Raw genomic sequence first — 144,179 nt, 5'->3', positions numbered from 1 at the left:
GGGGACCAACGTGGGACATGAAGCCGGGAGTCCGGAAGTCGCCCCACGCAGACACACAGCAGACAGCCCTGGGGAGGCGCCGCCCGCCCGGGGGAGAGCTGCAGGACCGGGCGTGGACGCCTGGCCTTGGCATCCCCCTAAGATGATTTGGAACATAATTTTGCAAATGACCCATTAAGCATCTAGAATTTCTCACCATAACTTTAAATAGTTGAAAACAGTGTAACTTTTGCCATATTGACATTTAAAAATATGCCGGGTTATACCACTTTAAAATGTATCAAATGGAACCTTAGCTTCCTGATCTGATCATTATTCATTTAAAAAATACATTTATAGGCTCTTAAGAGTTGAAAGTTTTACCTAGTTCATTTTTCTCCTTGAACTCCACATAATCTTATGTGGGCATGATTATTGTTATGGCTGAAACAGTTTTATTCATCATCCTGTTAAGTTTTTCTGACACCAAGATATGCATATACATTGAAATAAATTTTTTATGACTTTACACAATATACGTATTTTTATAATTACTAATAAAGGGTAAAATTTTATTGAAAATGTATTCTCAATTAGCCCATATACCCGTGGATGAATATTAATTATGTGATTCCATTCTGATTTTTCATTTTTATGGACATTTTGTTCACATAAAAAGTAGATGACAAGGGAAGAGGTTTTATTATGGTAATGTCACTCAATTCTTTGAACTACTTCCAAGTTATTTGCTAAAATACCACACAGCGATATATCATTAAAACTACTTTTTGTCAGTTCAAGATTTATCAACTGATAATTTATGTCCTGCTTCAATTTGCTAGAAACAAAGAAATAAAAGCCATTTGACTTATGAATAGATTTGTTAGTCAGATATTAGTGTCATTCCTTTCAATTTCTGGGAATTCAGCTAAGAAGGCTTTACCCAGACCTGTTAAATGACTATTAATTATATCTGCTACTCTTTCACTTAAAGGCAGTTTGTTTAAGCAGATGGACTCATAAAGCTTTAAAAAATAGAAATATTTGTTAATTTCAGTATATCTGTGCCAATACACCTTTGTATTAAGATGCTTTTATTTTGTGACTTGCTTTAAATATATTTTCTTTAGAACCTTGGTGGTGCAAATTTATGTCATTCAATTGGTGGAAAATATTTATTGGATAACCAATCAGCAAAATCAGACAGCTCTGTCAGAGAGACCCTGCCTTCCTCTTTCAATTCAAGAAAATGTGTTAATAGGAATCCTTTGAACAACCTTGTCCCTTCTGACTTCTAATTTTTAGGTAGAGAGAGAGCCGTAGGAAGAAAGGACAGGAGGCTCTCTGTGTGTTTGTCCTGGGCGTGAGTGTGGAGGCAGTGCCTTCCATGTTCCTGCTGAGGCTCTCCAGGCTGTGCTCTCGCAGGACTGTCCCCAGACACTGTGCACCCTTTGGCAAAAGTGGCCAAATTTTTAAGGCCATTATTTTTTTGCCAAGGAAGATTCACCCACAGCTAAGATCTGTGCCAGTCTTCCTCTATTTTGTATGTGGGTTGCTACCACAGCATGGCTGCCAACAAATGGTGTAGGTCCCAGGTGGGGAATGGAACCTGGGTCACAAAAGTGGAGGGTGCTGAACTTAACTACTGGGCCATGGGCTGGCCCTTTAAGGCCATTTTGTCCTTAACAGACATTTATATAAATCAGAAGGAGAGACTCCCTCCTGGAGCCTAATTAAAGACTTCACAGACACCAGGTTTTCAAACTGTGCCTCCGTTTTGACGCCCGTGAGATTTTAATGCACAGAAACAACACACCGTCCTGAGATCCCAGGATGGGAGAGATGTGCCTTTATTTTGTGAAATGGGAGAGGGGTAATGGCGGAAGGAAAGGTGGGAAAAGGGACCCAAGCTGATGTTTTGATTGATGGCAGTCACCACCATCCTCAATGGAACAGTTTCAGCAAAATGTATATCAAGAAATTGAGGGTCTGGAGACAGAGTCCTTTCAAATTATCCATGCTCACACACCGCATGGAAAGGCTCTGTGTGCCCTAGGAACAAAGTGCTAGGATGCCTGAATCCCGCGCTGCCCACTGCCTTCGTCCTGACACCTTCTCTTCCCTGTGCCTGCTGCTCCTCTTTGGGAGGAGCGGCATGTGGGGGGCAACAAATTGCTCTCTATCTCTCTCCACCTCCATCCCTTTAGTCACCTACAGCTGAGTATTTTATCTCCCCAGTATTCTCCAATCCTTGCCCTGCTCTCCATCTCCACTCCCTGTGCTTTAGTTCAGAGACATGGACCACACCACAACTTTCCAGCTTAGCTCTCCAGCTCTCCATCATGGAGTCGTGGAGTGGTTTGGCTAAGATGCAAATCTGACCAGATCACTCCCTTGGATAAAGCCCTTCATGGCTGCCTAGCACCAATAAGATAAAGTACAAATTCCCTATTCTCACGTGCTGGGACTCTGCCTGCCTTTGTAGTCTAATTTCTTATCTTTTCTACTTTCTGTCACGTGTCCCTGCAGTGGAAAGTGGTGACCTATTATGGTGAACTCAGTGTCTTATAGCCACATACACACAGAATAGCCCCAGTGTTAAGCATGGAAGAGTTGGTGCTCACCCACACAACATAATTTGAGGACCATGAGAAGATCTTCCTGTTCACTCTACCTGGCTGAAATTGCAACATTAACCTTTCATTCCTTTGATTTTAGGCCTTACTATCATCAGTTGCCTTCTTCTAAAATGTACATATCCCTGAGAAAGATAATACGTGGTGTCACTAACAGTGTACCTCAGAGGTACAGTTGAACCACTGAACCGTTGCCCAGACAATTAGCTGAGAGAAGAAGTGGGATGCAGTAAAGAGAGGGAAAAGTGATTTTGGAGTATGACGTGATGTCTAGACTGGATGGTCCAGGGTGGAGCAACATGATTGGCAGCAAGAACACCCACTGGTGACGGTAATAGACCCCTAGGAGGGGCTCAGCCAGAAGTGTCCTTTACCTGCTGTCTCTCACATCTGTTTTCTGGGTCTGGTTACTTTGACAATATTAGAAATGCGAATTGTCGTCACAGGTAAGCCTTCCAGACAGGAAGTTATGTTTAGCCTGTTCTCCGTCCTACAGAGTGATAGTTAAATTGTACACCCTTGAAGAGAATATCTCTCCACTAGTATCCACAAGACAGCAAGCTTGGGGGCAGGCCAGTCAAGCAGCTGTGAGGGACAGCATTCTGTAAGGGGTGATAAAACATCAATGACATATAACACCTCTTAGGGACAGCCGTATATGTGGTTAGCACACTTTGCCAAGCTTCTTGGTGGATATTTGTGTAGGTGAGACTCCAAGGGACGTACTCAAGTAACAACTGGTAGTAGCCCATCTGCCTTCAAGGAGGGTAGATGTTGTTAACTGCTCAGCTCTTCCTGATTGGGGTGTGCAAGCATGGGGCCCGAGCTGAATTGCTCAGGGTAATGGACAGCATCATTTCCCCCCAGCTTTACTGAGATATAATTGACATATAACATTGTGTAAGTTTAAGGTGTACATCGTGTTGATTTGATACACTTATATATTGCGATATAATTACCACCATAGCGTTAGCTAACACTTCTATCCCATCACATAATTGTCATTTCTTTTTTTGTGGTGAGAACATTTAAGATTCACTCTCTTAGCAACATTCAAATGTACGATACAGTGTTATTAGCTGTAATTACTATACTGTACATTCGATTCTCAGAACTTATTCATCTTATCACTGGAAGCTTGTGCCCTGTGACCAACATCTCCCCATTTCCTCCACCCACCAGGCCCTGGCGAGCACCACTCTGCTCCATTTCTGTGAGTTTGCCTTTTTCAGATTCCACGTAAGTGGTATCATACAGTATTTGTCTTGCTCTGGTAGATGGCGTGTTTACTGCATTCTGCCAAGAAGCACCTAGCATCTCTAAACAAATGTTGAACATCTTTTGGATAAAATGTGATCTTACACATTCTTGGCCACGCAGTAAACATTTTGGAGCAGATTCTAGCCCCTGCCCGGGAGGTCTGTAGCCTAGAGGAGTAAACTCACTTCTTAGGCAGTTATTAGCAGGCTAATTTGGCATGATTTAAATCATGTCATCCAATATGGCTTTATCAGCAATCTAGGTGGAATCTTGATATCCATCTATTTGAGTTTGATATTTATCTCTCAGTTTAGAACTAGGGCAGGAAAAAAAGGAATGTTCTTTCTTTGGCCCCCTGTACTAGTTTCCTGAGGCGACCATAACAAATTACCACAAACTGATTGGCTTAAGACAACAGAAATTTATTCTTTCGCAGTTCTGGAGCTCAGAAGTCTGAAATCAAAGTGTTGGCAGGGCCGCACTCCCTCCGAAGGCTCTTGGGGAGAGTCCTTCCTGGCTTCTTCCAGCTTCTTCCCATGGCTCCTCGTGTTTCTTGGTCTGTGGCAACATCGCTCCAATCTCTCCCTGCATCTTTGCTTGGCCTGTTCCCTGTGTCTCTTCCTCTGTGTCTGCGGCTGAAACCTCCTGCTGATTTTTCTTATAAGGACACCAGTCATTGGATTTAGGGCCTACTGCAAATCTAGGATGGTCTCATCTCAAGATCTTCGACTAAAGACTCAATTTCCAAATCAGATCACATTCATAGATATTTAGGGTTAAGATTTGGACAAATCATTTTAGGGCACACAGTTCAACCCACTACGCTCCTCTAAACCCTAACATCTCATTAAGGAGCAGAGAACATTGAAAAATGGATAACAATTGTCATTTGTGAGCACATGACATGTGTAGATTGGGGCTTTGGGCATGGCCAGGAGGCGAGGTGTTAGGCTTTTGCGGTTGAGACACTAAGGGTTGACTTCGCCCATTGGCAGTAGTGCTTACACGATGTCCTGTAGTTGGTCTTGATGGCTGTGATGTCGGCTTTTCAAAAAATTAACTTTTTAGTGAAGTACACATATCATAGGTGGACGGTGTGATGCATTTTTACAAACTGAACGTTCTCATATAACCAGCACCTGGATCAAGAAACAGAACATTACCAGCACGCCATAAACCTCCTCATGCCACTTACTACCTGCTGACTACCATCCTGACTTCTAACAGCACAAAGATGGCTTTTGTTTGCTTTCACACTTTATATAAATATAATCACACAGTGTGAACTTCTCTGTGTCCGTCTACTCTCACTTCCCCTTATGTTTATGAGGTCACCCATATCGTTGTCTATGGTTGTCTATCACTCCTTCTCATTGCTTTATAAGGCAATTGGCTTTCAACAGGTGTGGCCTGGGCAGGTGGCACTAGGCTTCAGGAAGCATGGGCCAAGCAGGGCCCTCCTCTTGGTGGGTCACTGCAGCTAAAGGCTGCTTTGTCCTCAAACAAGTGGCCGTTTTGCACAGTTGTAGAGGCGGGCTGGGCCTGAACGAGGGGGTGGCTTTCAGAGGGACTCAGGGGCAGAGGCAGCAAGAACCTGATGAAGAGGAGGCATTAGGTAGGATTAAGAAGGAGGCAAGGATTTGATTGAGGAGAAATGAGGGCATTTCCTGAGGCCTTTTCAGTGTGAGGGAGCGGCATGATTTTATTGTGTTCCTCAGCAAGGCCTCCAAGCCAGGAGGCCAGGACTTTGAACTGAGGTTCCACAGATTTTGCAGAATAGAAGTGAATTTTGAGTTTTACAGTGTTAGTGGCAGGTATCTTTAGGCAGTAAAAGATAAACCACGCCAAAATTCTGCTATTTTTATGTATTGCTTTAAATTTTCTTCAGAACCAAGAGAGAGACTACAAAGGAACTTACTCTTAATTCCTGTAACTTGCCCACAAGTTCGAGAGAAACCCCCATCCTGTGATTTCAAAGTGGTTTCAGATTTGTTACTTATACAAACTCTGACTATTGTTCTAAATGTCAGAGATCCAAATTGTGGGTTCCCCCACAGAACGATAGTAGATTTTACTAAGAAAAAAAAAGAATTAAGCCCTTTATCATAAAGGCAACGCCATCTTTTGAGTTTGTGGTAGAGAAATGGGTCTATATTATTGAAAATCCAGGGTTAATCGTTCTTAAAAGGGGAATTGAAATGATGGACATATTTTAGATATAAGTCCATAACGGAAACAGTGTTTGAATTCCAGTAGAGTCCAACAGAAGAAGAGAAGCAAAATTTTACACAAAGCAGACTGGAATGACTTTTGCAGGGGCAGCCAGTATCCAGGAAAATCTGAGAAGTGTCTGTCCTCAGATCCGCCGAGGGAAGGGCTGCAGAGTGGGCGTGTGTTGTGAGAACAATTGGCAACCTCCCCTTGAGGGATGGGGCAGAAACCCAAAGTGGTTACAAACATTTGAACAGACTTACGATGAAAGATCAGTGGAAAATACTGAAAAAAATCATTGCGTGAACTTTACTGTGACCCAGGAAATGCCTACGCCTAAAGGAATACCTGAGAATTCGTGGAATTTGGTCTCTAGAAGAAAGCACAGGAAAGATGAGATGTATTAAAGGGCAGCCAGGCAGGACAAACACAGGACGAGTCCAGGCCGGAGTCAACGCTGGATTGATGGGAGAAGACCTGTGGGCGGGATATTCCAACTCAGTAAGGGGATGGTGGGCAAGATTTGTCTAAACAGTGGTTGCTTTTAACAGACCCAGTATTAATGATCTCATCTCTCTCGTTATGGGAAATCCTGTAAGGAAAAAACCTGGAGGATTACGTTCAGAAAACAATTATTGGAAAACAAAAGAACGGGTTGACTTGATACGAAATAAAGTGGCCAACTTACAAAACAGGTGAAACTCATGCCAAGCTGAGCCTTCCTGAAAGGAGCAGGGGCTTGTCAAGAGAGAGAAGGCATTAGGGCAGCATCTCACCATGGCTGCCTTAAATGGCAGTAAGAAGTGACACTCAAAGGGCTGCCATTTTTAACAGATTTGTGAAGAAGAGTGCCTTGAGAAGTCTGTGCAGAGCAGAAGCATCAATATAGCTTTAGTTCAGGATTCTGCCAGAGCGATCCCCCAGCTGAAACGAATAGGGGATGAGGAGAAAAGCTTCCTTAGGAGACAGGATTCACAGGTCTCAGCAACTCCACAGCTGGTGGCAATGGACACTGTGACCGTGGGATGCTCCCCAAACTGTCTGCCCACGAGAGGGAGTGGAGGTGCTCATGCTGCAGGAGGCACTGGAGCCCAAAAGAAAATGGACATTCAGAGGTTGCGACTATTTGAGTTGGGAAAGGAAGGTACCTCAAGGAAGAGGACCTGGTGACTGGAGCTGCCATTCTTGCAAATTACTCAACTTAGCATGAAGGCAATAAATTCTCAAATGCCTCTGTCACAGAGAGCAGATGTATACACAGTGCCCCCAACCCCGTATGGCACTTGCATAGTGGCAAAAGGAACCTCTATGGAGGACTTGACTCTATTGAATTTGACCCTATTGAATTTAAGTGGACTCCAGACCCTAGTCCAACATTGCCTGACTGGCATTTCTTGGTCAGCATCTTCTTTTCCTCACACCCTCTGGGTCTCTCCCATGGTCCCACCCACAGGGCCCGGAGGATGTAAATATGTTTGTGATGACTCCTCCAAGAGCTGGGGATTGGTTGGGTATGCGGCTGGCACAGTATTAATCTGTTGGGTGATGATAGCTCTTCAGGCACTTTTAAGATGAGCCTCATGAGAGGCTTGGTCGCTGTCACTTCTGTGGCGCTGAAGGAACCACGCTCATTCCCACTGGAGATGGCCCAAGCTGTGGCCACCGAAGGGACCCCAGCCTCACCCAGACACTCAGAGCCCCCCCGGCAGAGACAGCAGAATCAGAAACTGCGGGACTTGAGTTCATTCAAACTTCAGTTTAACTTTAAAACTTTTGAAGATTTTGGACTTTATTTGATTTTAGAATTTAATTTCTTTGAACTTTACTCTGTAAAAGGATTTAAACATTGGACTTTAATGTCACCCAGAGAAATTCACAATGGGAGTGAATTTAGTTTAAATTTGGGGCTTCTCTGTGTTGGCATTTTACTGTTGGTGTATTTTTATGCTGCCATTTACTTTCACAGTAACTCTGACGAACCATATTGTGCTACATGGCAGTTCATAATTTGAGATGGCAGATGGAATAGGGAGTTATTTTCCAGCTTAGGTATTGAGTGGCTTTGGAGTAAATTTAAATGTCTTGTTCTGCTTTGTTTCTGACCTTCTGGCAACCAAACCTGCTTTTAGGAAGACGCCCAAAGGAGCAGTGACTGGTACTGTGGCAAATTCCTCCCTGTGGTGGGAGCAAGACGTCCCAGACCCAGGGGGACGTGCATACCCCCAACATCCATAAGGTCAGCAGGTACATTCAGTGAGCTCAGGGAGCAAAGAGTTGGGAAAGTTAGCTGGGAATGAACTTTCCCAGTTCTCTTTGTATTTCCATGTGGCGGGACCTCCGCTAATGTAACCCTCTTGTCCTTCTCCATCCCTCACCCATGTCTGGCAGGGGCTTAGCTGATGGGTGCCTCTGAGCATGGTGGAACTGGAACATGGAGGAACTAAGCATGGGCTCGGTTCTTCCCTCCTTTGTCTTTGCTTGCCAGCAGAGAATATTTATTCTGCTCTGCTCCCCCTGTTTCCCCTGAGCAGACCCTGCAGCGGGTCGGGGAAGGCGTCAACACACAGCCACTGTGTGTAGAGGAGTCAGCCAAACCGAGAGGGGGTAGTCGCAAGCTCACTTGCACAAAACAGGTGAAGCCAATTCCCCAAGAGCTTTATTGGATAGTGCTTCGATCTACTGCCTGTCTTTCGTTGGTACTGAACTAGAGATGAGGGGCTATAATTTATTAGGGTCCCTCAAATCCTATCTAAGGCAACATTTATAAGCAATTTCTTGTACACCTTTTAGAGGTATCCTATGTATAAATAGTGTGTGTGTGATTTTTTCTTTCCCAGCATGCTTTGAAGTGAGTCAGAATAGTTAATTAAATTAATTCTAAAACCATTCTGTGTTAGAGGCAGAAAAAAATCATTCTTATTTCTATTTTCTATTCTAAATTGCATTTGAAATATGAAGAAAGTAATATATCTGCCTGTAGTGTTGCTGTAAGGGTTAAATGTGAAGTACTCTGAAGGGTGCCTGACGTGAGGCAAGCACTCAGCAGGTGTTAGCTATTGTTGTAGCTGACTAGTGGGAACAGCGCCCTCTCTCCTGCGCCCCCGAATAGTGGCGTACAATATACAACCTTCTTCACCTTGCTCTTTTTGCCTTAACAGTTCTACTTAGATACGGGTCTTCATTGGTACAAACAGAGCCACCTCGTTCTTTCCATCAGCTGTATGATATTTTACTGAATGGATATACTAAAATTTATTTAACCAGTTCCCTACTGATGACATTTAGTTTCTAACTTTTTGCTCCTCCAAATGATACTGCAATAGATTGTGCAAATGTTAATCCTTATATGTGCGAGTACATTTGTAGTTCAAATTTCTGGAAGCTTCCCCGCTGAGTCAAAGAGTATTGAACAAACATTTAAAGAACGCTTGCTTGCAGGGGGGCTGACTTGGTAAGCAGGCACATCTTGGTTTGGCTCTGTTCCCTTGCAGTGAGCCATGGAAGGGAAAAAACCTCTTCTTTTCATGGCATCAGATTTAAGATATTATTATCATGTCCCCTGGCTCAGGCCAGCACTCAGCAACATTATCACAGTGACAGAGCCCCTGTGGCGGAGAGAGAGGCAAGGGTTCAAATCCCTGTTCTGCCACTTACCATTTGTACTGCTTTGAGCAAATCAGATTTGTCACTTTAAAAATTACAGGAAAATAAAATAAAATAATTGTACAGAAGAGAAATCAGACAACCCCTTGACCGGGTGATCAGAATTAATGTCACAGTGAGGGGTCTTTGGGTGCCTCCAGATGTGATAGCCTGAGAAGGACGTAGCTTTTATGTGGTCTTCTGACTGAGAATCTAATCATGGAGAAGCATGACAAAACACCGAGTGAGGGATGACTGACTTACAAAAAAGGAGGGCGGACTGTATTCTTAAGAAAAAAGTCATAAAAAGGAAGAGAAAGGCTACGGAAGTGTTTCGAATCTACGTGGTCCAACACGGTAGCCACTAGCCTCGGATGGCTATTGAGTCCTTGAAACACGGCTGGTGAGACTGCGATGCTGTGGGAGAGTGAAGTGCAGGCTGGATTCCAAAGACTTAGCAGGAAAAGGTATAAAATATCTAATTAATAATTTTATATTGATTACATGTTGAAATGATAATATGTTTGAGATATTGGGGTAAAGAAAAATATATTATTAATTTCACCTGTTTCTACTTTTTTAATATGGCTCCTGGAACATTTGAAAATTTAAAAATGTGGTTTGCATTTGTATCTCCAGTTATATTTCTATTTGAAAGTGCTGTCCCAGGTTAAGGGGGCTAAAGAGACGTGACCATGAAGAGCGATACCTGGTCCAAGACTGGAGCCTGTGCGGAAGGAGGAACAAAGGCTGGAAACGGCTGTCCTGAGCCAATTGCCAAAATCAGAATCCAAACAGCAGATTCAATAAAAGAATTGCATCACTGTGAAGTTTACTGTGGTTTATAACTGCTCTGTACTTATATACGACGATGTCTCTGTTCTTAGACAATACGCAGTGAAGTCTTTAGGGATAAAGGCCCACAAGGTATGTAACTTACCCTTGACTTGTTCGGAAAAAAGTTCTATATAACGTGCAATTACATACAATGGAAGTTGTTAGAGAGAAAGCAAAGGATAATGCAGATGGGGTAAAGTGTTAACAGTGAATCTGGGTAAATAGTATATGTGTTCTTTCTACTTTTTGTTTTTGCCACTTTTCTATAAATGTGAAATTATTTTCAAATAAAAAGTTTTAAAACTTGGAGTAATTTTATCTACTTCATGGAGCTATTCCTCAACATTATCCGTTTGACAAGTACTAATGGGGTCCCTTCTGTGTGCCAGAACTGGGGGGAGTGCTGGAGTAGACAGTGCTGGTCCCCATCCACGGCACCTGGAGTGTTCTGGGGAAAGCAGACTCAGTCTGTGCTGGGAAGAAACAGGGCGGGCACACAGAAAACGTAGTAGCGGTACCGAACCTCTTTGGGAGAGTCAAGGAAGACTTCCCTAGGATGTAATATGGAAGGGGACACCTGAAGGATGAGTGGGAATTAGCCAGATTTGGGGGTGGAGTGGGGGAGTAGATGAAGGGAAAAGTGCCTACTAGGCAAGAGGAACAGCATGAACGAAGGCCCCGAAGTGGGTAGGAGGGTCAGTGTGGCTGGAGTGCAGGGAGAAAGGGAGTGAGTGGGACAAGATGAAGCTGGGAAGTCAGGCAGGGATTTCTGGAGCTCTTATGGATTTTGACTTTCCTCCAGGAGCAGAGGGAAAGCGTTGGGATGTCTTAAGCTGAGAGTGATATGATTAGATGTTGAGGTTTAAAATAGCTACTCTAGTTGCTGAATATAACACAGAAGTGGAAAGCCCCATTCTGAGGCCATTTCATGGTCTGGAGGACATGAAGCTGACTTGAAATAGAAGATGGCAGTAGGGAGGGGCAGGAGTGAACAGACACTTAGGAGTGAAATCCACAGGACTCAGCAATGGACGGCAGGTGGGGCCAAGGGAGAGGGATATGTTGAGGAAAACTCCCCGTTTCTGGCATAAACAACCTGCCGTTTATAGAGTTAGGAGGAATTCTGGAGGAAGAGCAGAACTGGGTGATCTCTCTGCTGTGCGAGGGGAAGCACCTCCAAAGAGCCTGAGTTCAGTTTTGTGTGTGTAAGGACTGACAGGGAAAAGCTGCCTCCCTTCGCCTAACACGGCCCCGTCTCTCTCCTTCCTCCACAGCTGTTCTTCCCGAGGGCATTGCCTCCAAGTCTCCTCTCCCATTTACCGCTCATCCACTGTGACCAGACTTCAGACTCTCCCTCTGCGTGTCACTGAGGGTGCTCTGGATAAGCTCTCCAATGGCCTCCTCATGGCCAAAGGCGAGAGACGTGATCTTCCTCCCACTTAACTTCTCGGAGGCGTTCAGCTTTCCTTGCTTCTGGAAAATCCACCTGGCTTTTCTCTTCTGGTTCCTTTTACTCCCCCATCTCCCCACTGGGAACCTCATTGCTCCCAGGCTGGTGCCTGGGTCTCTTGTGTTCTCCCTCTACGCCATTCTCAACTGAGTGATTCTGTCCACCTTCGTGACTTGCAAACCTGCGTCTTCAGTCCAGATCCAGATTACCAGCTTCCTGATGGACATCTCCATCTGATGTCCCATAAGCCCCTCGAACTCAACAGGATGTGCAGAGATGAACCAGAATTAGCCAGTGAAAAGTGGGTGTAGGATGAGTTCTAGAGAGAAGGAAAAGTGTGTCCAAAACCAAGCTCACCTTTCCCTCCTCTTCATCAATGACACTACTGTCCCGCTACCCACGTTAGAAAAAGGGGAATCATATTAGATTCTTCTCATTTGTCCTCTCTCACCTCCATATTCGGTCATGAAACACTGCAGAGTCTACCGCCCTAACATGTCTCAGACTCGCCTCCTCTCTCTATCCCCCTGCCGCCTCCTAGATCAGGTCTTCATCATCTCAAATCGCAATTCTCGCCCTTATCTTTCAGCGCCCTCCTGTATCACTCCCTCTCATGGAGCTGGTAATAATTTTTTAAAATCCCAAAACGAAACATGCTATTCCTCTACTTTACATCCTGCAGAGGCTTCTCCTCACTTACGCACTACGCACCTAGACACTAACCCCCCTCAACAGACACCTAGTCATCGGCCCCACCCACCCTCCTAGTTGGACCCTGCTCCCCTCTCCAGATTGGTGCCTTGCCTGGCATGCTCTTGGATGCAGACCCCTTGGCTGCAGCCATTCGGAACAGTTGGTCCTTCTGTGGCACCCGGGCTGCTTCACACCTCAGTGCCTTGGCTGCAGCTGCTTCCCCTACCTGTGATGCGCTCTAGACTGGCTGGGAAGCACCTACTCATCTCTCAAGAACTACTTCTCCTAAATGACCAGGAGCAGTAGAAAGTTACATAATGGCAGCTTGAAGTTGGTTTCTTTCCTTGCTTTGTTGATAGTATGTGTTTTGATGTACTTTGTTTAGCTATTTTAATAATGAGATTTATTATGATTTTTAGCAAAGAATCAGCTCTATCCCAGTGGCCAAAGTTGGAACAATTTGAGTAATAAAATAAATAACGATAGGCATAGATTATAATCAGGAGAAGAGAGTAGGATTAATGTTAACGAGTCCATACTGATAGAAATAAATAATTGAATAAATAAATACATAAATAAAAAAAAAATAAAGCTCTTTCTCCCAGTGGAATTCCAATTAATAAATGTAGAAGAAATGAAAGGAGTAGAAAACCACAATTTGGCGGCACCACATTAATAATTCTGGCAGATACGAATCATCAATGGATGCTAAAAGTAGAAGGTTGAAATATGAAAACAGGATATTTGCATTGTCTCAAAGTATCTCCTCACAAGATATTTATTAATTACAAAGGGAAAACAGTATCTTTACAGTGGGGAAACCTAGCAGACACCACCTAAACTAAGTGGTCAAAGTTAATATGAGCAGGACTGAGGAATATTGCTATTGTGTCGCTCCTGATATGATGCGCTGAGAAGAATACAGCTTCGCATCTGGGGCGTTCTTGCCCAAATTACACAACCTCAATCTCTCATGAGGAAACATTAGACAAACTCAAACAGAGGGACGTTCTACAAAATAACCAGCCAGTACTCTTCAAAAGTGTCAAGGTCATGAAATTTAAAAAAGGAAATAAATTAAGGAATCGTACTAGATTAAAGGAGATTAAGGAGACATGCCAACTAAATGCAATCTGGGCTCCAGGATTGGACCCTGGACCTGAAGAAAGACGTTAGTAAAACAAATCGGTGAAGTTTGACTGAGGTTTGTAGATTACACAATAGAACCATATCAACACAAATTTCCTGGTTATGATGATTGTGCTGCGGCTATTTAAGTTGCTAACAGTTGAGAACAATGGGTGAAGGGCAGAAGGGAACTCTGTACTGTTTTTGCAACTTTTGTAAATCTAAAACTATTTAAAAATGAAAAGGTAAAACATAAAAAGAGTCCCTGCAGTATCACTAGAGATGGTGGAATGGACCACGCCCGCCTTTGTACCTGATCTCCACCTTCTCACAGCACGCTTTCGCATAGCATTTCTAACACTTTATCACACTTACTTACTTACTCGTTGGTTTATGCAAGGATATTTTTATTAATTTTTGAATTGTCAGTGCATGTAACAGCAATAAATACTTGTAAGGCACTAACAAATTCATGAATTCATTCAACAACTTTTATGTGCCAGGTCTTAGGCTAGGGCCACATCCAGAGTGGTGGATCCTCAAGTGGCTTCCAAACAAGGCTGGAGTCAGACCAATTCAGGGGGAGCTTATTAACAGAGTGTGGTGGGCGACGTGATCAAGTGAACGAAGGATGCCATGAGGGTCCTTTGGAAGGTAACTAATCCAGACTGGCAACATTGGGAGAGGTTCCCTAAGAAGTGACAGTTAAGGACACAACGAAGGATAATCGAGAATTATACAGCCAAAAAGGAGTGGAGAAAGAATGTTCCACATAGGGGGAAAAAAAGCAAGTGCACAAGTCCACTGGTGAGAAAGCAGAGAATTTGGGAAACCACACAACTGTCTGCGGGGTCCAGGGTGAGGAGAGGGGTGGCAAGAAGTGAAGCTGAGCAGACACCAGGGCTGGGTCATGCAGGGTCTGGTGCGCCAGGACGGAGGGCTGGCACTGCGAGAGAATGACCCCGTGCGGATTCTACTGAGGAAGGAGGACTGGCTACACGTGGAGAATGACTGCGGACGTGGCTTCGAAGCAACAGACCCGCTGGGAGGCTGTTTTAGTGACTGACTGGATATGCAGAGTGAGGGGAAAGAATGAACAACACAACTCCTAAGCGTCTGGCTTTGGCAACTGGAGAAGGAACATGGTTTCAGTGGAGGAAGAAGATGAAACAGCGATGGCTAGCAGTCTCTGAGTGCTCACGTCACGCCAGCAACTCTGCTAAGAACAAGCGTCTCCCACCTTCTGATTTCAGTCACTGTGTCTCTACACTCAGTTTTTCAAAAGAGAGAATCAGACTTCCATGTCTGCTCCAATCAGCTGTGATATTGGTATTCTCGTGACTGTGCCTGGGCAGGAGAGGTAGAATGGGATGATGGAGTTCTGTGGTACAAATAAGGCTGCCGAGATGTAGTCCCTCCATGGGGGAAGGTGGGAGTGGATTCCCAGAAATGGGGGATTAGGTAGGAAAGGCTCGTCAGGAGGTTCCTGTGGGACATCTAACTGAGGATGCCCAGGAGGGAGTCAGATAGTCCCATCTGAGGCTCAAAGGAGAGAGGTGAGCTCTAGAGATTTAAATTTGGGAATCTTCAGCAGATAGATAAGTGAACCCATGGAAGCTGCTGACATCACCTAAGCCTAGAGTGGAGGGAGAAAAGTAATGGAGAGGAGGAGAGAAGCCTGAAGGATAGCATGATGTGAGGGATGGGTAAAGGAAGGAAGCCAGCTAGGGTAACGGGGAAGAGAGGCCGGTGGAGATGGGAGGGAATGCTGTTTCAGTCGCCAAGAGAGGACGATGTTTTAAGAAGACGGAGACGTCAGTTGTGCTGAAGACACTGGTGGCAATGGAAACACGACAGGAACAGAGGAATCCATGTGAGACAGAAGTGGGGTCGCAGCTTCCAGTGGGAGGGATGGAGGGAGGAAGCAGTGGGTGAGGCTGCAGATGAGTGGTGGGAAGGTTGCCACCTGCTGAGAGTGTGTGGTGAGGTAGTGAGACAGGTTTGAGGAGGTCTGAAAAAGCTGCCACGGAGGAAGGGGTAAAGAAAACTGAGAAACGAAAAATAATTTACAAGTAGCCACTGAGGGCCACTGGGGTTGGAGATCATGAATCTGAAATAACACCCGTTTCTGCTTTCCGTGATTTACTTCAGCCTCACTCAGCTGCCCAGCTGAAGGAACCGAGGAGGGTGGGAGCTGGCTTGGTTCTGGGCTGAGTTTGGCCAGGCGGGTGTGGGTACCCTGGCCTATCAGCAGAAGGCCCGTGGGGCCTCATAGGCCCTGCAGGTCCTGTGGACTACGACATTCACATAGGCTGTCCCTTGGTGTGAAATGTCTTTCTGCCCTCCTTCTCTCCTGTGCATCGACACTGCCTCTGCCTGCTCTTCAGGCTTCGTTCAGATGCCTTCTCCTCTGCGAACACTTCTCTCTTTCATCAAAGCTCCTCCCATGGTGCATGTACCTAGATTATGGCACTTATGTTGTCTTGCCTCCTGACGTGTGGAGTCGCTGTGACTTTTTTTTACCTCCAACCAACCCAGTTGCTGGGTCTTCTCCGTTTTAGCCCTGAGCATCCCTGGTCCCAGGAAGCCTGTCAGACCCAGGTATTTGATCTCTAACACCCGTTAAAATGCTGTGATTGTAGTAGGCGTTCAATAAAGTTTGTTCAAACCACCTGAGTGATTGTGTGGATACAGAGCCGCGTTGTAATCCTCACGCCTATGGGGGACTGATGAAGGCAGGAGGGAGAACAGGTTTATATTCGCCTTTATGGGGACACTGGTTAAACTCATTTCACAGATACAAAAACTGAAACGAAGGTCTAGAAAGCTTAAACACTACCCAAGGTGATACAACTACTTTTTTTTTTTAATTAATAGACTTTTTTTGAGCAATTTCAGGTTTACAGAAAAATTGAGGGGAAAGTACAGAGAGTTCCCATATATCCCTCAACCCCACCTCCAGTTTCCCCTATTATTAACGTCTTGCATTAGTGTGGTACATTTCTTATAATTGCCGAGCCAATATTGATACATTATTATGAACTAAAGTCCATAGTTTATATTAGGGTTCACTCTCTGTGTCGTAAATTCTGTGGGTTTTGACAAATGTACAATGACATGTATCCACCATTACGGTCTCACACAGAATAGTTTCACTGCCCTGAAAATCCCCTGGGCTCCACCTGTTCATCCCTCCCCTGATCACCGGCAGCCACTGATCTTTTGACTGACGCCGTAGTTTTGCCTTTTCCAGAACGTCGTGGTTAGAAACACCGAGTGTGTAGAGGAAGGAGACGGCGTGATAAAGCCAGTAGAAGGGTCAGAACTTTCTTGACTGTGGACTTGTGTTTTTTTAGGTGTTTGAGACCCAGGGGCTTTTGGCCTGTGGGACCTGAGGATGTTCTTCCCATCCCCCACAGTTCTGAGCTGGGCTCTCTCTCCCCAGGAGTAAGCTCCCTATGAGCTTAGTAAGAAATCTCTATCTATTGAGTACCCACTGTGTGACAGAGCTTTATGGACGGTAGCTGTCTTAGTTATTTCTTCAACTCTAGGAACCAGGTACTATTTCCCTCCGTTTTACACCGAGAAACCTGAGTCACAGACAGGCTGAGTAATTTGTTCAGATCACACAGCTGGTGAGTAGGAGAGCCAGGATTTGATCGCAGGTCTAGCTGATTCCAAGTTCCTGCCCACCCCAGCTTGTTTCCTCCGTATGATTCCTTCCACACATCCCAGTCCTTTTCTCCACAGCAGAAATCTGGAGAGGAACTGAGGGTGGGATTCGGTGAGGAACTCAGAGGTGTACATGGCTGGAGCGCCCCTCTCCAGGCTGCGGTCAGGGTCATGGGAAGGAAGAGGCCCCGATGCCAGCGTGACCAAGCCAGGGCTGCTGCAGGTGCCCCCATATCGCCCAAACCTCCTTGGACTCCTTGAGCCCAAGCTCATCGTCTCCACATAATTTTCAAGATGGCCCTGTGGTTAGGTAGGGCAGCTGTCACCCCTATTTTGCAGGGAAGACACTGAGCAAACTCATACAACGAGCACAGTTCCAGCATCGCCTGGTCTAGTCCACTGTGCACCTAAGAACTGCCTTTTAAGGCACTGGGTAATGTGTGCAGACCAGGCTCCAAGTCACCTTAGACATGGGTGTCTGGGTGAAAGAGGACCACAAAGAAACTGCTCACAGCCTGGAGGGACCATGAGGCGAGGGCAGCAGCACCTACCCCCAAGCATCGCCTCCTGTTCAGCGGAGTCCCTGCCAGAAGGTGGGGCAGGAGTTACTCTCCATGTTCCAGGTCTCTGCGAGATTCCTCACCCTCAGCACCGCCTTGCGTCCGCAGCTGCCCCTCTCCAGACCTCCAGACACTCTTTTGAAAGAGAATCACCCCCAAGTGCTCCAAGGTTCTCCCCGAGCCCTGCACTGCCTGTCCAGCCTTGCTTCATGCTGTGCCCCTGGCCCTCAGCAAGCTCCGGGCTGGCCTCCTCAAAAGCTCCTGTCACCTCCAGGCTCCCTCTGCTCTCCCAAACCACCCCCTCCAAAGACACTTACCCTCTTCCAGCTCAGCAACCTTCCTCTTAGTTGCCCCTAAGGGCTCACGGCTGGCCGAGCCAGGATCTGGGAGGTTCTCTGCCGTGGGTTTAATGTCCCAGAGCACAGTCGCCGACCCTCTCCCCACAGCCTTGAAACGCTCCCGTCTCCCACAGGGATGAAAGCCTGCTGGGCTGTCACAGGAGAGTCCAGCCTGGACTCCTAGACTTGAGGAGCAACTCTGTGCCTTAGACTTCACAGGGCCCCTGGCCAGCTCTGAGTGTGTGTGCGTGTTTGTGCGTGCGTGCACACACCCATATGTCAAAGTGCCAGGGGATTTACTCTCCCCTATTGAGCACCTTTTTTTTTTACGACAGTTGAATTAACATTATCATCTATTCTTTTTACTGTTTATTCATTACTAGACAAAGCCCCTTACTCCTAGGGGGTTAGAGTCTACACCTTGGGGTACATGTGAAGAACATATGTGGGAGGCACGGAAAGAATCATGGTGAGTCCAGCTTTAGCATCATAGCATTGTCAGAACACCCCCGGACTCGCGGCAAGGAAAAGCCCATGGGGACTCCACGTCTCGATTCGAGTGACAGAAAGGAGGCAGAGGCTGACAATCGTTCATGCACTCACACGTTTCTCTCAAGGCGATTATGGAGAGCCTGCTACGTGTCCAACGTGGTGATGGAAACTGGGGATGGGAAACACGATTTGCCTTCCAAGGACATCAGTGTAATAGGGGATGTGAGGTGGGGAAACTGAAGTCACCCGGTGAGGTCTGGAGGGCCACGTATAGAAAGCCCTAAGCCAGACTAGGGAGCCAGGACAGCTTCCTGGAGGAGGCGACATTTGAACTGCATCTGGAAGGAAATGAGCCACTGGAATGAGCCCCTGTATTTTCATGGTACTTTTACGAATTGCTTTCACGTTCATTATCTTCCACAATTCTCTCCATAGCCTTTTTAAGTTACCCTGAGATGAAATATTATACCAATTTTACACGTGGGAGGGCAGCCAGCAGTGCCCAGGCTTCAGTGGATTGCCCAGAGTCACCCAACCCCCCACCATGGGCGGGCTTCTGCTTCCCGGTTCTGGGCTCCTCGGCTCAGTACCAGGTGGCCTTCCCCCGGCCCCAGTTTTGCTGAATGCAGCTGAAGGCAAGGCAGCAGTTTTCTGCTAATCCAGGCAGGCTTCCTGGAATCGGGTGAGGGGGAGCTCGGGGACTCCTCAGAATAGCCCACAGGGGCCTTGCCCAGGACTCTGCCCCGAGGAAATCCCCTGGTCTGTGGCCCCCTGACAGACAGTCTGCCCCGTCTGCCGCCGCGCTGCCATCCAGGGCTGCGCGGCCGCTTGCTGGATCCCCCGGCGGCCTGGTCACGTGCTGGATGCGAGGCAGTGGGTGGAAGTGTGTGGAAAGTGCACTCACTGCTGTGGCCTCTGCTTCTGGGGAATTCCACCTCGCCCCCGTGGCCCTCTACAGCCATCAAAGTGCGCTTTTTTTCTTTAAAATTAGGAAGTAATTGAATAGAGTTAGCACTTAATCAGAGCTCTGTCCCCCTGTGTCTTCATTTTTCTCATTCCTACCCCACCTGGGCCCCAGGAGCCATAAGCAAGATTTACCATTAAGGACTCCAGTAATTCCCATCTCTGGATGAAAGGGAGTATTTACGTTGTTTTTATTATGTTTTAATTAACTGTCTAATTAACATAAGCAATGTAAAAATAATACTCCCTGTAAAATTTGAACCTTACAGATAAAATCCTGTAGAACCAGGTAGAACCCACTCAACGTCCGGGGCTCAGGCCCGCCTCTGACATTTGTGGGCAGGGCCGAGGGCCACGGACCCTCTTGCTCTCCCCACTTCTCGTCCTGCCCCTTGGTCCCTGGGCATAACAGTGTGCAAGAAGGCAGCGGCCGGCCTGCTGTCGGAAGAATGGATCCAGAAAATGGGACCGCAAAGGTCTGGAAATGGCCTCAGGATTCTTAGGAAGAGAATTCTGGGTCCCCAGGTTCCAGAGTGTGGTCTAGAAGGAGTGTGGTAAAAATGAGGATCCTTGGCCCAAGGGAAGGGTCCAGAGGGGGCCAGAGCGAAGCCCCATTGGCCCAGGTACAGGGCAGTGTGGCCGGGCACTCCTCCCCACCCCACCACGAGACAAAGGCGGTTACGAGCCTTCCTGTTAACTTGACGTGTGGAAGGCGTGCACCCGGTGAAGTAAGGGTGCTGTTTTGAAGGTTATCCCCCCATGAATAATATCTCACTCTGTATTATTCTGCAACTTGGTTTTTTTCACTCACTCGGCAGCGGGTATTTTTCCACAAAGCTCTGTGTTTCTTATTTTAACTGCGGTCGGTACCCTGTAGGCATGATCCTACTGTAGTCTAGTCAGGGGTGAGGAGCATTTGTTTAGGATGGGTTTTTGTGCTATAGCATAATATGGGCTTTTCCTGAAGAACCTTGCGTTCTGAAAAGCGCACCTAGAAATAACAGGCTAAAAACAACAAGGTTGGGCAGACCTTCAAAGTTTCTGCCACTTGGTAATAGAACCTCCACCAAAAGTGGTAACGGGCGCTCTAGGAGACGACCTGGACAGCCCCGAGTGGAGCTTTGCAGCGGAGGTTGCCGCCAGGCATGTCAAATCCGCACAAAACTCTAGAAGGATCCTGCTGCCGCAGGTGATGGGCTGGAGATGGAAGGGAGGGAGAGCCAGGTGGGCGGGGGCGGGGGGCGGTAGGGGGGGGAAGTGCAACCAGCTTCCTGGGATGAGTCTCTCTGGGGACCAAACCCCAGGTGTGGGCAAACCTTTGAAATCTCCTTAAAATAGAGCTGAAAGGACTCTTGCCTCCACAGAAGGGAGGCTGATGGCTTTTCCCCTTCTTGCTAAAGGTTATCCGTCTACTCTGCTCTTCCAGCTCACTGGCTAGGAAAATCCCAGTGCACCAATCCAGCATGCGCTTTATCATCTCATAGTCTCCCCGTCTATCAGCTGTGGGTGAGCTCTTTGGTGTTATACAAACACGTGCTGTAGAAGAAAAGATGCTACAAAGGTGAGAAGAGCATGGTACATGCTCAATAAAGATTAGTAAAGGATGAGAGGAAGGGGAGGGAGGGAGGAAGGACGAAAGGGAGGGAGGAAGCAGGAAAGAAGGAGAGGAGGGTAGAACAGCGGAAGGAGGGAAGGACTGAGGGATAACTTAAGGAAACAGAAGGTAAACACCCGTGGTTGAGCGTGCCCACTTAACATCATCAGTTTCATTAACTCCTAAATGAGGGTCCACGGGGGACCTCTGAGGGTCCTTGAAGAAATCTGTGCTAGTCTGAGGGGAAATAAAGACAATGTTCATAAGTAGAAAATATTCCTTGAAGGAGTGTCTTTATTCTGAGATTGTCTTACTTTTTGCTATTAAAATGCCCTTTCTTTGTGAAACAGTAGCCATAGCAAATGGTATTTCTGTACCTATATCTATCTACATCTTTGGAAAAATTCAAAGTCATCAGGTTTTTATTAGTCCTCAAATTTTTTCTGAAGTTTTGCTGATCCATCAAGTGGGAAAGTCTGGGAACCACTAAATTTTAGGCCATTCCTGACCTCCGAGTCAAATGGTCCCTGAACCATCCTGGGAAAATGGTAGCTAGTCTTCTCCTCTGATCCTAGGCTCCTTTAAGGGTTCCAGAGGGGAAATCTTGAACTTCGGGCCTCATGGTAAAATTTATACAGTGTGGTCTCCTGGACACGGTTCTCTCTACTCCAGGAAGAAGGGGTACTTTAAATCTCGTTTGAATTGCATGCTGTGGCAGTTCTCTTCAAGCATAACTTCCTATTTTTCACAATGTAAATAGGGGAGATTTGGAGGATAGAGGCCCAGAGGCTGCAAGGGACCTCAGAGCTCCCCATACTCAGCCAGCTCTCTGGGGCTCTCTTCTGCTCTCCTGGGATTGACATTACGGTTCCTTTACCTGCCTAGAGGCCAGGCCAGGGGAGAGGGAAGAGGCTGGCAAAGAGGCTCAGAGAAAGAGTGTGTCTGAACTGAAAGCACTGCCTCTGTGTGGGGGTTCATGCACTACGGGCACGGGGTGCATGACAAAGAGTGTGTACCCAGATTTTTCTCTGGTTAAAAGAAATTACAAACAGGCCAGGGATTTTCCCCAATGTGCTGCAGCCCGTGGCACTCATCTGAGGTCTCTGGGCTGACTGCCACGCCTCTGCCACCACTGCTGGGCCTGGGCCACCCCTTGCGGTAGACACTCATCACGGGTCCTGTTCTTGCAGGCTCCTGGGCTTGTGCTGCCAGTGTGGTCTGATCAGGTCACCCCACCCTGGGTTTCGGCCTGTCACCTGTAGACAGAGGAGGCCATCTGCATGATCTCTAAGTCTCCTCCAGCTTCTTGTCCCAGGCCCTCCCATCCCCACCCTAACCAAAGGCAGCCATTCAGGGACGGGCTCTGCCAAGAGCACAGGACTTTACAAATCCAGTTGCAAGGTCCCATGTGGGGAGAGAAAGAGAGACAGAAATAGCCTTCAAAATATTTGTTACATTTAAAAGCAAAGTGCAGGACAATAGTATGTTACCATTCGGGATAAAATGAGTACACGAGAGAATATTTAACTTATTAGAATGCATATGCAGAGAACACCTCTGGAATGATATAGAAGAAACTGGCTCATCCTCGTCCCTGCATGGGAGGGGGCTGCACTGGGGGGCAGGGATGGGGGGCTGCACTGGGGGACAGGGATAGGGGCTGAGCTGGGGGACAGGGATGTGGGGCTGCGCTGGGGGACAGGGATGGGAGGGCCGCGCTGGGGGACAGGGATGGGGGGCTGCACTGGGGGACAGGGATGTGGGGCTGTGCTGGGGGGCTGCGCTGTGGAGCAGGGATGTGGGGCTGAGCTGGGGGACAGGGATGGGGGACTGTGCTGGGGGACAGGGATGTGGGGCTGTGCTGGGGGGCTGCGCTGTGGAGCAGGGATGTGGGGCTGAGCTGGGGGACAGGGATGTGGGGCTGCGCTGGGGGAAAGGTATGGGGTCTGTGCTGGGGGACAGGGATGGGGGACTGCGCTGGGGGACAGGGATGTGGGGCTGCGCTGGGGGACAGGGATGTGGGGGACTGCGCTGGGGGACAGGGATGTGGGACTGCGCTGGGGGACAGGGATGTGGGACTGCGCTGGGGGACAGGGATGTGGGACTGTGCTGGGGGACAGGGATGGGGGACTGCGCTGGGGGACAGGAATGTGGGGCTGCGCTGGGGGACAGGGATGGGGGGCTGCGCTGTGGGACAGGGATGGGGGGCTGCGCTGGGGGACAGGAATGTGGGGCTGAGCTGGGGGACAGGGATGTGGGACTGTGCTGGGGGACAGGGATGGGGGACTGCGCTGGGGGACAGGGATGGGGGACTGTGCTGGGGGACAGGGATGTGGGACTGCGCTGGGGGACAGGGATGTGGGACTGCGCTGGGGGACAGGGATGTGGGACTGTGCTGGGGGACAGGGATGGGGGGCTGCGCTGGGGGACAGGGATGTGGGGCTGCGCCGGGGGACAGGGATGGGGGTCTGCGCTGGGGGACAGGGATGTGGGGCTGCGCCGGGGGACAGGAATGTGGGGCTGCGCTGGGGGACAGGGATGGGGGGCTGCGCCGGGGGACAGGGATGGGGTCTGCGCTGGGGGACAGGGATGGGAGGGAAGCTTTTGTTGCATAAACTTTTGTAACACAAGTTTTGAAGGAATCGAATTTTCGAAATGAACTTACAAAAACATCCTGGCTCAGCCGTTTAGTAACCATTGGTCTTTCAACAAGTGATCTAACTTCCAGTTTTAGTTCCTCATCCAGAAAGTGAAGATCATTGCCTGTAACGTTATGAGTGACAATTAAATGGGAAAATGAGTGAGGAAGAGCTGAGTACAGCGCCTGCCATTTGACAAGGCTTCACTAAGTAGGACCCAGTTACTCATCAGACACACAGGATTTCCAGCTCTGGGTGTTGAAGGAGCTCACAAACAAGTTGGGGAGACCATCTCAGAAGGTGAAGTTACTCTCTGTACAGGGCACGAGCGTTTATAAGGGGACATCCTCCATCGGACAGCGTTTTCTCCTCCCACAGCCCGCTGGTGGACAGGGACGGCTCTGGAACTGGGACCTGACTTGGTGAAAGTCACACCTCTAGAATTAGGGCCTGACAAGCTCTGTCCTGACTTTGGGTCGTGTTTCCCTTGAGTGAATCCCATTCTGTATCATTTTGAAGGGTCAGGTTAAGAGAGAGGCCTGGAAGGCTCTGCTCCTTCTGCCTCGTCCCTCCCTTGTTGGCAGGTGGTTGAAGGCTGGCGGGCAGCAGCCCAGGACGGCATAGAGAGGCAGTTCTGCATGGCTTCATTACTTGAAAACAGCTCAGGGATTCCCTCTCTCACCTCTGGCCCACTATCATCATTTGCATTTCCTTCCTACAGCCCCTCCTAGTTCCTGTCTCCACTCTGGGAGGAACCAGCTCTGAGAGCTACATGGGTGATTTCCTCAACTGCACAGGAAGAGTGTTGGATTAATCAGAATATTGGGATCCTAGGATGCTAGGCTGCAAGGATATGAAAGGTCATCTAACCACTGGGCCCCAATATTACAGAGAAGGCCATGAAGGTCTGGAGGGTCACATACCACTTTGTACGATGCTGTGACTCTAGGACAAGAGGCAATAGAGGTTCTTAAGCTTTTTAGCTGCAGAAAACAGTACCAGAATGTTCTATGAGGATTCATTTGTGTCTCTGCATGAGTATGAGGGGCTTGGGATAAACAAACATGTGCTCGTACCAACTGGCCAGGCAGGGTGCTGAGAACAAGTTGCTAAACCTCACTAAGATTCAGAGAGGTAGGCAGCACTATCCCCATTGTATAAATGTGAACACTAGGGTTCAGAGAGCTTCCCAGGGTCTCACAGCTAGAAAGAGAGAAAACTAGGATTCAAACCCACTTTCGTCTGCTTTGAAGCATAATGTGCCTTCTAGTGCAGTAAAGTTTGATGTTAGAAGCAGAGTTTTCCATTAAAGTCTCCTCACCGGCTTTGCGAATGAGATCGGAGCATGGTTACGCCAGTGGAGCTGCTAACTTCTTTGTGTCTGACCAAGATGTGGCGAGTCAGTCTCTGAAAGCCCAGGGACTCCCGGCGAAATCCCCCATGATGGTGGGTGTATGGGGTTCCCGGATGGGTGGAAGGTGAAACAAAGGACCGCCTCTCAGAACTGTATAGGGCCAACGTGATCTCTGATGCTCCAAGGACTGCTGCACACCTGTCACGGACAGCTCCTTCTGCAGCCAGTGGTCACGCTCTGCACTGTGAGTTCTGCTCTCCTGGTCACAGAAGACTGGCCAACGGATTGGTGCCCAAGCCAGAGGTCTGGATCCTTTCAGGTGGCTTGGCAAAAGACTCTGTCCCATGGGATGGTGACACTGTGACCCAATTGGATCATTTCTCTTGGACAGTGTGAGTACAAGAAGTGAGAGGTAGGTAGCTGTGAGCTGTGTCCTGAGCAATGATGAGCTAGCGGGTAAGTTCCCAGGACGCCTGATCTGCAAAGGATTGTGCCCCAGAGGAACCTCTCAGCACAGTTGCTGGGTCTCTGCCCGGGATTCTTCAGCTTCCTCATGAATCCTCACATAACCCAAGGCACCCCACATTCTCAGCCTTCAAGGAGCACTCTTTGCTTTTGTGTTCCAGCAACACCAGCTGGAGTCCCCTGTTTCCTGGAGCTGTAGGGAGTTCCAGTGTTTCTGAGAAGTATCAAAGAATGCTTACACATTCCAGACACCCACCCGGGTGGTCTCTTGATACCTCAGCCAGCTGTCTTATGCTTCTCAGCTCATATCTTGCTGTGATAAAGCAAGGGAGGGGAAAGAAATCAAGGACGTGTGCAAGGGGGTGATCGTGACTGGCCATGGAATTTAAGGCAGGTAAGAAAGGAAGAGGGAGTGAGGCCAGTGAAAAGCAGGTATGATCAACGGATAGAAGGATCGGGTGGGGTCAGAGTGGAATTGAGGTTCTAGAGGGAGTAAGCTGGAAAGAGAGGAGGTAGAATTAAAGAGTGAGAGGCAAGACACTGAGATTATGGTGAGATTGAAATTCTTGGTAATAAGGTCTAGTGTATGAGCATGGAGTAGGTGGCTGGGGTGGGGTAGGGACAAGATCATAGGAAAAGAGGTGTTCAAGGAACCACGTTCACTGCATTTTAAATCTTCAAGACTTAAGGGACAGGAGTAATGACTGGAGAGAGTGACAGTGAGCTAGGTGATAAAATCATGGAGAAATGACAGAGCGTGAACTTAGTGCGTGTCCCTGCGACAATCATCTCTTTTCTGAATTCTGATTTAATATGAATTGTTAGAAAGGGCATGAACTTGCTATGAGTTTGTCTCTTGGACGACATAAGGTGACAGTCCCTTCAGTAGTTCAGACTGATGCCCTGTCAGCTTTGCTCTTACGGGCCTCTTCTCATGGTAAGGCTTTTTTAAGGTGAGGTTGTTAAATAAAAATTGTCGTCATTTCTGCCCCTGCTCTAGAGTATATCTGAATTTAATACATCCCATGACAGACAAAAGCACTGCCATTTCTAACATGGAGCTTCAGTCTTAAAATCAATATGAATGAGACAAGAGCCCTGAGTAAGAAGGCTTCTCCTGATACCGAGGTTTGGTTGAGGCCCTTCTTTGGTGCCCCAGTGAGTTTGTACCTGGGACGTAGAAAGATGTAGAATTGGGGAGAGGGGCACCTTTCTTCTGTGAGATGGGGGAAGGGCAATTGTGAAAGGAGATGGCAGGCAGGTCCGGATGGGACTGAGCACCGTGGAAGTCGAGGGTCAGGAATTGGTTCCTTTAGACTGTCCTGGCTCACAGGCTTCTTGGGAAGTCTTCCTGTACCCCCCTAGGAAGATCACTGGTCTATCTCACACTGGTCCTTTGGGCCTCAGTTTCTGCATCTATAAAATCAAGAGGTGTGACCCAGTGATCCTTAAATTACATTGCAGCTTTAAATATTTAATTCCAACCATCAGGCTGTAGTCTGTCCATCACTCGGTGCCTTTCCTGGGACCACTGCTGTCTCCTCGAGAAGCACTGAATAGGCTGGGCAGTGCCCCCATCCTGAGTGAGCTGCACCCCAGCGGCCTCCCCCACTGGGAGCAGGTTGTTGCCTCTCTCTCTCGGTCTCGGTCAATCTCTCTCTCCATGCCACCAAATGGCTCTGCCGTCTCTTGGCTTGGTGATCTTGGGCAAGTTTACTCAACCCCTTGGAGCCTCAGGTAACAGTGTGCCCTCGATAGCAATCCTACTGCGCAGACTAACTACAATACAGCATTAACAAACCCCGAGCTATTAAAGGAGGCAGTTTTTGGAGGATGACGTTATCGGAACTATGTCTTTTACTTCTGCAGTGGTCCAGTTTTTGCTCTGAGAATGTGTATTGTTTTTGTGTATGTGCTAATACACTCGTTAGAGTGTATATTTATTTTTGTATTTTTAAATGTTACATTTCTGTGTGTTTTTCTTAAATGGTGCTGACTCAGCATTGAAACAGCATCATGCGCAGCTCAGAAGCTTTGGCCGTTGTGTGTGTCTGATGCATTTTTCTTTTTTTTTTAAAGATTGGCACTTGAGCTAACAACTGTTGCCAATCTTCTTTTTTTTTTTTCTTTTTCTCCCCAAATCCCCCCAGTACATAGTTGTATATTTTAGTTGTGGGTCCTTCTAGTTGTTCTGATGCATTTTTAAATGGAAGAATTGGTTCTTACTTAGTAAATGGAGTGAATGCATACAAGGGCGTGGGGTTGATTAGAAGGCTGGGTGTCAGCCCTGTATGCAGGTGTGTCTCCTACAGCACACCCTGCCTCGGACTTCTGCATGAGGGGGTGAGGGAAGGAGGGAGGAACAAAGTCCTTGGGGCCGTCTGGGAGGAGGTGGGGGGTGGAGGCACAGTGTTCAGTGAGGGGCAGGGTTTGGGCTGGGAAGGGCGAGGCCAGAACGAGGCCTCCAAGACCGGGAGGCTTCGCTGAACTCAGCACTTGCTGGGGGAAGTGGGTATTCGAGTTTTACTTTCAGTTTTCACTCTGTCATTTCAGGATGAAACCCTCTTAACGGTCAGATCTCTCAACCAGATTTCTCAGCAGACCTATGCTCCACCCTGGACAGGTTGTTCGACTGGAGCTCAAGCGGGGCTGGGGGAGGCGGGTGGCAGGAAAGAGGCTTCCTGTAGGGTGGAGCCCTGGACTTGGAGGTGCCCGCGCCTCTGCAGCAAATTCTCACGGTGGAGGCCAGGTGTCAACTTCACCATCACGTTTGGGTGATGATGGCAAGTCACTTCACAAATGGGGCTCTAGAAGGGAGCTCTGAACCATCATTTAGCACCTAGTGTGTACCACGCTGGCACTGTCTTCAAAGATGAGTAAGACACAACCCTTGGCTCACAGAGTAGAAGGAGAGGAAGAAGGAAGTGAGGAGGCACAGAGTGATGAGAGCGGCCATTCATGGTGGCCCACTCTGTGCCAGGTGTTTCAGTCGTGTTATTTTCATGGTCCTTATCCTGACTCAAAGGCAATGCTTTTGAAAGGTTGAGCCATGCACCACCTATCAGAATGCAGATACCTAGGCCATGCCTCTGAGCCACTGGATCTGAATTTATGGGGGCTGGGTTGGGCGTCTTCGTTTTTGACAAACATCTCGAATAGCTCATGTGCTTCAAAGACCAAGATCCCCTGCCTAGGGGGTGGATATCGTACCTAAGCTCGAAACAATTAAACTGCTCAGGATCAGCCAAGGCACAAGTTGTGGAGACTTGATTCAAACTCTGAGCTAGGGTGATCGGTGTCCCACCTTGCCTGGGAAAATCCTGGTATATGCCTGTTGTCCCGTGTAATTTACAGCTCTCCTTTCACTCTCAAAAGCACCCTGGATTGCATAATAAATTATACGGCTACCCTATTGGGACCCCTAGCCGTTACACTGCACCATGCTACGGCCCCTTCAGAAAGGTCAGCCCATGTAGTTATGGGAACACACAGAAGACGGAGGAGGTAAGCTGGCTGGGGAGGCAAAGTGGAGGTGGAGTGGGAGGCAGGCCGGGGAAGACATCCCAGTTGTGATGCTCACCCAAATGCCCTCTTCGCCTTTTGGACAGCATTGCAGGCTATAGGTAGTCTGAAGGAGATCGAGAAACAATTGGTTTCCATCCCGGCTGAAAGCTGCAACTACAGCAGCAACTGTAACACATCCCCCACTTACGTGGTGCTCACCATGTGCCAAGCAATGTTCTAACCACTTTGTGTATGTCATCTAGATGAGCACGGAGCCTGAAGAGCAGCTAGAGGGATTAGGCTGGGCAGCAAGAACTTTCATGCCTTGGAGACTTGCGATCACAATGCACTATTGACCAAAGGCCCAGGGGTCCAGACATCCAGCTTAGTCACAAAGCAATTTCTGATGCAGCCTTCGTAAATTGTGACCTTTCTGGATGATGTGGGAAAAGTCAACACCAAGATCCTGAACCTAATATTCAGTGAAAAGGAGCTCATTTTTCCTTCTCCAGGGACCTTTAAGAACAGAGTTGCCTGCACATCTTGACTAGTTTAGATACAGCCCTGCCCGGAAGCAGGAGGATGGAGGAGGTGACCTCTGAGGTCCCTTGGAGCCTAAGGGGTCTGTGATCATTACAACCACATGTCAGGACCCGGAGACAGTCCCGTTTCCTGCCCCTTCACCTGGGCCTGGGCTGCAGGCCTCTTTGCCTGTGTCTTTAGTAGGTCATGACCTTTTCCCTCTAGCCTTCACTCCTTCCCCCTCCCCAAACAGGCCCCTTAGCACTTCCTTTTCCTGGATCTCCCTGGTGTTCCACTGCAGAAGGAGCCTGGGTGTCCAGGCAGGATGTGGGTCTTCCTTCTTTCTCTCTACTTGATCTCCAACACACATCTGGAGTTTCCAAGCCAAGCCTGGGTCTTTCCCTAGAACCAAACTCTTTCAGTGACATGGAGCAGGACGCCATCTCCTCAAAGAGCCCATACTCTCCAGACCCTCCCTGGCAGATTGGCGTCGTCTCTGGGCAGCAGAGCCAGTGGCCACGGCGGCTGAGGCTGAGGTCAGATGTGCCCAAACTGGCCAGAAGTTCTGCCCCAGCCAAATGCAGACGTTCTCTGAGTGTGCTTTTTGACCCAGAAGACCACTGCAGGCCACCCCTTGAAGACACGAGGGTCCACACACATTTCTTCCTTAGGTCATCCGGAATCGGGCAGTTGGAGGGGAGCGATTGGCCCAAGGCCCAGCCAAGCAGAGGGTCCTTGGAGCCAGCTGCTTGGCTGGAGCAAAATGACCAGACACTCAGTAGATGAAAAGAGCCCTGGTTGGGCGGAGAGAGGAGAGAGAAGTGGGAGAGGATAAGTGAGAGAGTGGGAGAGGAGAGGGAAGAGGGGGAAGTGGAGAGGAGAGGATGAAGATGAGAGAAGAAAGGGGAACGGAGGAGAGAGCAGAAGTGGGGGAGCAGGAGAAGGGGGAGCGTTGCCGCCACGTCAGGTTGGGGGAACAGATTTCAGGGTAGGCGCATCATGTGGGGCCTACAGGTGATCGAAGGGTTGGGGCAGAGGAAGGGGTGGGGCAGGAGGGAATAGGGAACCATGCTTAGGCGTACTTGACTCTCACAGTGGAATCTCAACACCTCCAAACTCAGCTCTTTTGTGGAGAGAAGAGCGAAAAAAGTGTCAGAATAAGTCCGAGTGCCATGCACTCAATTCAGCTCACACTTCCCCTGTACCTACCCATACCTGCCAGGCTCACTGAGAGGCACCGGGCATAGGGGGCAAATGGGGCACGCTCTCTGGCATCACTGTGGGGACACCTGAAGTGTGTGCAGTAGGCAGGTGTGGGCGCGTGTGTATGATGGGCTAGGCGTCCTGAGATTCCTTCCAGAAGGAGAGGAGAACACACGCTCATTTTCGTGTGAGTTAGGGGATCTGAGAGCTGGGGAGACCCTTGGAAAGTCAGCTTGTAGGATGGCCCCTAAAACCAGCCCTGACAAGGACTCCTTCTCACATGCTGGCAGGTCCCTAGAAGAGAGGCTCTGGCTTCTCCCAGGGGCAGGACTGGAGACGGGGGCAGTTATGCTAGTCGCACGGAGAGCCTCAAGTAGGAGGAAGCCCACGAAGCTGTCTCCTTCCATCCTCTGTCCAAAGCGTGGCTTTCTTCTCTGCTAAGGAACCCGACTTTGCTCACCACCTCCAGGGCCAGAAAGCCCCCAACCCAGCAAAACCCCTTGCTGCATTGCTGGGGGCTCTGCACGCTGTTTCCCACAGTGTGTTCCTCAGAGTGGTTAGCTCCTCGTGTTAATCGGCATTCTTTGGGATGGGGAACAAAAGGGTTCCTTAGTCAAATAACATTGGGTGAAACAAAGGAGTTTTTTTCCCAATTTTTTAAGGAAGATTTTCTTATTTTGGCTTTTTTGTTTGTTTACTTTTAGTTTTGCCTGCAGGACTTCTCAGAGCCTTTAATACATAAATTTCCAAGACTTGGACAGGATGAATGTGTTGAGGCTGCAGTATATCCTGAGATTTAACTTTGGGATCTCCGGCTCCAGTGGTGGAAGAACTTTCCTATGTTGCAGTAAAAAAAGTTATGGATGGGGGCGCTTGTCTTCAGGCCCTCCTGGGAGGTCTGAGGCTCTAGTCCCCATTCTCACCTGTCCCCAAAGCTCCTTGAAAACCCTTCAGGCGGACTGAAGCTTTGATTAGCTCGCCTTTGCTCTCCGTGACTTGGCCTTTCTGTTTTCTCCTAGTTGAGGTGGGATAATGGGCCTCAGGTCGTTCCTGTTTCCAGGGGCTCCCCGTCACCACAGCCTTTCTGGGTGGTCTGATTAGCTCTGTATTCTTCCCGCTCTAGGCTCTGACCCTTGGCCGGGCTGAAAGCACCCTGAGGCAGAGGCCCTTCTTCTGCTAGTGGTTCCAGGTCCCCCCAACATTTTGGCAAGATGGAAACAGCCAGGACCTCAAGTCCAGGGGCTGGACTTGCTTCCCCACTCTGCCACTTAAGCTCCCAGAGGCTCATTTCCTTCTTTTTATTAAACAAACGGGGTTAACTGAGCTGAGGGAACCGTGATTTATAAACGAAGTTTCTGTAGACCCCTAGTCGTTTGCATTAATCATTTCTCTCACTCACGCTGACCGTGTTCCAGGCACTGAGCAAGGCGTGCAGCATCCAGAGATGAGCCTTCGGTGCAGCCCTCTCGTCTCACTCAGGCCGCATGTCGGTAAGGGTGAGGACCGGAGGGCGTCATGCTCACAAAGCTTAAGAACACCTCAGCCTTCTGAAGAGGGAGACAGATCTATTTAAAATGCAGAAATAAGGGGAGATATTTCGTGAGCTCTGGTCCCCAAACCAGCCCTTCCTCGTAGGAGCAGCCATATTCGTAACAAAGAGCACGCACACAGGGCGCGTTACTTTTTACTCCAAAAGCAGCACTCAGAGGGTGTTCTTGCTCTCAGGTAAACTGGAAGCTGGGGGTGTTGGGGGAAGGGGAGGAGGAAGGCGGAGAGGAAGCACGGGGGTGAAGGGAGGCGGCAGAGCAGACGGACCCCCAGCGCAGAGGGCCAACCGAACAAGGCAATGTTGTGAAGCTGCATGGCCCTCCGGGCTCCGTCCTGGCCCCCTTAAGGACCACCCTGGGAAGTCCTCTAGAAAACCCATCCATCATGGACAACAGTCTGCTTTCTTTCCCCCTGGTTCAATATCCATAGCACAAAAATGTGCTTCACTAATGGAAACCTTGTGCCGGCCTCTCCAAGGATTGCGGCAATGAGCGGCAGAAGGGGAAGCGGGTGTGTGTGAAAGAACACACAGAAACAGGCCAGAGCCCCCACGTATGTGAGTCCACGTGCACACACTCGCACACGCGTGGACACACACACAGAGGTACAGGGAAAGCCTTGCTGTGTCTGGTACTGTGACAGTGACAGCAAGGAGGCAAAGCTGATGAAGGACTCGCTCCTCAAATCACCAAACGGGGCTTGGCACTGCCCTCTTCTGTGTTTCTCGAGGATTCAGAGCCTGCTCAGTATGTCTGCCTGGGGTTTTCACTGGCTCTTTCATTCCCTGTTGGAGGAAGGAAAAAAAAAAAGCTCAAATTTCAGTTCCCCTCAATTGCCCTGGGTTTGTGCAACCAACTGTCATTGTGAGACTGTCATTGTGAATGCCTCAGTCCTCAAGGGGGCCTGCACGTGGCTCGGGGTCTGCGCCTAGACTAGAGCAATTAGCAGCTCCATTTTCCTCTCCTGAAGGACAGCCCGCCCATCAAAAGTTCCCATTCTACCACTCTAACCACTGACTTAACCCTCGGGGCTGTCTGAAGGAGAGACCGCCAACAACTGCGTACACGCTTGTGAATAAAAAACAAGCACGAGTTTGGAATGAGCTCTGACTTAAGTTTAAGGAGACCTGAGTTTTAGCCCTAGACCTGTAGGAACTGACTGTGTGACCTTAGTCAGGTCACTGAACCTGTCTGATCCTTTGAGTTGTCTACTGAAAACTGAACAGAGCAGACAACAAGAGTCTCTGAGGCTCTCCATTTCGGACCTTTGATGGGAATCCGGTCCACCGGCGGTTATCTGCATGAATGAGGAGTTGCAGAGGCATGGATAATACAAAACAGTGGTGGCCGAACTTTAATTTTTCCTATTTTACTTTCTGTTTGCCTCTGGAATGTAACTGGAGCACACATTCAGACACAAACTTCCTCTCCTCCCCTGCCGCCTCGCTGCTCCTCCGTTGAGCCCTCCTGGCGAGGGGTGGGGGTGGAAGAATGTGGCTGACTGGGGTGGACAAGGAGGATGTTGGGGAGGAGTGTTTCTGGTTAGGGGCAGGAGGTTGTGGGGGAGGGGCGCTCCGGGCACTAGGGGATTGATAGGCTATAAGATCATTCTAATCCCTTCCCCTATCCAAAAAGGTAGGAGATTGTGAATAGAACATTCCTCACATGAAATACCGTATATACTTGCCTATGAGAAGCCCCGGGAAAAACGGTAGTGTGCTTAAGTGATGAGCCTCAGGGAAAATTATCAGAGAGGTGCTTGTTCTCCCTCTTGTCAATTCCGTACTTCAGCCTTGTTTCCAGCCCACGTGGGGCCCCCTGCAAACTGGGATTTCCAGGGCACTGTCATGCCTGGGGGCGTGGAGACTGAGAAGGGAGACAGGATCTAAAGGGGGGGAATAAATGTGCTGTTGCTGCCATTTTTACTCCACCATGGCTTGGCAAATAGGACACACTTCTTTTGCAGCAGCATCTTCTATGTGAGCATATACGGTAACTGAGGCATTCCAGAGCCCAGCCGCTACCCAATCAGGAGTTGGGGCCTTTCTGCATTTTTTCTTTAAAAAAAAAGTTTTGGGTCCTCTAAGGAGCAGCAAATCAACTTCAGTCTACAGAGTTCTCATCCCTCCCCCAGCCCTCCACCGCTGTCCTGGGGACGGGGAGTGTGTGTTAAGTCGACCTTGGTCCCCATCCTGGGGCGAGCCCCATGGAAACACATAGTTCCAGGTGGTGGGAATGGAAGTGCTGGGGAGAGAAAAGAGAAGCTGGCCCAGGCTGACCAGCTGGAGCCATTGTGGGGGTGAGGGCGATTGGAGGGGGAAGGAAGGGAGGGAGGGAAAGAACTGTGCAAATATGCGCAACTACAGATGCGTGTGTGTGTGTGTGTGTGTGTGTGTGTGTGTGTGTGTGTGTGTGTGCGCTTGCGTGCCTGTGTTGTGTACCTCACCCCTGATGGCCTCTCTACAGGACTGAACAAGTGGCAGGGTGGTGGGAAGGACAAGCAGCTTGACTCAGGAAGGGAAAGGCAGCAGCTGTTTCCCCAAGAGAAGGTGTCAAGGAGCAGCTGCAAGCTGGGAAGGGCCGGGTGACAAGGGAGCTGCCAGCTGCAGGGATGGACCAGGAGCGGCAGACTAGGTGCTACAGTGGCTGGGCTGTGGGTGGAGGTCGAGCTCAGAGCTGGCCAGCCTCTGATTTCCCTCCTGGTCTCGAAATCTGGGTCCTAACACTCCTATCCCTCTCTCCTTCTTAGGCTTGCCCTGACTCTGCAGCTCTGCCTGGGCTCCGTGGCTGTGACCTCTGCTTGGCTTCTGGGCCCGGTTCTCTAAGGCTTCCATTGCTGGGGTCTTGCCACTTCCAGTTGCCCTCCTCTTTCTTCTTTATTCTCTTCACTTAGTTCTGCTTTTGTTCAAGGCTGGACAGGCCCAAAAGGCAGTGGGAAAACTGAACTGCAGCCTGGAAACAGGGCATCTGGGCACATTTCTTGGTCTGAGCTCCCTTAGGTCTGCCTTTAACACTTCCTTTCAATGGTGGACTCTTATCCAGATGAGCAGATTTGAGATTAAGAGAGGTAAAATAAAGGAGCTCCCAACTCAGGCACTCATCAAACATTCACGAACACCCGCCACATGCTGGGATCAGAGTCTGAAGATAAGGATGCTCCTGCCCTGATCTAAGCCACCACCTGGACTCCTGCCCCGCAGGTGGTCCCCTGATCATCATCAGCAGCAGCATTATTTAGGAAATTCTTAGAAATGCAAATTCTCATGTCCCCCCCCCCCAACCCTGACCCCCGACCTGCAGAATCAGCAACTCTGGGAACAGTGCCCAGGGATCTGCGTCCCTCCTCACCCGCATGGGATCCTGACACTCACTAACATTCGAGAAGCGCTGCCCTGGACAATGGTCTCACCAGATCTGCCCTGCTGGAAGACAGGGTCCAGACCACCCAAACACTTGAGGTCAACTTTCCGCCTCCAAGGTTCCTCTTTCAGAGATTTTACTGCAGAAGGAAGTTGGGTATGCATCCATGGCAGGCCCGGGTGTAACTCCCTTTTTCAGATGCAGGGGCCTCAGCCCTTTTGACCCATGGCCTGGCCTTTTGAGAATGAGGATGGTCAACTACAGCCCATTTTATTTCCTGTTCCTTCTTTGCCTTAATGATTTTAAGCTTTCCCTTTGACAAAAGTTTTCCAAGTCTTTTTCAGAAGTGGCATTTCAAGGGTCTCAGGTGTAGGAAGGAGTATCTCATGGAGGAGTCTCTATCAGACAGAACAACAGGGACTACAGCAGGAGACTTTTAGGTTAATCAGTTTCGTACCACGGTGGTATTGATCTGGATTTTTGGGGATGGTCTCAATTGTAAACACGACACCCTAAAATCTATACAGGTACAGTTATCCTTGCAAGATGACATTTTTCAATTTTAATTTTTTATTTGACTATTAGAAAAACGATTACCCTATAGTTGCATTATGGAGGGAATATATCTTTAAGAACGAGGGAAGACGCACCAAGGAGATCCTGCTTCGTCCAACAATCCGGATGACTTGGAAGCACAGCTGATTTGGGGATTGGCCCCTTTGGGTGAAGACTTGTAAGGATGGAGCTGGGGGTTTAGGTGACTTGGACATTTTAGTTCTGAGTATTCTCAGGCATAGTATGACACAAGCAAGTCCCTTAACTTTTCTGGGATTCAGTTTCTCTTTTTTAACATAGATGTAAAAACACCTTTCCTAGGACTTCCATTTTATTTTCTTTAGGTTTCTTTTTAACTTTTCATTTTGAACTTGCTAAGAGACAATTTTGCATGGGTCGCTCATACTTCTGCACATTTTGTGAAGAGAGGCATGGACAACCTGTGTTCTGGATTCTCTTTTTAAGAATGTTTGTGTGGCAAACAGCTTTGGATAATAGTATGTCTCTCTCTGGAGAAGAGCGTTTATTTGTTCGGCAATATCATAAAGGTAATGTCTCTGTCCAGGGCAAAGTTTGGGTGGGCTTGCTTGCAGCCTGCTGGAAGAGATTGGGGTTTCCTAGGCTACGTGACAAACTCAGTGCCTGTGTAGCGTTTATCTGGGCCCACCTATGTCACCTCCATGGGACATGGTGCATGGCGCATGCTACTTCTGTGCCAAGAGTAATAAAGCTCCTTATCTCTGACCCAGGAATATCATGTCTTCTAACAGCATTAATGAAATTGTAGCAGGTTAAGTTGTTAGCTTACAAGCAGGGTAAAAATCTTAGATCTTCACAGTTCTTGACAGAAATAATTTCAGACTTGCAAAAATGATACAGTGAATTTCCATTTATTCTTCACTCAGCTTCCCCATGTGTTAATTTATGTAACCACAGTACAATGATTAAAAGCCAGGAAATTAACATGATACACAATTATCTATTAACTAACACTATTAATTAATCTACAGATCTTATTTACATTTTATCAATTGTGCTACCAATGTCCCCTTTCTGGACCAGGCTCCAGTCCTGAATGACACATGCATTTAGTTGTCAAGGTTCTTCTTTTATCCTTTAATCTAGTTTGGTTCCTCAGTCTTTCTTTGTCTTTCATGACCCTGACACTTTAGAGAATGTCAGTTAATATTTTTAGAAAGATCCTCAGTTTGAATTTGACTGGTATTTCTACATAATTAATGTATTTGGGGGGAAGAAGACCACAGCAGTGATATTGTGCCTTTCTCAGTGCATCATATGAGGAAACCCATAATGTCAATATGGTTCATTAGTGGTGATGTTGACTTTGATCGTGTGGTTATGGTGGTGTTTGCCAGAGTCCTCTCTATAAAGTTACTAATTTTTTTCTTTGTAATGAATAAATGTCTTGTGGTGAAATATGTTGAGATGATGCAAATATCATGTTTCTCATCATACCTTTGCCCACTAATTTTGGAGACAATAGTTTAACAATACTTTTAAAATGCCCTACTTAGCAGGTGGGACAAGGGAAGACCCCTGAGGCCACAAATGAGGATAACCTGGAATACAGAAGATTGAGCAAGTGTTGATATGTGCACTTGTCATCAGTGGTGCTCCAGCATGGGTTCTAACAGGCCATGTTGCTGAGGACAGACGACAAAGCCTGGGATCCATCCAAGGAGAGAAGTCCAAACTGGAGATCCACTCAGAAAGCTGGGACACTTTAGTGGGCAAACCAAGAAAAAAACCTCACCTCCTAGAAGAAAAGAGTAGGATTGCATTGTGTTGATGAGAATAAAGGAAGAGGCTCCCTGGTCATCTGTAATTGTATGCTCACTCCCACGTGGGTTCTGACCTGACATTCAAAAATCTTCCAGCTAAAATGACAGCCCCCCTAAGCACCTGGCAAAAACCAACAGAACCCTCTCTGAAGAAACACGCTCCAAACCCCAGCCTCAGAAAGTTTCCTCTAGAGAACAAATATGAGCTCACAATTAAATTCTTTTTCTTACAAAACAAGGAAATCAGAAATCCACGAGCTGAAAGCAAACAAATAGCAGATTCAGACATTCAAAGGCTATAAACATTTTAACGATCAAACACACATGTAATATAAATTAACTTCTATGCTTAAAAAAAATGAAGAGGGTATTTAAAATATGACTGAGGAAGAAGTGTCTACCAGCATTGACCAGACATATTTGAAAAAGAGCCAAACAGAGTTTGTAGAAAAATGGAAAAATGATTGAAATTAAAATGCAGTGGATGGATTAAACAGTAGTTTAGACCTAACTAAGGAGAGAATTAGTAAATTGAAAGATGTATCTAAAGAAACTACATAGAATATAATAAGGAGAGATGAAGATGGACAATCTGAGAGAGGTAAAGAGACATGGAGGCAGAGTGAGAAGTTTTAATATGGTTTAGAGTTATGGAAGAAAAGAAAGAGGATGAGGGAAAAAGGAGTATTAGAAGAGATAATGACTGAGAGTTTTTATAAACTGCTGAATGACATGGCTCTTCAGAGTCAGGAAGCTACATAAATCCCAAGCAGGATAAATTTTTTTGTTTTAAGATTGGCACCTGAGCTAACATCTGTTGCTCATCTGTTGTAACATCCTTTTTTTTTTTCCTTCTTCCACAAAGCCCCCCGGTACATAGTTGTATATTTTTAGCTGGTGGTCCTTCTAGTTGTGGCATGTGGGATGCCGCCTCAGCATGGCTTGATGAGTGCTGCCATATCCTCGCCCTGGACCCAAACCGGTGAAACCCTGGGCCACCAAATTGGAACAAGCAAACTTAACCACTCAGCTATGGGGCCGGGCCCCAACCAGGGTAACTCTTGACATATTCATAGTAAAACACCAAAGACAAAAAAACGATCTTAATAGCTAGAGGGAAAGACTGTTTATCTACAAAGGATAACTTTTTAACAGCAATAAAGGAAGCTAAGAAAATTTCTGTGTGCTGAGAGAAAATTGCTCTCTATCTGGATGTATAGATATATGCCCAACAAAGAAATCTTTTAAAAATATTTTCAACAAACAAAAACTAGCTAAGTTTACTACCAACAGATGCTCACTAGAGGAACTTCTAGACTAGGATATATTTCAGGAAGAAGGAACGATTGCAGAAGCAAGAATTGAGATGCAAGAAGGAAGGGTGACTGAAGAAAAGGGTAAGCATGTGGGTAAATCTGAACACTGAACAAAGCAGTAAGAATAATGAGTACTTTGTGAGGTTTGAACAACAGATGGAACTAAAATAGGCAAAAAAAAGCATAAAAGTTGGATGAGGTATAACCGGAGCTGAGACATGCTAAGGTCCTTGTATTGATCAGGAGACAAGTAAAAATATTAACTTTTGGTTTTAAGCTAAATTACCACTTAAAGAATAGAAATGGAAGAGTGTAACCTTGAATCTAGTAGAAGGAAAAATAGAATAAGATTTTTTAAATGAAACAAGGCAAAAATGGGGGAAGAAGCAAAGAATAATAGGGTAGAAATAAATCCAACTATGTCAGTAATCAATATAAATGTAAGTGGACTGAACTCTCCTATTTAAAGGAATGAAATAACTATTAGATTAAACTCTTCTTTGAAAGGGCAGATATGGTGAGACTGGATTTAAAACTCTAGTGTATGCTGTTCTGGAGACAAAACTCAAACATAAAGACACGAAAAGGGTGAAAGCAAAAGCATGGGAGAAGATATACTTGACAAAGAGTAATCAAATAGGAGCTGTACAGTTACATTAATATGACACAAAATTTATTGTAAGGAAAAAAGCTTTATTAGACATAAAGAGAGACCATACATAATGATAAAAAATTCAATTCACAAGAAAGATATAACAATTTTAAACAAAAAGATGTCTAAAAAAAATCCTATGTTTTGAAATTTAAAGGCACACTTCTAAATAACTCCAGGGTCAAAGAAGAAATCATAAAGGAAATTAGAAAATACTTAATACTGATTGATAAGTATAACATTCCCTATGTATGTAACCAGTAACTTAGCTTCAAAATATATAAAACAAATTGTAAGAATGAACCACAAGGAGAATCTGCCAAATCTACATTATAGTGGGAAGCTTTAATATTCTCTCTCAATAACTGATAGATCAAGCAACAGAAAAATAAAAGAATATAGAAGATTTGGGAAGTCCAATTAACAAGCTTGATCTAATGCGTGTATATAGAATCCCATACCTAAGAAATAGAAAAGAGACATTTTTCAAGCATACTTAGAACATTTAAGAAAATTATCTACATGTTACCCTACAAACCAAGTCTCAAAAAATTTTGGAGAATCAATATCTTATAGATTACGCACCATGAGTACGAAGAAATTAAGAAATTAAGTAAGAAATCAAAAACAAAAAGATGTCTAAAAAAAATCCTATGTTTTGAAATTTAAAGGCACACTTCTAAATAACTCCAGGGTCAAAGAAGAAATCATAAAGGAAATTAGAAAATACTTAATACTGATTGATAAGTATAACATTCCCTATTAAAATATAGAGAATAATTTTAAACCAATGATTACAGAAGGTTAGAGATGGTTAGAGGAAAACACACAGCTTATATGCTTACATATTACGAAAGAATAATGTCTGAATAGTAGCAAGGTAAACATTGAAATTAAGAAATTACAATAAAAGAATAACCTTTTTGAAAAGTGGAGGGATAAATTAATAAAGAACAGAATTAATGAAACAAGAAACCCCGATAAATTGTAGAGGATTAACAAAGCTGAAAGATGCTTCTTTAAAAAGATTGATAGCATTGAGACCTGCCAAAGAGATTGACTAAGAAATAAAGAAAAAAGGCACAAACGACAACATTAGAAATGAGTAAGAGGATTTAACTACTTTCTATGGGTTCAATTGTGTCCCCCCGACAGATGTGTTTAACCCCTAGCACCTGTGAATGTAACCTTACTAGGAGATGGGTCTTTGCAGCTGTAATCAAGTTAAGATGGGATCATTAGAGTAGACTTTAATCCAGAATGACAGGTGTCCTTATAAAAAGGGAAGAGCCACAGACACACCACAGGTAGAACAGCATGTAAAGATGAAGGCAGAAACTGGGTGATGTGTCTACAAGGCCAGGAACACAAAGATTGCCAACCGTTGTTGGGAACAGGAGAGAGACATGGAAGAGATTCGCCCTCAGAGGCTGAGAAGGAACCAACACTGTTGACACCTTGTTGATGGACTTCCAGCCTCTAGAACTGTGAGACAACACGCTTATGTTATTTAAGCCACTCAGTTTCTGCTATTTGTTATAGCAGACCTTGGAAACTGATATACTACTGATGCACCAGGAATAAGAATATGAGAGTATTTTATGAGTCATTTATTGCCGATAAATTTGAAGACTTAAATAGAAAGGACAAATTGCCAGAAAAATACTAATTGCCAATGGACTTAAGGGGAAATGGAAAACCATTAAATGTGAGTAATGAATAATCTCCCCACATAGAAAATATCAAGCCCAGATGATTTTATAAGTGAGTATGCCAAACATCAAAGATAATTCCAACATAATTTTAATTCTTCTAGAGAGTAGAAGAAAAGGGAACATTTCTTAAGACACTCTATGAAGCCAATATAATCTTGATACTAAGATCAGACATAGTTGTCAGAGAAAAAGAATCACAAAACCATTTCATAAATGAACATAGATGCAAAAATCCGAAACACAACATTCACGTATTGACACTAGCCACACAGACAAAAGATAATAAATTATGGCCATTCATTCCAGGATTCATTCCATGAATGCAAACTAGTTCAGCATTAGAAAATTTCTAAATATGGTTCACTATGTAACAGTTCATTAAAAGAAGAAAAACCATATGATCATCTCCATAGAGACAGAAAGTGTTTGATAACATTCGATATTTGCTTTACGATAAAAAGCCCTAGTCCTTGCCCAACTGGGAATCAAAGATGACTTCCTTAACTTGATAAGGGCTTTGTAGCACACACTTGAGGATGATTCCTTTGGGATCAGCAACGAGTGAGGCTATTTGATCTCATTGCTTCCATTCATTGTTGTTGGAAGTTCTAGCCGGTACACTATGAAAGAAAAACGTTACAAAGTATAGAAAGGAAAGAAACAAAACTTTCATATTTGTAGATTATATGACTGTCCACATGGATAATCTAAACTGTTTTTCAGACAAATTACTAGGATGAATAGGAAAGTTTATCAAAGTTGTCAGATAAAAAAATCACTATACAAAAGTTGATTTTTTTTTTGTATTTTTAAAAAATATTTTGTGTGTTTCTTTTTATTATGACTTTCACAGTAAAACTGAGAGAAAGATACAGAGATTTCCCACATACTCCTTGCCCCTACACATGCATAACCTCCCCCTTTATCAGCATCCCCCACCAGAGTGGTATATTGGTTACAATTGATTAATGTCCATTGACACATCGTGGTCACTCAAAGTCTATAGTTTACATTATAGTTCACTCATGGTGTTGTACATTCTATGGGTTTGGACAAATGTATAATGACATGTATCTATCGTAAAATACTTTGCATTTCCATTGCCCTAAAAATACTCTATGCTCTGCCTATTCATCCTTCTGCCCAACAAATGTAATTCAGTAGAGAAGGAACAGCCTTTTCAATGAATGGTGCTGGGACACTTGGACAGCCACATGAAAACAAATACACCTCTATCCATACCTCGTACTATATACAAATTTGAACTCAAAATGAATCATTAACTGTGGGAGGCAGAATTATGTTCCCCAAGAAGATTCCATGCCCTAATCCCCAGGACTGTGAATATGTTACATAGCAAAAGGGACTTTCACAGACATAATTAAGTTTATTAATCAGTTGACTACAAAAGTTGATTTTTATGTGCCATCAAAACCCAGAAAATTTAACTTTAAAAAACATAACACAAGAGAAACAAAAAATAAGATACCCAGAAATATATTTAACAGATATGCAAGACTTTTATGAGGAAAAGTATAAAATGTTTCCAAACTTCGTTTGGAATAAGATATAGCCATGATTCTGGATAGGAAGACATAACAGTGTACCAGTATAGATTCTGCTCATTTTGGTTTATTTTTAGATTCAATGAAGTTGCAACAAAAATCCCAACAGGCGGGGAGTTTTTCCTTTTGCTGGGATGTGGCAGCCTGATTCCAACACGTATTTGAAGCACAAAAGACTAAGAATAACTGAGAAACGCTTGAGGAAGTCAAAGACGGGACATTCTCCTGTTAGACGTCAACTTGTACAAAGTGATGGCAATTAGATAACTGGTACTGATGAAGGGACCAAGAAATGGATCAATGGAATAGGATAAAGTCCAGAATCCAATTCATGCATACTTAGAAACTTGCTATACCGTGGAACTGCCACTGAAAATCAGCAGGGTAAGTGTAGGTTATCCAGCAAGTAGTATTGAAATCAGTGGGTATCCATATGAAATTCCACCTGTACTTTACACCATAAACACATACATTTCAGATGAATTAAAAATTTAAATATGAAAGTCAAAACATCAAACCTTTTAGAAGAAAACGTTAGCAAGTATCTTTATGAGTTCAGGATATGGAAGGATTTTACAAACGAAGCACGAGAAGCAAAATGATCAAAGGAATGCACTAATTTTGACTAAATTAAAATGAAGAATTTCTGGTCTTCAAATAAAAGAGAAAAAGGGTACCGCACACTGTGAGAAAAGATACCTGTGCAACCAAAAGGATTAGTATTCAGAATATAAAAAGAGTTCATCATTTATTAAGAAAAACACAACTTCATAGAAAAAACGAGCAAAAGACACAAACATTTTACAGAAAAGGAAAGCTGAATGGCCAAAGAGCGTAAGACAGAATGTCCACCCTCTCTAATATCCAGGAATGTGCAAATTAGTACCAAATTAGGTACAATTTTAAGTAGCGGTAGCATTGTAGATAATGTGGAACACTGAAAATTCTCGTGCACTGCTGCTGACGGTGCAAGTTGGTCCAATCACTTTAGATAACAGCTTGGTCTAATCCAGTAGAGATGAAGATTCATATGCTCAGCAATTCCACACACAGGTTCAAACCCTAGAGAAACTCTTGCATAGGTACACTATGAAACAGGTACAAGAATGGTCATGGAAAAATAGTTTGGGGTTGCTGAAACGTATAAACAATTTATATGTTAACCAAGAGTAGAATGATAAAAAACTGTGGTATAGACACACAAAGGAATAATATACAGTAGTGAAAATGAAGGGACTGGAGGTATAGAAATCAATACGGATGGATCTCAAAGTTACCGTAGTGAAAAAAGTAAATGAATAATACATAGAGGATGATTCCATTTATATAAATATCAAAAAATGAACAATATCATAACTTCAAGGATTACTATAAAGTTATAACACTCAAAACGTTGTGGTATTGGCCTAAGCTAAAATAAAGACATAGATCAATGAAGCAGAATAGACAGTCTGGAAAGAGATCCACACGTATGTAGCTAAGTCATTTTTCTTTTAAGATTGGCACCTGAGCTAACATCTCTTGCCAATCGTCTTCCTTCTTCTTCTTCTTCTCCCCAAAGCCCCCCAGTCCATGGTTGTATATTCTAGTTGTAGGTCCTTCTGGTTATGCTATGTGGGACATCCCTTGAGCATGGCTTGACAAGCGGTGCTGGGTCCATGCCCAGGATCCGAACCAGCAAAACCTCCGGCTGCAGAAGTGGAGCACACGAACTTAAGCACTCGGCCACAGGGCCGGCCCCTGTAGTTAAGTCATTTTTGACAAAAGTACCAAGGCAATTCAATAAGAAAGTATAGACTTTTCAATAAATGGTGTTGGAACATTTGGCATGTATATCAAAAAAAAAATAATAAACCTTGATTCATATCCCACATCACAAATAAAAACTACCTCAAAATGAATCCTAGAGTTAAGCATAAAATCTAAAACTTCTAAAAGAAAACAGGAGAAAATCTTTGTGACTTCAGATTATGCCAAGATTTCCTAGGGAGGATGCAAAAAGCATCAACCATAGTAGAAAAATGGACTTCCCCAAAGCCAAAAGTTTCTGTTGTTTGAAATATACTGTTAGGAGAGTAAAAAGACAAGCCACAGACTGAGAGAAAATATTTACAAACTATGTACTTGATAAAGTAATGGTATTCAGAATATAGAAAAATGCTCACAACACAATAATAAGAAAACGAACAATCCAATAAAAAAGTAGGCACAGAGGATTCCAAAATATACTTTCCCAAAGGAGAAATAAAAATTGCAAAAAAGCACATGAAAAGATATTCAAAATCATTAGGAATATGCAAATTCAATCACAGCAAGATGCCACTATATGCCTATTAAATGTTTAAACTAAAAACTGATAATAGGAAATGTTGATAAGCACGCGAAACAACTAGAACTCTTACCCATTGTCGGTAGGAAGGCCACGTGGGTACAGCAACTTTAGGGAATGGTTTGGCTGTCTCTTAAAAAATTGATTTCTTACTTAAAGGCATGCTGGAACTCAAAACCACAATGAGATATCACCTCATACCTGTCAGAATGGCTACTATCAAAAAGACAAAAAATAACGTGTTGACGAGGATGCGAAGAAAAGGGAATCTGCATACACTGTTAGTGGAAATGTAAATTTGTATAGTCACTATGCAAAACAGTATGGAGAGTCCTCAAAAAATTAAAAATAGGACTACCATGTGATCCAGCAATTCCACTTCTGAGTAGTTATCCAAAGAAAACGAAAACATTAATTTGAAGAGATATATGCACCCCTATGTTCATTGCAGCATTATTTATAATAGGCAAGACATGGAAACAAGCTAAGTGTCCATCAATAGATTAAATGGATAAGGAAGATGTGGTTATACATACAATGGAATATTACTCAGCTGTAAAAAGAAACGATATCCTGCCATTTATGAGAACATGGATGGACCTAGAGGGTATTATGCGAAGTGAGTAAGTCATATAGAGAAAGACAAGCACCATATGATTTTGCTTATATGTGGAATCTAAAAAACAAAACAAAACAGAAACAGACTTATCATACGGGAAACAAACTGTTGATTACCAGAGCTGGAAGGGATTTGGAAGGCGGCTGAAATAGGTGAAGGGGCTCAAGAGGTAAAAACTTCCGGTTATAAAATAATAAGTCACGAGGATGTGGTATACATCATGGGAAATATAGTCAATAATATTGTAATAACTTTGTATGGTGACAGATGGTAGCTAGACTTACCGTGGGGATAATTTCATAATGTATGTAAATATCAAATCATTATGATGCACACCTGAAACTAATAGGATATTGTAAGTTAATCATACTTCAATAAAAAGAAAGAGACATGCCGGAGAAAAAAGTCCTCGAAGGGGGGGATGACGTGAACTAACAGAAAGAACATGAGCTTTGGATTCAGAGCCATGTTTGGAATCCAGTCTGGTTTATTAAATCAAGTGCCCTTGGGCAAGTTAACGAACCCTTTGGAGTCTTTATTTCCTTGCTTATAAAATGGGCATAACACCTACCAGAGTTGTAGGGCTTTGATATATTCCGATGTGATTTGAAACAGAGAGGTTCAGTCTGAAAGCCCAATAGGAAGGGGCAAGGAAGGCAGGGGCTCCGGGGAAGAGCAGCTAATCGTGTGCGACGTGGGTCCGCATCTGGCCCTGCACCCTACTGTTCCAGCGCTGGATCTCAGCAGCGGCCCAGGTGGACGTCACTGACTCACTCCAACAGAGACAGCGCTGGACATCCAAATGCAACTGCTTCAGGCTAACCTCCGTTCTGTTCTTGAGGATAAAGCGCTCGGGCAGTGAGGTTACAGTCGCGTCGCTGCTTGGTGAGTACAGAAAGAAAACACAGAAGTTAGGTGTAAAATGCAAATGTGCACTGCTATCATGTGATGATAATTTGATGTGTCCATCTCTACAAGAAAGACACAGCTGCCTTTAGGACCAACGCAGCTTGGTCCAGGCTGCCTCTGTCCAGGCCAGTGCTCTGGATTGTCTCTAGGACTCTTTTTTCTGTGTTTCTGTGGCTGGCCTATCTCTCCCTTAGAAATGACTATCTTTTCTGTAGATAGCCCTTCAAGTAAGTTCCAATGGAAACTGGATGCCTAGAGAATTCTTTCTTTAGGGTAATTGCAAGCTCTGCTCTGATGCACTTTGCGTTCATTTCATGGTTTTATTCTCTGACAGCAGTTTTGTTCCTCTCGTTTCCAAATCCCTGGGAGCAAAGTAGATGACAAAAGGATGCATCTCAATGTCCAGTGATTGTACCATCCGCCTATAGTAAGTTCTTGATAAATGCTGTCTTTCCAAATATGTAAGAGATTCATTCATTCCTCATGTAAGCTATTTATTGAGGCTCTTTGTGTGTGTGAGTGTGAGCGTGCGAGTGCGCATATGTGTCCAGCATTGCGCAGGGTTCTAGCACAAGGCTGATTATGAGTTATGCTGCCTGAGGGTTTTCTGATGGTGGAGAGAAGAGCGCCTCATCCCCAGCACAATATTGCTGAACATGGTGGCATTTTCCCAGGAATTCTCTTAAGAGTGGAGAGGTAGTCTGTAAGAGCACAGTCACATTTTCATATTTCTCCACCAAACAATGAACTGGCACAATCACCCAGACCCCAGGACAGGAGGAACTAAGCAGCTACCGGTCTGAGGGGGTTTGCCTCGTGCTAGGCCCTGTGTTAAATTCTTCACACATGTTTCATGGACTTCTTACAACAATGCTGTGGAGAAGGTACTACCATGCCCGTTTTATAGGTAACAGAACCAAGGCTCACAGGGGTTAAAACCACTTGCTTAGGCTCACACTGCTGGTAAGAGCGAAGCCAGGGTTCACACTCAGCTCTGCCCAGCACCCGAAGCTGGTCATCACTGCCTTCTGTGGCATCCGGAACCAGGGCACCAGCAGCCTCAGGAATGCTGCGGCCACAAGATAGCCAGCAAGCCCACCCCCCTCCCTCCACTCTTCCAAATTTGACCTCATGACACACCATGTGAACTGTGAGCTCTCCCTGGCTTAGAGGATCAAGGGCAGTCCCTCACCAGTCTCTCACGGCCCTCCCCAACCAGGCCCCCACATCCCTTTATAATCTCTCTGCCTATAGGCCACCCCTTCTGCTGCACGTGATTTGCCTTCCTCAGCGTTTCTTGGATTTATTAGTCCCCTTAACTGGCCCCAAATATTTGCTCCTATCTTCACTTGGCCCAAGAAGGCCACCAGCCATCATTCAAGGGCCTGCCAGAGTCCTACCCTGCAACAAGGCTGCACCTCACCAAACAGCCCCCAGGGCCTGGTCTTTTCTCTGAACAATCACACATCACACCACTCATCACCCTTGATGGTTAGCATTTAGTTATTTTTCAAAGCCACAAAAAGGACATGGAGGCAGGAAGATGAGACTCGGCCTGAGTTAACAAGCTCATCTCCCTCCTCTAAGGTCTGGGGATATTTACTCTCTGAGCCGTTCCATTCATCATGCTTCGTAACGACCACACATCCAGTAGAAGGTAGGGATGGTGTTTAAAATATTCTGTTCTTCCTCCATATGTAGCACATGCTGGCCACATGGTAGACATTGAGAGTATGAATGAATGACTGAAATGAACAAACAAAGAATTCCCGACAGAGAGAGAAGAGGACAGCTGAATAATACCAGTCGTTACAAGATGGTGGTTGGTGCTGAGTACCAGTGGGTCCAGTGGGAGGATAAAAGAGGAATCCGGGGGTATTCAGAGAGACAACTTGGTGTGGATCCTGAAAATATAAGCTTTGAAGTCTGCTGGGGTTTGAATCTGAGCTCTGCCACTTTACAGCTGTGTGACCTCTCTGAGCTTTTCCTATCATCCTTAAGAAGGGGATGAATACCTCCTTGCAGGGCCATTCTAGTGATTAAATAAGATAATTTGTGTAAATGCCTGGTGCAGAGTGAATGTTCCATAAAAGATAGTTCATTATGATTTAGAGAGGGAGAGGGCAAGAAAGAGGAGGTTTGGAGGAGGACCACATATAGGGAGCTTGGAAGTGTGTCTAGTGTCACCCCACCCTGGCCCTGTGATCATCAGTGTCTTCATTGTCTCGGCAGAGATGTCCCTGAGCCCCCACTTTGGTCACGGATCTCTCTAGTTCCTGGAAGTGGCAGCAACAGCTGTCTGCTGGGTGGTGGCGGGGGTGGGGGTTGGTGGTGGTGGGCTTGTTGCTGGGTGGATGGATAATATTCAGGTGGGGGAAGGAGGAAAGGATAGCAGGCGGTGGAGCAGTGCAACGGAACCGTTGGTTTATTTCAAGGTTGCAAGACCTCCAACCATCTCTTCCGATGAGCCCCCCTGACATGAGGGCGGAGGAGCTGAACCCAGACCAGATGTTTCCTCTCTTTCACTATCGATGGATGGCTTGGGGACACGCGGGGAGCGAGGGGGAAGGAAATGAAGGCAGTGAGAGAGGTTTTTTGGTTGAGAACCCCTCTTCTCCACCTGGGGTCTGAGGCTCGGAGGGTTTGCCCCCTGGAGTTCTAGGAAGCCCCCAATGAATGCTAATTGCATGGCCACACCTAGGGTCAAATCAAACCATGGGCAGGGGTGTGGGACCACATTTCCTGGAGGAGCCCCTGGGCAGGGAACCTGGAGGGTGGTTAGAAGCTTCTGCCCAACTCAGGGAAGAATAACTCAGGGTGGGAGAGGATAAGAATGGCTCTTTGTGTCTATGCACCAATTGAAAAACAGCCTACCAGGCAGGGACAGCAGCTTGGAGAATTCCAGCAGCTTCAAACTCCACCCCCAGGATCTCTCTGGGCATCAGTTTTCCCATCTGTAAAATGGGGAGAATAATAATAGCTGTCCAGATGACTTTCCTCCATCCAGAGGCCTTCATGAGTAATACTGGTCACGACTGCTTTACAAATGTGCAGGATCAGCGAGAACGAGGCCTCACAGGGCAGCGGCAGCATGGGGCTGTCCTTTACAGGCGGGGAAAGTACCTAAGTGTCCTTCCACCTGCTGGGCCCCGGAGGGGGCCTCAGCTGTGGGCCCAGGTGCGCCTCCTCCCAGGTTACTCTGAAATCATTGTGGGTGCCCCGTAAGCATTTCTTGGCTAGAATCTGAGAGAAACAGCTCAAAGCTGCTTGGGACTTAAAATCTCCTTCGCCAATTAATCATTTTGGGGATTTTGGTTTAATCTTCTTCCCTGAGATACATCTTCTTTCTCATGCGAATGGCTGTGAGGCCCCAGTGGATCAGAGAGTGGGGCCAGCCGAGCTGGGCATGTATTTTTTCTGGGTCATCATCCCAGTTTCTATTTCTAAAGGCAAGAGCTGCCTATATCCCTCCTGAGACTCCAAACACCCAGCCAAGGTGGGGGGGTCTTTATGTGCTGCTGAAAATGAAACTGATCACATCCAGGTGTAGTGAGTTCCCCGTCTAAGAGGTATTCAACAACAGCAACCACACAACATTTCCCATTGCTACACACAGTGCTGCGTAAGCCATTTGTGTATAGTATTTCAATCTTTGCACGCCCTTACAAGAAGGGTGCTATTATTCTCATCCCTATTTTGCAGATAAGGAGACTGAGGCTCTGGGAGGTTAACTTGCCCCGGGTTTGACAGCTACACAGTGGTCTTCTAAAAGCTTGGAAATTATGCCACTAGTGATAAGCGTGGCCCACCAGGGGCACATGTGGCCCACTGAGGGGGGACTTAGTGGACAGCAATGAATTTCTCCCCAAAGGGAAAGCCTTGAGTTAAACCTCAGAAAAGGGCCCCAGGGGTCAGCCTTGCTGGCCCTCCCACTCCAGCTCTGACGGGGCTGATCTCCCATCCTGGGCTGCCTCTCCCACCCTCATCCAGGGGCCTGGGAGGGAGCACAGCAGGAGAGGGGTCCAGCAGCCCTGGGAGCTGGAGGGCAGACTGGAAATCCTCCTTTCCCCTTTCGTAATCGTGGTATTGAGTGCTTATGTGTGTGAGACGGAGAGAAAGAGAAGATTCTTAGGGAGGGACAGAGTATCCCCCCTTTGCATGAATCTGTCTCTCTTTTTCTTTCTTTCTTTCTTTTTTTCAGGAAACCACAGACCAGCTACACATTCTTTGGCAGTTTCCTGAGGATGAACTTTAGATTTTGTGGAGAGGGGGGAAAAAAACTCGACAAGAATAGGGGTGGGGAAGAAGTGAGAAAGCGATGGAGTGCGTGCGACACACGCGCACACTCACACCCTCCACACACAACTCCTGGCAATAAGGAAGTGAGACGAGATCTTTTTCATGAATGGGCTTAACTCAGCCTTGCTGAACTTCCGCTCTCCGTTCACCAGCATTCAAATGTCACCTTCTGACCATCCGAGGCAGCTGGCTGCTGGCCCAGGAACTAGGAGCAGTTTGAGATCATCCCCTGACCACAGGCAACTGTGTGCTTGTAAGAATCTTCTCTTCTGAGCTGGAAAGTCTAGAATGCTCAGCGTTTACAGGACACAGAGAGGGGTTGAGGGGCCTGACCCCTGGATCCCCCCCAGAGCTCCCCGCAGGGCTATTGCTCCCCGCCCAGGGAAGCTGAGCAAGGATGGACGGGCAGCGCCTGCAGAGGAACCGCCCTGCAGGAGGGAAGTGCTGTGCCTGCCTTATGGCTGCATGGCTACAGCTACGCTGGGAGGCTGGTCCCAGAGGACACCTGAGGGTTCTTCCAGTGGGGCCACGGGGCAGTGAGCTGCGGCACGGGGCCTGTGAGGGTGCCCTTCTTTCGTTTTGGAGAGGAGCTGGCTGAAAGTAGGGAGTAACTGAAGCAGCTGTCCCTTGAAAGTCGGTCTGGAGGTCCAGAGCGTTTGTCCGTCCGGGCCGCGGGAAGACGGTCTGCGGGTCTAGAGCCAGCAGTGCCTCAGTTTCCTCGTTGGTAAAGACAAGGTGCTAACAGCCCCCAGCAGAGTGGCTGTGACGACTACAGGGGCTCCGGCAGAAGGCCGGCTGCCCAGGGAGACCTCCGGGCCGTGGGCACTCTCTGCTGGGGGTGCCCGGCTGCCAGCATCGGAGTAGGACTGGCTCTGGAGCTCCGGACTTCCGGGAGTGGCAGCTGCGGCTGACTTTCAATTAGTGGCCCAGAAGGGGAGAGATGCAGGGATGGCCTGGCCTGGACACCAGAGGAGGAGAGGAGAAAGGAGGAGGTGGGCAGAGACACCATGGGGCTGCGCAATTCTTTATTTCGGCCCTTCTCCTGCAGCCCCTCCAGCGGAAGATCAAGGAGATAATGACAAAAGGGACATCATTTTCCTGTCCCCGCCTAGCCCCCCTGGTCCCCACACTTGGATGGGTTGTAAGGGGTCCCCAAACACCCCTCCCTTAGAGTGTTTGGGCCCAGAGGCAGGGGCACGTACGAGATGACCTTCAGAGCGCCCCCACTTCCAAGCCAGGAGTCTTTTCCGCAGGCAAAGTCCAGGACGAAGTGCTGGCGAGCTGCATTCCACTTCTTGCAGCTGCTGTGCTGCTGGGCCCAGCTCTGGGCACTGGGAAGGGACTCGGAAATACCAGTGGGCTTTGTTGGGGCCGATTACTCACAGCAAAGGAATGACATCCATTCCATTGGACTTTCTAGGAACTCGCCTGCAGCTGGAGCGTCCCTGTCCCCGGGTCCTGTCTCTAACACAGAGGCCATGCTGGGGAGGGAAAGTGCGGCTTAAGGTGGCCCAATGCCAGGGGACCCCAAGAGGGGCTGGTGCGATGCTCCTCAGCAAGCTGGCTCTGAGTCCTCCTCCCCTGTGATGACCGGAGGCAGCCTTCTCTACCTGTTTTCCCGGTCTTCTCTCCCTCCTCTGCTTCCCGCACCTCTCCCAGAGCAAAGGGGAGATGAATCCCAGCAGGACGGCAGGATGGGAGGACTGGGAATTCGGACAATTGGGATGAGGCTGTGCAGAGGAAATGCCAGCTGATCTAAGGCGCTCTGATGATACAGTGGCTCCATCTCACTTGATCCTCAGAGGCCGCCCTGTGCACAGGAGCCGTCATTGTGCCCTGTGCACAGAGGAAGGTGAGGAGCCTTGGAGAGATCAAGAAATTCTTCCCAGCTTCCGTAGTTAGCACACGGCAGAGCTAGGCATGGAGTCCAGTTCTGCTCAGTCACGGAGCATGTGGGTTGAGCTCCCAGACTCTATTTTGTGTTCTTTATTAGCTCTACTTTATGTGAGAGATTAAGCGCTCCCTGAGGGGAAGGGCCACGTGTTATTTTCTCTCTAGTTATCTCCACAAGATACCTGGAACTCGTTTGAAAAAGCAGCTGCCAGAATATGCTGAGATGGTGGGGCCACAGCTGCCTGTGGAGGGTCCGGAGGCCACAAACAGCTGAAGGGACCCTAAAACGACTCTGGAACTTGTCCCTTCTGTTGAGACATCTCTTCCGTGTCTGCTGAGCACCGCCCTGCTGCCGCTGGTCCCTCTTCCTTTCCTTCCTTTCCCGTCTTCCCCAAGGTCTGCCTGTTGGGGGCTCTTCCTGCCCCTTGGCCTGGATGACTGTGTGTCTCTGTGACCACCTCGGCACCTCCTGGACTATTTCCTCTTAGTGTTGCTACCAGATGACTGATGGCCTGTCTCTCCTCTTTCCTGTGCGATGACGTTTCTGTTTGCTAAAGTGGCCACGGCTCCCTCTGTCTCCGTCTCTGAGCTTCTGGACCACTTCACCCTCTCCGTCCTCGCAGAGCATCTTGCATTCAAATGCCCTGCCAGAGGCTCAGAAGGGCTAGCAACTCTCCAGTCGAGACTCCCTTGGGCTAGTCTCGCCAGCCTAACTTTCAGCAGCTGGCATTCTGTAGAGGATTGCAGGGGCCCATCACTGGTCCCAGTTGTTGTGGCCAAGGGGGCAGGGTAACATGGTACAAAGCATATGGATTAAGTTTTGTTATGCCTGATTTAAAGATGAGGGACCTGAGCTCAGAGAGGTTAAGCAACTTGCTTGAGGTCGTGCATTTAGAAGACAGTGGAATCTGGAATCTGGATGAGAATGGAAGTCATCTGTCTCCAAAGCCTGAGGATGTCCCACTATAGCATCCTCCCTCCCAGGAAAATTCAATTGTGTTTGGTTTGGGTTTTGTGTTGACAGTAATTGATTACATTTTAAATCATGGAAAAATTATATTTTCTACAAGATGCTCCACTCAGTAGATATTTTAGATATTCTTTTAAACCCGAAACTTCCATTATTCTGAATAAATGAAAACATATTATCATAAAAGTTTTAATGTTAAATGAAACCCTGAGCACTAAGTCTGACCGAGAATTGCTCAATTGATGATAATATTAATAGTAGTATTGTCAATGAATAACATGCTAATTACTGCTATTTGAAAAAAATAAAAACAATGGAACTGCTAATGAAAATACTGCAGAACCCCATTTGGAACTAAACTGACACAAGAACACTGGCCGTTGGGTGGAGAGGCTTGAATCTTCAGCTACCACCAGCCGGCTGTGTGGCCTGGGGCAGGACACTGTCCCCCGGGGCTCATCCCGCAAGGGGCTCATCCCTCCTGGGAGGGGCTTGGTCTAACCAATCTCCATGGCTTCTTCCAGCTCCAACATTCTACAAATCCAGGAATTTGGCTTTGTAGGCTTGCAAGAGGCTGATGAAAGTATGGAAACCGAGGGCTCTGGAGAAGCCACACCAGCGGACCTCCTCCACCCCAGCTGTCGGGGTGGCCCTCCCAGTACCCAGCTGAGGGACAATGCAGAAAGGCCTTGCTACAACTCTTGAAGCATTCTCGTCTGAAGCGTGCTAACTGGTTGACCTTGAGGGATTAACAGACTTCCTCACATTGGGGTTGACATACAGAGGTCATACCAGTGGCCAAGTCCACTCCCTCTGTTCTCATCTCTTGACTCCATGGGCAGCAGAATTTCCATCCGCTCGAGCAGCTGCTGATAGCTACAGAGACTGGGGTGGTCTCTGTTAACCCGCCAGCTGCTTAAACAGCAGGCGGGAGGAGCTTCCTCTGGCTTCCTCTGGACCGCAGCTGTTCAGAACACCGCTGGAACAATGGTTGACTTCCACGACAAGAATGTGTCAAAACCGATTTTTTTTTTTAATGCAGAAAATTATTTCAGGTTGACGTTCAAGCTAGTCCAAACATGTTCTCTGGAGTATAAAACATGGTCATAAAGTGCCCAAAATAATGCCTCCCACATAGCAAGTACTCAGCAAATGTTAGCTCATCATTATTAATGTCAGATCCCACAGAAGAAAGAAATTAAAATGATGATGATACTCAAACTCTACTAATCCTTCCAAGACCGCTCAGATTCCCTTTCCTTCAGGAAGGCTTCCTGCACTCCTCAGCTTATGTTCGTCTCTGGCATTCTTTCGTTCATTCAGCAAATACTTTTCAAGCGCTGAGATCCTAGGTATTGAAGATATCATGGCAAACAAGAGTCAAGCCCTTCTGGATTTTGTATTCCGGTACACAGAGACCGATGACAGATAGTTGACCAATTACAAGAGGCCACATTCATTCAGTGAGCCCGTCAGATGCTTACCGGGCACCTGCTCGGAGACTCAGTGAGACTCGGAGACCAGACTCAGCTCCAGGTGCTGGAGACACAGTGTTGAGTAAGGCGAGCATGATTTCTCAACTTAAGGACTCTTCCTTTTAGTGCAGGGACAGACAATGAAAAAAGGGATAAAAAAGTTTAGACATGGCCAACGTTTCAAGAAAGGAAACAGGGGCCTGCACCCGTGGTAAAGGCAAAGGGGAGAGGGTGCTGCTTCCTCCAAGGAGGGCAGGCTTCAGCAATCTCTGAGTGCAAACCCGTCAAAGGCTTCCACTGGGCTCGTTGTCCGTGTCACTCCCCTTCCTACTTCATATCGTTAAAGACCTCTCCTGTCTAAACATCGCTCAGCACTGGCTCACCCACCGTACTGGAGGGCTTTCTTAGCTGACCTTAGCGGAGGATAGCGAAAGCTGCTGTTTAACTTGGTTGAAGATACTTGTGCAGTGTCTCCCTTACAAAGGTCGTAAGAATCTGGGGGCTTGTGGGAGCAGGGGCAGGTGAGAGGCAAGCAGTGGAAAAGAGCTTTTGTGGGGGGCACTGTGGGATGAGACTAAGGAAGCACTAGGACACGAAGGCTTGATTTCCAATGAAAAACACTCAATGACATTAGGGACAGCTGGAGCAGAGCCTGGCTCTTTCCCAGCCCTGCCATCTGATCGTAAGTCCTAACAACACCACTGCCTCACTTCTGTGTCAAGATTTTAACTTTCAGAACACTTTTCTTTCAAGATGGAGGTTTATGGCATCCTTGCAAGATAAAAGTGACAAATACTGTTATGTCTGAGAGTGAGGAAACTGAGAGAAGGGTCAAAAGTCTTATGCAAGGCCACCCAGTAAGTCGAGGGAGAAACCAGGAATAGACAGCCTTCCTAATTCAGTCCTTTACTGCTCTACCACATGGCTTGTCAGTACCACAGTTTGCCAGATCTGCATGAAATATGCATCCATTCTTAACTCTTTTGTGCATTTAGAAGAACGATCTGACTTGGGATTTTCTCCGAAGAATGAATTTCCCTTCTCTTTGACTCCCTAGCCACTGCCTAGCATCCTTTGTCTTCAGCTCCAGCTTCCACACCTTCCTCCTAGGTAGTGGGGAAGGAACCAATAGCTAGGGGCACTGTGGAAGGGGGGCCCTGGGGCTACAGCTCTCCACAGCTGTCCTTGACTGTGGAGCGGGGCACAACACCCTGCTGACACTGTTCCTGAATTGCTGAATGCCAATTTGAGAACCTCAGCCAATGTGTTGACCAGACAGGACAGCCGCTGAGGGTCAGGCTGGTGGAGACCTGCCCCAGGTCCCAGGTCTATCTTCCTTCTTCCCTTTCTGGGTCTCCTTCCCCTTCAGGAAGATGCACACCAGCCGGCGTGGGTGGGCGGTGCCTCATGAACCATTTGGAAAGAGGGCAGTTTCCTCCTCCTAAACCAACCCCGTCGCTGGTTTCTTAGCATCTACTCTTGATCCCCTCCATTGCAACGTCCGTGAGGCAATCACATGTCTTGGGAAACATGGAGCTCATCATTTCTCTGCCCTGCTTGAAACCTTCAAAACCCCCCATCTTGCTCTAAGGATAAAGTCAACACGGCTAATAACTGCTGGCACATGGCCCCTGCTGCTTCTTTCACCAGCATTCTTTCAACCCAGCTCCCCTTTCCCACTCTCTGACACCAGCCAGATCTTTCTGGCAGGGCTGTCCCTCCCCTGGAACGTTCTCCCATCCTTTCCGCTGCTTCTTTGCCTGAGTGCTTCTTACTCAGCTTTCCGGTCTCAGCTTAAACGCCACATCCCTTGAGTCCTCAGACTACATTATATCCCCCATTATATTTTCTCATAGACACTTTTTCACTTCTGTAAGATGGTACCTGTCACAATTTGCTTAAAACAAACAAACAACTAATTAAGTGTTTAGTAGAGTGTCGTGCTGCCCTTTGGTAACGTGATCCGCTAGTCCCAAGGACACTGCCTGGCACTCCATGCATGTTTGTTGAGTGATTGAATGAATGCCCTAAGTGGTGGGTGGACCTTTGAGATCATTGACTCCAATGAGCCTCCTTTACAGCATTTCTGCCAGATGCCCGTCTCTGCTTCAATGCCTCTGTGGAGGGGAACTGGACTCACAAGGCCGCCGTTCCACCCAACGGGGCAGCCTCCCGGCCAGTGGCTAAATGCTAGGTTCACCCTGAATATGTTGCTTAACTCCCTAAACCTCTGTTTCCTCATCTGTAAATAGCGATAATAACACCCACTTCACATGAATGTTTTAATCATTAAATGAGATCAGCATGTGTGACGCCTGATACCAGGCGATGGTCCGTAAGTGCGAGTTGTTGCCATCATTACATCATCACAGAGGTGGACTTTTCCTTACATCACATTGTGATTGATTTCTCTGTAAATCCGGCTCTACCTTTGGGCTTACACAGAACGTGTCCGATACGTTCCACATGGCAGCCACTGGAGTCCTTGAAGACAGCATCTTGTTAAACGCGAGTGTTTTTCTTCTCCAGTTTACCGTGGGACAGACACTGTACAGTTTCAAGCTTCTCACCGTCTCAGCCCCTTTCTGAATAATTTCTCTTTGTCTGTGTCCCCTCGCTTCTCAGGCTGTCCTAGAGATGAAGAAGGTGCTGGTGCAAACAGATCCGGGCCATAGGCATCAGAGCAGAGAGTGACAAGAGTTATCCTGCCTCTGAACCCAGCCAAGGTGTAAGGAGCTTTCTGGGGTCTTCAGCAAACCTTGGGGGTTTCAGTCCTTCGTTGTGAGATGGGAGCTGAAAGAAACAATGCTGGGAGGTCAGGTCTGACCTCAGGCAAAATCAGTCTGTTCCAACCTACTATTTCTTCTCTTCCCACTTCTTCCTTTTTTTTTAAAAGGCTATCACTCAGGTGCCCACAGCCTACATGCCACTCCAGCTTACATATCCAATGGCCTACCTAAACAACCAACGAAGCAGTGCAGGTCCTCTTTTTGGACTTACCAATCTTGTGTTACACTTTTTCAAGGTCTTTTCTCTCCTGGGTTAACGTGCCAAATTAGTTCCTGCTAAAGTGTTAATGACTAACCTCAGTTCCCCTTCCTGCCTGTCATCTGAGCACCACCCATCTCCCCCACCACCACCCCAAAGGATTAAGTAAATTTGAATTTTAGTCATGAATGGCATGGCCTGAGAGGAGTAAATTTTGACCAGGTGCATATCTCACCTGCTTTCCAATTCACACTGTGCAGGTAGTTTGCTATTCTGCCTATGCATTAAGCCAACCTACCCTACAAATACAATCTGGTGGAAAGGAGGGCTGTTCTAGTTAATAGTCAGTTAATATGAAGACCGCCATCTACTGGCAGATGGTATCTATTGGCCCTGTTGGTGTGCTCAATAATTTATTGCTACTGCCTAGAGTTTTCTGATTGGATTGCCTGAGTGAAGAGAACCAGTCATCTTCCCCATTCCTTATCACTAATCTTCCTTTTATAACTTTGATTCCTTAATGTACACAACATTTCACAGAGCCTTTGAGCTGGAAGGGATCTTTTGAGGGTATGGCTGTTGTAAGCCATTAACACTTTAGTATAAATTAACCCATTTGACCACCACCAGTGCAGAAATTGAGCTGAAATTCCAAGGAGATGACAAATCGGGTCCCTCCCTCCCTCTCTCCCTTCCTTCTTTCCTTCCTCCCTCTTTTCTCTTCTTTCTTTCTCTCTCCTTCCCTCCATCCCTCTCTCTCTCCCTTTTCTCTCTCTCTTATTATTGAATACAGAAGTCTGGCTCAAAAACAAAATCTCACCTGTGGATAGGAAAGGATAGCAAAATATTTTCATTTACCAAGCGATAGCTGTAGATGTTTTTAAAAAGTGTTAGTCGTCTTGTCCTACTCTATCAGATCTCATTTGTGCCCATTTCTGAATCTCTGAAACAGATGCAACTCCTCTTGAAATCTCCCCAGTCTTCAAGATCCCATATTTCCAATTCCTTCAATCACTCTTGCAGTCTCCTCCCTTCATTCCAATAAGCAATGCAAATATCTTTGCCATATTCTTATGCACATTGCATGTATGGAATTTCAGTTCTATTTCTACCCTTCCCTAAAACTGATCTGCTTAACAATATACCAGCAGTTAGCAGGTCAGGCCCCTTCCTCCTCAGTCTTGCCTGTTCTTTCTCAATAGTCCTTTGCCCACTTTACAAGAAAGAAAAAATTATCAACTCTCACCCATCCCGAAACTTGCTATGGTGCATTATGCCAAGAGGTTTTGCTCCACAGCATCAAAGGACAGTTAAAAAGATTAATGAAGACAACATGAATCTCTGGAGCTTTGTGTCTTTCCTTATCTTATAAATATTTTTGTTAAGGACAAAGCGTGGCATTGGAAACAGGGTACTTTGGCCCATTTGGAGGATATTTTGAACTCAGATATGTTGTATGTGAGGCAGTAAAAGTTACAACTTTCGTTTAATGAATGTCCCCATCCATCCCCCAATGACTGGCAAAGAACGTATTGCCAACATGCAAATTCCATGAAAATGACGTAAAGGAAGTGAAGGAGGAGATATTAAAGGTGGCAGTGCCTTATGTCATCCAAGTGATAAATTCACAGTGAGACGTCTCTCCCTATCTCTCTGTTAACCTCTATCTATCCATCTATCTATCTATCTATCTATCTATCTATCTATCTATCTATCATCTTAGAATTAGAAAGTATAATGTTTGTCATGGGGACATATAGTAACACATTGATTTGGATTGAAAAATGAAGATTAAGTGGATTTTTTTGGACAGAAAATAAATCTACTCGGGGTAATTAATTTTACAATGATGACTGTCTTCAATGATGAAGCTAAATTGTGATGTTATTAGTAAATTGAATGTGTTAAATCCGTAGGTTTTAAAAGTTTGACAATAATAAAAATAAAGCATATGATAACATAATTTTACAAAAAAGTTGTGGTAAATGTATATTGAACTGAACAACATTTCAATTTATCTAACTCTTCTTAAGGATAACAAATTAGGAGTTGCCTCTAAGAAAAAGAATAACAAGGATAATTGGTAAACACTTGATGAGTGTCGGCAAAGCATTTTAGGTGATTTCTCAGAAACAGAAAGTTAATGACTGTAAAGACGGGATAACAGATATTTGTAAGTCAGACGTTTTCCACTTTTTCCCTTTCAATGGTATCAGAGGGGGACCTAATCAAGTTGTCAGCTGATAGATTATTAAAAATAATTCTCGATGATACAGAGCAGTCTGTTATTTTTGGCATAGAACTTGGAAAGAGTTCAGAGAGTTAAATCATATTGCTATAATAAAACTCCTTCCAAACTTATTTATGTGAACAGAGTTTCCCAGCATCACTTCCATAAAAATGAAAGCCCGAATGGAATGGATACCGCTCCCTGTCCAATTCTAATAACAAGCAACATCATGTATGGATACATAAAGTAATTAAAAATAAAAGCCTAATCCATTTCATTGAGAGAGAATTTTCTAATAAAAACTTCTTAATTGAACTTCTAATTTTGAGGAAATAGATTTATATGCAGTTGTAAGAAATAACACACAGATATCCTGTGTACCCTTCACCCACTGGTAACATCTTGCAACACTATAGTAACCATGACATGGATACTGATACAATCAAAATACAGAGTATTTCCATCACCCTGAGGATTCCTCATGTTGCCTTTTTATAACCCACCGAGTTCCTTTTCATCCAGCCCCACCTTAACCACTAATCTTTTCTCTGTTTCTATGATTTTTGTCATTTCAAAAATGTTATATAGTAGAATCAGACACTGTGTAACTTTTGAGATTGGCTTTTTTTCACTCACCAATATTCTCTGAGGATTTATTCAGTTTGTTGTATGTATCAGTAGTTTGTTCCTCTTTATTGATGAGTGATACTCCATGGTACGCAGGTACCACGATGTGTTTAACCACTCGCACAGTGAAGGACTCTGGGTTGTCTCCAGTTGGGGGCTTTACAAATAAAGCCTCTATCAACATTCCTGTGCAGGTTTTGTGTGAATGTAAGCTTTCTCAGGCGTAAATATCCAGGAGTGCAATTGGTGGATCACGTGGTAGCTGCATCTTTAATTGGTCAGGAAACTGCCGAACTGTCTTCCAGAGTGGCTGCACCAGTTTCCATGCCCACAAGCCGCGTCTGAGGGAGCCAGTTTCTCTGCATCTTCGCCAGCATTTGGCACAGTCACGTTTTTCACACCTTATTTTGTAATATACTTTTAATTTTAGAATCCGTTTAACTAGACAGAAAAGTTGCAAAGATAGTACAGAGTTCCACGAAAGAAGTTGAGAAATTAGTGAGAAATTGAGTTCCTCACTCAGTTTCCCCTGTGGTTAACATCTCACATGTGTGTGGTACTTTTGTCACACAGAGGGATCACACTGACACAGGACTTTTAACTAAACTCCCCACTTTATTTGGATTCCACTGGTTTGTCCCCGTGTCCTTTTGCTGTAGAGGATGCCATCCAGGGTCCCACATTGCTTCTATTGTCAGCTCTCCTCCGCCTTTTCTGGTCTGTAACCCTTTCTCAGACTTTCCGTGTTTTTGATGACCGTACAGTTTTGAGGCATGCTGGCCAAGCATTTTGTAGAATGCCCCTCTGTTTGGGTTTGTTTTGTTTTTCTCAGAGTTGGACTAGGGTAATGGATTTCGGGGAGGATTACCACAAAGGTGAAGTGCCATTCCCATGACATCTCAGCAAAGCTATATGCAATCAACATGACTGATGATGTTAACCTTGCTCACTGGGCGAGGGAGTGTCTGCTGGGTTTCTCCTCTGTCAGTTACCTTCCTGCCTCCTCCTCCTCCATACTTCATTCTTGAGAAACAAGTTACCAAGGGCAGACCACCCTCCAGGGGTAAGGTGTTGAGCTCTACCTCTTTGAGGGAGGAATGCCCACCTAAATTTTTTGGAATTCTTCTTTATGGGACATTTAACTGTTTTTTAAAATTGAGACATCATTTTTTAGAGGAGTCTTAGGGTTTCAGAAAAATGGAAGAGCCTGGAGAGTTTCCATATACTCCTCCTCCCACCCCAGCATACAGCTTCCCCTATTATCAACATCTTGCATTAATGTGGTACATTTGTTACAATTGATAAACAAATATTGATATATTATTACTACCTAAAGTCCATGGTTTACGTTAGGATTCACTCTGTATATTGCACATCTCTATGGGCTTCCACAAATGCATAATGTCATGCATGCCCCATAGAGTATCCAAATACAGTATACAAATACTTTCCTTGACTAAAGTTCCCTGTGCACCAGCCCTCCCTCTCCCAAATCCCTGGGAGCCACAGATCTTACTCCTGTGCCTATAGGTTTGCCTTTTCCAGATGTCATAGGATCGGAACAGTTCCGCTGCTCTAACAATGCCCTGCGCTCCACCTGTTCATCCTCCTCCTGCCAAATCCCTGCCAACCACTCATCCTTTAACTGTCTCCACAGTTTTGCCTTTTCCAGAACGTCATATAGTTGGAATCATACAGCAGGTTGCCTTTTCAGATTGGCTTCTTCCACTTAGCAATATGCTTTTAAGGTTCCTCCATGTCTTTTCATGGCTTGACAGCTCATTTCTTTTTAGCGCTGAATAAGATTCCATTGTCTGGATGGGCCACCATTTGTTTATCCATTTACCTGCTGAAAGACATTCGTTACTTGGCAATTATGAATCAAGCTGCTCTGTGTTTATAGCAGGTTTCAACTCATTTGGGTAAATACCAAGGGGCACTATTGCCAGATTCTACGGTAAGACAACGTTCAGCTTTGTAGGAAGCTGGCAGACTGTCTTACAAAATAGCTGTACCATTTTGCATTCCCACCAGCAATGAATGAGAGTTCCTGTTCTTCTCTCTCCTGGCTGGTTTTTGGTGTCATCAGTGTTTGGTTTTTAACGTTTCTAACAGATATGTAGTACCTATTCTTTTTAACTTCCAGTTCCCTAATGACATATGATGTTGAGCATCTTTCAAATGCCTATTTGCAATTGTATGTCCTCCCCAATGAGGTGTCTGTCAGATCTTTTGCCCACTTTTTAATTGGATTGTTTGTTTTCTTATTGTTGAGTTTTAAGAGTTTTTTGTTTTTTTAAAGACTGGCATCTGAGCTAACATCTGTTGCCAATCTTTTCTCCTTCTTCTTTCTCCCCAAAGCCCCCAAGGACAGTTGTGTATTCTACTTGCACGTCCTTTTAGTTCTTCTATGTGGGATGCCACTTCAGCATGGCTTGATGAGAAGTGTCATGTCCCCGCCCAGGATCCGCACTGGCGAAACCCTGGGCCGCCAAAGCAGAGCACATAATCTTAACCACTCGGCCACGGGGACTGCCCTCTCCATGCAAACTTTAGAATCAGTTTGTTGATATCCACAAAATAACTTGTGAGGATTTTGAGTGGGATTGTGTTGAATCTATAGATCATTTGGGAAGAACTTTGACATCTGAACAATATTGTCTTCCTATCTATAGACATGGAATATCTCTCCACTTAGATCTTCTTTGATTTCTTATCAGAGTTTTGTAGTTTTCCTCAGATGGATCTCATACATTTTGTTAGATTTATACCTAAGTATTTCATTTTGGGAGGCGCTAATGCAAATGGTGGTGGGTTTTTAGCTTTTAAATTCCAAACATTCATTGCTAGTGTATAGGAAAGCAATTGACTTTTGTATATTAACATTGTACCCTGCAACCTCGCTATAATCATTATTAATTCCAGGAGGGTTTTTTTGTTCATTCTTTGGTATATTCTGCATAGAAAGTCATGTCATCTGCAAATAAAGTTTTATTTCTTCCTTCTCAACATGTACACCTTTTATTTCCTTTCTTGTCTTATTGAATTAGCCAGGACTTCCAGTACAACGTTGAACTGGAGTGTGAGGGAGCATATGTTTGCCTTATTGATTCAAGCATTTTTTATTTTAACTATTCTGCTGGATATATAATGATATCTCATTATTTTATTTGCATTTCCCTCATGGCTAATGATAATGAATATCTTTTCATGTACTTATTGCCATCTGTATATTCTCTTTGGTGAAATGTCTTTTGCCCATTTTCCAATTGGGTTGTTTGCTTTTTTACTGTCAAGTTTTCAGAGTTCTTTATACATTCTAGATACTAGTACTTTATTGGTTTGCAGGTATTTTCTTCCTGTCTGTGGCTTTACTTTTAGCCTTTTAACAGGGTCTTTCACAGAGTAGAAGTTCTAAATTTTGATAAAGTCTAATTTATCAGATTTTCCTTTCATAGATCACACTTTTGGTGTCAAGTCTAAGAACTCTTTGCTTAGCCCTAGATCCTGATGATTTTCTCGTTTTTTTTTTTTCCTGAAAATTTTCTGGCTTGACAATTTACATTTAACTCTGTGATCCATTTTGAGTTAACTTTTGTATGAGGTGTGAGGCTTAAGTTGAGGTTTTTTCTTTCCTTTCCTTTTCTTTTTTCTCTATGGCTATACAATTGCTTCCACACCATTTGCTGGAAAGGCAATCTTTCCTCCGTTGTATTGCTTTTGCCCCCTTGTCAAGAAGAAGTTGGACACATTTGTGGGTCTATTTCTGTGAGCTCTATTCTGTTCCATTCATCCCTACATCTGTTCTTCCATAAATAATATTCAGTCTTGATTATTGATTTATTGTAGCCATAAAATAACTCTCGAAATCAGGTAGACTGAATTTTCCCCAATTTCTTTTTCTAAATTATTCTGGTTGTTCTAGTTCCTTTGCCTTTTCATATAAATTTTAAAATAATCTTGTGAGTATTTACCAAAAATCTTGCTGGGATTTTGATAAGAGTTGTGTTGTATATGAATTTAGGGAGAATTGCCATATTTGCTATGCTGAGTCTTCCAGTTCATAAACACAGCGTCTCTCCATTTAGATCTTATTGATTTCTTTCATCAGCATTAATAATTTTAGGGGTACAAGTCCTGGACATGTTTTGTTAGATTTCTACATTAGTACTTCAGTTTTTGAGCAACTGTAACATGGTATTGTATTTTTTACTTTGGTGTCTACTTGTTTATTGCCAATATATGGGAATACAGCTGATTGATATTTTTATGTTTCTCTCATATTCTGTGATCTTGCCAAATTCGCTTGTTAGTTCTAGGCACCTTTTGTAGACTCTTTGGGATTTTCCTCCTAGACAAGCATGTCATCTGCAGATAGGGATGGTTTTCTTTCTTTTTTCCGATCTATATGTTTTTTATTTCCTTTTCTTGCCTTTTGTCCTGGCAAGAACTTCTGTACTACAATGAATAAGAGCGAGGAAAGCAGACATTGCTAACTTGGTCCCAATCTCGGGGGAAAGCATTTAGTCTTTTCCTTTTAGTTATAATGTTAGCTGTAGGTTTTTGTAGATGTTCTTGATCAAGTTGAGGAAGTTCCTCTCTATTCTTGTTTTTCTTTTTTTTTTCCTGAGTTTTTATCATGAATGAGTGTTGAATTTTGTCAAGTGCTTTTTCTGCACTGGTTGATATAATCATATAATTTTTCTTCTTTAGCTTGTTAATATGATTGATTACATTGATAGATTTTAAAATATTGAAACAACTTTGCATCTCTGGAATAAATCCCACTTGGTCATGAGGTATAATTCTTTTTGTATGTTGTTGAATTCTATTTGCTAATATTTTATTAAGAATTTTTGTCTATATTTATGAGAATTATTGGTCTGTAGTTCTTTCCTTCTCTCTCTCTCTCTCGTCTCTGTCTGCTTTTGGTATCATGATGATACTGGCTTTATAAAACAAACTGGAATTTGTTTCTTCCTCTTCTATTTTCTAGAAAAGATTGTGTAGAATTGGTGTTAAGTCTTTAAATGTTTGGTAAAATTCTCCAATGAAACCCTCTGGGTCTGGAGACATTTTTGGGGAGAGGAAGTTCTGAAATTACGAATTCAATTTTCTTAATGGTTATAGAGTTTTCAGATGATTTATTCACACTGGGTGAGTTGTAACTTTTTGTAAGTGTGTGTCTTTTGAGGAATCGGTCCAGCTTACCTCAGTCATCAAGTTTACGAGTAGTGTGGTTTGTAGAATTCCTTCATTATCTTTTTGATGTCTTCAGGCTCTGCAGTGATGTCACTAATTTCATTCCCGATATTGGTCATTTATGTCTTCTCTTTTTTCTGTGTCAGTTTTGCTGGAGCTTTGTCAGTTTTCTTGAGCTTTCCAAAAAGACTTCTTTATTTCACAGACTTTCTCTATTGCTTTTCTTTTTAAAAAAATTTCATTGATTTTTGCTCTTTAGTATTTCCTTCCCTCTGCTTGCCCTTGGGTTTACTTGCTCTTCATTTTCTAGATTCTTGAGGAAGGAGATTTGATTCTTCATGTGAGTCTCTTCGTTTCTCCAATGTAAGTGCTTAGAGCTACATATTTCGTTCTCAGCTCTGCTTAGCTGTGTCCCATAACTTTTGATATGCTATATTTTGATTTTCTTTCAGTTCAATGTATTTTTGGATTTCCCTTGAGACTTCTTGTCTTCCCATGGACTATGTGGAAGTGCTGTGATATTTTCCTGCTATCTTTCTGTTGTTTATTTCCAGTTTGATTCCACTGTGGGTTGAGAACACACTCTATATTATTTCAATTCTTTAAAATTTGTTGAGGTTTATTTTAGGACCCAAGATATGGTCTATATTGGAACTTTTTATGTTTAAAATTTTCTTATCAAAATGTGTAATATTTTATATTGTTTTGATCACTTGTGTACTGATAATTGTTATTATAACCTAACACAAAATGATAATTTTGACAGTTAGAACATACGTTATAGGAACTTCTAAAAATTATGTTTCTGAACATATTTTTGTTGAAGAAAAGACAATAGGTGAAGTGAAGTAGAAACAATTTCAAAGAGAAAAGGGAACGATGTAAGATTTCCAGCCATAAAGAAGAATTGGTTCAAAAAATTTTAAATGTATGATGTTGCATATCAAATAACTGTGGTAACTATTTTCCATTCGATACATATAAAAGTGTGATTTAAGAATTTTATTTTAAAAATGCCAATATTTATAACACTCTGGAAATTACATCTATTGTAACTACATATTTAAACTTTTGATGTAAACTTTTGAATGTTGACTTACAAATGATAAAATACATAATTTTTTAAATTGTGTGTGTGTTTGGGGGGGCGGGCATCAAGCAAGCAACATCTGAAGACCACTGCCCTGGAACAGGATGCTGAGATCAGTGAGGAGGAATGGATCAAGATAAGTACGTGATTAAGATGAAGCACCTTGTTGGGTATGTATTCATTCATGCAACTAGCTGTATTTGTTAAGTACCATTTATTATTGTGTGTTACTTCCTCTGCTAAGTGTTAGGAAGATATAGGTGACTGATTCAAGATCCCAGCCCTCCAGCAGAGCACCACTTACCAAGAAATACCACCATTCAGTGGGATATCTGGGTCAGTCCCTGTCCTCCAGCCTTAATTGCTATAATGGGGCAATGGATGCGGGTGTGCAGGGGTATCATTTTTTAAACCTAGACCATGGAACTATAGAGCCCCACCTTGCACCTTCTACAGCTACTCTCATCCACAGCACATCATCATCTGTACTAATTAGTTTACACAGTGAGAGAAATAACAGGCCACAAGCTATAGGACTTAAGCAAATTATAGGCATACGGCTTAGTCACAGAAGCTCAGCTTGAGCTGGTTTACCACAAATGAAGTCTGCCTTCTCAGCTCAGACCTCCTCCACCTCAGGCCAGCGGACTTCTCCCCAGCCAGCCACTGCTCCTTGAGGAAGAAAGACAGTGCAGTGTGGTGGAGTAGGAAGGACTTGGAGGGAACCAGGGGACTAAGCTCCTGTCCCAACTGTAACCCTGAGTCACCTTAAATAAGGCACTCCTCTCCTCTGAGCCCCAGTGTCTTCAAGTGCAAAAGGAGGGGGTTGGACCAGACTGTTTATAAGGGCCCTTCAGTCTGAGGATCTAGGATTCTAAGCGTCTTCTGGCCAGGTCCCCCGTGTAAGCCCCAAGTCCCAGGCGCTCTTCTTGTGATTTGCTAGAGTTCTTCACCCTGAATTAAGTTCCTTGCGGAGTCTTCTTAATTTGCCTCTTCCTTGGTCCAACTTCTGCCACCTTATCGTCTCCTGCTTCCTTTCTCTGCGAGCCTCAGCATTTCCCATGTTCTCTCCTCCTCTCTCCCTCAAGCCGCCACCTTCAGCACACAGGCTCTGTGCCTGGCTCTTTCGTGACTTGGGTTACACTTCCTGTCTCTGGGATGCCACTCTAGTGCCAGAGTCAGCCAGGCATCTTCTAATTCCCCGATCATTAGCTCACGAATGTAGACCACGCCCGCAGGAGAACATTCAAGGGAAAATTTGCTTACACCTGAAAACAGGCAAGAGGTCATCACTGCACCTTAGGAGCGACCTCTCCTCTGCAAAGGAGGCTTTAAGACCCCAAAGGCTGCATCCCTAGTGAAGCTGAAAAACTGTGGTTTTCCCACGTAACCAGGGTTAGTCTTCAAACTTCGCACTCAAGAGAATAGAGCAGATAGTCTCAGACAATGTGGAATTTAAGTAGTCTATCTTTTGTCTCTATACGTCATCAAAATGTCTGGGAACCATCTATACACATTAACACATTTCTCAGCACTAAAGTTGGGACACACAGATACTATGTTCCTCCTGAAGTGATGCAAGAGGAAGAACACTGCGCCATCCATGTGGGGTTCTTGCTGAAAAATGAACCTGCTCCAGCCTTTAGATATAAACCCTTACAGGAAATACAGCAGAAGGAAGAACACGTTAAATACCACACAAGGGAGCGACCCGACGACTCCAGATGGTGAGACACTCTGCAGGACAATGGATGCGGCATCTTTAACAATCAGTGACACAAAAAAGAGGAGAAAATTCTAAATTAGGAGACTTAGGAGACACAAAACTAAATGCAGTAGGTGGATCCTGTTTGGATCCTTATTTAAACGAGCCAAATGTAAAAAGGCATTTTTTGAGACATGAAGAGAAATTAGAGTGATCTGGGTTTTAGGTGATATTAAGAAATTTTTATCTGTGTTACATATTTGGTTTTGTGATTCTGTAAGAAATCCCTCCTTCCCCCTTCTTAGAGCTACATATGGAAGTATTTAGGGGCAAAATGACACAATGTCAGGAATTTTCTTTAAAGTACTATAGAGAAAAAAGAAGAAGAAAAAAATGGATAGATGAAGTAAGTATGGCAAATGCCGGTAATTGTCGAATCTGGGGGATGGGAGTTCATTTCCTTTTCTGTGACTTTTCTGTATGATTAAAAACTTTCAGTATAAAAAACTTAAAAAAAAAGAAATTCTGGGAAATGCAGGTGTTTTGGTGTCAAAATGATATGCGGCTCTTTGCAAAGCCCATAATTACGTCTACGAGTTTAGTGTTATGGTAGAGAGTATGAACTGTGGAGTCAGACAGGACAAGATTGCAAACCTCACTTTGCCACTTACCAGCTGGGTGATTGATCTTAGACTGCTCACTAAATGTCTCGCAACCTTATTTCCTTATGCGGCTGCTGTGGGAGTAAATGAAATAACACACGTAAAGTGCTCAGCAAGATAGATATTTAGTAGCTAGTTTAGATAGAAGCTATTATCATTATTAATCTTAAACCCAAAAGCATCGGAGCTATCCTTTGTCGGACCATGTGTCCTAGGTTGGGTTCAGAAAATAGATATTCAGAGAAGTAAGAATCAGGAAAAACTGTGTGTGGCCCACACTTTCTGGGCCCTACAAGACACTGAACTCCCCAAGGACGAAGCTACGGCTCCGAGCAGCTGCCTGGTCAGCCTCAAGCACCCATGCCAGGTAGGGAGGGGGTAGCATTCTGGAGCCCAGCATCTGCAGAGGCGGCCCAAGCATGGAGCAGATTAAGAGCCCTGGGGGAGGGAGACGGGGGCCCAGCAAGGGGCCTCGGCTTTGCCTCCCAGTTTGCACTGCACCCACTAGGAGCATTAGTTGCTAGGAAGAATCTAAATATATAGTATGTTGTTGTTGAAATGTTTCCTTCTGACAGCCCGCTGCGCATTCTCTCTCATGGAGCTCATATTCCCCAAACTGGAAAGTGAAATCTTTACAGACTCCCAAGGGAGGCTAGAGCCCCGGATTCGTTTTTCCCTAGAGAAAGCATGTTTGCTGGAAATTAGAGAAGGTAATTGGAGAGGCCTAGGGAAGAGCGGGACCTGCAGGGGTCATTTAGTCCATCCTCCAGCCTCCAGGCAGGAGTGAAACTAACCCGTTCCAGATGGTGATTGTCCCCGTCTGCTGAAGACCGCCAGGAGAGACCCTCTAAGCCTGAGTCGGCAGCTCATTCCAGAGGAGGGCTGAGTGCACAGACCTTCCATCTAATCTCAGCCCGGTCGCTGACTCACTGCGGGTCTCGAAGAGTCGTTCATCTTGGACCTCAGTTTTCTGGTTGATAAAATGAGGGAGGTTGGTACTGCCTTGCTGCTCAGAGATTAAATCCTAACACAAAATGGAAAAAAGCTTTGTGCCCAGGAAGGGGCCAGTATGTAAAAAGGCCTGACAGCATTCCGTTGTCAGCTCTTTGAAGAGGTTTAAAAAATCTTCTAGAGCTTATCAAAATAATAGTTTATCCTCACTGTGCTTCCTTTCCTTGTAGAATACAATGGGAGGTGGCAGTATTCTTTAAGAGAAAAAAATTCCCACTGGTTCCACAAAAGTAACGTATCGATACCATTTGCCCTGGAACAAATGAGTCTTCTGACAGGGATGAACTACCCAGAGGTGTTGTTATTAGAGCAACAACAACATTGGAGGAGAACTCAACAGGGACGAGCCTGCTCCAGGCGTACCGTTCGCATTGTCTGCAGAGCTGAGGGGGACAACTGAGTGAAGAGGTGAGCCCCAGGGAGGTTCAAAAACGCAGCAGCTGAGGGGGCAAGAGGACTAGAGCCAGAGCTGTTGTAACTTTCTGAGCCCGCCCGGCTCTGTACTGGGCAGCGTGGTGGGGGGTGCGCAAAAGATGGTCCTGTCCTCCTGAAGCTTAGAGGCAAATGGGGAAGACAGACATCCAACAGCCAGGAAGTGTTGAAAGGAGATGCACGGGGGCTGTGAGAGCAAAGGTACCGGGATGTGCCTGGGCAGGGGGAAGCCCATTAGCAGAGTAAAGTCAGTGTGGTACGGCTCGGGACCCCTGTCGGGGCCCCAGTCATACCGGCTCCTCCATCTCCTCCACAGTTGTTCAACTCTGGTATCTTTCACACTCTTTTTTTTCATTGAAATGAAATTCCCATAACATAAACTTCAGCATTTTCAAGCGAACAGTGCAGTGGCACCTAGTACATTCACAATGTTGTGCAGCCGTCACCTCTGCCTAGTTCCAAAACATTTTCATCACCCCAAAGGAAAGCCCCGCCATTAAGCAGTTACTCCCATTATTCCCTGGCCCCAGCGCCTGGCAACCACCAATCCGCTTTCTGCTTCTACGGAATTGTCCTTTCTGGATACGCCACACACATGGAATCATCCAATATGTGACCTTTTGTGTCTGGCTTCTTTCACCTGGCATAACATTTTTGAGGTTCATGCACCTTGTAGCATGGATCAATACTTCGTTCGTTTTTATGGCTGAATAACAACTGGCATTTTTATAAAGATTTACAAATGGATGTTCTAAAAGGAGCACTGAACCAATAAGGAGAAACCTGGTTCTACCAAATACAACGTCATGGCTCTGAGCCTCAGTTTTCCCATCTACAAATTACGTGGTGATAATACTAACCCAATTCATCTTGTGGAATAACTTAGAGATAAAAGGAGACATACTTATAAATAATAATACATCTCCCAAATATAACTATTTGAAACTACTAATAGTAACTATTAATCAGTGTCTCACGTGTATATCTTGTCTCTTCAACTACATTTTAAGTTCCTTGGAGATAATGACTATGTCATACCCACTTCTACCCTCATAACACTTATTACTGCTTATTAGCTATTCAATAAATGTCTCTTGGGTAGACGACTTCTTGGATAAATGAATGGGTGAATGGATGAAGTGCTACCTGACCTGTGAGGGAAACTGCTTTCCTCAAGATCACTCAATCAACATTTGTTGAATGAATGAATGAGTGAGTGAAGTGGTGGAGAGGAAGCGTTACCATTTGGCCCAGAATTACAAGACTCTGCCTTCCCTCTTTCCACCTGTGCAGCACTAGTCCTTGTCTGGCCTGACGGCCCACAGGGGATGGCTACTGAAAACAGCAACAGGACCAAGGGGCACAGACTCTCAGTCCTAGACCAAGAAAAGTCGGGGTTCTGAAACCATCTGCTCCTGCACGGTCTACCCCAGTTGTTCAGGCTCCCAAGAGGATCAAGAATGCATGAGGACTAGGTACAAGTTCAGATGGCTCACTTGAAAAATAATCCAACCTAACCCAACCTCCCTGGGGTTGGCCAGGAATAAGCAGGCATGTGGAGGAACAGCCCTTGTCATCTGGAAATTCACTGTCCTCATCACTAAGTTATGAGATACACCAGGGGGAAAGTCATCTCAGTGCAAAAATACTCATGAATGAACTGATCTCTTTCAAAATTAGTCCGCTTTCAAATATCCTTTCTTAACACAAGTCTATCTTGACAAAATAAAATTGCAAACCTTGCAAAAGATATTGAATCTGATCAAGTTGACTAACGTGATGTTGGAGAACTACTCAAATCACAGGGAGAGCCACCCCTGGAGAGGACCTGGCTGAGCTAGCCAGTGAACGGGCCCCAAACGGGACCCTGCAAAGAGGGTGTTGGGCTTCCAAAGAGACAGGTTTTAGTATCAAGGGATTAAAGAAGAGCCCTCAAGATAATTGTTGAAGGAACTCTCTTTACAATTGCACTTCGAAAGGCAAAAATTAATTGAAAGATGATTATGGTACCATCATAGCATTATACAAAAAAAATTATGCCCAAACAAATCAATTTTTGATTTATTATTTATTCTAAGATTTTGTGTGTAGCAGCAAAGATCACCCACATTTTATTTTCTTCAGTGCACATTTTCATAATCTATAACTTTTCATGTTTTTTTTACTATTTACTATAAAATCCCAGGATCTATTTTTAGTGGCCCGTTCCCTGTTCTAATTATGCTTTGTGACAAGAAGCTCCTGTGTTTTATTTAGAGATGGGGACTGTTATAATCCTGAGTTCGCTGTAATTTATGCACGTGGCCCCATATCAGGGGTACAGAGACCTGGGTTGCGATCCGGTTCCACTTTCACTTTCCTCCGTGCCGCTGTGACTTTGGCAAAGCTGCTTACCATCTTTGTGTCCCAGTCTCCAAGTCTGCAAAAATTAGGATGACCATCCCTGCTTTCCTTCTACTCCACGAGGGTCTTGTTGGGACGATATAATGATCCCGATGAAAGGAGACGGTGGGCTTCAGGGAGAGGACGATGCCACTGCCTGCTCAATTTCCAATTCCTACTGTACAGGAGTGGAAAACCCCAAACAGCAGAGGACCTAAACATGGTTTCTATTTAGTTTTGGTATCATTATAATAAATGAACTTCAAGGTTTCTTTCCGCACTGAAATTCTATGATATATGTCTTCGCAGCAGATTTATCTTCCTAATTATGGTTTACTCAGGGTAACTTCATGATTCTAGTTCCAAGCACACTCCCACGGACGGAGAGGGGAAGAAGCCCAGGAGTCTGTCGGACTGGGGCTGCTACGAGTGATTTACATGCTGACTCAAGGGTTCACAGGGAATTCAAGGAAGTATCGCCATGCCCCTATCATTCACTTTGCCCCACAACATGCTGCGAGGTCAGAGCTGGGCTTTTCCCCTTCTTTGAGAGATAAGGAAATGGAGGCAGTCACAGATTCTGAGACTAGAGAAGCCATTCCCTCACTCTGGGCTTAAAGCTGTGTCTCTCCATCCCCAATTTTTCCCATCTAGTTCTACTGCAGGAAAAGAAACTGAAACCAGCCGGGGCCCTGACCACTGACCCACAGCGTTTTGGCACCATACTGGGAAGCAGGGCAGGCTCGGATATCCAGGGCAAGGGGGCACTAGGGGCAGAGGGAGGAGGTCACCCAGGGCCTTGGGCAGCTTCTCCAGAGCTCTGAGCGAAACTCCACCCCAACCCCATGGTGCCAAGCCCTTTCCTCTTAATTGTTGTAGCTTTACGAGCTTTGGGAGGAAAATGTCATCCAGCTGGTCTGGATTTCTCAGCACATAAGGGATCCAGAGAGTGTTTTGTAAGCTCTCTTGGATGACCGTTCTGGGTCTCTGAAAGGAATCAATGGAGGCCCTTTTCATTAATTGAGGGAAGTTACATTTTACCAGCTGTCCCAGCCCAGAGGTGGAAGGGACTGCCTGGAGAAAGTGGAAAAGGGGGCAGAGAGAAGGTGAGCTCTGTTACAGAGCAAGGATGGGACTCTTTACAATGCCCTCTGCTCGCTGGGCATTCTTCTTAAAGTGAGCTTTACAGAATAAAGAAGTCACTCTTATTGTTACATCGCCCATTCAGCAGAAGGACTGCAGGTTTGGGAAACTGAGGCAGGAAAAGGGAGTCACTGAAAGTGTGGCATGACAGAAGAAGCACTGGAGGTAGCCTGCCTGCTCCAGGGGATGTTTCCACAAAGCTTCCATCACTAATTTGTGCTCAAATCTTGGTTCTGTGTGATGCTAAGAAGTTACAAAATTATCAAGAAACTTAACGTTGCTCATCTTTGAAGTGAGGATAATCATATCTCCCTCTTAGAAGGTTTGGAATATTAAAAAAAAGCACATATACAAAATACCCAGCGCATTGTCAGGCAGATGGTAGTTTATTGAATGATGATAATATGTATCAACAAGCGAACTTTCCAAGGCCTAGGATGGTGAAACATTGTGTGGGGTGCCACGGAGGATGCAAGAGGTCTGGGGCACCTGCCTGCCTGCAGGAAGCTCCCAGGGGCATTGTAAGGATGAGGGGCAGAAGGTTTGGGGGACCCTGACTAACACTATACTGGCAGGAGTCCTTAACTAATAGAACAAAGCAGCTTGTGTATGAGCGATACAGGCAATGAGCACTCCAAATTTAAAGAGGAGATTTCACTCTGAATAGGGCAGTTCACGGAGGGCTCCTTGGAAGAAGCAGAAATGGACTTTCTCGCCCTATTTGCCACAGAAAACTCAAGCTGGTTATTTAGTGACCCAGCTAAGCATGGATAATGTGGAACTCTTCTAGAAACGTGTTTGTCTCCTGACACTTGTACACAGCTTTGGGGTGGGGATGGGCAGGATAGAGGGAGCCTCTGCTCCAACTCTGCTGGAATCCTGGGGGTCTAGGCGTCCTTCTGGTGAGCTCATTCCACCAGGGCTAGGAGTGGGTGGAGCAAACTGAATCTGCTGCCACTGCCACTGGTGGCAGTTGGGCCGGAAGTTAAGGATTTTTACCAAGTTCTCGGGCGTCTGGGTCACTATTAGCAAGCACTCTTCAAAGCATGCTCATCTCAAGCTATGTCCTTCCTGGAAAGACTCGTAAGAGAGACTCAGGGCTTCTGTCCCTGTGGAGGGGCAGTGCAGCCCTGGGGAGACTCAACCAAGAAGGTAACCCAGACAGCGGGTCCAGAGAGAAATGCCTTCCGAGAGCAAATCCCCGTGGAGGGAGCTGATGGTATGGTGTGGTGTCTGCAAATGCACGAGTGTGTGAGAGAGAGGGGGGCAGAGAGGGGAAAGCAAGCAGCAATACCAAGCACAGCGCTGGAAAGTTTGTTTTCCACACGGCCCCTTTATCTGGTGTCAAATATATCTCCTGGGAAAAGACAACAGTTCTCAGGGGGATCCCTCGGGAACAGTTTTTCTTCCTTCGTGTGATTTACGTTGAGGCTGCTGGAGCACTCTGCGATCCCACCAGGGAGGGCGAGGGGCCTGGGCCCCTGCGGGAGGAGGAGGCAGGGGTGCGGCGGTGGGGGGTGGAACGACCCGCACCACGCCTCACCCCCAGGCTGTCACAAAGCTGAGCCGCTGCGGGGCCCTGTCTGTACCAAGCGCCCAGGAGCCCGCCTGCAGAGTGTGACCCTGTGAGAAGGGCCTCCTCAGGAGGGAGTCATCCCAATACAAAGGGCCTTGTGGTGGGCTTGCCAGGCTGGGCTCCAGTCCTAGTCCCCCTACTTAATCACTGTTACCTCCCCATTTCCACAGCCATAAAATGGCAATGACGGGGACCGGTCTGTGCCTCCACAGGGTCACTCTGGGGACCAAATGAGACTGTAGAGACGAATATGTGTTCATCACATTAGAGAACATTTTTGGATCTATGCTGCTATTAGATAGCATAAAGGACGGAGCTTGGGGTTCCGAGTCGGAGGAGCCAGAGTCCCCGCTTTCCGCAGTGTGATCATGCTAAAGCTGTCATACCTTCTTCTCCTGAAAAGTGGGGACAATAGCATCCACCCCATCTCACTGGGGTACGGAGAGGAGTGAGAGGGGTCATGACTAGGAAAGTGCTTTGTTTGGTAAACTACGATGTGAAGTATAGGGGTTCATGTTGTTAGAAATTACATTTAGGGCTGAACCATTTCAGAGGACCAACGGGAACTTGTGAGGAAGCACCAATATTTTCAGCCCTTTAATTCAACCACTTGAATCCCTGGACTTTCCCGGTGGCATGGGAACTTGAGAACATTCTTGCTTAGAATGAAATAATTTGACCATGGATATGAACACTTTCAAATTTGTGAATGTTTGAAATCCCTAATTATATCAAAAAAGGCGTAAGTTGATTTGTAGCGTTTTTGTTGTAGAGGCTGTAATTGTCTACCAAATATCCATTTATCCCTTCTTCCTTACTAACAACCCTGTTTGAGTGTGAGGGTGGCAATGTGCTCAGGCAAAACAAATGCCATTTCCCATCCCCCTGCAAATGGGGGAACCATCTGGCTAACTCTGGGCCAATGAGATGTAAGCGGAAGTTTTTGGTGAGGCTTAAGGAGAGTCCTACAAAGCAGGGACTAACTGAGGGGACATACGCCTTTTGCTTCTTCTCTTCACTTTCTTAATGTCTGGAATGTAGAAGTGGTGGCTGGAGTTCTGACAGATATTTTGTGACCAGGAGGCTGTCTTGAAGATAGAGGCAGTATATTAAGGTGGTGACAAAGGAGGCTGGTATATTAATGACATCATCGAACTGCCATTCTGGCCTTAATGAGCTGCTTCTGGGTCTCTTTTATGTAAGGAAAAATAAACCTATTTATTTAAGCTGGCTTTTTGCTCAAAGTTTCAGTTATAACTGAATGCAATTCCTAACTGGACACAATCTTATCCTATACTATTATCTTTATATGGTAGGCCCACATGATTATTCTTAGGTGCTAAATGTACTTTACCAATAATGTCTTTTTCCTGCAAGATAGTTCCTAGGACGCAAGATTTACAGATAAGTTGACTGAGTCCTAAGGAGTACTATTAGCTGAAGAAAGTCATCAGAAAGCATATGTTTTAATTTCTGGGCCAGCTATATCTTTCTCAACCAAAGTGACTATCTTTGTAAGTCTTCCTAGGACTATTTTTTGACTGGAGGAAGGTTTCAAGGCATTACAGTTACCATTTTGCAGTTTGAAACAGTAAATCAGAGAGGCTAAACTTCTGGATGAAGATCTTGACACTTTTACGATGAAGAGCACATCCAGACAGGGGCCTGAGGATCTGAAGGTCCTCAAGATTTCTACCCTTTTCATTAAGCAGCAGAGAGAGGAAGAGAGAAGAGGTACGCAGCAGAAAGCAAGAATGAAGTCAAGCAGCCCCAGGGGAGTACATCTGCCAGGTGCACACCCGTCCATCCACACCCCACATGACGCCAACATCGCACACATCCTTCTAGCCCTCAGAGCGATGTGAGGCTGAGGCCGTATTTAACACAATGCCAACACACCCGAATAAAAATGGAAAAACCTAGAGCTCTGGGCATCCAGAGCAGATCAAATATCTCTTTGGAAACACCTGGAAGACTGGTGAATTCTTCTTTCTTAAAATAGATGCTTTACACACCTGGAGTTTGGCATCATATCCTTAGAGCCTCGGTCCACAAGGGGACACTGGACCATGCAAGGCATCATTTATGTAATATGACTCACTGTGATATTAATCTCTGAACAAACCTACTAAATGAATTGATAGAATTGAGTACTGTGGTGACATCATGCAAATAAGTCCTGTCTATGCAAATAAAAAGAACTAAATAGCTCATATAATTATCAGTTAATTTTCAAACTTCCAGGAGCTGAAGCAAGAGTGGTCTTTCGGCTATCCAAACAAAATGTCTTATAATATACATGAACACACAGATGTTGGGCCTGTCTTTCTTCTAGTCCTTTTCTTCTTTGAATCCTTACTGTCCTGATGTTCAGACACTGCAGGAGTTGCCCTGAATTAAACTTTGTCTTATATAGATCCTGAGTCCACGTGAGTTGTGTCTCTTCAACTTAACCGTAAACTTCTTAAATGTAGGAGACCCTATGAAGCATCAATCAGGTTATTTAAAAGTGCAAAGCTGGACTTCCACTTCCAGAAAGGTGGAGGAGAAGTATTTTTCTCTATTTCTCCCAAAACATACAAAAAAGCCTAGGACATTATACGAAAAACAAACAAAAGAAGACTCTGAAAGGTGGAGAGAAGAAGGCAGACCTGCTAGGGACCTCAGATCCAGGAACAACACAGTAATGGGCTTCCTAGGTTGTTATCATCATCATTATTATTGTTATTATTAAATTTATTATTATTATTATTTGCCTCAAATATCCAGACTTGGAACTGAAGAAGCTGGGAACCTGGAAACACCAACAGGTATAGACAAAGCCCCAACAAAAGCTACTCCCTCTAGCCAAAGGCCCAGGAAGGGAGCAGTCTAACAGTACAGAAAACTTTTAGACAACAACTGCTGTACTCCAGCCAAAGCCACGGAGCAAACTATGGCCCCATCTCCCCCTGTCCAGCAAAGGCCAAGCAGGGAGCCTCGACTTCAGGCTCTAACAAGGCACCAGGAATAAAACAGGGCACGTCACTCCAGATCTCATAAACATCAAAAGGATAAGAAAGGAACACTACCAGCAACTCTACCCACGTAAATTTGAAAACTTAGACGAAATGGACAACTTCCTTGAAGATAGAAACCACCACAACTCAACATGAAATTAAAAATTTGAATAGCCCTATAACTATTAAGATAATTGAATTCATAAGTTTTAAAACTCCCGAAAAAGAAATCTCCAGAACCAGACGGTTTCACCAGAGAATTCCACAAAACATTTAAATAAGAATTAACACTAATTCTACACAATCTCTTCCAGAAAATGACAAAGGAAGAAACACTTCCCAATCCACTTTATGAAGCTAGTGTTACTCTGACCAGGAAAACAGACAAATGCACTACAAAAAAAAAATGGAACCATTGACCAATATCCCAACACATAATCCTAAAGAAAATATCAGCGAAAGGAATGCAGCAATACGCAAAAGGAAATATACTCAGTGACCAAGTGCCGTTTATTCTAGGAATGCGATGCTGGTTCAATATCTGAAAATCAGTCAATCTGCCATATTAACAGCAAAAGAAGAAAAAAATGACATAATCATAATCATGTCAACTAATGTAGGAAAGCATTTAACAAAATTCAGTACCATTCATGTGAAAAACTCTTAGAAAAAAAGAGAATGAAATTTCCTCCACTTGATAAAAAGCATTCACAAAACATTTACAGCTAACAAAGACTGAATGCTTTCCCGCAAAGATCAGGAACAAGGCAAGAATGTTCACTGTCACCACTGTTCTCCACACCGTGCTGGAAGTTCTAGCCCGTGCAATGAGGCAAGAAAAGGAAATAAAGGGCATATGGACAACAAAGAAAGAAAGAAAACTGCCCCTATTTGCAGATGACATGATTGTCTGTCTAAAGAGAAAATCCCAAGTAAGCTACAAAAAAATTTCTAAACTAATAAGTGAGTTCAGCGAAGTTGCAGGATACAAGATAAACACAGAGAAATCAATTGTATTTCTATATAATAGCAATAAACACATTAACACCAAAATTAATAATATAATACCATTTATATTTACTAAAAAACTTAAATGCTTAGGTGTAAGTCTAACAAAACATACAGGATTCTGTGCTGAAAACTATAAAATGCTGATGAAAGAAATCAAAGAAAATCTAAATAAATGGAGAGACATACCATGCTTATGGATTAGAAGATTCTACACAGTGAAGATGTCAATTCATCCCAAATTGATACACAGATTTAACACAATTCCTATCAAAATCCCAGCAAGATTTTTGGTGGATATGCACCATATTATTCTAAAACTTATATGCACAAGCAGAAGAGCTAGAATAGTCAACACATTTTTTAAAAAGAAGAATTAAGTAGGAGGAATCAATCCACACAATTTTAAGACTTATTAGAGTCATCAAAACTATGTGTTACTGGCAGAAAGACACAAAGATCAATGGAGGAATGGAATGGAGTGGAGAACCAAGAGACAGACCCCAAAGTATGTCCAATCGCTTTTTGACAAAAGTGCAAAAGCAATTCAATGTGAGGAACAGTCTTTTCAACAACAGGTGCTGAAGCAATTGGATATCCACAGCCACAAAAATGAACCTCGATTTAAACCTCCCACCTTATCCAAAAAGTTAACTCAGTTGGATCACAGACCTAAATGTAAGTCTTTTGTGGGGGCTGGCCTGGTGGTGCAGCGGTTAAGCACACACGTTCCACTTCGGTGGCCCAGGGTTCCCCAGTTTGGATCCTGGGTGGAGACATGGCTTCGCTTGACAAGCCATGCTGTGGTAGGCGTCCCACATATAAAGTAGAGGAAGATGGGCATGGATGTTAGCTCAGGGCCAGGATTCCTCAGCAAAAAGAGGAGATTGGCAGTAGTTAGCTCATAACTAATCTTCCTCAAAAAACAACAACAAAAAAAATGTAAGTCTTTTGCAAAACTTTTAGATAAAACCACAGGAGAAAATCTTCACAATCTAGGGTTAGGCAGAGTTCTTAACACCAAAAGTATGATCCACAAAAGAGAAAACTGATAAATTAGACATCATCAAAATTAAAAACTTTTGATCTGTGAAAGACCCATTGAGAGGATGAAAAAACAAGTTACAGACTTGGAGAAAATATTTGCAAACATCGTATCAGAAAATAGACTAGCATCTAGAATGTGTAAAAACAACCTCTCTGACAAAAGTAAAAATGTTTTTAGAAGCCAAGACAAAAACAATCCAATTAGAAAATGGGCAAGAGTTGTGAATGGACATTTCACTGAAGAGGATTATAGAAGGTAACTAAGCCCATGAAAAACTATTCAATATCATTAGCAATTAGGGAAATGCAAATTAAAGTTACAATGAGATATAAACATGTACCTATCAGAATGGCTAAAACAAAAAATAGTATAGAGTAGTTCCAAATAATCTATGTAGGTACTTCCTCCTCAAAGATGTGGAGCTTAACACCCAACTCTGTGGGTGTGGGGTTGTGCTAAGGACTAGCTTTCAAAGAGTGAAGTATGGAGGAGGAGGAGGCAGGAAGGTAACTGACAGAGGAGAAACCCAGCAGACACTCCCTCGCCCAGTGAGCAAGGTTAACATCATCAGTCATGTTGATTGCATATAGCTTTGCTGAGATGTCATGGGAATGGCACTTCACCTTTGTGGTAATCCTCCCCGAAATCCATTACCCTAGTCCAACCCTGAGAAAAGCAAAACAAACCCAAACTGAGGGACATTCTACAAAATGCTTGGCCAGCATGCCTCAAAACTGTACGGTCATCAAAAACACGGAAAGTCTGAGAAAGGGTTACAGACCAGAAAAGGCGGAGGAGAGCTGACAGTGGAAGCAATGTGGGACCCTGGATGGCATCCTCCACAGCAAAAGGACACGGGGACAAACCAGTGGAATCCAAATAAAGTGGGGAGTTTAGTTAAAAGTCCTGTGTCAGTGTGATCCCTCTGTGTGACAAAAGTACCACACACATGTGAGATGTTAACCACAGGGGAAACTGAGTGAGGAACTCAATTTCTCACTAATTTCTCAACTTCTTTCGTGGAACTCTGTACTATCTTTGCAACTTTTCTGTCTAGCTAAACTGATTCTAAAATTAAAAGTGTAGGGGCCGGCCCGGTGGTGCAGCGGTTAAGTTCACACATTCTGCTTCGGCGGCCCAGGGTTCACTGGTTCAGATCCCAGTGTGGACATAACACCGCTTGGCAAGCCATGCTGTGGTAGGTGTCCCACATATAAAGTAGAGCAAGATGGGCACGGGTGTTAGCTCAGGGCCAGGCTTCCTCAGCAAAAAGAGGAGGACTGGCAGTAGTTAGCTCAGGGCTAATCTTCCTCAAAAAAAAAAAAAGATTAAAAATGTATTACAAAGTAAGGTGTAAAAAAAGTGAAAGTGCCAAATGCTGGCGAAGATGCAGAGAAACTGGATTCCTCAGACACGGCTTGTGGGCATGGAAACTGGTGCAGCCACTCTGGAAGACAGTTCGGCAGTTTCCTGACAAATTAAAGATGCAGCTACCACGTGACCCAGCAATTGCACTCCTGGATATTTATGCCCGAGAAAGCTTACGTTCACACAAAACCTGCACAGGAATGTCCATAGAGGCTTTATTTGTAAAGCCCCCAACTGGAGACAACCCAGAGTCCTTCACTGTGTGAATGGTTAAACACTGTGGTATCTGCGTACCATGGAGTATCACTCATCAATAAAAAGGAACAAACTGCTGTGCATGTAACAGACCCTGGATCAATCTCCAGAGAATTATGTTCAGTGAAAAAGCTAATCCCAAAGTGTTACATACTGTATGATTCCATTTATAATAACATTTTTGAAATCACAAAATTATAGAAATGGAGGTCAGTGGCTGCCAGAGATTAACAGGTGGCTGCGGAAGGGAAGTGGGTGTGTCTATAACAGGGCAACATGAAGAATTTCTGTGGTAGTGGAAATGTTTTGTATCTTGACGGTATCGTTGTCGATCTCCAGGTTGTGGAGTTGTACTATGATGCTGAAGGGTATTACCACCAGTGGAAACCGGGTAAAAAGTACGCAGGCTCTCTCTGTATTATTTTTTACAACGATATGTGAATCCACAATTATCTCAAAATAAAAATTTTAACAGCGATCACAGAGATCTGAATATCTGCAGCTGCTCAAGCTCTCTCCATGTTAAAATGGGAATAAAAACATTAGATTAGAAAACCAGGGGCTGGCCCTGAGGCCGAGTGGTTAAGTTCACGCTCTCTGTTTCAGTGGGTGGCCCAAGGTTTCATCAGTTCAGATCCTGGGCACAGACCTAGCACCACTCATCAAGCCATGCTGAGGTGGCGTCCCACGTGGCCCAACTAGAAGGACCTGCAACTAGAATCTGCAACTATGTACTGGGGGGCTTTGGGGAGAATAAAGAAAAATTAAAAAATTAAAAATAAATAGATAAAATGCAATTAAAAAAAAAAACACCAGGAAATATTTGCTGCAGTGAAAATTGATTGGTAATAGAAAAGCAAGGAAGAGGAAAAGAGGGCATGAAAATAATAATACAGTAGTGACACTGAGAAACACTTGTTCTTGCCTTCTCTGAAGCAGTCGCTCTGGGAGACTGGTCACTTATTCTGGGGGCTGCCATGGCTAAGAACGGTTTTGAAATCTTGTCCAAACACACTTTGCAGTCCACAGTGTGTAAAAATCTACACTTCACAAATCTTCTGCCATCTGAAGTGAATTTTGCTTTTCTGAAACCAGTACAAATGATGGGAGACACGATGGTATATTGTGATGAGCCCAGCCTGGGGGGCAGTGAGAACCAGGTTTAAGTGCACTGTCTGCCACTTGGTGCCTATGTGGCCTTAGGCAAGTAACCTAATCTTTATCAATGTCAGTTTCATAATCTGTAGAATAGAGCTAATTATGCCTATCTCCCAGGATTTGTCTAAGATTAAGTGTGATGATGGACGCTTCTAGTCCTGTGCCTGGCCCAGAGTCAAGTCTCATATTTAAAGAGATTTTAAATATGGTTGAAAGGTAGAAGTTGATTTTCTTGTGAGACTCCTGAATGGAATCTGAAGGCCATCCAAAGAAGAGTAAAAAAACATGCTCAGTTGCATCAATCAACCTCTTCTGAGTAAGTTGATAGTCTCTTAAGTTGTGTGAAGAACAAGTCACATTTTGTTTAAGAAGTTCTGGCATGTTTGTTACAAAACCAATTTTATTTCCTTAGAGTCGTATCCCACAGTGATGTGGCATCATTTGCTAAAGGGATGGTCAGCATATTCTCCCTCATCCAGACCCAAAGGGAATCATGAGTATTTATAAGATGACACTCATGATTCATCAAAAAAACTAAAGTGTGGGCTCAATAGATTTTGTTTAAAACCATGGGGATGCATTTCTGGCATATTCCTATATAAAATGGTTCAAATATGTCTTCTTTTTAAAAAAGCTTTGTCTTAAAGATAGGACAATTTGAACATTGAAAAGAATAATGCAGTAAATTACACCAAATACATAAACACTATGAGTTAAAAGAACAAATTTCCATTCCATATATCAGACAAAGGACTTATATCCGGAATATACAACTCAATAATAAAGAGACAAAGAGCCCAATAAAAAAATGAGCAAAAGATTTGAACAGATACTTCACAAAAGAAGATAAATGAATGGCCAATAAGTCTGTGAAAGGATGCTCCAAACTGCATTTGTCATCAGGAAGCGCAAATGAAAACCTCAATGAGATATCATTTCGCACCCCCTAGAATGGCTAAAATTAAAAAGACTGACAAAACCAAGTGTTGACAAAGATGTGGAGCAACTGGATCTCTCACACCTTGCTGGTGGGAATGCAAGAGCACAACCACTTTGAAAAACAGTTTGGCAGTTTCTTATTAAAAATAAATATTCACCTACCATACAACCCAGCAATTCTACTCCTAGATATTTACCCAAGATAAATGAAAGCACTTTTCCACAGAGACTGATACACAAATGTTCCTAGCAGCTCTATTTGCAATAGCCCAAAATTGGAAACACCCCAAGTGTCCATCGACAGACGAATAGATTTTAAAAAACTGCAATATGTTAATAAAATGAAATGCTACTTAGTAATAAAAAATAAACAAACTATTGATACATGTAACAACATGGGTGCATCTCAAAAACATTATGCCATGTGAAAGAAGCCAGACACAGAGTATACACTGAATTTTTATTGAAGTCAGAACAGGCAAAACTGATTAACAGTGAAAGAAAACATATCTGTGGTTGCTTGGAGATGGAAATGGAGAGGATGAATGACTGGAAAGAGGCACAGGAAAACTTTAGGGGGTGATAGAATGCTCTGCAACTTGATTGTAATGGTGGTTACACAGTAGGTTACACATTTGTCTAAATGGGTGCAGTATACTTTATGTAAATTGTGCTTCACTAAAGTTGATTTTAAAAACCTAAGTCCATATTGGTTCTTCAAAACAAAGCAACAAACAACTCTTATTGGATGTCTTTGGAAGTTGCTAGGGTGCCAATTCACTACTCCGAAAACTGATAAAGAGAAAGTATTAAGCATTTATACTGCTTTCCCCAGGATATCCAAATAGTTGAGAGAAAGTTATATTTTCTAGAAGAATATAAATTAATACATATAGAAGGAATGGCATTTTGCAATGTCTAATGAACTAATGTGACGTCAATGGATGGTGAAACCATTAAGTGAAAGGCTGATGGAAGACATCATCACCGATGAGTTGAGCCCACCATCCCTGAATCCACTAAGCAAATTTCACATCACTAAGAATAAGATGACCAGATGTGATGCGCCCTGATGCGATGCAACGTGAACTCAAATCTACTTGGGATCCTAGTTCTACAAAGCTACAGCAAATAAAAAGAGAAAAACTTTAAATAACAGCACAAGAAAAGAACCAGACAAATACTAAGTTAGAGAAATTTTATAAGACAAATGGTCTATTTTTTTTATTTGTTAAGATACATATGAAGTATTTTTTGGAGAAATTGTACATCTGGAATTTGTTTTAAAATTCGCTAGTAAAGTAAATAAATAAAATAGATCAAAAAATAAATAAAAGAAACACTATTGGAAAATTCTAAAATAACTGTTAAAACTAGGTGACGGGTAAATGAGGATTCTCTGTATTGTTAATGTACGTTTATGTACATTTAAATATTTCCATAATAAAAAGTAAAAAAAAAGTCACGGCTTTCAGAGAAAAACTTCAGTTACCTGAGAAATCAACTTAACTGTTTGATGATGCCAAACAAAATAGGTGTCCCGGAGTTCTTTCTTTTTTCAGTTTAGTTTTATTTTAGTCAAGATAATATGTATGCATTGTTTAAAAAGTCAGACAGTACTATAAAACTTCTAATTATCCTGCTATTTCTTGATTTTTCTCTTTTAGACATTGGCCATTGATCCTCAAATGTTAATGTCTATGAGTCTTTATCTTGAGCCAGTTTAATTTCCCTAGACAGCGATCTTCCTCTCTGATCCTCTACTCGAGTGGAGAAAAGGATGGGAAAGGAAACAGTTGCCTGGTTGACTGAGTGGGGAAAGGATTCTCATATAATCTGTTAACAACTCCTGCTTTATAGCCCACCTTCAGAGACACTTGGTGCCTCCAGCTCCTGGGTTTTCTGGACGGGTTTCCTGTTGGTCCCTCCACCCTAGGCATCTGTGGATTTCTCTGCTCTGCTAAGTCAGTTCCCATTCACACACCAACCTTCTGTTGACCACAATCGTTTATTCATTTGACAAATAATTCATTGAGTACTTGTGATGTGATAAATACTATTCTAGGTGCTTGAAATATGTCAGTGAACAAAACAGGCAGTAGGCATAATAAATAAGTAGGTTCTATAGGGTATTTGAGCAGGAAAAAGTACTCAGAAATTGGGGGGAGGAGGGGATCAAGTAGTAATTTTAAATAGAATGAACAGGGTGGGCCACATTGAAAAGGTGACATTTGAGCAAAGACTTGAAGGAAGGAGAGAGTTAGCCACGTGGTTATATATAGGGACAGCCCCATTTAATTGAAGATATTTGTCTTTTGTCCTTGTAGGGTATATCTTTTTTTTTCTTTTTTGTTGAGGAAGACTGCCCCTGAGCTAACATCTGTGCCAAGCTTCCGCCATTTTGTATGTGGGATGCCACCACAGCATGGCTTGATGAGTGGTGTGTAGTTCTGTGCCCAGGATCTGAACCAGCGAACCCTAGGTCACCCAATCAGAGTGCATGAAGCCAACCACTATGCCACTGGGCTGGTCCAGGTATATCTTTGTATTCTGTTCTATTACATTAGTGGGGTTCAAGAAGGGAATGGCCACAAATGTTGATGTGCTCAATACAACACATTTAACCAGAAGTGCCTCCTACCAACCCCTACTTCTCATCCTACTCTGTTTCCCGTCTTTCTCAAACTGCCTAGCACCAGAGGAGTGTATAAGGAGTCAAATTAATATTTGTTTATTGTTACATTAAATTAATAAATCATTAATTATAAACAGCTTTCAGAAACCTCTGTTTCACCACGAATACTACTCAGCCTCCTACAACTTCATTCCTTTCCTGCTTCCTCTGAAGTGCCACCCCACATGTTGTACTGTAAGTAATGAAATGCTTGCAGACCTCCTAGCAGGCAAGGTCTTCAGTCGTGGTTTGTCAGGTTACCACGCAGAGGAGGATCTTCAGGAAACCATTAATGCATCTCATTGACTAAGATACGGTCACGCTAGGGGACTGTTGGACAGATGGAGCTGTTCTGCATGGTATCGGGGTGGTGCTTACCCATGTGCATTTGTTAAAACCTCTAGCCCTACACACCACAAGGAGTAAACTTTACTGTATGCAAATTTAAAGAAAAAAAAAATCAAGATTTCCAGTTGCTGGTCCACCATGAAAGAAGCTTGGAAGTCACCATTCCGTCCGAACAAGAGTAAAAAGCTGAAGAAACTGAAAAGTCAACAACTCTTCTTACACCCATAAGAGAAATGAGGTCACAGGGCAAAATACTCACCCAAAGTTCAAGCAAAAGACAGGTGAGGACAGAGAACCATAACGCGCCAGAGCAGAAATGCTGATCAGAAACCTCCCTGAGAGCCAGCAGCTCACAGGTAGGAAGCCTGAACTGCAGCTGCGGATTTGCTGAGGCTCATGCAGCAAGTCTGAGGGAAGAGTTCAGGGGACCCAGTCCCTGGGGGTGCCCACATTTTTGTGAATTTTACCTCGAGCTCCACCAGTCTCTCACAGTGAAAAAAGGAGAAAAATCCCCTCGTGCTTCTGGCGGGGAGAGGGTTAAAAGAACCAGTTTGAAACACCCCAGAGCATTCTGTTCGTAACACCATCTGTCCTCAGGTAGAACTATGAGCCAGAGCCTGCTGGAGTTTCATCCGAGCTTGAGCGAGTTTGAGGTGGGGGGAGAGAAATACCCAGATCCAGCCCATTTTAGCCATCTTGTCCCCATCAAAGAGGGGAACAACCCTGAGACTCTCTTGTGAAGCTCGCAGTCCAGAGGCGAAGCCTCACTGAGAGGCTGAGTCCTGGTCACAGGACTGCCCCTGTCTGCATGCCTCACCACCACATTAGCCTCTCTACTGCAATTCCTTTCACCCAGCACATCATGCCCGGCTATCAAGAAAAAAGGAAAATTGCTGAAAGGCAGAAAATACAGTTTGAAGAGGCAAAGTAAGTACCACAACCAGACTCAGATATGGCAGGGATGTTGGAATTATCATACTGAGACTTAAAACAACTATGATTAACACGCTAGGGCCTCTAATGGATAAAAGAGACAGCGTAAAAACAGATGGGCAATGTAAGCAGAAAGATAGAAATTCTAAGAAAGAACCAAAAAGAAAAGCTAGAGGTCAAAAACACTGTAACAGAAATGAAGAATGCCTTTGATGGGCTTATTAGTAGACTAGACATGGCTGAGGAAAGAATCTCTGAGATTAAGGATATCTCAACATAAACCCCCCAAACTGAAAAGCAAAGAGAAAAAAGGCTAAACAAAAAGAAAAAAAGAAGAAACAGAACAGAATTCCAAGAACTGTGGGAGAGCTACAAAAGGTATAAAATATGTGAGGAGAATACAAGCAGGAGAAGAAAGAGAGAAAGAAACTGAAGAAATATTTGAAACAATAATAACTAGGAATTTGCCCCAAATTAACGTTGGATGTCAAACAATAGACCCAGGAAGCTCAGAGAATATCCTTTGGTGGGGTAAATGCCAAAATAACTAGGCATATCATATGTAAACAATAGAAAATCAAAGATAAAGAAAAAAACCTGAAGAAGTCAGAGGGGAAAAAAACCACCTTACCTATAGAGGAGCAAAGATAAGAATTAAATCTGACTGCTCTTCAGAAACCTTGCAAACAAGAAGAGAGTGGAGTTAAATATTTAAAGTGTTGAGAGAAAAAACCCACCAGCCTAGAATTCTGTATCCTGCAAAATTATCCTTCAAAAGTGAGGGAAAAATAAAGACTTCCTCAGAGAAACAAGAATTGAGGGGATTTGGTGCGAGTAGATCTGCCTTGCAAGAAATGTTAGAAGTTCTTCATTTCCAGTATTGTATTCTTCATTTCTGATTGGTTCTTTTTTATATTTTCTAGTTCTTTGTTGTTCTCACTGTGGTCATCGCTTCTTCCCCCAATATCAGTGAACATCCTTGTGAGTTTTTGTTTGAATTCTTTGTCAGGTAGATTGCTTATTTCTGTTTCATTTAGCTCTTTTTCTGGGGTTTTGTCCTGTTCCCTTGCTTGGAGTGTATTCCTTTGCCTGTTCATTATGCCTCTTTCTCTGTAGTTACATCTACGTATTAGGTGAGTCAGCTATGTCTCCTGATCTTGGAGAAGTGGCCTTATGTAAGAGATGCCTTTTGAGGCCCAGCAGTGTGCTTCCCTCTCATCACCTGTCCAAATGATCCAGGAGTGACCCCTGTTTGGGCTACTTGTGTCCTTCTGCTGTGTCAGGGTTGCTCTTATTGCAGGCACCCAGGGAGTCTAGTCTTATAAATAATAAATATAATAATAAATATAGTAAAGATAATATATAATAATAAATAATAATAAATAATAAATATAATAAAGAAATACTATGAACAACTCTATGCCCACAGATTTGGTTTCCTAGATGAAACGGATCAGTCCTTGAAAGACACAGCTTGCCAAAAGTCACACCAAGAAGAAAAAGACAATCTGAATAGGTTTCTGTCTATTAAAGAAGTTAAATCAATAATTAATAACCTTCCAAAATAGAAAGCATCAGGCCCAGGTGGATTCACTGGTGAATTCTAGCAAACATTTGAAGAAGAAATTATGCCAATTCTCTGTAATCTCTTTCAGAAAATAGAAGTAGAGGGAATACTTCCTAACTCATTCTATAAGGCCAGCATTACCCCAATACCAAATCCAGACAAAGATATTACAAGAAAAGAAAACTATAGACCAAGATTTCTCATAAACACAGATTCAAAGTCCTCAACAAAATATCAGCAAATCAAATCCAACAATGTATAAGAAGATTTATACACTATAACCAAGTGGGATTTATCCCAGGTATGCAAGGCTGGTTCAACATTCTGTAATCAGTAATGTAATCCATCACATCAACAGGCTAGAGAAGAAAATTCACATGATCATATCAATAGATACAGAAACACATTTGACAGAATCCAACATTCATTTGTGATAAAAATTCTCAGTAAACTTAGAACAAAGGGGAACTTCCTTAACTTGATAAAGAATATCTACAGAAAACCTATGGCTAATATCTTACTTAATGGTGAGAAACTTGAAGCCTTTCCACAAAGATCGGGAACAAGGCAAGGATGTCTCCTCTCATCGTTGCTTTTCAAAATCATCCTAGATGTTCTAGCTAGTGCAATAAAACCAGAAAGAAAAGAAAATGTATACAGATTGGGAAGGCAGAAATAAAACTATCTTTGTTTGCAGATAACATGATTATTTATGTAGAAAATGGAGGAAAGAATCGACAAAAAAATCCCAGAATCCATAAGCAATTATAGCAAGGCCAAAGGTTACAGGTTAATGTACAAAAGTCAATCCCTTTCCTAGATAGTAGCAATGAACTAGTGGAATTTGAAATTAAAAATAACATACCATTTACATTAGCATGTGCTCCCCAAATGACATACTTATGCATAAATCTAACAAAATATATGCAAGATCTATATGAGGAAAACGACAAAACTCTGAAGAAAGAAATTGAAGAACTAAATAAATGGGAAGATATTTCATGTTCATGGATAGGAAGATTCAGTATTACCAAGATCTCAATTCTTCCCAACTTGATCTATAGATTCAATGCCATCTCAATAAAAACTCCAGTAAGTTATTTTGTTGATATCAACAAACTGATTCTACAGTTTATATGGAGCATCAATAGCAAATACGATATTGAAGTAGAAGAACATAGATGGAGGACGGACAGTACTCGACTTTAAGTCTTACTATAAAGTACAGTAACCAAGAGAGTGTGGTATTGACAAAAAAAAAAAAAAATAGACACATCAATGGAATAGAATAGAGCCCAGAAGTAGGCCCATATAAATATAGTCAACTCGTCTTTGACAAAGGAGCAAAGGCAATTACAGTCACGTGTCGCCTAATAACAGGGATATGTTCTGAGAAATGCCTAGTTAGGCGATTTTGTCATGGGAACATCATAGAGTGTACTGAAGGGAAGTAAAATTTGCCACCCCAAAATGTGTCTCTTTAACATGAGGATTATGTTAGGCTGATTATTTTATATATATATATCTCTCTATATATATATCTATATATATATATATATTTTTTTTTTTTTGCTGAGGGAGATTATCCCTGAGCTAACACCTGTGCCAATCTTCCTCTATTTTATACGTTGGTCACCACCACAGCATGCTGAGGAGTGGTGCAGGTATGAGCCTGGGATCTGAACCCGGGAACCCAGGCTACCAAAGCGGAGTGCACCGAACTTTACTAGGCTGTGGGGACAGCCCCAAGGCTGATTATTTTTAAGAAACAAAGGACTCAGAAAGTTTTTCTTGTTACTTCTCCCTTAACTGCCTAAAAGAATTCAGATAAAAAAACCTGTCTCAGGAAGTGAGCCGTCACCTTAGCGTCACATGAACTAGGTGGTAGACAAGGAGGAACCTAGAAAAGCCTGTTTGTTGGGCTCCTCTGTGTTCTTCTGTTTCTGTGGCCAAACAAACACTTGTTTTCCAAATGTTTGCTCCTTTTCACCCACCTGTGAATTGCCTTCCTTCTTTTGAAGTCCCTGATTCTCCCCACCTCCAATATTTTCTTTTGTCTTTAGCTGAGGATGCATCTAAGGTGAGAGCTTTGGCCATTTTGATGATTTACTTGATTTTCCTGGGTTTCTCCCATGTATATGTGTTATTAAACTTTTGTTGGTTTTTCTCCTGTTAATCTGTCTTATGTCATTTTAATTCTTAGACCAGCCAGAAGAACATAGAAGAGAAGAGGAAAATTTCTTCCTCCCCTACAGTACTTACACAAACCTAGATGGTACAGCCTACCACACACCTAGGGCATATGGCACTAATCTGATCAGACCACCGTGATATATGTGGTCCATCATTGACAGAAACATTGTTATGCAGCATATGACTATACAATAAAGAGTCTTTTCAACAAATGGTACTGGAACAACTAAACATCCACATGCAAAAAAATGACTCTAAGCACAGACTTTACACCTTTCAAAAAACTTAAAAGTCAAATGGATTACAAAGCTGAATGTAAAATGCAAAACTATAAAACTCCTAGAAGATAATATAGGAGAGAATCTAGATGACCTTAGGTTTGGTGATTACTTTGTAGAGACAACACCATGGGCATAATCCACAAAAGAAATAATTGATAAGCTGGACTTCATTAAAATGAAAAATTTCTGTTTTGTGAGACACATTGTTAAGAGAGCAAAAAGACAAAGACACAGACTGGGAGAAGATATTTGCAAAGGACACATTTGATAAGACAACCGTCTAAAATACATGAAGAACTCTTAAAACTTAACAATAAGAAAACAAACAACTCGATTAACAAATGAGCCAAAGACCTTAACAGACATCTCACCAAAGGAGAATTTCAGATGGCAAATAAACACTGAAATGATGTTCCACAGCATATGTCATCACGGTAATCAAAATTTGGACAACGAGATACCACTACACAACATTAGAATGGCCAAAATCTCGAACACTGACAACATCAAACGCTGATGAGGAGAGGGAGCAACAGGAACTCTTACTCATTGCCGGGAGGAACGCAAAATGGTACAGCAACTTTGGAAGGTAGTTTGGCAGTTTCTTACAAGACCAAGCATACTCTACCATACGATCCAGCAGTCACACTGTTTGGCATTTACCCAAAGGAGTTGAAAACTTATGTCCACACAAAACTCTGCACAAATGTTTATATCAGCTTTATTCCTAATTGCCAAAACTTTGAAGCGACCAAGATGTCCCTCAGTAGGTGAATGGATAAACTGTCTGGTATGCCCAGACAATGGAATATCATTCCGCACTAAAAAGAAATAAGCTATCAAAACGTGAAAAGACATGGAAGAAACTTAGCCAGTCTGAAAAGGCTACATACTGTATGACTTCAACTACATGACATTCTGCAAAAGGCAAATTACAGGACGGTAAAAAGATCAGTAGTTACCAAGGGCTGGAGGAGGAGGAGAAGGGATGAATAGACGGAGTACAGAGGGTTTTTAGGGCAGTAAACATAGTCTGTGAGTTTATAATATAGTGAGGGATAAATGTCATTATATGTTCGTCCAAATTCATAGAATGTAGAACACCAGAAGTGAACCCTAGAGTAAACTATGGACTTTGGGTGATTATGACATGCCAAAGTAGGTTCACCAACTGGAACAAATGTACCACTCTGGTGAGGGATGTTGATAATGGAAAGGCTATGCAAATGTGGGGGAAGCAGGGGATATGAGAAATATCTTCTGTTCAATTTTGCTGTGAACCTAAAACTACTCTAAAAAATAAAGTCTCTTACAAAAAAAAAGCAACCATTTTCTGATTTGGAGGGATCCTAGAAAGGAATCCAGATTTTGACAAATGAGTCTAACTGTATTGCAAATGTGTAACATAACCTCACCGAAGGAAAGTGGGTGAGGAAAAAAGGAGCTGACCTAAGGAACTTTGGGAAGAGTGTGTTTCCATTGGCAACTGAAAGGCTAAAGACAAAAAGAACTCTACAAAACACCTTATTCTCATTGGAAAATTTGTTTCTCACAGAGGTACAAGTTAGCAATTCTGAAACTACTTTGTATGTATACTAGGGCTAAAGAAATAAGTGAATAAATTGTGGATAATGGGAGTCAAATTTCTTGCTGTCAGAGAAAGAAGTTACAATTTACCTGGGGGGAGGGCTAGAATCCAGGGTGCTGGATTAGCGTTGGAGATATCAGTAAGAATGAATTTATTTTAGTATGTACACGGGTCTATAGATACAGAAATATATAGAGATATGTATATATACATGAGTTAGCACACATTCATATATTTCCTAACTGTCTGCAGAGAAGGCCCAGAAGCAGCAACGCCCTAGTCGAGACAAACACACCCAGCACTTGGTTCCTTATTTCTAAATAACATTCTCCAATAAAAGGAATCAGGGCTGGATGGAGTAATGGTTGATTCCAGGGCTGAAACACGGAAAACACAAGATGAGCCTGGAGCATCCTTTAGCGTCAGGAAGTAAGGAAGTACTAAAACACACAAAGAGAGAGACAGAGACAGAGACAGAAAAAAGAAAGGAAAATAAAAGAGAAGAAAAGAAAAAGAAGAATGGGGACATATCAAAAGGATACAGATGCTAACCTGAAAGAGCTTTCAATGGCTAAAGCTGGAACAATTTGAGGAAATAAACAAATGAACAAATAGATTTTAACACAAAGAATAAAGTAAATATTCATGAGTCTACACTGATTGTATTGGGTTGAATTGTGTACCCTCAAAATTCGTGTCCACTGGAATCTCACAATGTGACCTTGTTTGGAAATAAGATCTTTGTAGAAGTAATTAGTTAAGGAACTTGAGATGAAATCATCCTGGATTTAGGGTGGACCCTAAATCCAATGACTGGTTTCCTTATCAGAAGAAGAGAGGACACAGAGACCCACACAGAGAAGGTGATATGAGGATGGAGGCAGAGATTGGAGCGATGCCCTTGCAAGCCAAGGAGCTGCGAGAGAGCCAAGGGACAGTGATCCCTTGGAGCCTCCAGAAGGAACCAACCCGGCTGACACCTCGATCTCAGCCGTCTGCCCTCCTAAATTGCGGAAGAACAAGTTTCCACTCTTTTAAGCCACCTGGTCTATGGTAACTTGTTACGGCAGCCCTAAGAAACTAATACACTAATATAAGTAAATTATTGACTAAATAAAGGGGAGAGAAGGGACAAATCTCCTTTACAGAAGAGTTTCAAATAACTTGTATAGATAATCCCCTCTCCCAGAAGTAGAGCTTACTTCCTCTCCCCTTGAGTGTGGGCTAGACTTAGTGACTTGCTTCCAAAGAATAGAATATAGAAATAAAAAAAAAAAACTCCACAGAAAAAGAGTAACTCTATAGGAAGACATCCCCTTAATCTGGTGATCAAGGTCAATATCACAGTGACAAGTCACGTCAACAGCATGTATCCCCCGATATGATGCAGTAAGCAGGGCACTTCACTTTCAAGGTTCTTTCCCCAAAACCATAACCTCAGTCTAATCATGAGAAAATATCAGATAAACCCAAATTGAGAGACATTCTACAAAATACCTGACCATCACCCTTTAAAACTGTCAAAGTCTTAAAAAAAACAAGAAAAGACTGACAAACTGACACAGGTCAAAGGAGACTAAAGAGAGAGAATGATTAGATGCAATGTGATATCCTGGATGGGATCCTGGAACAGAAAAAGAACAGTAGTGGGGAAACTGGTGACACTGAATAAATTGTGGAGTTTAGTTCACAGTAATGTGCCAATGTCAATTTCTCAGTTTTGACAAAGATACTGTGGTTACGTAAGATGCTAACATTAGAGGAAGCTGACTGACAGATATACGGGAACTCTCTGTACTATCTTTGCAACATTTTGGTAAATCTAAAATTATTCCAAAATACAAAGGATTAAAAAAGAAATACAACATGAGTAAAAGATCTAGAAGCCAGTCAGCACTTTCTCTGCCTTTACTTTCCATCTGTGGTTTTATTTCCTCTCTCTGAGTTGGAAGAGAAGCTTTACTCAACTTCTGTTTGCCTCCTCCCCCTCCCCCAACCTCTTTCCCAAACTAATAAATAAACTGTAAAAATAAGAAAGTAGGTGAATGAATGAATGAACGAGCAAACAAACAGATAACTTACAGTAGAAGGAGAGCATTCAACAGTTTGGTGGGAACAATTAGAAAGTGTAAATATTTAGCCCTCACAGCTTGCCCACTACAATAGTGACAGCCACACCAGCACAGTGTTTCAAAATGCAAGTTCAATATTTACTCTGGCTCCCTGATCCCTCATCCACCAGGGCTCCTTGCACAGCTGGCTTGTGAATGGAGCCAAGGTTCCTTCTATTGGCCTCTGACTTCCCACTCCACGTGTGTTACAGGTAAACAATCCACTGGCTTCCACTCCGTCTGACTGGCACTCAAGGAAAAAGCATGGGCTGAGGACAGGGGCACATCTTGGATATCTACTCTTGGATATCCTGAGGAGGTTATTGTGCAGATCAGATGCACTAGATAAGGTATGTGAGTACCCTTTGTGAACCTGAAAACACCACAGAATCGTAAAGCAATATCACTGTTGCTGTTTACTCTGTGCCTTGGTTCTCTCTAGGCTGCAATGCTCTCCTTGATGAGGAGCATGCTTCTAACTTCACAAGCATCTAACACATAGCAAGTTGGCTGATTTGATTTCTCAGCCCCTACAGCCCTTGACTCTTTGGCTTGAGCCATTTGATCCTTATGACTTTGGGCTCAGCCCTAGATTCATCCACTTGTTAAACAATGTATCTATTAATTCAACTACATGGCAGCTCTCTGCTAGGGACAGGATCACGGAGATAAATCAGACATGATCCCTAACTTTGAAGAGTACATTTTACTGTTCGATGCTCATTTGCTTTAGTTCTGATCCCATTTGGGTGTCCTAATTTAGCTTTTTCTCCCTTCTCTGACTCTAGGCTTGTCTCTCTCTCCCTGGCTTGGTCCATCCAGACTACCTGGCTAGTGATCTGATTCTCCAGTTTGGCTTTGGAATCCCTCCCTCTTGGGCCCTCCCCAGCATGGCGGCAGGGTAGGAGAGAAGAGGTAGTTGTGGTATCCATGCTCATTGCTCATTCCTGGCCTTGGAGATTCAAGAGTCTGGCAATGCTGGCTATCTACCCTCCTGCTCAGACATCAAATTTCTGGAGTCTCTTGCTGCATTTCTCCCTTACCTGTTGGTACCTTCTGTTCACCTGTTGGGACACTCTACTATTTTGTCTTAGGCACTTTCACCAACTTCCTGCCAGGACCCCAGTGGACTTTTGTACGCACCCCTGAGCACTGATTTGCCCATCATATGGCACCTCCAAGGAGCAGCGCTGGGACCTTGCTTCCATCTCATCCTGCTCCCACTAAGATACGGAAATCTACTACCAGATCACAGTTCCTGCACAACTGCCGAGAGGGTCCAGCTCAAGATGGCTGGACAACCCATCACATTGGCAAGAGAAGGCCCTTCCCCCATTAGAGGAAGTAACACTTCTCAGCAACTTTAGGATTTTCATCTTTTCCAAGAACTGTGACAAGAGACACATTCTTGTTCAAGTCTGAACCAGTTCTCTGCATCCTACCAAGGGATCAAAGCCTAATTCCTGAAGCCAAAATGTCTTATTTTTGGCTTTAACATCTTAGTATCTCTTTAAAACTGGTCCGGAGGTTGGCAGAGGTTAGGGCATTAGCTGGTGGCAGAGTTGCATGGGACACAGCTTCCCCTCTGGTGTGCAGGCAGCTCAGTTCCAGGTGTGCAGATAGCAATCCCATCAGTCCTCAGGGCCGGTCACCTCTGCAAGGTAAAGAAACAGGTAGTCCCACTTACTATGCGAACCTTATCACTCTTCTCATGTGTTCCATGATGTGAAGGTGCGGAGGCTCTTTTGTAGGATCACACATCAATTGCTACCTTCCTCATTGCTCTGGCTGCCACAATGGCTTAGAATTCTAGGCTACAGCTAGTGGAGGGGAGGGTGGACTAGGGCAGCCAGAGAGAGGTCCTGGAGCCACACATGGTGGAGACCATCCCTCACTTAATGTTCTCAGAGATGCTGAAGCAAGAAGGTGCAGAACCAAGCCAACCGTAAGTCCAAGGAGTCCAGATCTATCACTGAATCAGGGAACTGAGCTTGGTGGTGAGGCTGAGTTTCTGACCCAGATGTGAAGGGCCAGGATGTGAGAGCAGGGAGAAACTGATGAAAGGACCAGGGGAAGGGAGTTTGAAAGGTGCTGCCATCCCTCTCAGACTTTCATCTGCTACCAGGGAAAACTGGATGCATTTCAAGGGCTGGGGCGAGCGGTAGGGGGATGTGGACCAGAGAAATTCATCACTGTCAAGCCCTACGCTACTAGTGCCTGGAATTGAAAGTGTTCTTTACCTTCCCCTCTACCTCTTCAAATCCTACTCATCCTTTGGGGTCCAGCTCAAGACTGACCTCCCTGTGTGTAACTCTCCCCTTCCTCTGAACTCCTACCACCATTTTGATCTCCACCATGCATTGTGGCATGTCATTGCTGACGCAGTGTATCATAAAGGCTCACCTTTATGCCTTAGACTTATTTCTCTCCTGGAAACAAGGCACCCTGCACAGGTCCTTTCATAATCCTCATTGCATCTAGCATTCTGCTGAGCTTAGTAAACCCTCATGAAATGAAGACAGTAATTAAGTTATATTGACATTCTCAACGGCTCAGATGATACACCCAACCTAGGTGCTGCCTATCTGGCTCCATGCAAATAAGCAAATGTCTGTGGTAACACATGTCGACTAGTAGAGGCTAAGCTTACTACCAGCAAGACATGCACGCCATGGAGCTTTCCAACAGGAACAGAAAACTATGCTAGATCAGTAGTTCTCAACTGGAATTGGAATTATCCAGAAGCTCTCAGAAGCTCCATTCTGATTCAATTGCTCCAGGAGGGGGCCTGAATCGATGTGTTTTCAAAGCTCTGTGGATGATTCTAAGACAGCTAGGATTGAAAACTTTGTTTCATATTCTTCTGAAATTTTTTCACTTGTTTTTTATACTAGTGCCCAGTCTCATCTGAATCAGCTCATCCACCCCAATGTCTAACCAGTGTTTCCTTCCCTTTTTATGTAATTTATTTATCAAATATATAGGCAGACATTATGTACCAGGCAGGAACAAGAAAAAATATAGTGCTTAGCCTTGAGAAACCTGCTGTCAAGTGAGAGACACTTTTATGGAAATAAATAAAAGTATAAGTAAACCTTGCTACCTCAACTTGGGAACTTAATAGATTCAGATAAATTTTTGCATAACACCTTGCTATCTGGATTCTCACTACTTGCCACTGAAATGCAGAAACCAAATAGATTTAGATAAGGTGGGACTCCTCTCTATGCAAATTTACCATCCAACCTTTTGCTAGAGCTCAAGAACCAAATAGCACACTATTCTAAGTGCTCTGTAGGACAGTGAGTTGAGAATGAACAGGAAGAAATGGCCATCTAGAGAGCTAAGTGTCCTTGGCTGTGGGATCGTATAGCTCCCAATAGTCAGGCTATATAAAAAGGAAACTTTCTGGGCTAAATGTGTGGTCACACGCCAGGGCTCAATCTCTACTGGAGATGTTTTCCTTTTCCATTTTTTTTTTTTTAAAGATTTTATTTTTTTCCTTTTTCTCCCAAAGCCCCCCGGTACATAGTTGTGTATTCTTCGTTGTGGGTTCTTCTAGTTGTGGCATGTGGGACGCTGCCTCAGCGTGGTCTGACGAGCAGTGCCATGTCCGCGCCCAGGATTCGAACCGACGAAACACTGGGCCGCCTGCAGCGGAGCGCGCGAACTTAACCACTCGGTCACGGGGCCAGCCCCTTCCTTTTCCATTTTTGAGATTTGACGTCTCCAGCAGTGCCTGCCTGTGATTCCAAAGACAGGGCAGAGAATCTTCCTCGTCTGGCTCAGTTGAAGTGCGCAGATTGCCTGTGAATAGAGAAACGCATGAGAGAGGTTTTTTCTGGTCAGGAAAACTGTGAGTGTTTGAGAGGAGAAGTAGGCGTAGAGGAGAGGACAACCAAAGGACGGTGCTCAGCACAGTCCGGAAGACCAAAGAGAAAGCATGAATTGAAAAGCCATGGGCCTTATTGACTCCAGAGGCATACTCTCCTGGTGCCACGCTCCACATTCTCCTTGTCATGCCTCCTTCCTGGAGTACTTGGATGGTTTCTGCAACTGCTTATCTGCACCCCATCCCCTGTCGTACCCTTGACTTTTAGATACCTCCAGATATATCTGAGGTTACTGATAACCTGAAGTTGTCCATCACTTACTCACCTTGGGGTCTTATGATAAACATAATGTAGGAAGGTGCTTCCGAAGTCATCTCCTTTGTGCCCTACCTCCATGCAATACCCCAAATTGAGCAATGGAAAGACTAGCCCTTCTTCTGTGGAGGTGGAGATTTTCTGGTCTCAACCAGGGGCTGACATCTCACCCTATCTCCTCCTCTGATACTGCTACTGAAGCTCGGCCCTCAGTTCTGGACATTTAATATGCCTGCATTTCCTGAGGCAATGGATGACTCTGCCCATCGCTACCCTTGTCTTCTCTTTTCTCTGGCCTCCCTGTTGCTGCAAATTTAAGAATGCTCTCTCTGAGTTACGACTCTCAAAATTATTTCCCAGGCCCTTCATCTGTTGGCCCACAAAGGAGGATCGATAAGAGAGTTCAAGAAAGCCGAAAGCCAGGAGCATTCCCCATGCTGGACTGAGGAAAGGTTGAAGAAGACCAGGCACAAACCCTTCAGCTCCTTGTCAGCAGCCTTTGATCTGCGTGACAGCTAACACGAAAGTAGAATTTGGCCCTCCAACTGTACAGGACAAGACTTGACAAGGAAATCAGTTTCTCTGACAATTTCAAAAGGCCCAACACTTTCGTCACTTGGCACTTCGCCATGGGGAATGGTGCTGTGGACACATACGCACCCCACCAGAGAAGCCATGTTCCCAGGAAGGATTCAATTCAAGTGCAGGCAAGTCCATGAGGAATGAAGGACAAGCTCTTCCCTGCCCTTCACTGAGGACAGGTGTTGCAGAAACCAGGAGGAACTTCCTACCTGTCTGGGTTGAAAGGCACTATGAGGGTGGCCAGGAAGTCTTAAAAACTCTTCCTTTAAGTATAAAGAATAAACGTATCTGCTGCTGGCCTTGGAAGGTTTATGCAAAAGATGCTGTAGCTGGCCTTTGGGGGATCATTCCACATTCGCAAGGCTACATGTGATAGACAGGTGCATTTCTCAGCTCATCTAGCTTGTTCTTAGATAAGCAAACCAAAATAAATTATGTTTGAGGGGCCAGCTCTGTGGCCAAGTGGTTAAGTTTGCATGCTCTGTGTCAGCAGTGCAGGGTTTCGAGGGTCTGGATCCTGGGTGTGGACCTAGCACCGCTCATCAAGCCATGCTGAGGCGGCGTCCCACACAGCAGACCTAGAAGGACCCACAACTAAAAATATACAACTATGTACTGGGGGGCTTTGGGGAGAAGAAGGAAAAATTTTTAAAAAATAAAACAAAATCTTTAAAAAAAATTGTTTGGCCCTTTGTTATGATTCCAATTTACCATTTAGCTTCCTGAGTGTTCTTGTCAGTTGACTTACCTCTCTAGGCTGTTTTGTTTAGGACTGATAACAGAGAGCTGAGGTGCTGGGCTGGCGGGTGGTTCAGGACCAGTGCTTAGCAGTGAGACTGGATGACATCTGGAGCATTCCCGATTAAAAAGTCAACAAACGTGCAAAGACCTTTCAGGGATGCCAAAGAGGATTCCTGTTCAAATGAGAGAGGACTAAACCACCTCAGAGCTCCCCACTGACAGCCAATCTCTATGACTTTCTTCTTTGGAGATAGGTTCAAGGATCTTTAAGTCCAAGAAGGTTCTGGAAGCCAGGCTTGACAGGCATCACTAATTATTCCCCCCAATAAGGATGAGACTAAAACTGAGAACACTAGGAAGACACAATGAGGATATACAACACATTCCTGTCCCTCAGCTGGCAGCAGAGTGAGAGACACTCTGGAGATGTGAACAGCACCCATGTATCTATCAAGACACAAACTGAACTCAGAGTTAGTCTGTGGGGCTGCAGACGGTATGTCAGAGCAGCCCAAGCAGTGAGAAGAGCAGGGTAGATGAGGGGAAGTGGCTCTTGAAAGCTATCGGGCAGCAGATGTGTAGCAAGGGTGTAAGGGGTCAATATAGAGTCACCCTGGGTTACCAAAAGGGGGACCAACTGTTGCAGGTCAGATTTCCCAGGAAGCAGATTCTGAAATGAAAATTAGTGTATAGGAAATGTATTGGAAAGTGCTCCTCCTGTCAACATCTATGGGGTAAAGGAAGGAAGCAGGAAGGAGCAGAGAGTGAAGCTGGGCTGCATTGCAACCCGTCTATCACAGCTGCCACGGCCCTTGAGAGTTGACCCTGATTGAGTCATGGGGCCAAGTCTTTATATCCTTGTATGACCAGTCGTTGGATACAAATTGCCTCTGGGGAGGGGCATGCCCATGAGTGAGGCATCTCTCTTCAGCAAGGGCAACCCCAGAGAGGGCTGACAGCTGAGTGCTATAAGCCAGTTGCATTCTCAGCAGGTGAGGGGAATAAACCCTTCAGTCCTGAAGGGGTTTCTGGGCAGCACAACACAGTATCTACTACCCCTATCAATCGGATGCTCAGAGCTCAGCTGGATCCTGCTCTCAGAGCTGGCCTTGGGAAAACTGGTAGAGTGGGCAGAATATAGACTGTGCCTTAACCACTCAGCAATGCTGCTTCCATGGTAGGTGACTGACCACAGATGGATGAAATGTGCCCAGATTGGAAAGGTAAGCTGGGAGCAGGCTGGGGAAGGATTCCCAGGGTGGGTGAAGGAGTAAATGGCTTTGAGAGACCCCCTTTGACCTAACATAACAACTGCTGTGCCTTATACATGAGGCAAGTCTGCACCCCTCCTGTGTGATCCACTCATTGGCACAAAAAAATGACTGTGATTTGTGATTTATGAGAGGTAACATGGTATGATGGAGGAAAGCCTTGAAGCTGGAGCCCAGCAGACTGGGGTGTGGGCCCTACCTGCACCACATACCAGCTGTGTGATCTTAGGCAAGTTATTTAATCTCTTTAAGCTTCAGATTCTACATCAACAGCTATAAAATGGGAATAATCATGCTGACGTCACAGAGCTATTGTGAGGATTAAACTAGAAAATAGACTTAAACCTCTTAGTACAAAGCTTGACACATAATAAACGCCCAAGAAATGCAAGCGATTACTATTATAAGGAGCCCCAAGTTACACAATTCCAAAAGTCCAGGTTGCTCAGTGACCCAGTCTCTGGACTATCACCCAAGTCCCTGCACACTGCCTTTCAGGTTGGCCTCTTTCCATGGTACTAGGTAGAGACAAGTCAGACTGCAGAGTGAGCTAGAATAATCCACATGGTGACCTAGGAGGGGTATGGTGGGAAGACCCAGAGGGCTCACTCAAGAGCCTGTCAGCTTGAGAAAATCATCCAAGAGATGAAATGGAAAGGAAGGATGAGTAATGATGCCTGAATGTGGATTCTCATCCAGTCAAGAAAAGCCATTTAAGATCCTTGAACACTAGAGCTGGAAGGAGACTTAGAGACCACTCAGGGTAGATCATCCTCCCTTGTTTTACAAATGAAGGAAGTGAAATCCAATGAGGCGAAGTAATCGCCAGGGCCAGGCAGCTAGTTAGGGGCAGAGGCAGAGACAGAAGCCACGAATCCCATTCCCGGTCTAGTGGTCCACACTTAAAGAGTCTTGCCTGTGAATTTTGTGTTCTCACATCAGCCCTGGCTTCATGTCAGAATTACCTGGAAAGTTTTAAAATCTATAGTTGTTGGGTTCCTTATAGGAGAGTCGTATGGACATGCTCCTTGACACTGACCATTTCGCTGACCCCTCCCTACTGCCAAACTCTCTATCTTCAACATCCAGTTCTCTACATAACCTTTCTGTGAGGCTTTCTCAGTTAACTACGATAATAACAAGGGCAATATTAATAACAGTATTAGCCAGCATTGTGAGGGCTCACAATATGCTAAGAACTTTCCATGGATCATCTTGTTTAACCCTCACCAGAACTATTCCATATTTAAAAGCCTCATTATATAGAAGGGGAAACCAAGACTCAGTCAATGGTAAAGGATTTGCCCAAAGCCAAACTGTTCTAAGTGATGGAGCTAGAATTTGAACCCATCACCAGGTCTGACTCCAGAGTTCATGCTCTTAACCCTAATTCTCTATAATCACCACACTAATTTGAATTTCTTGGGATTTGCTTTGCACTTCAATCTTTTTCTTGCCTATCTAGCTATCCTTTATCTTCAGCTACACTGCAGGCTCATCAAGTGCAGGGACGACTTCTTCTTCCTGGGAGTCTCTGTGTTTTTTCTAAGCCAGTGGCAGCTCAGTGAGTTTAAGGGCTAAGAGGAGGTAGAAGAGGGTCACCAAGGAGCAGGGGCTTCTATAGGCTATCCTGGGATCAGCTCTGGAAAGTCAATTCTCTATTTACTAGGTATTTTTGCAACAGAAAACTCATAGAAATAGAAAGTTTATGTAATCATAGCATTGGAATGGACAATAGAGATCTAGTTCTGCCCTTATTTTATAGATAGGAAAACTGAGTCTTTGAAAATTAGGTAACTTATTAAAAGTCCCATACATAGTTTATAGGAAGGAGAGCACCAGAGTCCAAGAAATAAACATAAGGATGATTGCCACCATGTGTCATCTACCTAATAGGGATCATACTCTTTGTACAAATTATCTAACTTAGTCCATGTAACGAGGTAGATATTTTACCCAGTTGATGGATGAGGAGACTGAGACACTGACGGGTTAATTAACACGTCCTGGCTCACACAGCTGGAAAGTGACGGAGCCAGTTTTTGAACTCATATGGATCTCAACACGAGATTTCCCGTCTCCTGGTCCATTACAGAATATTTCTAGAATTTACTGAGAACTTATGTAGTAGGTACTTTATGTACATTTTAACAATCATCTCAGCAATTCTCTGTAGCAAATAATGTATCCCAAATTTAAAACGAAGCAATCTAGAGAAGGCAATAATTTGTTTGTTTGCTTAGCTAGTAAGCGGTGGAGCTGAAGTTCAAACACAAGGTCTATTTGACTCAAGGTCTTAAACTCTTCACTCACTACTGATACGCTGTGCTGGATGACACGGACCCTAAAAGAACACAAGGCTGAAGACCGTTGTGAGATCTCACAAATACACCTCATTTGCTTTGGCGTGTGATAATGACCAAAGGGGGATGGTCCTGTCAGTCATTCCAAGTCCCTTCTAACTGCTGGCAGCTTCCTCCAGATGTGGACTTCAGTAGCAACACTTCCCCATCAAGTACACATCCCCTTGCCTCTCTTACAAGTTTGAAAATAACAATAGGTGGTCACACTTTCCAAGAACAACCTCCTTGAGGCTGAGAGCCAGCTGGAGATATTCTAGTCTCAATTAAGTAATTTTGAGGAGTGAGTTATAAGTCTATAAAAATGAGCAGTCACAGCAAGGTTTTGCATGCAACCTTTTTAAAGGATGCTGAGGATCATCATGATGAGCATTGTGCACACTTTCTCCAGTGCCTCTTCCTTGTTGAGCTCTAAGTACTTCTCCAACAAAAACTCATGACATCCCCCAACATCCCAATAATGTTAAAGGGAAGGGGAAGGTGGCTAAGGAGAAGGAAGTGTGCTTAATGTCAAGGGGAGACCTTAGGAAAAGATTCAAGACCCAGTCCCAAAGCAAGGATGTTTAGACCAACCCAACTGCACTGAGAAAGTCACTCAAAAGCAGGAAGCCGCATCTCTTCTGTGGCTGAAGACCAGATAATTGTATTTCCCTCTATTAGAAAAAAATACATTAAAAGAAGCATTAATAAAAAGAAAAACCAGAGAAAGGAAGTAAAGAAATATCCATCTCTACTCTTTCATTTCTTAGCACATAAGCCTTTTCAGTCCAATTCGTTGTTCTGAAAAATATTGGTTTTTGCATTTTTCTACATGTACTTTTTTTTTCATTTATTTCTCAGCATAGGTAGTTTGGATCACCTTTCTCCCTTAATTTAATTCATTTAATTCAGGTTCCTGTTTCTTTGGAATCTTTTTGTCTACTCCTTCCACACAGCTCATTTCATCTCTTCTCTTTCTTCTTTTACTAACTGTAATCGTTTCTTCGAGCTGTAAGAAAACTCACCCCCTTGTTTTTCGTTCACTCTTTCTCTTTCAGCTGCTTTCCTGAATTGCTGTCGCACCAGTTCTGTCTTACTGACCACAATTGGTGCAGCTGGGATGGAGAAGGAGCAACTGAAAAGGAAATGCTAATCAGACCTTTTTACAGACTATAGTAAACACACACACATGCACACACACACTCAAATAAAAAAGGGCTCTGATTTAAGGAGCAAAATATCTTTTCTCAGTATTCCACTCGACTAGGATGGTTGAGTTTCTGAAATCCCCCAATGCACAATTTCCTCCAGTGGCCTGAGGCAGCCAGGGGAGAGCCCCAGCATGGCTCGTCCTCCTCACGCCGTCTTTAACTGAGCAGCTTTAGACTGAGGTCACACATCCAGAGCAGAAAAGTGCACTTAGACTTGAAGGCACATTCACCAGCTCCCTGTCTGGGCAGAGACTGCCACTGGGAACAGGAGTGGGCGTGGGAGGGAGGGATGGGCAATGAGGCTGCTTAAATTTCAATTAGGGCGAGGATAACACAGACGAAGCTCAGCCAGATCTTTGCCCTGAGACCAGAGGCATGAACCATGTTTTATACGGGGTTTTTGGTTGTTGTTGGTTTTGTTTCATTTCATTTTCTAACCTGGGAGAGAGGAAGAACACATAGCAAGGCCACCGCTGATCCTCCGAACCCCATAGGCCTGATATCAAAGGTGTTCTACTGGATTTCTCAGAGGATGTTCTGCAACCCCTAGCTGAGGAACATGGTCAAGGAGACGGGAAAACTGAAACAGAAAATGAGCAAACTGGAGGAAGCTTGATGGAAAAGAAAGACCCCAGACTGCAAACAAGATCTGTATGTCCTTGTAAGGTGTGGGCACATCCTCACTCTCTCTGGGCTTTGGGGTCCCCATTTGCAAAAACAGGTTTAAACTGATTAATCTCAAAGTGACTTTCCAGCATTAATATTCAAATTATTGAACAGTAGAAATAAAACCATTCCCCTTTGTCTATTTCATTATGAGGCGCTAGAAAAATCATCATGATGTGGGACTCAATTTATTTCAGTTACTGTCTCCACTGAGCCAAAAAGAACCATCTTTGAGAGCAAACAAAAGTCCTGTTCATTTAAAATCTGTCTCAACATCAAAGCAATTCCTCAACGCCATCCCGAGTTTACTCTTCTGCAGAGCCCCGAGCAAGGCCCCTTCAAGGTTGGGTGTGCATGCAAGAAACAGGCACGTGCACGTGTGAGCCCGGCTCTCTTCACATCTGACACGGCAATGACGTGGGTGGGGGTGAGGCAGGGGGCGAGGAGAGGAGGAGATGGGAATTTTCTAATGATCTTCTTTAGTTAATAGGCACAAATTGTTAGCTTGATCTGAGAAGGCCTCTTTCCCAGTGTGCCAATTCCACCCCCTCCTTTTTGTAATGGGTTTAGTTCCCACAGCTAATGTACTGCGTAATGAGGCCGGAGGGAAGCGGAATGCTCTGGAGTAATGATACGGAGCCTCCCAGCCCTGACAAAGGACAGAGAGAGCCCGGCTGGATGGTCTCAATGACAGGGTCCAGGCTCCTTTCAGCCCTGGCGAGATGAAGCCTCCTGCCAGGGCTTGTGCTAAGCAGTGTCACAGTCCAGGCCCCAGTGTAAAACCCCAAGAGGTCCTGATACAGGACAAATCCTTGCCAGGCCAAGTTTGTTCCCTTTTTTAAGCCCTGATTCAACTTTCCTACCTCTCCCTCCTGGTCTTCCAGCCACTGGTTCAGAGGGCTCTTACTCTAGGGTGGGGTACACTTTCCCCATATAACCTACTCCCCACAAGGGCAAGAAAGGCCCCTGCCCCATTCTGTCAGCATTTACCAGGCTGCAGGTGAAGACACAGGAGCCACACTTTGGGCAGGCAAAATGCCCAGTAGGAAAGGTAGCCACACTGAGAAGGTGACTTTATCCCCTTGGTCATTTTCTACTGCTCACTCTTCCGTGTTCCACAGCACTTTGCTCTAGTGGAATGTCACCTACTTTATTTTTCACGGCGTCACCATTGTGCATCCATCATTCCCATTTGACCTATCCTTGATGGCTCCTTATTCACCTTTTCATTCCCTATGGTCTCTAGTTATAATATATGACATAGACCAGGAGCTCATTCCATGTGTACTGAGTTGAAATTAACTGAATGACAGGGAAATGGGTTCCAAATATTTATGTCCTTGGAAAAAACCTGGGGATCATTATAGATTCTTCCCTGAAGCCATCAACCCAATGGGCACTAGGGATTCCCAAAGAGGAAGGGGGGAAATGAGTAAAGGTAAGATGTCAGGATCAAAGGAAAAAATATGCAGTCTTTGGACAAATCCAATGTTCGCTTGTCCATAAAAAAAAAATCAAAACTTCACAGCTGGAAAAGTTCAGCAAGAGACAATTCGAATTAGGACGAGCTTGGTGGGAGAAAGTTGCTGGTATGATTGCAAGCTCAACGTACACTTTAGAGTTTACGAAGTGGGTATGATATTGACTTGGTCTTCCTAACATCTATGACGGTGCCCTATAAAATGCAAGAATGTTGTCTGGCACTTTCAGATGATAAACCTGGGCTCCTAGAGGTTAAGTTACAAGCTTGAATTGCTAATACATGTTAGAAACAGCCCCAGCCCAGTGCTTTTCTCACTACGCATGGATCTGTAAGAATTCATCAGTGTCAGAGAGAAGGCTGCAAATAGGGACAAGCTTGGAAAGTTATGAAGGGCCAGAACTGGTGAAAAATGGCTTGCTCGCCGCCCCCACAAACCTATAACCTGGGGTAACCCTGGAAGCTTGAATGAGATAAAATGTGGAACAAATAAAACGACAGGCCTTTTTATGAGGTTGTGGTGCCCATTGGATAACAAATAGCAGGACTCATCCAGTCTGGCTGTGTGATAAGCTCTGTGCTAGTGGCTTTTTTTCCATGGGAATCCTATGAATTAGACACGGTCCCTGCCCTCATGGGTCTACTTTGAAAGACGGTGCTATTGGGAAATAGAAATATCTTTAAAAGCAACTGGGAAAATTCATGTCTGATGATCCCAGATAGGTTTGTGTGGAAAAGTGGGGAGAAGGGGAAAGGTTCCCAGTCCCCTGTGGCTGATATTGGGCTGGTGTTCCCTCGGCCAAACATGTCTTGAGCACTGGACAGTGATAGGGTCCTGGACTGGTCCAGAGCCACGTGGCTCTGTGTTCTGATTCAAGGTGCCACTTCTCAGACTCTCACTCCCAAGTCACGGATTGCCTCCAAGGACACTTCTCATCTATCAGAGGGTCCTAAGATGCATGGTCTCTCTAGCCTGCTTCTATACTGTTAGCCTCATCCTGAGAGGGCTGGCCTGGACCTGTTTCTAAGTTCCCCAGAGAAGAGCCTCTTTTCAGTGAATCCCTCGTTTTTCTGCATTCAGGCAGCAGTCGAACATATACCTCCAGCCAGGGATCAATACCACATTCTAGACACGTGGCCTGTTTGTTTGTTGTTCCACCTTAGGGCTTTGTCCTCTGCCCGGAATCCACCCTCACCCCCGCCCATGGTATTCACAGGACCATTTCCCCTCCCCATTCAGATCTCTGCTCCAGTGTCACCTCCTGGGAGATACATTCCCTTGTCTAAAATAGCTATCCCTCCAACCATTCTCTACCCTCTTGCCCTGATTTATTTATTTTTTCAGAATTCTTATCACTATCTAAAAGTATATCTATTTCTTTGTTTGTTTATTGCTTCTGCTAGAACATAACCTCCATTTAAGGAAAGAACCATGTTTTGTGGACCACTATGCCTCCAATTCCTAGGAAAGTGACTGGCACATTAGATGGCCCTCAATACTGTTGTCCAGTGAAAGAGTGACCACAGAGAGGTCCTGTTCCTCAGATCACTTGCCATCAAAAATCAAGGCCAAAGCCAACGAAAGGGCCAGGTCCCAAGAGAACTTCTCCTTTTACCTTCATTGCATCTATTGTATCTAGAGCACTTACTGTCATCTTGTCATTACCGCCACTGTTATTATTTATTTATTAGCATACCCAACAATATTTTTACAATTATTCAGTAGACTGATATGACTTTAATAATTAATTAAGCGCCTATAATATGACAGGAGTGTGCCTGGCAGATAGCAGTGACTTGACTAATGTCTGTCCATTCACTCTCAGGATGACCTAGACTCTATGTGCCAAGTGCATCATAATCATAATGAAAGAGCAACAACTGTTCATCAGAACTTGTCAGGCACAGTGCCAAGTTTTGGGCTAAGGGCTTTCACGTGCATTTTCTTATTTACCTCTCTCAAGAGCCTTAAGAGGCCTAGTGGCACAGCAGTTAAGTTTATGCGCTCCACTTTGGCGGCCTTGGGTTCGCCGGTTTGGATCCCAGGTGGGGACCTACGCACTGTTTGGCAAGCCATGCTGTGGCAGGCGTCCAACATATAAAATAGAGGAAGATGGGCACAGATGTTAGCTCGAGGCCATTCTTCCTCGGCAAAAAGAGGAGGATTAGCAGCAGATGTTAGCTCAGGGCTAATCTTCCTCAAAAAAAAAAAAAAAACAACAGAGGCCTAAGACGTAGGTATTCTTATCCTCCAAGGTCAGTTAGCAATTGGGGTACTGGTATTCCAACACGTCTGTTTCACTCCAAACCCCATGCTTTTTTCCCCAAACCATACTTCTGTACTAAAAATGTCCTGTATTAGAAAATGTCTTACCTTCTCAGCTACTCCTGGAATAAGCCCTGGTTTATTCACCTGTAAAATGAAAGGACTGGCCCGAGAGGCCTTTAAGATACTTTGCAGTTCTGGGTTCCAAGCTCCTATCTCCTGTGTCTTGGTGTGAGCAGAATCACCCCCATGCTCGCATAGTGAGCTTTACCATCTGCCTCTCTCTCTGCACCACCTCATTCTTTCAAAGGCCCTCAGATCATCCGTCTCCTCACATTATAGCCCTTCCACTGCTCAGAGCATTTCCCTTCTCTGAGCAGGACAGCATTCCCATTTGCCCCTCACTCCCCCTTCATGAAAGGCTTCCCCCCAAGGCCCTGCTCCTCTGACACGCACCCCCTCATTAGAAACCAGTGACGTCCTCTTTCAGTTGGCCTCATCATGTTCTTCCTGGTTTCGCCCAGAGTCGCTGCCAAGACTCCCCACCTTGCCTGTCTGGCAAACATAACTCCTTTATGCCAGGGCTTGGTTATCAGAAGTAAAATGACATGTATTTCCATTAACAACACTAAGTCAGTCAAGCCCAGGAGGTTGGGCCAGCTTCTTCATCAGTTATCAGAGAAAGGGAATTAGGACCCAAGCCAGCCTCCCAGAACCAGTCTATTTACCCAAAGCACCAGCAGTTACTAGCAGCGCGATGCTCCCGCTTGGTTTAGAAAAAGTTTCTGGCATTCTAAGCTGCAAGCACTAAAGCCCTGCGAGGACTTACTGGTTGGGAGAACAGAGGAGGGTTATGATCCACTTAAAATATTTGTGTAGGGAAAGCAGGGATTCGCCACCTGTTTCCCCTTCCACTGATGTTCAGGACAGCTGAGGAATCTTACCCTTCACAAAAGCCTCGGCGCTGTGCCCGAACTTTCTAGCCTATTCTTTCCATTTACACGAGCATTTTCTTAGAAAAGCGTAAATCTCGCCTTGTCACGAGAAAGGAGAGTCCTCCTAACTCCTTGTAGGGTAAGGAGCATTTGTCTACAGTCTTGACAGCTCAGCCCCAAACTCTGGTTTGGAGCATGAGACTAACGTGCCGCTATCTATGCTCTCCTCCAGATCTGGGGCCGTGGCTGGCTCTCAGCAGTTCCTTATAGATGGAGGTAAAGAATGGAGCACACAGTAGGCATGCAAACAAGAGATGTCATTGGATGGAAAACCAGTCCCTCCAGGCTCTTTTCAGTGCCTCTCATCCCTCAAGTACCATTAGCTTTCTCCTAGAAAGTGGCTGGAAAGGATGCATCTATCAACAGATACTCAAGTCCTCCTTACTCCCCAACCCTCCATCCTTCCTTCAAGAGCCAGAGTCTGGCTGGGCACTCTGGGAACACTGCAGGTACGGCTCTCCCCTGCCCCCGAAGAGCTTATAGTCTTTTGGAAGGGGCACTATTGTCAAAGTAGAAAATTTCAGAGCTGGAAGTGCCCTTCAAGATTATCCGGTCCAAATAGCCTCCTCAAATAAATGTAGAAACTGAGGCCTGAAGAAGCAAAGTAAGATATTCAAGGTCACACAGCTAATTAGGGTCAGCCAAGGATTAAACTAGATCTTCCAACTTCCTATCTAGTGTGCTGTCCATTATGTCATCAGGATCACTATAAAAAAATAATTTACTTAGCACCTGTCTTTGGAATGAGCTGCTAAACAAAGCACATTGAATCGACACAGTCCAGACTCTGCCCAAAGCTTAGTGTGAGAACAGAGCACTGACCACACTGATGCAGACAGCTCTATTGAAAAGGACCCCGTGGCGAGCGCACATACACTGAAGCAGTAGAAAAATTAAGTAAACCATGTACCGGCTTTATTGCAAGCGTTCTTAGTAGAATGAGAACATTATTGTGAACCTTGTAAGTTATGTCAGAAACCTGAGGGGTAGGAGAGCAGCTGTGGTTTGGCAGGAGGTGGTAGAGGGCCAGGAGGCAGCCTGTGGAGAGAAGGTGGAATAAGATGACAGATTCAGCACACACGGCAGCATCACCCTTTCACTCCAAACTCCTAGACATGATGTACATTAAAAATCCGTAAAAGGCAGGGAAACAAGAAGCCTAAAGAAATTCTAGAATGACAGACCTGGGAAGAACCCACCCAGAGGTCATCTCATCCATCCTCGAGGTAGGGCTCTATCCGCATGCACCTGGAGGCTTCTGAAAAGACTTATCTACACTTTCTTAAAGTCTAGAGAGAAGAGAAAGCTGCAGCCTCCCAGGTGACCCTTTCTAATGTGACCCTAATCCTCTTTGTTAGGAGTCAGATTCGTCATGCTTTGTCCCTTTTGCTGGGGAGGTGGTGGAAGCAGCCTGGCTGCATTTGGTCACTACTACCCCATCCCTCCGTTGAGCTGCGCTGTATCAACTTGTGCCCTCTGTAACCCTCTCTAGCCGTTTCTTTTACAGCTTATAGAAACCTGCAGCTTTCCAAACGTTATGATCCTCTTAGACCCCTCCTCTTGATCACTGTATAACAAGCCCTGAAATGCTATTTCTGAGTCCAATCCCGGCCACCCTCTTGCAGCATATTCTGGATCCTGTGGAGGGCTCTTCTGATTATCTCTGGAGTGAGGGTGATGAATTGCCTATCTCACTGATTGCCCCATGATTAAGCCACTAATTGTTAAGCATTATGATGTAACAAAGTCACCAGCTCATTTTATAGGAGGTCTTTTTCTTGAGTCCAATGTGCTTTCTACGCGTTATACTGCTCCATCACCTTATCACACTAAAAGCCAGAGTGATTGCGTCTGAAATCTTAGCCAAAATTTCTGCCTCATCCTATCTTAGCTTTCTTTCCCCTTCTGTGGTTCTTCGAAGCCTGCTGAAACCACAACCATAGCTTCTGTCTCTGGATTGATGGTCAATTCTCAATTATCCACATGTGGAATAGCTATTTTGTGGGTCTTTATTTGCTGTTGGCTGTTGTGTGGCATGGACTTACAGAAGATGGACCATTCCATGCAAACTATAATGAGAAAAGCAAACCTGCACAATTGAGAGCCGAACACGGAACCTGGAATGGCCGGGTTCTGGAGAGTTGGCCAACACCGGGAACTAGGTGATGTGTGGCCAGCTCCTTGTGCTCAGGGAGAGGAAGCTCATTGGCTCTTCTAAGGAAGCTTGGTTCTGGGTGATGATCAGCATCCCCCGTGTGCTTAGCAGGATGATGCGAATGCTTGTTGATGAACAGGCATCATTAGTTAATCCATCTGCAGGCTCTAAACACCCACCAGGGATTTGAATTCCACACTACTGAAGCAGCAGCACAGGCAGCAGCTGTCGCTCAGCACCTGCCGCAGGGGAACTGGCCAGATTTCAGAAAGGGTCCTCTGAGGCCACTACAGGAAGGAGAGATTCCAGGGGTACCGGGGCGGGGGGTGGGGGGGGTGGGGGCGACAGCTGGGGTTGGAGGGGAAGGTGCAGAGAGGAACTCAAGAGGAAAAGGTGAAGGGAGGATGTGCCAAAAGCAAGTAACTCTCCGTGAAAACAGGAAGAATGAGGATAAATGGCAAAAGAGTAACCTCAAAATGAAGCCAGAGATCACTAAGGGAAGTTCTGGCAGGAAATCTCAGACTGCCTTTCCCAAGGACACCTTCCTGCTATTTTGGCCACCAGAGGGCTCCTGAATTCCAAAAATATTATGGAAAAGTGACAAATGTCTCCAATATTTTGCACTCTAAGCACATACATGTGAAATGAACAACTTCTGTCTATACGTACAAAAAATTGTCTTTGAGGGTTGGAGATTCAATTCTGACTTCGACCCTGTGTCCCTGAGTCAATGGGGACAGCAACCAGCAACATCTCTGCTCTGTTTCTCCATCTGCAAAAATGAAGAGGCTGCGCTGTATCTTGCGACAATCGATAGCCAGAATCAGGCGGGAAAGAAGCAGAGGGAGGAAGGGGCTCCAGCAAGTAAGACCTGAGGTGGCAGAGATACGGATCAGCAGTTCTCAAGGTTCACGTGTAGTTAAGAATGACAAGGCCTGGATCTTGGACATCTGGTACCAACTCTCCTTGCCCTGGTGAAACTCATGTATCAAGGGAAAAAATAATGCACATGTGTTTGGTAAAAGGCTCAGGTTAATGGGCCAGTTCTGTCAATTTCTAACTATATGACCTTGGCCTAAACCCCTAACCTCATGAGCTACAGTTTTCTCCTCTATAAAATGGAAAGTGTTCTTATCTCACAGGCTGGACACAGAAGTGAATGAGATAATGTCTTTGAGAGGAGTTGGCACATGGTAAAAGCTCACTATTCACTATTTACTCGAGTCATCCCTACACATGAGATTGCCATTACCAAGAGTACCAACACGGTCACAAAACTGGCACAAACTGCGCATACTCAGTCTGAGGAAGCGAAGGCTAAGAATGACGTCATATCTGCCTTCAAATATTTTAAGGACTATCATACGGAAGAGGGACTAGAACTTTTGTCACCCCAGGGAGTAGACATGGGACCCATGGGTGGACGTATCACGGAATCAGATCAAGCTTGCTAGAGAATTACATAAAGTGCCTAACATTAAAGCTTTCCAAAAATGGAGCAAGTAGTCGATATAAAACAGCAAGCTAGCTCATTTCTGGGGGTATTCAAGGAGAAGCTGGATAGGCATGGTAAGGGAAGTTGTGGTGCAGATTCCTGCATGGGGGAAGGGCTGGATTATGTGACCCGCAAGAGCCTTTCCAACTCAGGGAATTCTGATTCTTTGTTCCAAGCAAAGGAAAAAAAGAGAAAGCACTGTTATGTGAGGCTGGTCAAAAGGATGGTTTGTTTTCCAACCGGGCAGTTGTGGACACGTGCACTTCCTACACATCATATGCTCCCTACGCACCTGGCCAGCCCTGATCTTAGCCCTGGCCATAGAGTTGCTGGTGCTTAAGTATTGGATAATTATTTCTATGCCAAGAACAGTGTTATTCACATCAAAGATGGTTGATATAGATCCACTCCAATATTTTTGGAATGACTGGTTGATCATTCACAACAGTGGATGTCCAAAGGAAGGTAGGGATGAGGGCAAAGCTGTGAATAAGGAATGAACAAGTGATGAAGACAGGGGTACAGGGCGGGTAGAGTGGGGAGCATACGGTTGGCTCACAGTTCAAGCCTCTTCAGATCAGGAACTGTGTAATCTGGGGCACTTTCCCTCCCCCTCCTCCTCTGACCCCGAGGACAATCCTTCCTCTCACAGCCAGGGAACTCTGTCAGGAGGCAGGAGTCTAGACATGTGGCTTTTGGAAACTTCCTCTGTATGAGTCCCAGTGCAAAAATAAGTTCCATTTAGATCTTCTCTCTAAAGGGGCTAAGTGGGTTTTCCTGGTTTTTCTAACATAGAATGGGACGAGAGAGAGAAGGTACTCCTAGCTCTTGTTAAAGGAGGGCACTGAAGGCAATCAGGGAAACTAGTGTATTCCAAGGGTCAAGGCCTAGGATTACAATCTGGGGAAACTTGGCTTTGAAACTCAACTAGATCATTAACTAGATGTGAAATTGTTAACGCTATCCAAGTCTCAGTTTATCTGTAAAAGAGAGATAATAATATCGGAATTTTGCTGAATATATGAAGTGCCCAGCATAGGACTTGGCATATAGCAGTGTTCAGACCGTGAGAGGTTGCTCTTGCTATTACAGATTTGTTACCAGTCAGGAATAAGGGACAAAGGAACTGGAAAACTCCCGGCTCAGATAGGAGGATATGCAGATTTATGGAGTCCGGAAGAGAGGTGTGGATATGTTTGCCCTGAAGGTGTAACCAAGAGGCTGTGAGCCTGGAGTTACGTAATTGAGCTGGTATCTGCAACATATGCATAGAGTTTGGTTTGGGTAAGGAGATGAGGACATGGGTGTGCACAGTATGTAATCCTACAGGGGCAGTGTCGATCATCTTAAAAAGGAACAGATTGGACATGTTGTATTACAGCAAGGGAGCAGCATTCTCCACATGGCTGGACTCTGGACAGTAAATGGGCCCCTGGTGCATGGAAAGCGCCTGAGGAAGGACAAGCATCGACTTTTAGAACGAGTCCTGAAGGAATGGCTATGTTGTAGGGCAGATGGTGGCCAGCAGCCCCCCAGTTTTTCTGAGGCCAGCAGGAGGGGAGATGTGCAATGACTGCATCAATTGGAAGCCACATTATCCCCAAAGGGCTTCCCTACACTCAGGTCTATTAAGACTCTGGATTGCTGACCATGGGACATTATGAAATAGTCTTCTTAAGTGCTTTAAATATAAGGCCATAACTCACTCATGGAGGATGATGTCTCCCATCTTCATTGAACTGATACCTTGCTATCAGGTAACTGTACACATCTGCTGGCCCCAAATGCTGGCTAGAGTAACTGCATGTTTCATTGAAAGAAAGGAAAAACACCATAGTTTCCGAGTCACAGGAGGATGATTTGTACCAGGGCCATGTCAATCGGTGGCAGAGATTGGAAGGAAACCAATTCCAACTCTTGGCTGTTATGTGCCCTACTGGTGAGGCAGGGTACCAAATACTTCAACGGTCCCCTCCTCCATTACTCTGCAGGGTGAATATAATCACCTTTGGAAGAGATCAGTAACTCTCTTCAAAAGTTAAGCAATTTCCTTCTCAAGAATTTAAAGTGGGAGTGACTGCAAGTCACCTGCCCCATTTGCAAGAATTTCCTGTCTCTCTGCCTCCAGCCCACCCTCCCTGATGCAGCCTGAAGGGTCTGCAAATCCAACAGATTTCAGATTTTTTAAAGTATGACCCATGGTCACATGTACATTTTATACCATGACCCAGAACACAGAGACATACGTCACAAACACATGTATTTCAAGAAACAATGCTTACCGCATGCATGTACTTTGATATTTTCTATTCCATTCTATACTCATCTATTCCATTTTTTAAATGTGGTTCATGACCTGAATTTCACTGTATAACCTGAAGTTTGAACAATCTTCTTCACCGCTGATCTCTCCTACCTATTTAAAAGTTTCCAATTACTCTCCATTTCTACCAAATAAAATCCAAATTCCTTAATATGACAGATAAGACCATTTATAATGGTGTTTATCTTCCAGCTTCAGTTCTGCCATCTTCACCAGGCACCCTATACTCCCAACACACCTGGCACCTGGCCTTCCTTGGAGACCCAAGCCCACCTGTGCACTCTCCCGTCTCTGCCTTGTTCATGCCTTACCCTCAGCCTAGGCATTCTTCTCACTGCAGGAAAAATTTCTCTCCATCCTTAAGAAGCATCCCAGATGTCACCTCCTCTGAAGACTACCCTGGCCTGCCCAAGCAGAATCAAACTCTCTGCTAGGCTCCCACAGTCTTTAGGAATTTTCTTTTTGCACAGCATATAACAATCGTCTGACCCTCCTTGTCATCGCTTAGATGTCGTCCTCCATTTTTGAGTTGGTAGAACTGCTTAGAAAGAAAAAACAACCTTTGTATTTCCCTTTTCTTTATGATTGGCTCTTGCCTTCTTCCTTCTCTATCTTCAACCTATTCCCCTCCCCTATTTCTATAAAGCTCAGAACCCCAGGAGAAGGGGAAAATCAGAGTAGGAAAAAGGGAAATGGTCAAAATTAGCGGTGGCGAACCAGTCTGGTTGTAGTTTCTCTTCCTCCAGACTGGCAGTTCCGTTTCCTGGGAATCCCAGCTTGGCAAATTCATCTGAATCACAGGAGGCTGGAACAGGCAAGGTGAGGTGGAGAAGCCAGGGCGGAGTGAGCAAGCGGCCAGCTCAGGCTGCAAAACCAGGGTCAGAGCTAACAGGAGGAAGAGAGTAAAAAAATACCGATTCACAGCCCACAGCAAAACCGTGGTGCCAAATAAATGCCCTGTTGTAGTCTCCGATGGCGGGCAGTGGATGACCTGATTTACATCTAGTCACAGAGCTTAAGGAATTCTCAGGTCACCTTTATCTATACAAAAATAACAGGGGAAAGACCCCCAGTGCTCTGTACTTTTCAAAGCAATTGTTCACACATTATTCCATTTAATTATGGAGTGCTGGAACTGGCGGGGACTTAAGAGGTAGCCTAACCCCTCATCCTGCAGCAAATGAGCGGGAGACTGGGAACAGGCAAGTGACTTGCTCAAGGTCACACCCCTGAGTTAGCAGAAGAGCGCAGTGCTCTTCTTAACAAACCATGCTTTTCACACACAAAAGTATCCAGTGCTCCTTGACTCAGTGCTAACCGTTCCACTCCGCCTGGATTTCAAATCCCCTCAGATGAAGTGCGGTGGTGCCTATGTTATCCTTAAAAGAGTCCCAGACGGACTCTTCAGTCTCTCTCGGTCAGCCCTTCTCATAATTTGCTGCCATTTGAGCTAGTCCGGTCTTCACAGTACTGCATCCCTATTACCAAGAGTGCCTAAGCTATTAACTCACTACGAACAGGTGCCAAATTGCCTCTTCTTTTGCACAAGATGTTCATTTAAAATCAAATTGCACATAAATCCCTCAGCCCCTGCTCACTTCCCTCGGCCCTCTGCCTTTTTTGGTCTTTTTTTCCTTCACTGCTCCCAGTCCTGTCTGCTGGGCGTCTCTGAGATGACATGTGGGGAATGAAAGCTGGGCCCACGAGGGGAATATCTATGGAGTTGTGCTGGAGCTCGCTGGCAAGCCTCAGGGCTTTGTCTACCGAGGCGCCCAGGTCCCAGGAGGGGTTACAGGGACCGAACTACAGCGGTGGAACTACACTCATAGAACCGGAAAGCCCTTTAAGGACTCTTCTAGAACAACTTCTTCATCTTACACGTGTGGAAACTGAGGCCCGGAGTGCAAAAGTGACTCTCCCAAGCAAGTTAGACCAAGCTAGGAGAACACTCCAAGTTTCCACACTTCCAGATCAGCTCACTTCCTCTACCGGCTGCCTTTGCCCACAAGGAAACCGAAGCTTAAAGGGGTAGAGAGATTGCCTAAGATCACACAGCTCCTAGGGGCTCGGTCCAAGACCACAGCCCCAGCGAGACCGGAGAGCTGCAGCTACGGGAAGGGAGGGAAGCGGGCGACCGGGCGTTTCCGTGCTAAGGGAGGCATGCTGCACAACGCCAGGGGGCACTGTTCCTACTGCATCCCACGAGCCCTCTGGCACTTGTGAGGCCCGCTCAAGACGGGGACGAGGGCGCAGTCAAGAAAGGGCAGGTGTCTTGACCCTCCTGAACACCAGCTCCTGGACCTGCCCCCCCGGGGGCACCTGCCCCAGAGTTGGGGTGCCTGGCCCCCAAGCACTGCCCGCGGCCCCTGCTCGGGGGAGCCAGGGCCAGGGTTCGAAGGCCTTTCCCCATTCAGCGGGATTAGCCCTTTGAATTGTTAAAAAAAAAAAAAAAAAAAAAAAAGCTGCCGCTAGCGAACCCTGCCTGACAACACCGAAGGAATTTTTCCCAGGGATCGGCCGAAAGCTGACTCACATTTAAAGACTTGCCCAAAGTGGTCATGCCCCTCTGAGCAAATACCACAGGCATGTAAAACCTCGCTCCCCGCGGCCTCCCGGCGGCGAGGGCTCCCGGCGCGCCGGCCGGCCCGCGCCCCCATTGGCCGAGGGCCGCGCCGCTTAGCCCGGCCGCAGCCAATCGGAGCGCCGCGCCGCCGGGTTGCTAGCCTGGCCGCGGCGCGGGCCGCGAGGGAGGCGCGGGCGGGGAGCTGTCACTGCTTGTTTCCTGTCCCGGGGCGGGGGCGAAGCGGGTGGGAGGCTCTGGCTGTTTGTTTAGGCAGGTAAGGCCTGGGAGGGAGGTGAAAAGAAAGGGCCGAGCCACCTACACGGGAGGCTGTCTCAGGCCCTTTGAGCTCCAAGTTTCCATTCCACAATGTGAGCTGCCGCGAGCTGGCTGCGAGCTGAGCGGCGCGAGGCTCCCGCCCGGCCTGCGCACGGGCTCCCTGGGCCCGGCTCGGGGGCGCATTCCTGCAAGCCCGGGACAGTCCGTGTCCAGGCTGCCTCCCAGCTCCAAGACGCTCCCGGCATTTCTCAGTTACCCTAATTGCGAAAGTGAAGACGAACCACAGAACGTAAATAGTGCAAGAGGTGTTGGAGAGAGGTCTCCAGATCAGAGTTCTCACCTTGTCCACAGCTGCATGAACGAGTGATCCTGGCGAAGCCCTCACAACTGCAGTTCTTAGTTTTTCTCATCTTTAAAGACCTTGGCTCTAAGGTTCTGGTTCTTATCTCAACACTGAGAGGAACATTGAGATTTGGTTCTTGTTTCTCAGTTCCAAACAATGTCCACCCAGCAGCTCAAGTGCTTTGCTTGACATGTGAATGGAATCCCGTCATTCCCCTCCCTAAGACCTCCCAATATGCAGGACAGAGTGCCCGGTGCACAGCAGATGATTAATAGATGTTTACTGAGTGATACATAGGATTATTAATACACAAGACGACAGTAGGGAGCAATGCTAGCCAATGGCTCTGTCCTCACAGAGCTTACGGTCCAGTGGGAGAAAGACTGCTGGAACCATCAATCCAGTTAAAGGACCACCCCTCAGACAATCACCGTACACACGTAATTACCAACCAAAATAAGTGATCACGTCATTTCAGAAACCCTGTGGCAGGAAGGCTCCGGCACATTGAAGGAACGGAGAAAGCCAGCATGGCTGGAGGAGCGAGGAAGGAGAGGAGGGCCGAGATCCTGCAGGGCCTTGTAAACTGTTAGGGATTTCAGTCTTGGTCCCAAGAGCAATGGGAAGCCCCTGGAGGGTTTTAAGATGAGGATTACGTGTTCCAGTTTTTGTTTTTACAACCTTACCAGCTGGGGCATGGGGGGCATGAGTTTACTAAGGTAGGGGAGAGAGGGAGGCAGAGTGGAAATGATAAGACACGTTAGGAGGTGGGAGATGAGGGGAACTTGGATTATGATGGTAATGGTGGCAAAGGGAGAGAAGTTGTCAGATTGAAGAGAATTCACCAACACTGAGCCGCCTTCAAAGCCCAGTTTTCTCATCCACCCCATTTTCTCCAGTAAAAAGTGCATGTCAGATTGTAATACCCAGCCCTTTTCGTATCTGCTAACACTGCACCAGGCTTGGTCTATGTTGGCTGGACCCGTTCTCATTCACTCTGGAACGTGGACGTACGAGGTGGATCCTCAGGCTGTAAGTCTTCCGAATGTGACGCCCGGTCTCTCACTCTCTCCCTTCCTGTGACTCAGCCATCGTGTGGCATCACCTCCATGACCGTCTTCTGGTGGCTGGCTTGGCCTTTCCCGTGAACTGGCTTGCGGGGCAGGGGTTGTTCCTGGTCCTTTCACTCCTCTGTGGTTGACACAGTGGAGGTTCCGAGCCTGTAGTGTGGACTCCTTGAGGGCAAGGCTGTTGGGGAACGGTGTGGCGAGCAGGCCATTTTCCCTTTCCACACTGGGCCCCTTGGTGCACAGACTCATTTCACTTGAGTCCTGTCGGCCACTGCTGGGACCCCAGGCCAATCCTGCCCTCCTGCTTATCCTTCCCATGCCCCACAAATGCCCCTGGGCTGTTTCACTTTTGGTTTCCCGATTCTCTTTCTCTCTCTCTCTCTCTCTCTCTCTCTCTCATACACACACACACACACACACACACACACACACGACTGCCTCAGGCTGTGGTGTTTCCACTGAAGAGGGAATGCATCACCTGCTCCTTGTGGTTAACCCCACACGAAATGAGCCTTGTCTACATGAGAAAATGTGTGCGTTCTTGAATATTTTGCAAAACTGCTTTCCTTTACAAGACCCAGCCTTTTCACTGAACTCTTCTGCTGACCTCTGAGGAAAAGCGTCTCCACCTGAAAAGGTAGAGCCTTGGGTGGCTCTGAGCCACGCAGCCCCTTTGACTGGCTCTCCCGTGGGAACCTCAGTGATTCCCCAGTGTGCTGCCTCAGGGACCAGTTAGCTTATCATCAGAGAAAGTCCCAGCTGCCCCGGCCTTCTGCCTCCATGGGCCCCGCCGCCAGTCCTTGGTCCCAAGAGAGTCGAGTTGAGAGAATGTGAATAACTCTGGGCACCCAGTCATGCTCCTGGAACCTCTCCACCTGGAGTGTCTGTTGCAGGGTGGCGAGTCCCCTTTTCTATAGAAGATAGCACTTGTTCAGAGCCCTGAGACCCGGACAGCAGCCAGTTACCAACACCCACTGCAGCCAAGCATGTCGGTATAGCTCGGGCCTCATGCTGGAGAGAAAGCAGGTATCCGAGGGTCTATCTGTGCTCTCTCCCAGTTCATAGAGCAGTTAGCAGCGAGGTGAGGCCCTTCCCAGCTTCCATTCATTCTTTCTTTCTTTATTCATTCACCAGACTAAGACGAGTCAGCCAAGGGCAGGGATCATATTGTATTCATCTGTGTATTCCCACGTCTTAGCACAGAGCCTGGCACCAGAGAGACTCTTCAGTGAATGAACCCATTCAAATCCCACTCTCTGTGTACTGGGCAAGGCCCTGAAGGATACACAGCAGGCATGGGACACAAGTTCTTGCCTTCCAGGAGCTTACAGTCCAGATGGGAGACAGTTGGGCCACAGCGATTTATTGAGCTGTGACTGTGGGCCAGGGCTGGGTAGGCACTGCTGAGAAATGATGTGTGAACAGGCCTCAAACCAAAAATAAGGACTCCGCCCTCCAGGATATGCCCCCACTCCCAGCACTGATTTCTTTTTTCTACCACCATCACTCAAGGGTTCGGGGCTTCCTCCTTTGCCCCGGCTCTTGGCTTCAGAGCTCTGACCACTCTTCCGCCTCCCTGGAGTCCCGCGGCCCACCCCAGGTGTCTGTTTTCAGCACAAGGGGAGAGGCAGACAGTGCAGCTTGGTAGACTGGCCCAGGTCTGACAGATTCGAGTTGGAATCCAGTTTCCGTGACTCCCTTGCTGTCTAGAGTTGCACATGTTGTAAAGCCTTCCTGAGCCTCGGTTTCTTAATCTACAAAGTTGATGACCGACATCCACCAGGCATTTACCCTGTGCCAGGATCTGTTTTAGCTTATTCAGTCCTCCTAGCACCAAGGATCTCCATTTTACAGATAAGAAAGTGAGGCACAGAAAGGGAGCAACTTGTCGACAGTGGCAAGGGTGGAATTTAAACCCGGGGAAGCAGCTCGTAGGGTGATCCCCACCCAAGCCTGACTTTGGCCCATCACCCTGCTCTCCAGCCCCCCTTTTTAAGCCCTCTCATTCTCTGCTTCACAACCAGCTGAACCCCAGCAGAGCACGTCTCCTGGCTCCTCCGCCCTTACAGAAACACGGACTCTTCTGTTTGTTTCTCTAGGCCTTGACCTCAAGTCCAAGCCCGGGGCTCCAGGCACGTCCTGACGCTCCCCCCGCTGGGCTGCCACTTGGAGAAGTTTCTCTGAACTCACCCTCCTCTTTCCTGGGCACGCAGCCTCAGGTCAGTGGTCAGCGGTCAGGTCCTCTGACCCGTCCGCTCCAGCACTCCCCTTTCTCGGCCTATCCCCCCTGACAGTCTTTCAACCTCAATTGACTCCTGCTGTTTTCTCTTCTCCAGGCTCTCTCACACTGCTTCCTTTACCCCTTTCATCCCTGCCCCCAACTCGGCTCCCACATCCTGCCCTGGGGCCCTCTCCCTGGCCCCGAGAAGTCTGTCCCAGTATTGTTCTCCACTTCCAACATTAGCATTCTCAAAACCCACATTTGCATTTTGATGGCTCCTGTCCCAGCTAGACAGGGGTACACTTTGATGCATATATATTTTGGAGAGGAGAGCTTTCCCCTGCACAGTGTCTAATTTTCTACTTTGATTCAAATGCATTCTTTGGTTCTGGCCTGATTTACTCTGGGCCAAGAACAGACTTCAGCCGGCACCTTTGGGCTATGCTGAGGCCTATAAGATAACGGAAAGGCTTTGCCTGTGGGAGCTCAGGGGAACAGAAGTGTCACTTCCCACGCCTCCCAATCCTGCTCGGAACATCAAAGCTTCTTGCAAGCTTACATCTGCAACCAGTGTTCTCTCCTCCCAGGCTCAAGGGCCTTGGCCTCAAGCATTCCCCAGCACTGCTGGAAAGCCCATAGATCGGGGTTCGCTGCGGTCACCCCCAGTGGAACACCCACCTGAGATATGAACAATCTCAGGCCTTGATTCTAGGAAAAGCCAGCAGAAGGAGGCAGGGAGGATGGATAAAGAAGCCGCTCCAGATAGCCTTATCACCCTATATTACCCTGTTTGTAACCTGAAGCCCCAAAGGGTGTTAATGAAGTGAGAGAAGGCGACATGGAGCCCAGACTGCGTTCTCATCTAGGGCCTGGGTGTTGGGGCTTTTAGTTTTTATATGCCTCTGGGCGGCTGGGGTTCAGCCAGAATTAGAACAGCCAAGTGCCAAGCAACAGAGAGAAAGGAATCTCTTGCCAGGTCTCCAGGGGTTTCAGAGCCACATTTTACAGAGGTTTAGGGAATTGTGGTTTGCATGGCACAGCTTCCTAGGGTTTCATCCCAACTTCAGAGTGATTTACAATGCCTATTCCATTGAGAAGCTCTCAACATGCATCTCTACCTGCAGCTGAGTGCTTTCATGCAACGACCCTAAATAACATCTCACATGCATGGCATGTGGACACTGAGGGTGGATATGGAGGCACTTTGGGGTGGGGAAACAGAGGCAGACAGAAGGAAAGGGCTGGGGTTGCAATCCTGGAGGCTTCTGACTCCAGGGAGGCAGAGGGCTCAGAGGCACAGGGACAGCAAAGGAGACAAGAGAAAATCTTGATTCCTCCAGTTAGTCAAGATTCAACTAACATTGCTTGAAAGAGTTCCATATTCCTGCCTCTGTACTGGTGACTAAGGCTGATGCAAAAACAAATAGAGGTTGGTCAGCCTAAATCTCAAGGAATTTGTGTTCCAGTGGAAAATAAATAGATGCATCATAATATTCATAATTACCACCTACGGGTCACTGCTCATGTACAGGGTTTTTACATGTGTTATTTCTAACTTTCTGTTGCCCATTTTACAGATGGGGGAGAAAAAGGAAGTTGCTGAGTCAGAATTCACACTCATTCAAACGTCAGGGCTTCAGCTCCCTCCCCAGCACTTAAGTGCAAGGCAAGGTCAAACCCAAATACCCGAAGACATAGTCACTGAGTGCTGTGGGAATGAAAACCAGCTGCGTACAAGACCCCTGCTCTAGCTGGATCCTGCAGGGGGTAGGAGTCCGTAGGGAGAAGCGTCAAGGAGGGCCCAGGGGGCAGGAGCACAGAGATGCCTGGGGAACTGAGGAATCATCCTGGCGTAGAGGATCTGAGAAAAAGCGAGTAGAGGATAGGTTGGCATCAGAGAGCAGAGGGCTCTGTAGGCATCTGGACATGTTCTGTAGGTATTAGGGGACCGTGGAAGATTTTCGAGTAAGACAGGATATGAGAAAAGAAGTACTTAAGAAGAGAACTCAAGAAGACATAGGTAAGGAGTCCTGGAATGGGAAGAGAATGAAATGACACAGGAGATTGAATCCATTGAAATAGTCCAGCCAAGAGACAAAGAGATCCTGAAGAAAGTAGCCTGAGAGTGACAAGGTGGTGTCAAGTATCTGAAAGGACTTGGAGATGGAATGGGGGTCTGGAGCATGAAGTGAGGTGTGAGCTGGAGCCCCAGGTTTGGAAATGCTAAGTAAAAAGTTGATGGTGGAGACCCTAAGAATGGATTTAAGCAACAGTGGTAACAGTAGATAAGAGAGGGAGAGGTGAAATCTAGGCTCAAAGGTCAGAGGGGGGCAGGTGAGAAGCAAAGGAGACAGAAAAGAGGCAGTGGGGGTGGGGGTGAGAGAAGCGACTCAGGATGCCAAGGAAGGAGGAAGTGAAATGCCGCGGTGGCCAACGGTGTCCCATGTGTGTTCTCCTCCCGAGTCATACCTGCCAGATTGGGATGTGACTCACAGCCCTGCCACCTGGCCTCGCACTCTCTGAGCATCAGTGCCTTCTTTTGTGAAAGGAGGATGAGAGTACTGTCCTCCAGGATTGCTGTCAGCACCAGAGCACATTGTAGGTGCTCAGTCAATGCTGGCTCCCGTTGCTGTCATTCTTGTTTATTGACATTCTTCTTGCCCAAGTTTAGATCAGGAACTTGTTTTCTGTGTTTAGCCCAGTCATCCACTTGACACCTGGCACGTTATCGTCAGTCTTTAAATGTTTCTTGGGTGTTGAGAAGATGGAATGGATACAGATTTTCTGGTCTTTCTTTGTCGCTGCCTTGAGCACTTAGCCCTTGTGGGCATTTTATTGCTGTTAGCTGTTAGTCAAGAAGGAGCTTGAGAGCCAAGAACAAGGACCTTCAGAGGTTCTGAACACCAGCTCTTTGAAATGTAGATGCAAATAATCCATAACCAATCTATAAATCAGAATTGGAGTGAGTTTATTCTGAACCAAAATATGAGGACTAGCTTAGCCCGGGGCCTTGCTTCCCCAAGCAAAGAAGGGCACCAAAGAAGTGGGGTGCACAGAGTGGTTACATACCCTCAAAGAGCATGTTTCACATATGATTGAAGTGTCCCTTTTACGATATTCATGAGAATGCCTTGTCTCACGTCACAGTGATTGATGGACACAGCAGGTAGCAGATCTGCTGTCTTGGTGGACACAGCAGGGTGGCAGGTCTGTTGTTTGGAGCTTAGTGGTCACAGGTGAGCGCAGCAATCAGTTCCTAGCCTAAGGAAAGACGCCTATCCTTAAGGAAATGCCAGTGTGGGGGAAGATGCATCTTTATTTTAAGGCCATTTGTTCTTGTCTTTGGGACATAGGAAATGCTTCAAGCAGATATACAATGCACGCTCAACGGCCATGTCAGACCCTTTTGGAAAAACAAAGTCAGGCTGAATTAGGTTTACAACAAATGTCTTCCTCATATACTTCAATATATCATATTGCTTGCCATATCTATTTCTCAGCAACTTTCTGCTTCAGTTTCTCTGTGTGGAATATCAACCTCCAATTTCCATTTGGGGGCAGGGGACAAAGACCCAGGGCCAAGACAGCAGCCAGTGGTGTGATTGGTTCCAGGGCTGCATTCTGAGTGGAGGAGTGGGGACCTAGGGTGGCCAACTACATTCTCTCAGACAACGTTGTGGGAAGGACTTGCTGCTTTCTAGACTTCTGTGATCTCAGTTTGTGAAGGATGGGTGGAAAAAGCTTGGAGAAGCAAGGGTAAGCATGGTCACATGGGCACCTACCCACAGTCTCTCAGCGAGGGGAGCGGTGGGGAGGCAGAGGTTGGGCCGGACCAAGGCCTCAGGATGGCTTGACTGCACCTGCAACCTGAATCCAAGGTGCCTTCTTCTCAGCCTTGAGGTGAGGGTAGAGCAGTCCCTTCCACAGGTCCGGTCAAAGGACTTTCACAAGGATTCTGTCCTTCTTATCAGCACATCTTGGCGTGTCCTTGCTGAAGCTGGCACAAGGAGTCTTTGCCCTGGGAGCCATCTGTTAAACCCCCACTCCAGTGATGGTGGGGTTTTTGCTCGTGTGTGTTTGGGTGAGGGGAGGGTGGGGAGCAGGAATTGTGAAGGGCGAGGCAGTGGTGGAAAGTCCAGCGTCCCGCCTGTCTTGGCGGTCCCAGGCTTTGATAATGCCAGTGGCCGAGATAGCTGCTGAACTTTCAAGCCTTCCTCTCCCAGAGCTGGCGGCTCAGCTTTCATCTCTGTTTGTGGCCAAGGACAGGGACATGGGGGCCAGCACCCGGGCTGGCTAATGAGTAATTGGGAGCCTTGTCTGTGCGTGGTCAGGATGTGCCCCAGGGGCGACCTTGAGGTTGCTGGGGCAGGCCTCATCCATCCTGAAGCCTGGGCCAAGGCCAGGGGCCTATTTCTTCTTTGTCACCTCTGCTACTACCCCCTCGTAGAGTCAGTGTTATGTCCCCCAATCCCCCACCCACCTTCAAATAAATGCTCTAGTTTGTGTTATTTATGAAAGTTATTCCAACGGCTTTCCTCCTCTATTCTGCTTTGGTTACAAAGAAGAGAACTATGGTGCAATGGAACTCTGGCTTCCATTTGAACCACCAAACTGTACCCCTCCCCCCCCTTACCTCCTTCCTCTCTCAACCCTGAGGGTTTGTACAAGTCCCCCTCCAGGGAGGATGAACAAAGCCATTGAGAGGTCAGGAGCACACCTTTGTGAATGGCCACGTCATCTTGATCTTCCTTCCTCAGGTCAGATAACTTCCTTCCCTTCTCTACAAGGGCCTTGAATGGCTGCCCAATAGGAGGGGTCTGTGCTCTTAGGGATGCAGTCAACAGACTTTCCACCCAGAGCTCTTTGCTTCCTCCTCCTCTTCCTCAGCCTACTGTTCACATGCCTGCTTTGTGTGGGAATCTCTTCAGGTGTGTCTGTCACTTGCTTACAGCTATGGGGCCCTGGTGCAGTTACCTACACTTTCGGAGCCTCTGGTTTTTTTCTCTTCTGTTCAAAGGGGCTACAGGACCCCTCAGAGAGCTACAGGGGAACCACAGCAAGATGGCAGATGTCAAGTGCTGAACAACGAAAAGATAGTGCTTCTGTGTTTTGGAGCCACATGTCTGTCCTCCCTACTAGCAACTCGGCTCTCCCCGCGGAGAGAACTCAGTAGCATGAAATACTTGAAAAATGTCTTCCAGATGAATGAATGAATACATGAATAAATGCATTGCTAATAGCAGTAAATACATGTGGGCATCTGTTCTCTGAGAATAAATCAGTTCAATGATTATGGAATCTCAGAGTGCTGCAAAGAGTTGAACCAGGCACGTGCAAACCGTGCCCTAAAACAATCGAATTGGGCCTTAAAAAGTATCAACACTTTCCTGTTTTATTTTGGTTTACTCCTTAGGGAGATTAATATTTGAGAAAGAGCTCTGGCCACTGACAAAACTTAATTTTGTTTTACATCTGTATTATGTTCGGTATTCGATAAATTTCTATGGAATGTACAAAATGGATGAACGACTGAGAAAAATTAGCCATGAGCAACGGCAACAATGCTCATTCGGACTGTTGGGGTTGTGGCTGCTTCTCAGGGATCTAGGTACCAGCTTGTTGTGTGGTCTCACTACACCTCTTACCTTCTCTGCCTCCATTCCCCCATCTGAGCCGTAAGGCAACATAGTCCTCAATCTCTGTGTCTCCTTACAGTAAGGCTAGAAGGCTTATTCTGCTAGGAACATAGGCCTTCCAGCAACTTCCTCGGCCAATCTCACGTGAACATGTTCACTTATCTTTTCGGGGCCCCTAGAGCAAGCAGAGCGGAGGGCAGCGAAGGAGAGGAGGAGGAAAAATTAACTGGACAAGTCATCCCAGGGCAGGGAAGCCCAAGAAAGCGCCTTTATCTCCATTCCTGCTATGCTTCATTGACTTCATTATTGTCCTGTCTCCAGGACGGGGGCCGTTCTCCACTATTGCACAGCTAGGCCGTCTCCTAGGGGCTGGGCCTGGCAACACAGAGCAGAAAGGGGCAAAATACCAGTGGATTAACTTGCAAAGCTGTCCCCCTGCCCCTCCTGCTTTAAAGCAGCTGTTCCTTCAGGAAATTCTGACAGGCCCCTCGGAGCTGTGGCTGGGAACTGTGGCTGGCAGGGCTCTGGGTGGCTCAGCCCAAGGGGGTTGCTTCTCAGCCGGGAGCCGGAAGTTCGAGACGGATCCTGCGGGGAGTTCCAGGAGGGCTCAGTGCCTGGCTCTGGAGCTTGAAACAGCTGTTGGTGAGGGCAGAAGCTCAAATTCTACTTCCTCCAGGAAGCCTTCTGGGATTACCCCAGCCAGATGTTCTCTTCCCAAGTTCTACAGAGCTTCTTGTTCCTTTTGAAACACTTAATCCTCTGTCTTTTGTATTCCCATTATTGCAGATTTCCCTCTTACTAGCCTGGGAGCTGCTGTCGGGAAGGACATTGATCAAGTTTACTTGGGTCAGTGGAATGCCTAGCTGTGCCAGTCCTGCAGGAGGCGCTTACTGAAGAAATAAACAGCCATGTCATGTGTCCTGGCCGTCTCACCTCTCCAAGGTGTTTGCTTGTGTTCCTCCCTTTTGTACCTTCTAGGGTTGGAAGGGAGACCGGGAGAGTGGAGGGAACAGTAAAGCCGTGTGCGTGGAATCCCAGGCTGTGAGAGCGGAGCCCCGGGCTCTGGAGGAAGTCCCGCAGGGAAATGATCGGAGGAGCGTGAGGCTGAGTGGGATTCACATGGTACTGACCCTGGGATCCCCATGTCCAGTTTCTTGGCCTGTCCTTGTGGTGAAGTCACACTTCCTCGCTCTGTGAAATACTAGCTGGAAGGAACCTGCTTGTTCCAGCTCCATTTTGGGCTTCCAGGAGGGAGACCCTGACTAACTTTACAGAGGCAGCCTGGTGAATTGAACAGGATCATAGGTTCTAGAACCAGACTGCCTACACGCACCCCAGTCCCCACTAAATAGCTGTGGAAATTTAAGCAAGTTACTTAACCTCTCTGTGCATATGCAAAGAAGGAAAATCATAAAAGATACCTCATAGAACAGTGAGGATTAAAGAACTTAATGTGTGTAAGACTCTTTGAATAGCGCCTGGCATTACTCGCTGTTTCATGATGAAAGCATCGAAATCCTCGAGTTCAGAGCCACAACTTACAATCCTAAGTGGCTAAGGTATTGGTTCCCAGCAACCATGCCTGTTAATCGAAGGAAATTTTCCTGGCTCCTCACTGAATGCAAACACACTGGAAATCCACCCTCTATCCCCATCACCAACCTCTGAGCTTTTTCTCCGGTGACCCCTGACCCTGCCTAGGTCAAAACAGGTAGGCGCAGCCCAGGGAGAAGACCGGCCGCTTTGGCCCAGGGAGGCCTGACCCTGGGTCAGCCTGGACAAACACCTGCCTTCCGGTGAGGAAGGGCGATAACATTCCTGAGGCCTGAGTGGGCGGTACGGGTGTTGGCAGCAATCGATGCTGCTCGCTGCCTCAAACCATTCATCAGCTGACCAGCCATCCCGGCAAACTTTCCGCGGCCCTGCCTCGGGGAGGAGAGTTTCAGGGCCTTGGCACACCAGTTGTCAAGCCCGTAGTTAAGTCACGTCCCTGGCTGTGTTAAATGCCAGGTCTGACTCTAACATCTCCCTGAGCTAGAGAATGGGTGAAGGAAAGGGAGCCGAAAGCCTGGGGCGGGGTGAGTCAGTGGCCAGGGCCATATCAGAACTCTTCTTCAAAGGTATATAGGTGAGGGGCTGGTGCACAGAACTATTTCAGAAGGACATCCAGTGGAGCTGTTGATGAAGACCTGGGTGCGAAATAAGACATCAAACGCCAGATAGCGAGGAAGCCAAGTTCTAACAGAATTTAAGCTATTATTTCATTTAAGGTCTGAGTTAGGTGCTGTTCATGACCTTCGCCGCAACCCTATGAGGTGCGTTTGAGGAAACTGAGGCTCCAACAGGTGGGGTGATGTGTCCAGTACAGTCACACAACTCGTAAGTCGAAGCATTTTGAACCCAAGTCTCCCGAGTCTGACGCAGTGCAGAGTCCACTGTTCACACCTGTTCGTCTGGAGGGATCTTGGAGCTCATCCTGCCCAGCCTCTGGCCAAGTGAGTTTGGCAGAACTCACGAGATGCCTCTGGAAAAAGGGTTCCATACAAGCCGTTTGCCGAGTAGAGACTCATGCTGCCCATTAAAGGCTCTGAGACTTCCTGCATCATGGACCCACTTAACCCAGTGTTTCTGAAATGTATTTAACCAGGCTGCCTTTTTTCTTATAACAATCATTAACCTCCCACGGAACTGTCCTTTGGAACCTGTCTTGGGATGTATTCATCGAATCCAACGCATTCACTTATTGGCAGCGAAAATGAAGCACGAAGTGGGGAAGTGGCTCACCCGAGGGCAGCAGGCTAGTTAGTGGCAGAGCTGGGACTAGAACCCAGTATTCCCGAGCCCCAGCAGAGCTTTCCCTTCTACAGCTGTCTGGCAGTGTTCGTGAACTTAGTACAGACCCAGTGGGGACCCAGACTGAGGAGAGGACGTAGACCTTTGCCTGTGGAGAAGACTGAACACAGACCATGAAAAGGTCTCGAGAACTTTTGCAGCAAACGTATCAGCAAAAACACCCCTTCGAGGGCAGCGGGACTCACAGCTGCTGAAGAGGGACGAGATCGAAGGAAGCCTTATGAGTTGCACTGGAGGATTCTGGGAAGGATTTCTGAAAGATCTAAGTGTGGAGACAGATTTTGAGAGGCCAAGTCACTTTCGGAAGAAAAATAATTAAATGTCAAATGTCAAAATGATTTTGCTCCACCTCCTGCTGTTGTCATGACGAATATTGGTAAAGGTTAGCCGACCCTCCACGGAGCTTTACCTTTTGCCTCCAGATGGACCGGTTGAGTTTCTTACGTGGATCTTCATGATCTACCACAACTTCCTTTGCTCCTGTGCAAGGCATCAAGGACTCAGGGGCAACAGCAGTGCACTTGGAATGAGAAAAATCCGTGTCTGAGTCCTGGCTCTGTGATTTGGGGTCCTTCAGTTTATCTTTCTGGCTCTTAATTTTCTCAATTAAAAAAGAGAGGATTAGAGGCCCAGCCCCGTGGCCTAATGGTTAGGTTTGGTGGCCCAGGTTCATGGGTTCAGATCCTTGGCACAGACCTCCACCACTGGTCAGCCATGCTATGGCAGTGACCCACATACAAAATAGAGAAAAACTGGCATAGATGTTAGCTCAGGGTGAATCTTCCTCAGGAAAAAAAAAAAAAAAAAAAGAGCGAGAGAGAGAGAGAGAGAGAATTAGACACAAACGTGGGTCCACAGACAGGCAGCATCAGAATCACCTGGGTTAATTAAAAGGCTAGATTCCTTTAGATTTATTCCTGGGCCCTGCCCAAGTACTGATGAAGCAGAATTTCCAGGGACCCATGATCTTAACAAGGGCACTAAATATTTCTGATGTGGACTCAGGTGTTGGAGCTGCTGGACTAGATTCTTTCTGAGCCCTCTCCAGTTCTCAAATGAGTTAAGTTTACTGAATGTCAGTAGTCTTGTCCAGAAATGGAGATATTAATACTCACCTCCAAGTATTATATCAATGTATCAAGAACTTTCCAAACTCTAAGATTGCCTGCAAATGCATAATATCAATATTCTGATCAGGAAATTAAAAATCTGTGGGATTTTTCTACCTAGTACTGCACAAAAGCTTAAAATTGACCTGGTCCCAAGCACAACTATGAAAGAGCTGAAGCTTTTACTTGGTCATATTTTTTAACCTTTTTAAGCTCCCTTAATCTTCCCTTACTTTTCCAGGTTACTCAGAGGGAAAGCTGCTAAAATGGTTTACACCAAGTCAGCATTTCCCAAAATGTATCCTGGAATACTAACAGGTGTTAGGAGAAGAAAACATGGAGGAGGTTTCTGGATCAACTACGTTTGGGGAATGCTGTGCTAACCAGGTTTTGCTGAGAATCTGGGAGGCTTTCCCATGCTAATATGAAGCGTGAATCTGCAAGAAGGCAAAAGTGTGATTAGCATTGCTAAGTGTAGGTGGCCAGGGAAACCTCTAATTGAGGGCCATCTCTCAGGATGAGGACCGTTTTGCGGTCAGGTTCCAGCCGTTCCATGTCTTATTCCTCCTAGGCGCCCTTCCTTTTCGAATCAGGACAGCTGAGAAGGCAAGCCTCCCTTCAAAGCAGTGGTTCTAAAAGCTGACTGTGCATCACCTGGGAGCCCCTCACAGCTCCAGATCCCTGGGTTCCACCCCGGGCACACTGACTCAATCTGCAGCCAGCCCCAGGTCGTCTTTGGACCTGTGATTGGGAATCCTCCAAGGAATGAATCACTTCAGGCATCTAAGTGGGAGGAATTCTCTTGGCTGAAGGGGGTAGAGAGGGAGGAAAGATGGGCCTCCAGCACTCCTTAAATTGCATCAGGTTGTCAGGGCATAAGCCATCTCTTGCGAGACTGGACCCTCCCTGAAAGATGGGAGGAGGCGTCTCAAACGTCCTCAGACATCCCTGAAATCTGGCGACGTGGACTGTGGCTTAGATGCGATCATGGCCTCCTTGTGTGGACATGGGTCAATCTCATACCCTCTCTGAGCTTCACTTTTCTGCTTGCAAATTCGTCTTACTCATATATGCCTTGGGCCCTTCATGCGGATATGGTAAAACGAATGAGGCAATAGACAGGGCTGTGTTTTTGGCTTTTCCAAAGACACTGCTACTGAGGCCAGTATGATGATTGTTCCGGGTTTTACTTCTACTAAAAACCAGTGTTTGAGATGGTGACTAAGAGGCATAACCATTCTCTTTCCTTCCAAGAATCTCTGAGATATCTTCATACAGTCTGCAACAGTGAATCAATGTTTATTTTTAAAAAAATCTTAACCAAAGCATCTGTGAAACAACCGGGTCTGCCGTGGGCAAGATGAGGCGGAAACCCCAGACAACTGTCCCGGTCAGTCAGACCCTGCATTCCCAGATCCGGGGTGGGGATTATCTGGAAAATTGCCTCAGCTGTCCATTTCATTTTCAGTGCTTGCTCAATGCGCCATTGTTAAACATTTTTAAAAATCTTCCAGCCTGCCACTAAGATTCGGGGTTGTGATGGTCCACAGAATGGAAATGTGGAAAGAATTCCATTTTTTTTAATGCCTAAAGTCCGCTGGATTAAACTAATTGGGGTAAGACAATGCCTCTCTCAAAGAAAATGAAACTGGCTATGAAGCCGCTATTTACAAAACACCCAGCATGTGCCAGGTATCAGACTAGCTCCTTTTCTAAATGTTATCTCATTTAATCCTCGGAACTACTTTTCAAGTTCCGTTTAATTACTTTAAAGTAGATAAGTAAGAAACTGAGACCTGGAGACGTTAAAAAAAAAAACTGCTCAAGGACCACACTTAGCAAGCAGAAGAGCCAGGGTTTGAAGACCAGTCGCTTTCCATTGCATTTGTTACTTTAATTCCTAGCTCTTCTCTTCCAAAATTTCAATCTTGTAACATTAGAAATCTCAAGGAGGAATGACATATTCTCATTCTTCTTCCGTATGGAGGCAACACAAGACATGGAAAGTTCTTAATTAAAATCTAACTGTGCAAGAAGAGCAGAACCCAGGTGCCCTACAGCCACCGTTAATGGTCTTTGCATTGTACCCTGTTTCCTGAAACCAAAAGAGAGACTCAGTCCTACCACATTCCACAGCAGGCTGTTTCTCTGTGGAGTCCTGGCAAGGTCTTTCCTGGCACAGGAGTCAGGATGCCCTCAGGCAGGTCTGCTTCTCTGGTTTTGCCTGTTTGGAGAGAAGGGTCCCACAGCGGTCTTCCAGCTTGGGATGACGTTCTGCAAAGCGGGCTGGGAAGATTCCCACGAGGTCTGCTCCCTGAATATTATTTCGCAGAAGCTCAGGCCTCTGTGGTTCTCTACCACACGCTGGAAAAGGCCTCCTCCTCAGCCACCCGGAGAATTCCCACTTACTCTCCTCGCCGGGCGGCCTCCCCGCATCCCCCCTAGTTTGGGGTATGAAGAGGATACTGTAAGAGAGAACTCAGTTAAAGTCCAGTGGGGAAGGGTAGCAGTGAACCTGTTCTTGGAGGATTCTTCGAGGAGAGAAAGAAGAGGAAAAAACTGTCTGTATCTGTACATGCAGAAAGGGCCCCATCAAACCTGACGCTTTGTAGGGGAAAGAGGACTTGACGTGCACCCGGGGGCCAGGAGGACGTGCCCCAAACTGGCAGGGGCATTTCCTTTGGAGAGAAGAGTGAAGAACAGGACACAGGCAGGGGATCAGAGGAGACTTTAGGCTTATACGTGAAGATTTCATTTTTAAAAAGGACAATATTTACATGAAGAGGAAGAGGAAAAAGAAGGGGGGAAGGGGAGGGGGGAGGAGGGAGAGGAGAGAGAGGGGAGGATTAGGAGTGGGAGGAGGAAAGGAGCCCTGTTTGATAATAAAGAAGCTTCTGTCCCTAAGGGTTAGCTTTCCAATCCTGGGCTTTTCAAGAAAAAAAGGGAAAAGCCAACACTGCAGATCCAGCACTAGGGCCGAACTCGACAGTGCCCAGCTCCCCCTCTAGAGAGGGTGAGGGCCTGTGCACGAACATATAGATTGAATGGGAAATTCTACCCCATCCTAAAGGGTGGACCTCAGTAGTCTCACCTTTGAAAGGGGAAGAAGAATAACTTACTTGTCTAAAGACAGGAGATGGTCATTCCACTCATGGAGGGGAGAATACATTTCCAAGGATGGATACATAAAGAGCTTCCATGTGCCCTGTTTGAACAGGTACCACCCTGTTCCCCCAGAAAGGTACCTCAGGCAAGACAGTGTCTTTCTTCCCTTGTGGGTCCACTTACCCCTGAATAGAACCCTGGCACCCTACCTTCCAGCCCAAGAGAGTCCCGTACCTGGCACATCGCAGCTTCCCCAGGATACTCCAACTCTGTGTGTGCAAGGTGTTTCAAAACTGGAGCCATCACCCCCACAGTCTGTGGGATGTTCAGAGGACCTGGCACCAGGGGAGAGGAGGCAGGCAAACTGCCAGCCCAAATACCTTTCCTGAGGCCCCGCGGAGGGGGAAACATCAGTGGGAGGGCAGGTCCCACTCAGGTCGATAGCGTCAGAGCTGGAGGGCCCGGACCACATTCAGGCTGACAAGAGGAAAGTCTGCATGTAGCCACCAGCCCAGGCAGGGATTCATTTGCTTGGAAACTCAGGGCCCCCAAGAATGGGTGCAGCTGTGTGGTTTGCCTCATGGTCACAAGCTACCTGCCAGGTCTGGGAGACTGCCCTGCCCTGTGAGGGTAGTTGGCTGGTCCAGATGCTGCAGTTCTTGCCCTGAGAGGAGGGTGGTGCGCCAAGGGGGAAGACAGTGCCAGGGAGGGCTGCTGTGGTCCATGTGCTGCACCTGGCACGAGCACACTGGAGCCCAAGGCCCCGGGCCCAGGTTTCTTATCTACGCCTTCCAGAGCTTGCTTTTGCCCAGGACTCCCACGCCTCTCTCAATCCTGGCAGTCATCGGCACCCGTTGCTTTGTGCAGTGACGGCCTCTGCTCCTGACTCAGACCCTGCTGAGCCTCCTAAGGAGGTGAATCTTGTGGGACTGGGGTCAGGATGGCTGAGTGTCACTCCTGTCTTGGCTTTAATTTGCCATATGTTTTGAGAAAGTCACCTGACCTGCTATACCTTGGGTTCCCCTAGCCCCATTTAAACTCCTGGTTTTTGAGCAGCAAAGGTGGCTGTAGAGACTCTGCCAACCCTGAGCACTGAGCAATGAGAAAACAGGAAGAGTAAACATTCAGGGCAGAAACCAAAGCTGACGGTGCTAGTGGGCCCCAGTGGCCACTATCTCCTTCTTCCGTGGAAACAGAATCCTGACTTTTAGGATTTATAACCTAAGCAGAAGAAAGATGACATTTACGAATCTCCCTTGTGGCCAGTGGAATTTAGGGGAAGTGTTGTGGGCAAGTTTCAGGAAGTGTCTTTAAAGGGAAGAGGTATGTCCTTCCTCACTACTTCCTTGTTTCTTCTGGGGGGCTGCTGGCATGAAAGCTGGAGCTCAGCAGTCATCTTGAACCATGAGGTAGGAGCCAGGCTCTGAGAAGAGTAGACCAGATAGAAGGATCCTGGGTCCCTGATGACCTTAGGAATGTCCCCTATCACCCTTGCACTATCTCCTCCAGACTTCTTCTATGAGTTAGAGAAATAACTTTCCGTCTTCTTTAAGCCAATAATATTTTGGGTTTCTGTCACTTGTAGCCAAAGCAAAAACTAATTGTTACAAGAAGACAGCGTAGGGTGCATTTAGAAGGAACAGCCAGTTCTAGAGATCTGCTAGACCGGGATAGACTTTAATTTGTATAGAAGAAAGGATCAAGTAATCTTGGAAGAGGAGGTCTCTTGCCTACAGCTCAAGGATGGATTCCAGAACCCGAAGCAAAGATCTCATAAAGGGATCTCTATTTTTATTGATTGAAAAATAACAGAAATGGACTTTGGGGGACATTACTGCTCAAAAGGTGCTGTCTGGGTAGCATTAACCTCCATGCGTCACTTAGGATTGGGAAGGTGGAGAGGGGAGCCATCCAGCACATAACTCATCAGCTGGGGGTGAAGCAGCACCTTTGTGCGGCGGGGGGGATAAGAGCCCTTTAAGAAGTGAAAGGAGGAGGTGGGTGGAAATAGTCCAGATCATGATGTCACACACAGTCCACTGCATTATAGTCATTTTTTCATTTACTCCGGTTTAGTAAGCAGCTATTATGTTCAAGGCAAAAGAGGGTACAACAATCAGACACAGAATCTGTCCTCAGGTAGCTTATAAAGTCTACTAGGGAAGGGAAGGCGAAGCTTACCTGTGAACACGACGTAAAGTGGTACACACCTGGAGAAAGGTTGAGGCAGGTGTCGTGGGTCTGCAGAGGAGAGCAGGTCCCTGCCAGGAGTGTTTCAGGGAAGCTTTGCTGAGAAGGGGACCTTCGTCTGTGGCCTTGCAAGATCAGGAAGATTTGGATATGTAGGACTGGCGGCTACGGGGTCCCTCCTTCTCCAAACAAGCTGTTAAGATGTCCACTTCCTTGTAGTGTGATGACTAACCACCCCCGTCCAAGAATATGGATACTAGAGCTGTGTGCTATAGGCAAGAGTGTTTTCTAGATGAAATGCAGGTGGCTCGGGGAACGTTATGGTCAGAAGCTGAAGGAGGAACGTCCAGGTAAGCCCTTTGTTTCTAAGTCAAACACAATAGGCTCGCATCTTAGCTCAGTTCCTTGAGCTCCTCAGGGCTGAAGGCTCACAAGTCCTGTTGAGTATGCCCCCTCAGCTGTGGCCATGCGCTAGAAGCAGGACTGGGAAGAAGTCATGGGGAAGTGGTTGTAAGGGGACTAGGGAGGGCTTGGAATGGCACACATCTCCTGCTCAGTTCTACTTCCTTTGAGCTCCGTTATTTCACTTCTCGGGCCCTAGAACAATGTCATGGTACAAGAGGTGACTCTAAGCTTAGGGAGATGAGAAACACCAAAAGCAGATGAAAGTGCTTGGGGAGATAGGTTGTAAGAGGGCCTGATAACTGACAGTCTTGTAGTTGTGGGAAACTGATGGTTAGGCTGTCTAGGATACTGGAGCCAAACTAGGAGGAGGGCCCCTGGCATTCTGGGCTTCCCGGTAAATAAATGTGTTGACTGGTGGAGGTGGTGGAGGCATGGCTTTCCATAGCTCTAGTTTTTCTCTTTTTCTTCTCCTTTGAGGATGACTCAGTATAGACTCGCTGTGGTTCATCACTACCATGACTTGAACTCACATTTGAATACCCAGGGTTCATGCTCAGTCATGACCATGCCACGGGAGCTGGAGTTCCTTCTTTGTCTTTAGTTTATGAGTAAATTAGAGGCAGAGGGCTGGGGGGAGGTGAGCAGTAAAGAAAGCAGAAATGCTTTTCCCTCCCTTTGCAAGAAGAAGGAGAGAAAAAAAACTAGACCTCAATTGTGAGGTATTTGTTGCTCCAGAGAGGAGCATGTCTGGGGAGTGGGGGAGTAAGGGAACATTTTACTGTTCTTTTAGACCTTTGCCTGGAAACAGGAAGTGTGTTTGGCCCACTTTACCTGCTGGGGCCACTTGCTATCTACCTCGAGGCACAATCTGCTGTTTGTAATATTACAGTCAGTTGCCATGGAGACTGTGACGTGAACACATCAGCCTTCTGGCTGTAGGAAGGGAACAGTCTGCTGAGATGGGGCCCGTGTACAAATAAATACATTCCAAAGCAACAGGTGAGCCTCAGAGAAGCCAGGTCTCTGGTTTCTACTGAAATGTTTCTACCATTAAACAAACATTGGAGGAAACACAAGCATCTGTCTAGAAGCAAAGCCTGGAGCTCATAAATTCCGGGGCTGCGCCATGGCCCCTGCGTCTGATTTCCTACGTGGGCCAAGACAATTGGCTCAACCTCTCTGTGTCTTAGGTTAGCTGGCTCTCTCTCCTTCCTGGCTTCCACTCTCAACCCCAGCCTCATGGCGAGATTAGGAGGCAGATGCTGTTGGAAAGTGGAAGGAAGTATCTCATTCCACAGCGGCACTAGGCAGAAGTGGGCAGGAGGGATGTTGACCCTGCCAGGGCTCCTAAACCCTCTCTACCAGCAGACTACCACCACGTATTAACCCCTTCCCATCTCCAGTCATTTGCTGCACTAATGCAGGAGAAAGTTCGGACAACCTGGTATGTGTATCTTAAGGGCAAATTCACACTTGCTGGGGAATTTGGCATGTGTGGTGTTTCATTGAGCTGATGCATTTGGTTTATATGTGGTTTAACTAATGTATAAGATATACTCTGTTAGCTTACTAATAGCTAGTCTTAGTGTGGGGAGTCAGCATTTCCTGCAAGCCCAAACCACTGATGACCTATCCTAAATTTCCAACCCTCTTCTTGGTATACCCAGACTGATATACCAACATAAATAGTTTGACTTATAGTGAAAGTCAAATATGCATCTGGCCTATGCTCACCTTTAAACCATTATTGAGCACTAATGTTGCTTTGCACATAACAGGCATTGGATAACTACTTAATGAATTAAGTAATGTTAACATTCATAATCTGGGTGCAATACTCTGTATGTGTTTGCGTGCACGTGAACACAGGTGAATATTTATTCTTAACATTTCAAAGCTAGAAGCGATTTCAGAATCATTTGCTCTGAAGCTTTATTCTACATGGTGAACCTGAGACTCAGAGAGATGAGTGACTTGCCCCAAGCGAAAAGCTGAAAGCACAGTCAGGACCAGACTCCAAGACCGTGGAGTCCCAGTTCACTGCTTGTTCTCTGTACACTCCTGCATCCCCAACCCCAGTTCCCTCCCTCTCTTCCTCATGCTGGCTCCCACAGCGGGTGGGCGAGAGCCCGAGCAAGCTTCCCGAAGTCCTGGGGAGCCTGTGTCAGCTGCTCCAGCCTGTGCACAGACAGCTCTGTGCTACCTCTGCCTGCGGCTGGACCCAACCAGGCCCTCAAAAAGGGCTGGGGGACTCATGCCACCAGCTTGGCTTCTCCTCCTCCCAACATTACTCCCCTGGAAAGAAAACTGGGTCTCTATGGAGTCAGAAGGGCTATGTTTGAGTTTCAGCCCAGGGATGTTCCAGCTGCACAACCATGGTCAAATTACTTCAGTTCTCTGGGCCTCAGTTTCCTCATCTGCAAAAGAACGGTGATGATTCCTGCCTTGTATGTGTTGCAGGTTTTGGGGGATCAAGTGAGACAATAAGTGTAAGAATACTCTCAACTATGAAATGTGATACCTATGTCAAGGCATTGTAATATAATAATAATTATTATTATTATCATTTTCAGTAATTTCTTACCTGAGAGTAGTAACATACCCGGTCAGCTGTGTCCTAAAGTGTTCCTAAAACACTTTAGCACTAGCTAAATTTGGCTAAAATCGGTAGTATCCACAATTGTATTGACTCCACCTACATTTACAGTGGCTTCCCTCCCCCAGCCACACCTCCCCTTCCAGCGCCCAGGTTGCCCCTAAGCCAACACCTCCAGCAATAATCCTATAGGTTCCCAATTATTCCTGTTGGTGAAGGCAAGCTAACACCGGGGAGAGGAGAGGCATCCTTTACTATTGGGGGCAGGAGGGCAGTAGATGATACTTACATTGTACCCCCTATTCCTTTCTCTCAGGCTCAGTACACGTAGGGTTGTAATTTGTTGTGAGGTTTGAGTAAAATGAAACCTAAACACCAAGCAGCATTTCGTCTGTACCTCTAAAAAGCAAGGCTGATGGCTTCCTCCTATTCTGCTCTTCCTTTCAGCTCTATAGCAGCACAAACTTACAGCTA

This window comes from Equus asinus, chromosome 22 (assembly GCF_041296235.1).
Source record: "Equus asinus isolate D_3611 breed Donkey chromosome 22, EquAss-T2T_v2, whole genome shotgun sequence".
NCBI lineage: Eukaryota > Metazoa > Chordata > Mammalia > Perissodactyla > Equidae > Equus > Equus asinus.
The sequence above is the reverse complement of the archived record's forward strand: the minus strand, read 5'-3'. Positions refer to the sequence as shown.